The 125,770-nt window shown below is 36.3% G+C and overlaps 3 protein-coding genes and 1 long non-coding RNA gene across 6 annotated transcripts; 2 read left to right on the top strand and 2 right to left on the bottom strand.

Annotated features, from left to right (window-relative positions):
• Positions 1-5,852: 5,852 nt before the first annotated feature.
• Positions 5,853-89,640, bottom strand: LOC101736024 (roquin-1). Of its 2 annotated transcripts, none has more exons than XM_038013532.2 (17): positions 89,507-89,640; positions 48,597-48,759; positions 40,040-40,232; positions 31,859-32,022; positions 28,703-28,840; positions 27,243-27,350; positions 26,303-26,498; positions 24,392-24,529; positions 23,001-23,150; positions 20,799-20,940; positions 18,428-18,633; positions 17,889-18,252; positions 16,919-17,106; positions 16,029-16,231; positions 14,935-15,003; positions 13,072-13,158; positions 5,853-11,811 (listed from the first exon to the last, which is right to left on the bottom strand). In XM_038013532.2, exons 2-17 carry the CDS (start codon positions 48,756-48,758, stop codon positions 11,746-11,748), a joined length of 2,574 nt encoding a protein of 857 aa, XP_037869460.1. In that variant the 5' UTR covers position 48,759; positions 89,507-89,640; the 3' UTR covers positions 5,853-11,745. The 2 variants fall into 2 exon arrangements, with proteins under 2 accessions (XP_037869460.1, XP_037869463.1); XM_038013535.2 differs by having other exon boundaries at positions 16,044-16,231.
• A 724-nt stretch (positions 89,641-90,364) lies between these two features.
• Positions 90,365-92,289, top strand: LOC134201840 (uncharacterized). The gene is made up of 3 exons (XR_009977101.1): positions 90,365-90,651; positions 91,101-91,304; positions 91,820-92,289. It is a non-coding gene; the product is annotated as an uncharacterized LOC134201840 (long non-coding RNA).
• Positions 92,290-92,851: 562 nt separating this feature from the next.
• On the top strand, positions 92,852-108,858 carry LOC101735897 (uncharacterized protein CG1161). Its single transcript, XM_004932765.5, has 5 exons — positions 92,852-93,139; positions 94,412-94,530; positions 100,146-100,260; positions 101,533-101,658; positions 102,941-108,858. The coding sequence occupies exons 1-5, from the start codon at positions 93,089-93,091 to the stop codon at positions 102,980-102,982; spliced, it is 453 nt and encodes a 150-aa protein (XP_004932822.1). The 5' UTR covers positions 92,852-93,088; the 3' UTR covers positions 102,983-108,858.
• A 1,685-nt stretch (positions 108,859-110,543) lies between these two features.
• On the bottom strand, positions 110,544-115,579 carry LOC101735670 (uncharacterized protein CG1161). 2 transcript variants are annotated; one of them, XM_004932764.5, is made up of 5 exons: positions 115,329-115,579; positions 114,497-114,612; positions 114,212-114,326; positions 113,916-114,041; positions 110,544-112,661 (listed from the first exon to the last, which is right to left on the bottom strand). In XM_004932764.5, exons 1-5 carry the CDS (start codon positions 115,383-115,385, stop codon positions 112,509-112,511), a joined length of 567 nt encoding a protein of 188 aa, XP_004932821.1. In that variant the 5' UTR covers positions 115,386-115,579; the 3' UTR covers positions 110,544-112,508. The 2 variants fall into 2 exon arrangements, with proteins under 2 accessions (XP_004932821.1, XP_004932820.1); XM_004932763.5 differs by having other exon boundaries at positions 114,497-114,627; positions 115,329-115,567.
• Positions 115,580-125,770: the final 10,191 nt, after the last annotated feature.

Here is a 125,770-nt window from a genome sequence, read left to right as displayed (position 1 = left end):
GGACGAAACTGATTTTTAGGTGGGTGGCGCATTTACGTTGTAGATGACTATGGGCTCCAGTAACCACTTAACACCAGGTGGGCTGTGAGCTCGTCCGCCCATCTAAGCAATAAAAAAAGTAATTAATTATAATATCACAAGCGGTTACCCACGGCTTCGGTGACCTTCTAACATAATACTATTACTGAAAAAAATCCACATCAATCCGTTGCTTCGATTCGACATGAAAGGAGGACGCTCTCACATTCATAACATTAGTATGGACGAAACTGATTTTTAGGTGGGTGGCGCATTTACGTTGTAGATGACTATGGGCTCCAGTAACCACTTAACACCAGGTGGGCTGTGAGCTCGTCCGCCCATCTAAGCAATAAAAAAAGTAATTAATTATAATATCACAAGCGGTTACCCACGGCTTCGGTGACCTTCTAACATAATACTATTACTGAAAAAAATCCACATCAATCCGTTGCTTCGATTCGACATGAAAGGAGGACGCTCTCACATTCATAACATTAGTATGGACGAAACTGATTTTTAGGTGGGTGGCGCATTTACGTTGTAGATGACTATGGGCTCCAGTAACCACTTAACACCAGGTGGGCTGTGAGCTCGTCCGCCCATCTAAGCAATAAAAAAAGTAATTAATTATAATATCACAAGCGGTTACCCACGGCTTCGGTGACCTTCTAACATAATACTATTACTGAAAAAAATCCACATCAATCCGTTGCTTCGATTCGACATGAAAGGAGGACGCTCTCACATTCATAACATTAGTATGGACGAAACTGATTTTTAGGTGGGTGGCGCATTTACGTTGTAGATGACTATGGGCTCCAGTAACCACTTAACACCAGGTGGGCTGTGAGCTCGTCCGCCCATCTAAGCAATAAAAAAAGTAATTAATTATAATATCACAAGCGGTTACCCACGGCTTCGGTGACCTTCTAACATAATACTATTACTGAAAAAAATCCACATCAATCCGTTGCTTCGATTCGACATGAAAGGAGGACGCTCTCACATTCATAACATTAGTATGGACGAAACTGATTTTTAGGTGGGTGGCGCATTTACGTCGTAGATGACTATGGGCTCCAGTAACCACTTAACACCAGGTGGGCTGTGAGCTCGTCCGCCCATCTAAGCAATAAAAAAAGTAATTAATTATAATATCACAAGCGGTTACCCACGGCTTCGGTGACCTTCTAACATAATACTATTACTGAAAAAAATCCACATCAATCCGTTGCTTCGATTCGACATGAAAGGAGGACGCTCTCACATTCATAACATTAGTATGGACGAAACTGATTTTTAGGTGGGTGGCGCATTTACGTTGTAGATGACTATGGGCTCCAGTAACCACTTAACACCAGGTGGGCTGTGAGCTCGTCCGCCCATCTAAGCAATAAAAAAAGTAATTAATTATAATATCACAAGCGGTTACCCACGGCTTCGGTGACCTTCTAACATAATACTATTACTGAAAAAAATCCACATCAATCCGTTGCTTCGATTCGACATGAAAGGAGGACGCTCTCACATTCATAACATTAGTATGGACGAAACTGATTTTTAGGTGGGTGGCGCATTTACGTTGTAGATGACTATGGGCTCCAGTAACCACTTAACACCAGGTGGGCTGTGAGCTCGTCCGCCCATCTAAGCAATAAAAAAAGTAATTAATTATAATATCACAAGCGGTTACCCACGGCTTCGGTGACCTTCTAACATAATACTATTACTGAAAAAAATCCACATCAATCCGTTGCTTCGATTCGACATGAAAGGAGGACGCTCTCACATTCATAACATTAGTATGGACGAAACTGATTTTTAGGTGGGTGGCGCATTTACGTTGTAGATGACTATGGGCTCCAGTAACCACTTAACACCAGGTGGGCTGTGAGCTCGTCCGCCCATCTAAGCAATAAAAAAAGTAATTAATTATAATATCACAAGCGGTTACCCACGGCTTCGGTGACCTTCTAACATAATACTATTACTGAAAAAAATCCACATCAATCCGTTGCTTCGATTCGACATGAAAGGAGGACGCTCTCACATTCATAACATTAGTATGGACGAAACTGATTTTTAGGTGGGTGGCGCATTTACGTTGTAGATGACTATGGGCTCCAGTAACCACTTAACACCAGGTGGGCTGTGAGCTCGTCCGCCCATCTAAGCAATAAAAAAAGTAATTAATTATAATATCACAAGCGGTTACCCACGGCTTCGGTGACCTTCTAACATAATACTATTACTGAAAAAAATCCACATCAATCCGTTGCTTCGATTCGACATGAAAGGAGGACGCTCTCACATTCATAACATTAGTATGGACGAAACTGATTTTTAGGTGGGTGGCGCATTTACGTTGTAGATGACTATGGGCTCCAGTAACCACTTAACACCAGGTGGGCTGTGAGCTCGTCCGCCCATCTAAGCAATAAAAAAAGTAATTAATTATAATATCACAAGCGGTTACCCACGGCTTCGGTGACCTTCTAACATAATACTATTACTGAAAAAAATCCACATCAATCCGTTGCTTCGATTCGACATGAAAGGAGGACGCTCTCACATTCATAACATTAGTATGGACGAAACTGATTTTTAGGTGGGTGGCGCATTTACGTCGTAGATGACTATGGGCTCCAGTAACCACTTAACACCAGGTGGGCTGTGAGCTCGTCCGCCCATCTAAGCAATAAAAAAAGTAATTAATTATAATATCACAAGCGGTTACCCACGGCTTCGGTGACCTTCTAACATAATACTATTACTGAAAAAAATCCACATCAATCCGTTGCTTCGATTCGACATGAAAGGAGGACGCTCTCACATTCATAACATTAGTATGGACGAAACTGATTTTTAGGTGGGTGGCGCATTTACGTCGTAGATGACTATGGGCTCCAGTAACCACTTAACACCAGGTGGGCTGTGAGCTCGTCCGCCCATCTAAGCAATAAAAAAAGTAATTAATTATAATATCACAAGCGGTTACCCACGGCTTCGGTGACCTTCTAACATAATACTATTACTGAAAAAAATCCACATCAATCCGTTGCTTCGATTCGACATGAAAGGAGGACGCTCTCACATTCATAACATTAGTATGGACGAAACTGATTTTTAGGTGGGTGGCGCATTTACGTTGTAGATGACTATGGGCTCCAGTAACCACTTAACACCAGGTGGGCTGTGAGCTCGTCCGCCCATCTAAGCAATAAAAAAAGTAATTAATTATAATATCACAAGCGGTTACCCACGGCTTCGGTGACCTTCTAACATAATACTATTACTGAAAAAAATCCACATCAATCCGTTGCTTCGATTCGACATGAAAGGAGGACGCTCTCACATTCATAACATTAGTATGGACGAAACTGATTTTTAGGTGGGTGGCGCATTTACGTTGTAGATGACTATGGGCTCCAGTAACCACTTAACACCAGGTGGGCTGTGAGCTCGTCCGCCCATCTAAGCAATAAAAAAAGTAATTAATTATAATATCACAAGCGGTTACCCACGGCTTCGGTGACCTTCTAACATAATACTATTACTGAAAAAAATCCACATCAATCCGTTGCTTCGATTCGACATGAAAGGAGGACGCTCTCACATTCATAACATTAGTATGGACGAAACTGATTTTTAGGTGGGTGGCGCATTTACGTTGTAGATGACTATGGGCTCCAGTAACCACTTAACACCAGGTGGGCTGTGAGCTCGTCCGCCCATCTAAGCAATAAAAAAAGTAATTAATTATAATATCACAAGCGGTTACCCACGGCTTCGGTGACCTTCTAACATAATACTATTACTGAAAAAAATCCACATCAATCCGTTGCTTCGATTCGACATGAAAGGAGGACGCTCTCACATTCATAACATTAGTATGGACGAAACTGATTTTTAGGTGGGTGGCGCATTTACGTTGTAGATGACTATGGGCTCCAGTAACCACTTAACACCAGGTGGGCTGTGAGCTCGTCCGCCCATCTAAGCAATAAAAAAAGTAATTAATTATAATATCACAAGCGGTTACCCACGGCTTCGGTGACCTTCTAACATAATACTATTACTGAAAAAAATCCACATCAATCCGTTGCTTCGATTCGACATGAAAGGAGGACGCTCTCACATTCATAACATTAGTATGGACGAAACTGATTTTTAGGTGGGTGGCGCATTTACGTTGTAGATGACTATGGGCTCCAGTAACCACTTAACACCAGGTGGGCTGTGAGCTCGTCCGCCCATCTAAGCAATAAAAAAAGTAATTAATTATAATATCACAAGCGGTTACCCACGGCTTCGGTGACCTTCTAACATAATACTATTACTGAAAAAAATCCACATCAATCCGTTGCTTCGATTCGACATGAAAGGAGGACGCTCTCACATTCATAACATTAGTATGGACGAAACTGATTTTTAGGTGGGTGGCGCATTTACGTTGTAGATGACTATGGGCTCCAGTAACCACTTAACACCAGGTGGGCTGTGAGCTCGTCCGCCCATCTAAGCAATAAAAAAAGTAATTAATTATAATATCACAAGCGGTTACCCACGGCTTCGGTGACCTTCTAACATAATACTATTACTGAAAAAAATCCACATCAATCCGTTGCTTCGATTCGACATGAAAGGAGGACGCTCTCACATTCATAACATTAGTATGGACGAAACTGATTTTTAGGTGGGTGGCGCATTTACGTTGTAGATGACTATGGGCTCCAGTAACCACTTAACACCAGGTGGGCTGTGAGCTCGTCCGCCCATCTAAGCAATAAAAAAAGTAATTAATTATAATATCACAAGCGGTTACCCACGGCTTCGGTGACCTTCTAACATAATACTATTACTGAAAAAAATCCACATCAATCCGTTGCTTCGATTCGACATGAAAGGAGGACGCTCTCACATTCATAACATTAGTATGGACGAAACTGATTTTTAGGTGGGTGGCGCATTTACGTCGTAGATGACTATGGGCTCCAGTAACCATTTAACACCAGGTGGGCTGTGAGCTCGTCCACATATCTAAGCAATAAACATAAAAATAAAAAAACGCCAAAACCAATCACGGTTCCGTGTGAAAATATTTCTCTTCAAACAGTTCCATCTAGGCGTGTCTTTAGATCTCTCGAGAAGCTGCTCGTAATCATAACACAACGGCACCTGCATACATGCAAATTAATCAATTCTGCAAATTGCATTTAGACACGATGCAATCCCTTCTTGCGAGTCGCTCGTAAACAAGTGGAAGGTACCTACTTACCTATTTGCTTATCCGATTTCTTGGTAAAAGGTACCTGCCAGCATTTGAAGGCCGGCAGTCTCATTACTGGATAAGGTTACAAAATCTTAGCTCATCTTACGTACTAACTATAGTTGCTACTTTTTTTTCTTTAATATCAATCACAAATGTTCGCGATTGACTTCCACGGTGAAGGAATAACATCGTGTAATAAAAATCAAACCCGCAAAATTATAATTTGCGTAATTACTGGTGGTAGGACCACTTGTGAGTCCGCGCGGATAGGTACCACCGCCCTGCCTATTTCTACCGTGAAGCAGTAATGCCTTTCGGTTTGAAGGGTGGGGCAACCGTTGTAACTATACTGAGACTTTAGAACTTGTATCTCAAGGTGAGCGGCGCGTCTATGCTGTAGATGTTTATGGGCTCCAGTAACCTCTTCACACCAGGTGGGCTGTGAGCTCGTCCCCCATCTAAGCAATAAAAATAAAAAAAATGGGGAAGATGTTTTTGTTTTTGTCAATGTATACGAAAGTTGAGTGGTTTAGGAATTAACTGATACAATGAAACACAATTTTCACATTGATTAATTTATTCCATCGATTTATAATGATAAAAACACATCTATGCAACAAAAACAGGAAACTTCTAATGACAAAATCACTATCAACTAGATGCACGGGTCACTTATCTTCGATACACAACAAATACCAATAGTTACATTTTTAAATTTTATTTTATTTTCAAATTCAATAATACATTTCAATTATTTAAGTATAAACACACACAGACAACAATCATTTATTTCGTTTTTATTTTTATTTATATATTGATAGACACATATTTAATTACTTTAACATTGTAGATATCCTTAGTTATGTATCGATAAGTTTTTTTTTTTAAGTTTAATAATGGAAGGTTTTCATTAACGGTACCATTTGTTCGTGGGCAGCAGTGAATATATCAATTAATGTTTCCAGCGGGACGGTCATATAACATGTAATTGTAATGTTTCGTAAAAAGCGAACGTTACATTACGAAACCAAAACTAAATTGTATATAATATAAATATTCTCGTATGCAATGTAGACGCTACACAATCACAGACGCGGTCGCGTGTGTCGCGAGAATCACATCCTCCAACACGGCATGTCTTAAATTGACCATTACGACCCTCTGCCGTCTAATGAGAAAACTAGACAGAGTATTATTATAGTTAAATTATGCACCGTTTGAAAACTTTAGTTTAAGATGATGCGCAGAACGAAAGACCGCGGGCTTCTAGTGCGGTGCCTAATTGAAACGCGAAATTGGTAAAAGAAAGATACAATCAAGGGCGGATCCAGCTTTGGCGCCAGGACGGGGGTCACATAGTCGTGGGCAAGTTAAGAACTTATAATTTAATTTTGATAACAATAGATAATAAATAAAATCATGATGTTCTTCAATTAGTCCAAGTTAGTTCAAGTCCTGGAACTAGCTCAGGGGGGTCATGACCCCCATGACTCCCCCCTGGATCCACCAACGCATGCTCATAATTAAAATCGGATCCGTTTTGAAATGTAACGTGACGGATATTAACGTTGGAATTGTCGGTAAATATAAATTTTGCCTGAACTTTTGACGTAGACGTCGCACTAAAACCTGCTTTCTTGATTCGAGTTCTGGCCCTATACATATTTAGTAACAAAATTTATACATAATATATTCTTATCACACTAAGTTAAATTAGTTCAATTTCTTAAAACATACATTTACGTAATGTAAGAGAATAAAAATTATAATGCATTCTTAAACAAATGCAAGGTATACGTTATTGAAAGTCTTAGCTTCCAATAAATAATAATATTACAAACATGTAAGTGAAAAAACAACTCGACGCCTATACTATATATTTATTAATCATTATACTTAAAATTACATTTTAACTAGAACAAACGAAAAAGCCGTTTGAAATATTAAAATCAATACAATTAATAAAAATTTGAATAGTTAATAATTTTTTTAATATTATTTAGTGCCATTTTTTATTTTAATATATTTTAAGTTTGAATTAAGCTGTTAGTTAAGTTTCGAGTGGATTGATTTATTGCGCCATCGTCACGAAATCCGAAAATCAATTTTGACAGCTCGTATGTCAACGTCAACAGTCGTGACATAGGTTAGTCTCCATTTATTTAAAGGGTGTTCTACCGTTCAAACAGCCACGCATGAAGGCATTCCGCGGCAGAAATAGGCGGGTTGGCGTTAGATATACGTTTTTGTGATTTCAATCGATACATTTATCTGGACGGTTATTCTGAGAATTTTATATTACGATTCCGTTAGTATTACCGAATATTTTATGCTGATTTGGGACTGAAATTTTGTTATATTTAAATATGTCATCGATATATTTAACGATAAATGGTGACTGTTTCGATTAAAATTTTTATCCACGGATTTATAAATATATATTGCATTATTGAAAAGTGTAAGCCTAAATTCAAGTAAAGTATCAGTTTAGTTTGAGAATAATTAGTTAAAATTCTATTGTAACTTAAATCTTAATTTCTGGTAGGCAAACAAGTTAACGAACTAATCAGCGTAGAGTTGTTTTTTCAATTAATTTCCTTACTTTAAACATTTAGTCGATACGACGAGTCACCAGCCTTAGAATTCATTCCGATACACTGATCTAATCACACATCCTAATTCTACTAACGTCATTCCAACGTCACACATTTGTCGGCTTCGTGCGTTCAAGACTAATAAATACGTTTAAAAAAATTGTTATGTTCAAGCTTTTCAGACACAAAGCCTCAAATGCGTCACGCCGTGACTCATAAGCGCATTTCATAAGTCAGTAAGTACGAATACAAAACCGCATATCATACACACTTTTAAAAACGTAGAGATGGAACATTTATACAACAACAGTATATTTAAAAAAAAACATAAATAATGTTCTTTCTGTGAAATAAAAAATACACCTATCGTAACTCCAGGGTGACGGATACGCGCCCACAGATAATCACAACAATAAATAAATAAACCAATTATTTTAATTTTAACGAAAAGCGAAAGTGAAACTTCCGATTTAAAACTCACACAAATTCATACATTTTAATTCAATCATTATTTACATATTACTGGCGAACCGTACACGTGTACTATAAATACGCGGATATTATGAGTAAAATTGAGAATACGACATTAGGGTTCAATATACATTGCACACGGCGTCTAACATAAGAACGGATCAAGAATTCGCGACTACCATTTTTCGAGGTTCCAATGCTTTATGTGATTGGTCTAAAGTAAAAAATCAAATAGTGCTATTTAAATTTCGAACGTTAAAATGTAATTTAGGCGAGTTTTTTTTTTTAATTTTATGACCTGGTGACAGAGACCTTTAGGTCATTAGGCGAGATTTCAAAAATAGCCTGTCCAGATTGTAAAATTATTGCGTTTTTTGTAGAAAAATAATAATGTACCGAATGATTGATTGCCGTTCACAAATTAATAGTGCAAACGAAGAGGTGCTCTGACGTCAAAACTGAACTTGTATTTAATATACATTCTCGCAGAATATTACATTATAACACATAATTAGTATATTTAATTTTTTTGTGACTTTTTATTTTTATTAATGCTTTTATTTATAATAGATTTATTTCAGTTTTTTTTTTTATTTAAATTTATTTTAAGATCGTACCAGAGTGCGTTTTGTTGTAAACTAGAGAAACGGTTTTCAATGTTCGTATGTAATTTTACCTAAAATTAATATTGATAATTTTTAAAATAACAAAATTTAATAAAGTCAATTATTATTAAATATTGTTTGTGTACGTTGTTTTTCCATCTTACAACTTATAAAACAAGAAAAGCCTATTATTTTGTATTAGAATCTATAAAACAATTTTACACAATGACATATACAAGAACACAACTAACAAGAAACAAACAAAAATATATATTATTATGTACATACAGATATTTTAATGGGTCATTAAGCTTAAAAAAAGTACAATATTAGGTCTCTGCCATGCATTATCCATACTGTTGTATACAGAGTGTATATGATCGTTCCAAAAAACTGAAGACCGGGAGCTAAGAACTACAAAGTAAGAATCACAAAGAAACACTTGTATGTTGAAATAATTCTATTCATTAATCCGCTGAATTTCCCGCCGGATCTTCTCAGTCGATCGCGATTCCGATCCTGTAGTAGATTCAGCGAAGCATTGCTCTTGCTAGGGCTAGTGTTAGCAATTTTCTCAGGTGAAGGAATAACATCGTGTAGTAAAAATTAGGCCCGCAAAATTATAATCTGCATAATTACTGGTGGTAGGACCTCTTATCAGTCTGCACGGGTAGGTACCACCACCTTGCCAATTTCTGCCGTGAAGCGTGCGTGAGAATGCGTTTCGGTTTGTAGGGTGGGGCAGCCGTTGTAACTATAATGAGACCTTAGAACTTATATCTCAAGGTAGGTGGCGGCATTGACGTTGTAGATATCTATGGACTCCGGTAACCGCTTATCACCAGGTGGGCAGTGGCTCGTCCACTTGAGCAATAAATAAAAAAAAGCTCACCTACCCCTATATATCCCTACTCACCCTACCGGTCCACGCAAAGTCGGAATAGCTGCTTAAGCTACCAACGATTAGGTAGGGGAAAAAATGTATTCGAAATTCAACGTTTATTTTTAAAAAAGCAGGCGCGAAGACTGTTTTATCCGGGGAAGCGAGACTATCCAGCAAATGGTTTCGTAGAAATTCAATAAATACCTCACGTATTTATGGTCGGTTTAATAAAATAATATCGTTTTCAGTTATTTACTTTAATCCGGCTTCGAATTTCAGAACGAACTATTTACACCCTGTATATTGATCTTTTTAAATTTGTGCACGTCGGTGATACTATTACACAATGATACAATTATTGTTTTATCGAGTGTTCCTGCTGTTTTAGTAAAGTTAGTAAAAAAGTAAGCGCAGAGACAGAAATCAAAGCAAAAACAAAAAAAAATATATTTTTTTATCCAGTTTTAAAATCATTTTCGATATAGATCTGTAATTTGTAGTCTAGTTTTAAAATCATTTAGAATCACATTGATAAAATAAAATCTAAATAAACAGAGTTCGGAATACTCCATAATATTATTTCATATCGTCTCTATTAAAAATTGAATAATAATACATTCTAAAACATCATATTAAAAATTTCATAAAATTAAATTACATGTCAATATTGTAATAATGTGAGCACAATTTATTTAAATACCATCACTTGCGTTGTCACGACGGTATTGGAATTTTAAGTTTGATTTATAATAATTATTAGATTTTTAATACTGCTATTTTTATACTGCTATATTTTAGGGTAGCGAGAGAAAAAACAATTCGAAGTTACTTTCAATTAAGTAAAATATAAGTTTAAAAACAAAAAAAGACGCTTTAGTACAAACTGAAATAAAAGCTTAATTTTATTTTTTTAATTCCCGCTTTACTGGTCTGATTATTAATCAAATGTTATAAAACTATTGTTTTGTCAACGGTCCTTTTGTGCAAATACATATTCAAGTTAAGCCATAGTTTTTGGATTTGTGAAAATTAAATTAAAACATTCCTTTACATACATAGCTAGACTGTATCTAGTTCATAAAGGAGCCTTAATTATATTTATTATAATAATGTAGCAATATTGCAACCGAACCTTAGACTAATCAAACTGGAACTTAGAATTCAAGTCTCAAGATGGGGCGGCATTTACTTTGTCGATGTCTATGGGCTCCAGTAACCACTTAACACCAGATGGGTCGTGTGAGCCCACGAAAAGAGTGTTAATTTTACATGTCAATTTTATAAGATGCGTATATCTTTACTCCGTAATTATAAGCAAGTGATGGTATTAATACAAATTAAAGAATAAATAAAATCTAAATCAACATGCCAATAATAATTTGATTGTCATTCAATTTAAAACAATTAAGTACTTAACACATTCGGCAAGAAAATAAAATTATAAATAAATAAATTGTTCACGGCTAAGTAGTTCCCTGTGACCATATACATATGTATTTAATAATACTGCGCGTTTCTGAATGTATAATACAATGGGACGTCATTACTATAATACAAACAAAATAAAATTTAATAGAATAAAACACTAAATTACATAAAATACGACCCGTTTAAAATTCATTAACTTAAAACAACGACCAGGCCTGCCCAATGGACGATCTCATTATTATCATATTTTTTATTAAAAAACTTTTGACAGTTATATCTTTTATACATTTAATTAATATAATTTCTCGATTGATCGATAGGGTATTAAATAACATGAAGCTTTGATGAAATGTATTGTTTTCGTTAATAGTGATTTTGTTTCGATTATCTATCCAAGAAGTACAAAGCCGTGAACAAAACGCAAAAGTAATGCACAGAGACAGACATCTGAACGTATTCCGACGCTGGAGTCTAATCAGCGCTTTTGAATTCGGTGTCTATGCGACGCTCTAGAGCGAGTAGCTCCTCTTCGAGTTGCTAACGACAGAAATGTCACCATGATTATTCAATTTCCATAATTATTCACATTTATTCATAATACAATTATTTTGAAGTCGTCGTGGCCTAAAGGATAAGACGTCCGGTGCATTCGTATCTAGCGATGCAAAGGTGTTCGTTTTTTTTTTTCCTACCTAAGCTGGTAGCCTAGAGAGGCCATTCCAGCGGAACCTTAACTAGTAGGTGAGCTCGCGGGGCTCAAACCTGACGACGATGCTAACACGAACCCTAGCAAGAGTCGTGCTTCGCAGAATCTACCACCTGATCGGAAACGCGACCCACTGAGAAGATTCGGCGAGAAACTCAGTGGGCTGTGTCTGAGAGTTAATTTACTCGTCGAGCCCTTCGTCGCAAGCGACGGGTTCGACGAGAACGGTGACCGGTGCTTGAAGTACCTAGAAGCACCGTTAGTGGATCGGGAGGATCCGAGATGACGTGTTTTGGGCGACGTCGACTGCTTTCCATTCTGTCCGCAGGATCGGGAATGTAGTTACCGGCGGCCACGATGAGAGGGTTCTCGTGTCGTGCCGCTTTATCGAAGTGGACGGTGTTCGAATCCCGTAGGCGGGTAACTATTTTTCTAATGAAATACGTACTTGGCAAATGTTCACGATTGATTTCCACAGTGAAGGAATAACATCGTGCAATAAAAATCAAATCAGCAATCTTATAGTTTGCGTAATTACTGACGGTAAGACCTCTTGTGAGTCCGGACGGCTAGGTACCGACGACCTGTCTATTTCTGCCGTGAAGCAGTAATGCGTTTCGGTTTGAAGGGCGGGACAGCTGCTGTAACTATACTGAGACTTATATCTCAAGGTGAATGGCGCATTTACGTTGTGGATGTCTATGGGCTCCGTAACCACTTAACAGCAGGTGGGATGTGAGCTCGTCCACTCATCTAAGCAATAAAAAAGTTCTGCGTTTTTGTTTCGTTGGTGATGTCCATAGTAAAAAAGACCTATCTTTTGGAGGCTTTAAGCAAAATTCACAAGTTTTTGAAACGATCCTAATAGGTATAATAATTTAGGTAGATTCGTAATTAACGCCAACACCTGAATTAATTGAAAATGGATTGACGATAACAAATTAAATCTATCAGAAATGTATATTTTATAAGATTAGAGTGAACATTTAAGATAATAAATAGTTTCTTTAGTGAAAGTCAAATTCAAATTGTAAACAACGTTTTTTTGAACGAAATAGGTTCACTTATATGAATCAATCGAATATACTCACATCTTCTGCGCCGTCCGCGAAAAAGGACGGGTGAGGTGGAGGTACTCCACGCTCGGATCCTACGACGCGTCTATCGGATGGGAAACGCTAAGAAAAGAAAAAAAATATTACATGTGTGCAATTCACACGTGGTAGAAGTGAAAACTTCCAAAATTAAAATACAATTATCCTAAACGTCTTAAGTATATGTAAAATTTTGTCATTAGTAAATAATTGTAAGGTAGCGCCCTCTGTGAATTGATATTTTAATTTCACGTATAATCCTAAATTAAAATTCACTACAAGAGCTTTCATACACACGTTAGTATTAAAAAATCTCACAGATGGCGCTGTATTAAATAGTATGTATATTTCTATCTCATTCTTTGCTGGCTTCATCCTACACATTTTTGTATTTGTGTCTCTTACCTGTCGTTTTTTCCGTTGCATCCGGTTTGAAATCACAACGATTCTAAAGAAGTTTTCACTTCAATAATATATATATATATATATATATATATATATATATATATATATATATATATATATATATATATATATATATATATATATATATATATATATATATATATATATATATATATAATATTAATATAGAATAGGGATCGCAGCGCATAAAATAAAACTTCCAATATTCCAAAATATTCTATTATAATAATAATTTAATAAATAACAGTGTAATTACGTCCTGCTCATTTTTCAACCGTCTTTGCCATCTAATTTTATTGCTTAGATGGGTGGACGAGCTCACAGCCCACCTGGTGTTAAGTGGTTACTGGAGCCCATAGACAACTACAACTTAAATGCGCCACCCACCTTGAGATATAAGATGTAAGGTCTCAGTATAGTTACAACGGCTGCCTCACCCTTCAAACCGAAACGGATTACTGCTTCACGGCAGAAATAGGCGGGGTGGTGGTGCCTACTCGTGCGGACTCACAAGAGGTCCTACCACCAATTCTTGCAATTTCAATGTTATTCTCTTCTCCCTTTCTTACAGTTTTCTCTCGCTTTAGCGCTCCGTTCCACACTCTTTTCATACGTTCCTTTCTTACTAATCCTACATTAATATATCATAATTATAATATATAATAAACAAGCGGACCTGAATTTTTTTTTATATGCAATAACAATGGTTTATAAACCGTTTAGCATCTGTGAAAGTGCACAAGTGAACAAGAAACAAAACCGCCGAGCGCGATTCCTCGGGATCTTCTAAAATATCCACCTAGATAACCACCGTTTTATTCATATTCTATTTAAGGCCATCTCATTTCGTTTCATTTAATTCAATCACAATTAATTACAGTTTAAACTTTTTCTTCGTACCTAACTCCTTCATCACATGTAATTTCTAAAAGTAGCTTTTAAACCTGGAGCTTTAAGGTCTAATATGGTTTATAGGCACATTCCACTTTCATTCAATTTAAAAACTCAAAAATGGCATTTAACATCTTCATTCACTCGTGTCTTCAATTAATTGTTTAAGTAAAAAAATGAAAAACGACATTATAATGTTAAATTTTAAGATTTGGACATTATGGACACCTAAAGTTATATAACTGTAAATATGAAGATTTATCTCATCATCATCTCAGTCTATAGCTGTCCAGTGCTGAACATGGGTCTCTCCAATCGATCTCCAATAGGGCCGGTCCGTCGCCGCCTGCATCCGACGTGACCCAGCGGTTTCCACCAGGTAGATGGCAACACTGCGTTTGCCAGTACATGGTCTCCACTCGAGGATCTTCCTATCTCATTGTGCGTCTGATCTGCGCGTTATGTGGACCCATCCACTGCCACATCAGCTAGCTAAAAGATTTATCAACAAACAGAAAATATCCCAATAATCATGGCACTTACCCTGTCTAAAGGGGCCGAGCTGCGAGCGACAGTTGGCAGAGCATCACGGATATTTTCGAAAGCGTATACCTAATTGGGAGGGGCAATTTTTTAATTAAAAACAAATATGGTCGTTTGGCCCTCAAAATAAATATGGTTGTTTGGCCCTCATTTTCATTGGTCGATATACAGCAATGGTTTTTTTATGACTTAAGGATTACTTACTGGTGGCCCGGAGGCCTTTTCAGTTTCACCAGGACAGGTGGGCGAGCAAAGGCTTAGCAAAGGAGGGGTGGGATTTGCTAACAGCTGCCCGAGCGCCTCCAAAGGAGACCTAACAACTCAAGAGGAACTGCTTCGCGAATGAATCTACTTCCGGATCGGAATCGCGACCCGCTGAGAAGATCCGGCGGGAAACTCAGCGAGCTGATGCATGGGTTAGGTAGCACGACGGACTTTTTGCCGAGTACGATGAGTTGGGTTACCGGGGTCCCTAAGCCTGCTCCTAGCGTTAGAGTTGAAGGCCTAATGCTAAGAGAGGGTCTAAAGCTAAGAGTTTTTGGATCTGATGGATCCGTAAGGACGTGTACATTAATGGTTGTAGGAGTTTAAAGAGAATATTCGACTGTGACCAGCGGTGTAGCAGTACAACTGATATTAATGTATGTTAATGTATGTATGACCGAACGGAATAGGTACTCCATTTCTGCTGCGAAGCAGTAACGCATTTCGGTTTGAAGGGTTGGGCAGCCGTTGTAACTATACTTGAGACCTTAGAACTTATATCTCAAGGTGGGTGGAGCATTTCCGTTGTAGATGTCTATGGACTCCAGTAACCACTTAACACCAGGTGGGCTGTGAGCTCGTCTACACATCTAAGCAATAATAATAAATTATGTTATAATGCGATGCCACTTAACATCGAGTGGGCCGTGGGTTCGTTCACCGGTCTACACACTAAAAAAACGATACAGTAGAAGTAATCGAAAATCCGAGTTTGCGCTTAAAAACATTTGGCGATGGTCCGACTAATTAGCGTGGGCCTTATTTCTAATGGTCTCCTATCTGCGTCAGTTGCTTCCAGCCTGGGAGAATACAGTAAATAATCTACTAACATCGGTAACAGGCACCTGTGGGCCGGGGGGCACTTGTTGTCCTTGAGACATCTGGGATATCGGGGGCATCGGCCCAACTGGCCAGGTCACTTCGGTCCTCGGGACGTGATGCATCGAAGGATACTGCGGAGCCGGGATGTTCACGCGGATGTCGGATCGCAATTCAGAACGGATGTCGATCGGGGACTGGATTGGCGCTGCTCCTAACGAAATCAGAACAAAACGAGTTACTAATATAGCTATTCCAACAGCAATGGAATAACGATGATTTTTTGACCAGTAATTCTTGCTAGTGGTAATTGTTCAGACCGGCTGTTTATGATTAGATAATACTATTAGCCTCCTTCGACAACTCTAAGCGCTTCTAGGTTTTTTATTGCAGTAGATGGATCCTCCTCGCGTCGTTCGCCTGTTGCTGAGGGTCGTGATCATTATACTTCGACATGATTTTACTTCTTGTAATGTCCCGCCAGCGCCTCCGATCATTGGCCGCATAAAGGGCGTCGTAGAATGGGATCTCTAGTGTGGTGCGGATTTGGTCGAACCATCTTGCCAGACTGCGCCCGCGCGGTCTCTTTCTCTCGATCTTCGAGTAGATGGATAGTGAAGTGAAATACTCAGTCTGGTTCCATGACGCACAATGCATAAGAGCATACGTGGCATAAATAGGTAGGACGGTCGTATTGACCCGGACGAGTTTACAATCCGCTTGAGTTAAAAAGTAACCAGAGGTTGGAGAGCAACCCTAGCATCTAATATAAGACCGGGGCATACTCTTCTCAGTGAAGGATCCGAAGAACGACATTCATATTATAGGATATATGAGGTACAAAAAATATCGAGTCTGACGTTTCGCGTCATGTAAGCTTCAAGAGTTACAAAATAATTACCGTCTTCGAAGGGGTAGAGGTTAGAAGCCGTCGGCATGTACATTTGGTTGGATCCTTCCGGCACCCCATACACCGAAGTCGGATACTCAGGGTGCTGATACTGCTGGGCGAAGTTAAAGTTCGGATTGCCAGAGTTAAGATCGTAGATGCGACGCGGACCCGACGGCATATTTTGTTGAACGAAATTCCTGTTGTTTAAATAGACTGTGAGATCGTTTGATAATAATAGAACGAACACGGGATATCTATGAGACAAAGTTCTTAACAGTACGGTTAGTGTGATCGTGGAGCCTTTTTTTTTTCTTGCACGGTGCCTAACCTCATTCCTGAGATTTCCGCGCCTAGGGGCCGTCCGGGGTTTGGGTCCAGGGATGTTTAGGGCCCTACCCACCAAATAGCTCTCCTTGCACTCTCTCATTCAACGTCCGATCTCCGCCTGGGGTCAGTGCCCGGGCAGAGCAGGGGACTTCCTGTGGCCAACACTACAATCAGACTCGTAGTGCCACCCCGAGGACGCGCGACCGACGGATAGTCGAGGCGATAATCTACGAGCAACAACACCGGTCTCCGCGGTACGGCAAAAGGCCAGGCCGCCTTGGGGGTATCACCGAAATGTGACATAGTGTGACAAGGGGCATGGGGGGTCAATAGTTTTGTGACGTCACATGTTAAAATTTAAAATATTAAAACGCTAAGTTTAGACGTGAATAAAAAACTTTAAAAATCTATGAAATTGAACTATAGTTATTAATAAATTGAAAAAACGTGTGACGACACATCAGGGTGGGGGGGTATAAAAATGTGACAAGGGGGGGTTCGATTTCCTCATGACCGTAAAACCTACAGCAACACCAACACCGCCATGGCTATATTAAACACATGTTATAGATGGCAATATATGTTATCCAATTGCCTTTAGTTTCCTGGTAAATTCCAACATTGGAAGCCGTATGTGAGAAGTGAAACTTACGGATTTTGTTGCAGGTCAATCAGTTCGGGCATTTCCACAGAGGCAGCCTGCACGGGCCGTAATCCCTGTGGCTGCGATTGCAGTCCCTGGGGTTGCATCGATTGCGTTTGGATTCCTTGGGCTTGCATTGATTGTGGTTGGATACTCTGGGATTGCATCGATTGCGGTTGGACTCCTTGGGGTTGTATCGATTGTGACTGGATTCCCTGAGATTGCATCGATTGAGGTTGCATTCCTTGGGATTGCATAGATTGCAGTGTGGTTCCTTGGGGTTGCATCGATTGCGGTTGGATTCCCTGGGATTGCATTGATTGTGGTTGGATTCCTTGCGACTGCATCGATTGAGGCGGCATTCCCTGCATGGCTGCAAGAAGAAAAAAATATACTCACAACGGACAAGCAATGTAGGTCAATTATGATTAATATGAAAAACAACAAAAAAATTGATTTTCCATAAACTTTTTTTGCTATTCTGTAATAACATCATTAATATTTATTATTGTTAGTCATGTCTTTCGTTTATGATATAAATTACTCACACTGGGCACCGAAAGCAGAGGGGTCGACGTGTTGTGGCATCGCGAATTGATTATACATGTTGGGAATTATGTGTATTGGCTGACCAGGTAGGATCGGTGCCAAGCCAGGTTGCATCGGCGTCAGTCCATGCTGGAGAGCGGGCACTCCTACTATCCCGGGCATGAACTGAAAGTGTCCATTTATGTTTGCCATCATCGCTCGATATCTGTACAAACACACGAAAGAACTTACTCGCGGTGCTGCGAAACCTATTAACAAGATTCAGAACAATAACTGCGCTACAGTCAGTGTTACGCTGTGTCATTTATAATCTGGCGTGAGGTACCACGGGCGCAGGCCCCGCTTCGAGACGCGTCTCAGCTGACGGGAACGCATCACAACGTTGAACATTCATTAACTATTCTTAATAATATGTATACATTTAGCAATTCTTCACGACCATGCACATTGACAGCAAAAGGAAAGGTACGTTAGCATTCTGGTAGTGGAAGGTGACTGACTGAAGCACAAATTCAGCACGACAATAACACTTACGTGAAATTAAGTCATATCAAAAGCTAATTAAATCAAAAACGAAATCGAGAACTCCACTTGATAAAATAAGACAAGTGGCTTCAGAAAACGCAACATAATGTTTCTACTTCGACAAACCTTAAAATATAAGGTAGTAATAAAATTAAGTTAACATAAACAAATATTAAAACATATCTTAAATAATAAAATAAAACGAAAAAATAATAAAAATAGTGTTTTGTAGGACTATAATTCAAAATAAAAATCGCTCACATGATAGAAGAGTTACAGTAAAAATCAGGTAATTTTAATTACTGTAAACAAAAGATATACAATGAAAAGACAGTCATAACACTAAATACTTTATTTCATATCCATTCTAAAACACATAGAGATTACAAAAGATATGTATTTGATGTACGATATGTACCTAACGACAAACACATGGGGTCTAATTTGAATTAATTCATAATTCACTTGGTACCAGGATACCGAGTAATGTAATGCCCACCATACAGGACGATACACAGGTCTGATCTGATTTATCAGGCGCCTCCTTGAAGCAAAATAAATTATGTATTATTGAGAAACAATATGTTAAAAAAGTTTCAAACACAGATATTGTGGCACAATTGAATATTTAAGGTGGCTACTGACATAGTACTCTCATTGTTCTGACATAATACTGTATTAGTTGTACACATAATAAAATGTTTTATTACATTGAAGTTACAGTCAATCGCCAGCTTATTGTAATTACTTGAGACTTAAAGTCTCATTTGGTTCTGTAACATTTGTAGCAGAGATATTAAGCATAGTAGAATCTCTGCAGATTCACAGTATACTTTACCACAATTAACGCTTTCAACAAGCAGTCAGGAATTTAACTGTCATTTGATTGGGTAATCTGGTTATTTAGAATCTGCTTGTAAAGAAAATTATAATATTTTAAATTTTTTCTTCTTCTTCTTTCTCTCCATTGTGATTATGTTTCACTTGTTTCTCATAGAACGGACTATTGCTTTGTCCTAACAAAATCCTTTCAGTAAATGCGGACTGGAACCGTAGGCATCATTTTAATAGCAGACTCCTCTCAAGATAGAATGATAATATGTATAATATCCTTGTTGTAATTTCATTTGGTTATCTCCTTTAAATTAGTTATAATAATTAGCCATTTGCTTATAATAAAATAGGCACACAAATAACTCCTCTTAAGAACTTCACAAGCATGGCATGGAAGTGCCTTTGGTTATTATGTCACAGTAACATAAATATTAAATTTTCATAGAACCTTTTTATATAAGATCATAAAAGAAATTTTACTGAAAATGATTTTTTCAAAAGGAAATACAATATTTTCATTACTTCTAGGTCAAGTATTTACAAACACATCAGATAATTAAATTAAGCTAGCATGTTAATAAATTAACTCAGATGCCATTGTCATTCATTATACAAGACACTTAATCTTCAAGGAATTGACCAACAAAATTAGGTGATAGTTCATAGTAATTTATAAGTTTTAATCAAAATACTATTTTTCTTTTGTCTCATCACATTTCTTTGAATTAATATTACTCTTATTATTATAATCTCTAATTAAGTTGGCTTTAAGTGTATAGCTTCCTTGAAACAAAACTGCATTAGTATGTGAATGATTTTACATTTAATTACATGCATTAACGGTTTTTTTTATATCAGTCAATCAGAAACATATCAAAACTATGTTAAATGATATTATAAAAAATATCTATTTGTTCCACTCTCAAACAATGAAATAGCACATTAAAAGTTTAAACTACCGCCAATGCATATATTTGTTGTGACCATGTCAATCCTGTTAAACGTCTATACCTTTCTAGTTCCTCTTCAGAATGTGCATACATGCATGAATTTCCCCTCGGACACAATGATCTCAGAACATCCTTACACATAGCCATCTTGTACCTCCCCTGGGTAGGTGTCGGTGTCGTACGGGCTTGCGGTGATGATTGACCTAATTCATTAACACTAATTGTACAACAATAATAACAATAAACTTCATATAGTCAATAAATAGTTGTTTTGGAAACTCAACATAAGCAATATTTGTTATCTATTAGATTCCTAGAGTTCCAATGAGCATAATATTATCACTCAGTGTTTGTTATTATACTGTGCAATACATCATTTAATTGCTCTAAATTATTAAGGAAGCATTACTAATTTTTTTTAATGTTAACATCCTCTTTAAAGTTATTTTAGTTAGTTACTTTTTTAAATTTAATGGTAAACAAAAAAAAAATAAAAATAATGATACTTTAATAATTCATAATTTTCCTCCTAAATAATGAAATACAAAAATTATTGAATTATTAAATTATTAAATTAATTTGAATTTGAATTTGAATTTAAAGATTCTTCATTGAGTGTGTAACTGATAATAATTATTACTTCCAGCAACTGTTTTACGGGATTGAGTGTGAACCGGAAAGACGTCTTATTGCTACAACATAATATGTAATTTATTTTAAAACTGGCGGTATTTATTATTTTGGTTAGACTATTTTTTTTTATTTCAATGTTTTTATACTAAAATTGAAAAATGCATCAAGACTTAAACATAAAACAAATACCTCCGAAAATGTAACTTTAATAATATGTAAATGCAAAATACATTTTTTCTTAGTTTGTTGCATAAAGGCTAAAAATAAAAATAAATAATAACAGAAAATTAAGCTGTTTTGATTGTTGTGACACACATTTTTTAAGTGGGTTTGGTCTGTAAAACGCAAAAGAAACAATAACCATACAGCCAAATTTTTTAAAATGAAACTCAAGGCATATTTTCTGCTGCAACCCGAAATAAAATTTATAAATCTGAAAAATGATTTTGCAATGAAATTGAATGAAATAAATTAAAGAACCCGTAAAATGGTCGGAGTTCGCTTAACTTAAACCTCACAGAACTTTTTGGATTATCCTGAAAACCTACATGCAGCGCTATGGTTTCATTTTGCTACAGTTGTGCGCCTTTATAAATATTAAACGATTAATAGCCATCGTATCACGTTTAAGGCTGAAGAAAATATCAACAAAATAAAACAATTTAGTTACTATCAAACCTCGCATTCTCGCCGAATTATTGAAATAGCTGAATATATACCCTAATCCATACTAACTGAAAATATCTCCTTGAAAACCAAGGGCAATCTTCTACGCACTTTAGTGTTCTCCATATTTTTATACGGCGCAAAGACCTGGACTTTGAAGAAAGCGGATCGCGACCGAATTAACGCATTTGAGTTGTGGTGCTGGCGAAAAATGCTAGGAATTCCCTGGACAGCACGTCGCACCAACGTGTCGATCCTCGAAGAACTTCAGATAAAGACGAGGCTTTCCACCATCTGCCTTCGTAGAGTTCTGAAATACTTTGGCCACATTGCAAGAAAGGAAAACGGCAGCTTGGAGAAGCTAATGGCGACTGGCAAGGTGGACAGAAGAAGACAACGAGGTAGACGTCCGACACGTTGGACTGACCAGATTTGACTACCCTCGGCACTACAATTCACGATGCTCTACACTCGGCGGCAGATAAAAGCAAATGGCGTGGAACCATCTGGAATAAACTCTTGTTGCGACCACGGCCCTCGGTATTGAGGAAACCGAAGAGAAAAGAAGAAGGATGCTTACGACTGAAAAACTGTATGTTGCCCTCTGTCTGACTAGCCCTAGCTTATTATCAGGTGGCCATACAAATATTTTTTTTAAACAAATAACAAAAACGAAAACATCCTAAGCTGATTGACAAAAATTAAATATGTGTGTTGTATGATGTTTCCGAAAACTATCCTGAAGAGATTCTCGATGAGAGGAGGGAGCTGCAACTAAGATACGTTGAACTGATAATCAGGGAGTCACTCCTGGACCCAAAGAGCAGGCGATCCGACATGGCATGTTAGATAGCTTAGTATCTGACATCCATAAAATAATCCTTAAGTCAATATTATTCAGATGAACGAGAATGTAATATCAATTTCAGATGATAAAATATTGTGAAGTAAAAAAAAAACTTACTAGTTGATGGTTCGTTTCGTAGATCCTTTTGCCCTTGGTTCATGTCTTTTCCGGCCGCTTGTTGCTGAATGTAATTGATCAGTCCGATCACAACCTCCTTTAATGACGTCATCACATCGGCCATTTGCTTCCATGTTGGGCTTTTAGCATCTGCAAGAAATTCTTAAACTTGCCATTTGGAATCTCAAATAATTAAATTTATTAGGAACTCTTGGCATAGAATAGTCGGCCCATCTGATGGTGAGTGTTTAGCGTCGCCCGTAGACGTCAGCAATGACAGGGACAGAGCCAAGTCGCTGCCTACCTTTAAGTACTCTCCACTTTTATTTTGAATAGATCTCGAGGACCACATGTTAAATTCTTATCACATGCTAGCGGTCTTTATAGCTTATTAGAAAAAACCGATACATCCAGATCTTGAATGAAAAATTCTCTTAGAAAAGGAAACGTTTCTGACCGGGAATCAATGCCAGTTGCGCTGGTAATAGAAGGTCGGTGAATATGGGCCGTAAAGTATAATTATTTATAATCCGATATTTTACGTATTTCGTCGCCAAGCAGGGTTTTTTTGGTTGGACGAGTTCACAGCCCACCTGGTGTTAAGTGGTTACTGGAGCCCATGGACATCTACAACGTAAATGCGCCACCCACCTTGAGATATAAGTTCTAATGTCTCAGTATAGGTACAACGGCTGCCCCGCCCTTCAAACCAAAACGCATTACTGCTTCCCGGCAGAAATGGAGGGGCCACAACCTACCCGTGCGGACTTATTTTATTACACGATGTTATTCCTTCACCGTATGGAAAGCAGTCGACGTCGCCCAAAACACGTCATTTCGGATCCTCCCGATCCACTAACGGTGCTTTTAGGTACTTCAAGCACCGGTCACCGTTCTCGTCGAACCCGTCGCTTGCGACGAAGGGCTCGACGAGTAAATTAACTCTCAGACACAGCCCACTGAGTTTCTCGCCGGATCTTCTCAGTGGGTCGCGTTTCCGATCCGGTGGTAGATTCTGCGAAGCACGGCTCTTGCTAGGGTTCGTGTTAGCAACGTCCTCAGGTTCGAGCCCCGTGAGCTCACCTACTAGTTAAGGTTACGCTGGAATAGCCTCTCAAGGCTACCAGCTTAGGTAGGAAAAAAAAAGGAAGTCAATCGTAAACATTTGTCAAGTACGTATTTCATTAGAAAAATTGGTCCCCGCCAGCGGGATTCGAACACCGTTGCATCGCTACATACGAATGCAGCGAACGTCTTATCCTTTAGGCCACGACGACTTAAAATTAATTAACATACGTAGGAAGCTAATAAAACACGTATTAAAAAATAATAGTTCATATAAGTCCTTAAAATACTGACTGTCGAATATGAAGTGATTAAGGGTGTCTTACCGGCGTTGGCGTCGATGTTTGCGAGTTTATCGAGATGCATGCTCATTGTCACCAGTTGTTCCGGGTCTCCGGTACGTTGCAGCGCGACAAACAGCTCTTGGACCGATTGGGCAAATGACTGAGGCGTCTGTAATTTATCTGTACCCAACGACTTCTGCTTAGTGTATGTACTCAACATTAAATCATATTTGCGGCTTAAACTTGCCTTTTTTTATTGTCATTATATTGTTTTGAATACTTTACAGTCTTCCTGTGTGCTTCTAGTGTGAGTTTTTTAACTCCTCGATCGCGTAAAAGTTAACTCATATTTGTATTTTTCTCTTCGTTTGCCGCTAGGGGCGCTGTTCCACCTTGAGATATGAGTTCTAAGGTCTTAGTATAGTTACAACGGCTGCCCCACTCTTCGAACGGTTAGATATACAGAACGTTTTTTTCGGTTAGTTAGTTCAAGGATGCCGTGATAAATTTAGGCATGCGTATCCATTGGAATTAGAAGAAAGTAATTTTGTGCACCAATAACAAAAATAGTTGATTACAAAATGTCTGGATACTTTATAAATATAGTGGATACGTCTATTCAACTAAATTTACCTAAAGCCAAAACCATGAAGCCTCCGAATTCGAATTTCCTGTTCCAAAATGTAATTCTCGCTATTTCCAATGACATGATTGACATTGAATCTGTACAGCTACATTTCAAATGAGTCAACTACATGTAGACGAAGGTTATCATCGAATGGTTTCATGAAATGTTTTGTTTCGTTGTATTTACCACGTTAACAAACAAATTGAGGTTTTTTCTTGACTTTTTAGACAGATAAGAATACGGCCCGCCTAATGGTGAGTGGTTACCGTCGCTCAGGGACAACACCAATGCTGACTACTTTCCGAAAGCCACATTTGAAGAAGGACGTATCATAGGGCTCTGGAAGCACCGTGGAGGGGAGTTCATTCTAGAGCCGGATGATACGTGGCAAAAAAGATCTCTAGAAACACACTGTCGATGAACGCAGCGGTTCCAGAAAGTATGGATGAACTCTCTTCCGGTGACGGGAGATGTGATGGTAAAAAAGAGATGAAGGAATCATATCGAATTATTTCTCAGAGCACTCCCCATTGAACATACGGTACAAAGCACAGAGAGAGAGGGTCACAATCTTGAACAGCTGATAGTGACAGGAAACGTCAAAGGTCAAATGGCAAACGTCCCAGAGGACGCAGTCCTACGAGATGGTCGGACCAAATACGATCTTCTCTGGACATCAACTTCCACAATGCCCTCCATGAAGCTAAGGATCGCAGCAGATGGAGGGAAATTGTACAGGAGAAACTGATGCAGCGGGGGAGTCACGACCCTCAGTAATGAGGAAAACGACACGAGGAGGAGGAGGACAAAGTACAGAGAGAGCCGCAATCCTCACGTAGACTCAGAGGTTCCCATAGAACTTGGTAGCTTTGAGTCAATGCCAGTGGTGACGATCGTGGTAAAATGATTACAGTATAAAGAGTAGTGTCCGAGCACCTTGTGAAATCACTTTTTTGGTGTTGCCACTGCCGAACTACAAATTCCCACATTGTAATCTGTGGCTAGCAACACTCGATTCACTATATTATGTTGCTATCGATGACATCATTTGTATATTGTGGAAAGGAGGAGTACAGAATGAACATTATATCCTTAATTAGTATGATGGCCTGAGAAGGAAGATAATTTTAAAGGAAGGTTATTTGTACCGAGATGTCTACAGGTTCTTAGCACTGTTGCTAAACTCATGAGAGCGATGTTTGGGAATGAGGAACAGAATATAGAAGTATGACACAAAACGTTAAGGTTCGAAGTGATGACCAATTCTATATCCGGCTTGTAAACCTTATTATTATTTGGACAGAGATCAAAATACTATGACTCACCTATGATGCTCTGCATGTGACTCTTATGCGCGGTGTCGCCATACAACAAAGCACTCCACTGATCGGGTGCGATTCTCAAACCTGATTCGGTGGCGATCTGAACTATCTGAGCGTCGTGTTCGCGCCTCAATGAATCGTACGTACGGAATTCCTCCTTGAGTTGCATGAGCGACGAATCTGACTCCCTTTTCGATACCTATTACAAAGGCATTCAAGGGTTTACATTTCTCTGTAAATCCAACGGGCTCTAAGTTTACTAATTAAACCAATTAATCGGTGTTTATCCACATTAACTTTTGTTTAAAATGTTCTATATTATATACGTACTCTTAAATAAAACAATTCAAAGATTACGGTGACAAGTTATTGTATTTGTTTGTTAAAAAAAAAACGGCGAGAAAAAGAACTAATTTCTTAACCTTTACCACTACGGTGGCAGGTCATTTGAGAGATGGGCAAAAGATGGCGCTGCTTTTGAAAAAAGGTGACTGCCTCATTAGTTGACAATAAAACTTTTTTATTATAGAATTTGGGCAGTATTAAATACAATACTAAATGTGAATAAAATATTTTGAGGAGATATATGATCGTTTTAACAATTTTCCAAAACTTAAACCTGTGTAGCCTGGTATGATTTTCAATTAGTTTTTTTCTTTACTCAAAATTATATAATACCAGACTGTAAACTCATAGATTTTACTTAACAAAAAAGTATTGTTACAAACTGTAAATATTGTTATTTTAATAATAAAAAAATTATCGTTAACTACATTTTGATTTCAGTAAAACCAGCAACATGCCATATTGTGATTCTTTTTAATTTTTTAATTTTTTTGTAATGAAGGATTACTGGTGGCCCGGAGGCCTTTCCAGTTTCACTAGGGCAGATGGGCGGGCAAGGCCAGGAGGGGATTGTGACTCTCCAAGATAAAGACCTCACCTTAAAACATGAGGCGCGGTACAGAAGCTGCACTACATGCCCGATGCTTGTTTTTGAGGCCTGCGGAAAATGCGGCTCCAGTCTTTGAACCACAAACATCACTAGTACCTGTTAAAAAAAAAGGAGTAATATTAAAAGTATACAAGTAAGTACAGGTAAGGAGAGGTAGAGGGAGAGGTAGACCTAAAAAGAAATAGATAGATTGCGTGCAAGACGATATGTAGAGAAGGACAGGAGAATGATGATGACAAGTAAATATAGGTATGCATATTATATAACCTGAATGAGATCATTAGTATAAAAAATTACACAGAAAACTAGGTACTGAATTTGTTTCAATGACTTGCGTTTTTAAATACTAGTCGTTATAGCTATCAGTAATTTTAAACTTTTCGCAAATAAAGAAAAACTTGTTGAATAAACTTTTCATTGAACGTCACTAACAAATAATGTAAAGGCACGTGACAATGAACATATGAAGAAAAAGAGTGTTACAATGGGCGGCTATATCGCTTAAAGCGATCTCTTTCAGGCAACCTTTGTCGATGTGTATTAAAGCAATTTTTTTAATTTTTCTAGAAGATTATCAAATTCATATAATGAATTTTTAAATCAGTATTTAGAATGAAAACTCAATTGGGGTGCAGAGTGACGCGATCTAGAAAGATGGGGTCGAAATCTCAATTTTTTTCCCCTATCTAATCGTTGGAAGCTTAAGGGTCTATTCCAAATACACGCTGATGGGAACTCAATAATGATTTAATATAAAGTTCAAAAAATATTCGGAAATTCGTCCATAATTTTTCTGGTTCGATTTTATTGTATTAGATGAAGATGATCCTACACAGTGGAAGATGTTCATCTATATATTAATGCGTAAAGCAAAAACTTTGTACCGCTTTTTACGAAAATTGCACGGGTGGGGTAGAATGAAATTTCCCACAGTTATAGAGAATATAGAGAAGGAGTGCAGAATGTAATTTTTTTTTAAATTATGCACAAAAAATACAATAAATCAATTTAAGAAAACACTACACACACTACCATGTATTCGACACACACACGCATGCATACTATTTGTTTATTGTCAAACTTTTCTTATCGATTATAGTTAGTGGTCAAATTGAGAATAGATTACCTAAATATTGTTTATCTTTATTAAAATTTGTCTAAAGTCTAAAGTGTAGTCTTGGCGAAATTGTGATTATTCAAGTATAAATAGTCTTTGACAATAGAATCATAATAGTGTACAAACCTATAATTTCAATTAATTATAGTCGAATTTCGACTACCGGGGAACCACTAGTTTTTATTAATTTATAAAATAGCTTTGATATTCAAAATACATACCTCGTAATGTTCAACGTACAACCTCGTGACGACCCCATAATCTATCAGTCAACCATTTCCTCGTTCCGTGAAACACTATTATAGCATAATTATTATATTTAATTGATTACCTTTCGGGAGAGTGCGGAACCGTCTTCGAGTGCGAGGAGTACCAATTTTAACACCTCTTCCTGCATAGCAGGACCAAGGAATTGGCAACCACGCGCCCTCACTGCCGCCCATAAGTTGGCGCTTAGCTGCTGCGGATTCTGGGTACAAAATTGATAATTCATTAACTATTATACATTATTATTTGAGATTATAAGGACGAGCTGTATAATTGAGACTAGTTTTGTGGTATAGTCACGCGTTTTATAAAATTTAAAAATAAATTCGAAACTTCGGAAATATTCGCGAAATAAAACTGGTTTTAATTATATTTACTCGTGAAAACCAAAAAAAATATTAAGTAAAGCAGAGAGATCATGAAGTAGTGTACATGATGTAATCTATAAAAATTAGAGATAGAAAACGCAGCAAACAGGGTTGGGCACAAGGTTGGTGCAAAATCGCTTTAACCTCTTCAGGGACGATTTTTTTAAAGTACAAAAACTTGAGTTTAGTTTATTCTTTTTTGCGATTTGTTCATTTTAAATTTATAATAATTCAATAAGAACAAAAAAAAATTAGCAAACATAGAGAATATTTATTAAAAAAATATATATCCGAAAAAATATATAAATGTGGCCATTTCATATTGAATTTAATATATAAATAATAATAATAAATCAAATGTACACATAGTATGTGCCGATATCCTTGAAGAAGTTAAAAAAAAACAATCGAAGAATAGACATAATCCATTGAATGTTGTTCCCTCCAATGAGTCGACAAGATTTTTTCAATTGAATTGCTACGCTATCTTTTTACTTGAAAGATTATTTTAATTGAATTTATATGGCTGTATCTGCATCTATCGAAAGAGTTGAACGGTCGTTAATAAATTCAAGTGTACGTCCATTGATTTGTAGGTTTAGAAGAAGACAATCACAATCGGAGTCATTACAGCTGCGAGTCGGCCTTCTCTAACTTAGTTCATAGTGTCTAAGAAGACACAATAACCTCGAGTAATTCGGAAAAGTTAAGCAGGTATTGCCGTTAAACCTGTTTACCGACTTCCACAAAAATAATACATAATATTTACAAATTTAATCTGCCTATTTATTCCGTAAATAATGAACCTGTAATCTATAATCCTTTGTACATGTCTGAGTGAGCATCACTTGAAAACGGTTCGACTGGTTTTAATTGATTTATTTTTAGTTATATTCATAATGGTTAGTACAAGGTATTATTTTGAAAGAAAGCTATTGATAAAAGCGCTTTTTTTTTCTACCTAAGCTGCTAGCCTTGAGAGGCTATGCCAACGGAACCGAGCGAGTAGGTGAGCTCACGGGGCTCAAATCTGACGACGTTGCTAACACTAACTCTAGCAAGAGCAGTGCTTCGCAGAATCTACCACCGGATCGAAAACGCGACTCACTGAGAAGATTCGGCGAGAAACTCAGTGGGCTGTGTCGGTGGGTTAATTAACACGCCGAGCCCTTCGTCGACTGGTTCGATAAGAATGATGACCGGAGAAAGCGCGGGAATATTTTTATATTATCATCAATAGTCACAACCGAATGTTTCACTAGTACTCAATAATAAAAAAATAAAAATTAAAACTACTTTTACAGAATAATCTTGCGTTTATTATTGTTATTATATTACTTCCCCGACTTCACTGTTTCCGTCGTCACCGATGACTAGAATATTTTATGTCGACATTTGAATATCATGTTAACTACAGTCAATTTTTATCAATAAAAAATATTTCTTGACTTTTTACCGTTTGTTTCGAAACTTCGGACATAATAAAACGACAATAGTAACACAAAATCGTCAACGTAGTTTTAATTATGTCTGAGACTAGCGAACTGATCGAATTACGAAATGTGATTTTATAAAACAAATACTTAAGTTAAGAACGTACCAATCGAATTAGACGTAATACTCGTATTGAACTAAGAAGCGGACATTTCTTCGAACCGATTCGATCGTTATTACGTCGACTTAGATACTAAATTACAATTAATACTAAATCTATATATTAATACGTGAAGCAAAAACTTTGTATCCCTTTTTACGAAAAATGCGCGGACGGAGGAGTATGCAATTTTCCACACTTATAGAGAATATAGAGAAGAAGTGCACAATGCTAATGTTTTTTTAAAAGAATGCATAAAAGATATATTAAATCAATAAAGAAAACATTACGCACACTACATAACATGTATTTGACGCACACACGCATGCATACTATTTATTGTTCTTGATGTCTGTGGTCAAATTGAGAATAGATTAAATATTGTTTGTCTCTATTAATATTTTTTTATAGTATAGCCTTGGCGAAATTTGTGATTATAGAAGTATAAAATACAATCATAATAGTGTACAAACTTATTATACAATTCCAATTAATTATAGTCGAATTTCGACTACTGCGGGACCTCTAGTTACAAAATTAATACACACACCACTATTTCAAAATACAAAGCTTTTATTGGCAGACGAACGCGCATTTCACCGAGTTAGTCAATTAAAACAGTGAACATGCGTCAATCATTGTGAAAGACAATTTTAGTTCACCGGCGAATTAAATCCGATACTGATAAATATTGTATTCGAGCAAAAATCAATTTGATATATGCGTAGACTTATAAAGTTATAGTACAGCTTTTAAACAATAATATTAACGATTCGATTTAACCCACATTTAGGTACGTTAAGTATGGACTTAAGGAATTATTTACCTTTACACTTGCTTTCAGAATTAAAGTTCTCATCAAAGATACCGATTAAAACAATTAAGCACAAACACCTTCAGAAATCTGTTTTTCGCTCAAATCGTAATCAAGCTATCATACTGTAGCGAAAGATAAGCTTCAAACAGATATATAAAAGTTTGTGTTTGTAGTGTTGTTCCAAGGTCCCAAGTTCTAAGGCCTCAGTATAGTTAGTTACAATAGCTGCCTCACCCTTCAAATCGAAACGCATCACTGCTTCACGGCAGAAATAGGCAGGGCGGTGGCACCCACCCGTGCGGACTCACAAGAGGTCCTACCACCAGTAATAAAAATTCAAAAATAATATTCTATAAAGTAATTTGAAACCGTCCATGGCGGGTAAGTTTGGTAAATTATGTTCTTCACTAGGGCTGTCACTCTGTATGTAATCAAACTAACCTGATGTTGAAGTATGAGTTCAGTGACCGTCCGTTCACCAAGAGACCTGGCTGCCCGTGCGGCCCTGCCCCGACCTTCCTCGTCTGTTATCGAACACTGCAGCAGCGTTACCAGCTTCCTCTGCATAGGCCTCGAAAGTCGATTCCCGTTGCCACTCATATTGGCTGCAACAAAAATTTTCGAATTCGAAATATTAATACACAAGAGGAGGTTATTATTGCTCGTATTGGTCTTAGCGTGATGTTATATGAGACCGTTAGCGCAAAAGTGGCCTAAGCTTACCATGGTTAGTATAGTTAGGTTTAAATTTTCATGAATTTAAATATGAGTAGGCAAAAAAAACCATATGCGCAAAAAAAATGTTTACCAAGCTATCTGTTATCTATGGGTGAGACTATAGGCCGGCTTTGCGTCAAAATCTATTATATTTTAAATTAAATAAATTCCAATATACGTCATATAAGCTTGAATATAAAAAATTGTGGGTTAGGCCACTTTTGCGCTGATGGCCTCATATAGCCTATGGCCTTCTTCAATAAATGGACTATCTAACACTGAAAGCATTTTTCAAATCGGATCAGTAGTACCTGAGATTAGCGCGTTCAAACAAACAAACTCTTCAGCTTTGTAATATTAGTATAGATTGTCGATCGATTGATCACCGTAGCTGTAGTTTGAATCTCCCTCTGTATTTTAATATAACAATTGACTCGATGAATCCTCACCATCATCAGCCGAAACCAAATTTAGAGGCATATTTTACGAATCCCAACTAAAGTAAAACTAAAATTAGATAAAGCACGTTGAGGATTAAAATTGGAAATTGATAACTAATTTCTGGTATTATTCTTAGCTGCGATTGCTGACATTTATTTTCCTTAGACGCTTCATACGACTGACTCTTATTAAATATCGAACGGAGAACTTTTCCGACCATCCGAAAATAGCTCTTAGCTCCAACAAAACACGTGGAGTCTGTTTTTTTTTTTAAATTTTAAGTATTAATTTACATTGTAAATTTCGTAGTCTTTCTAAGTTCAACTTTCTTTGTACACAATACTGATAATATAATACATATTTATACTATTTTAATAAAGTAACAAGCCTATTGAATGTTCTTTGTTATTTTTTTTGCCCAACTCACAACCTTTCTGATGTTAACCTATGACGAAAAACGATTGTTAGCGAGCACTAGGTATAAATTTAAAACATCCTTTACCCCTTAATTGAAGTCGGTCAAACGCTTGCCTTATAAGAACTTTGAATTAATTAGGAAAATGCATAGTGTTGGATGCTTGGGTTTCTTCAATAAAACTTCCACAATCGATTTTGTGCTTGTATTTCCTTTATACAGGTTTTTGTTAATTTAATACGTTGCGAACAAGTTAGCTTGGCACGGCCATTAATTGAAGTGTGTAAAAATGGTGCAGGTAAACATAAATAAAATTTTGTACATTGCTCCTTAAAAATTCTTAGGCGTTAACACATAGTTTATTTGATATTGATGTATCTATATATTAATACGTGAAGCAAAAACTTTATTTCCCTTTTTACGAAAATTGCGCGGACGGAGGAGTATGAAATTTTCCACACGTTTAGAGAATATAGAGAAGAAGTGCACAATACTAATATTTTTTTAAAATAATGCATAAAAGATACATTAAATCAATAAAGAAAACATTACACACACTACATACCATATATTTGACCCACACACGCATGCATACTATTTATTGTCAAACTTTTGTTCTTGACGTCTGTTGTCAAATTGAGAATAAATTAAATATTTTTTGTCTTTGTTAATATTTTTTATAGTGTAGCCTTGGCGCAATTTGTGATTATAGAAGTATAAAATACAATCATAATAGTGTACAAACTTACAATTCCAATCAATTATAGTCGAATTTCGACTACTACGGGACCTCTATTACGATAAATTTTACAATAACGCAGTTTCCTAGCGCGGTATGTCATTGCAATGTTCAATCAGTCTAATAGCGTTCTAATTCGAATCGAAGTGCCCGGTTTGGTCCATTACTGAATTGTACTTATTGGTTCTAAACTGCAACATAGTAAGTTTATTGTGTTCGATCGACACTTAATGAATGTATCTTAATGTATTTTAATTGACAACTAGAAACATGGCCGCTGCTACAGACAAAGTATGGTGTAAGCGGCATTAACCTGTAAAACAATTTTAAAGATTCAATCTCGCATTTCACATTTTAATGCCTTATATTTTTTTAATTACCCTTGTAGGCAGACGAGCATACAGCCCACCTGATGATGAGTGGTTACCGTAGTCCATGGACTTTAGCAATGCCAGCTGCCTACTGTTTAATACTCTCCACAAGCCTCGTTTGAAGAGGGACATGTCACAGCGCTCGGGAAACACCGTGGAGGGGAGCTCATTCCATAGCCAGATGGTACGTGGCAAAAAATACCTCTGGAAACGCACTGTGGATGACCGCAGTGGCTCCAGGTAGTATGGATGAACTCTACTCCGGTGGCGGGCGGTGCGATTGTAAAAACGAGATGCCGGTATCATCTCGAACAATTCCTCAGACCACTCCTGATTTATCGTCAAACTGGCAGAAACTGAGCACCAGATTGGCCGAAGCCGGCTCACCAATCTTCCTCTATAGTCCGGATTTTACCCCATGACCCCGTCGAATCCATAGAAATCCTGATACTTCACCCGCGATAGAAAACGTACGAACTTAGGAACCTCTTAAGAGTTAGGAGCGCGGCAATCCAGGTTCGCGATTGATATCCCACAGAATTAAATCGGATTGGGATGCATCGTTTACATCGGGACGTTAATTCCCGCCTAGACGAATCCCGAAATAAATAAAATGGGATAGTTATTTATTAGGACTCGCACCCTCCCACCTATTCTCCTGGCGACTAGCATGGACCATCATGTCCGAAACTATTGCCATTACGCTCTCTCCTCTCGTACGTTATTTCGATCAACCCTCGTCTTACATTGAGGATGAAAAGGCAGTGTTACTGGCCGATGCACTGCAAGAACTGTGCACCACCAGTGCTCAGCTTGCAGACCCCGAAACACCGATTTAATGGACAGGGAGATCGAGCGCAGAGCTTCCTTCCTTGCCATCCTCGGACGCGTTACCGCCTATTACCACAACCGAAGTAGTAGAAGCATTCGAAAACTTATACAGGCAGAAAGAATCCGCCCTAATACTGGAATTTTACTTAAACTATCTTAATATATATAAATCTCGTGTCACAATGTTTGTCCTCAATGGACTCCTAAACCACTTAACCGATTATAATAAAATTCGCACACCATGTGCAGTTCGATCCAACTTGAGAGATAGGATAGTTTAAATCTCAAATTATAGTCGCAATTTTAATTTATTGCTAATTATTTGTCTGTTATTATTTGACAGTCACAATTATCTGTTAACTCCAAATGATTCTAACAGATGTCGATACCTTTCGACTGGGTTGAGTAAGTAATCAATAGATGGCGCATATATGGCAAAACAACGTTTGCCGGGTCAGCTAGTAGTTTATATATTTTATTTAAAAAAATTAAATAACTAATTTATTGCAGAAACTTTATTATATGTGATATATTCCAAAAACATAAATAAATATTTGGTTTTTATTCTAACAATTATATATAAATTTAAATTTGGCACTAAGGGTGACTCATAATTATATTAAATAAAATAAAAAACTAATTAAATTTCTTTAGCTCCAGAAAATCGAAAAATCGATTATTATTATAAATCACGAAGGAAATAAATTGATTAAATAATTTTGATTATAATTTTTTCCCAAAAGTGCCAAAATTATAATTCGTAAATAATGGATGAATTGAATTTCTTGAATTATCAATTAAGCAGAAAATTATTGATTCATAGAAGTAACTAATTAAATTGAGCAATTTTGATGACTAAAAATGTTTTATTCACTTTCACAATTTTTTCGCGGTAAAAAATTTTGCCGCCCTGGACACTTGCCCGGACTGCCCCCTAGTGTAAATCCACCACTGGTAAATAAAGTATTCAAATTACATAACATATAAACAGAGCGAAATATGAAAAAAAGTATTTTTAAAACTGACTTACAAACTGATTGTTTTAGTACATCAAGATATTTATCGAAGCCTAGTAGCGTAGCGAGCTCTCTAGAGAATAAAACGCTACATGTACTACTATAATACTAATTATAATATCGGTGTATCTTCCGCTAAGCGAGCTTTACGTTCTTATGAGAAACAAAAATTATTTAAAGCTAACTAGGACAACGTTGAAAGCTTAATTTAATAAGCTACTAAAACCATTCTTATAATGTTGCTGTTTATGTTATTTTGTTCAAGAAAACAATTAGTATCGAACTGAAATTCGGTTTGTTATTTATGCGGCTTTATTCTGTGACTATTATACTATCTTCACAAATATATTTTACTTTAAGATAAATATGGAATTATGAATGAATGATGAATGATTGATTTTTATTTCAGACAAGAACAAGTACATATGTGTACATAGTATCATTGAAACATACTTAAAATTAACAAAACCAATCAAATAAAAAAGATACATTTATTAAAAATAATTATCAGTTGAATACATTTCAAATATTCCATTCAACTGATACTTACTTCGAACCAACCATTATTATTATTATTTAGTCCGCAAGTGAACCATGGTACAATGGTTCAAGTACCGACAGTCATAACGGTCTGTTAATGCCTTCAGGATGCTGTTAGGGCTGACCCGGACCCGGCAAATCAGGGATGTGCACCTTTTCCGCATGGTCGTAAAGAAACTATCGACTCGTGCCTCGGCGAACATTCCCGACGCGCTAAAGAACCGAGGCAGGTTTTACTGGTGGTAGGACCTCTGGTGAGTCCGCGCGGGTAGGTACCACCACCCTGCCTATTTCTGCCGTGAAGCAGTAATGCGTTTCGGTTTGAAGGGTGGGGCAGCCGTTGTAACTACACTGAGATCTTAGAACTTATATCTCAAGGTGGGTGGCGCATTTACGTTGTAGATGTCCATGGGCTCCAGTAACCACTTTACACAAGGTGGGCTGTGAGCTCGTCCACCCATCTAAGCAATAAAAAAAATAAAAAAGCCAGCCCTAACAACAGTCTGAACGCATTGTTGTATTGGACGCGTAAGGCGCTGTACTGCTTTTAACTATAGAGCACCCAGCATCATCGTGCTTTGCATCGTTTACCAAAAAATATTATCTACTAGAATTATATTACAATTATTTATATAAAGATCGAACATTTGAAAAGCGCTCATTCGTCTAAATAAGTTCACCTACAATAAGACAGAACAGAGTTATTCGATTAAGGAACATTTGCTATTTTTATTTTGCAGTAATTTCAAACAAACAAGTCCGCAAGGTGGAATAAGTCTTAAGTAAATATCTTTAAAACATTTTAAAAAGAACAAACAAACATATAAAAACATCCGCTTCAGACGCGACCAGCCTTGGGCTTCTAGAAAGTATATTAATTTACAGTGTATAATAATGCAAGATTTTATTAGCTCCAAAGCGAAACAGAATATTTGTTATTTAATAAAACTATGCCTTTTTAATTTGGTCGTTCCAGTTCAACTTTGAAATCAAATGCTACTAGTTTAGAAAATTAGAAGCCAATTTTTAATTCAATTCGTCACTAATTAATTCACATTCCGTTTATCCGTTCTGGAAATAATTATGTTATCATGGCCTAAAGGATAAGGCGCCCGGTGCAGGCGTATAAAGCGATGCGACTGTTTCGATGTTCGAATCCTGCAGGCGGTTACCAATTTTTCTAATGTAGTTCATACTTAACAAATATTCACGACTGACTTCCACGGTGAAGGAGTAACGTCGTGTAATAAATAAGCAAACCAACAAAATTATAATTTGCCTAATTACTGGTGGTGGTAGGACGTCTTATGAGTCCGCACGGGTAGGTACCACCACCCTGCCTGTTTCTACCGTGAAGCAGTAATGAATTTCGGTTTGAAGGGTGGGGGTTGTACTGTAAAAACGGAGACCTTAGAACTCATGTCTCCAGATGGGTGGCGGAATTTACGTTGTAGACATTTATGGGCTCGTATTATAAAAATTTCAAAAGCTCGATCTACGCACATATCTATTATTTAATGTGAAAGGGCCGCTAATATAACAGGATTATCTCGGTAAAAAATTCAAAATAGAAAAAAAAACAGTATACCGTTTTTCAAGACCCCGAAACACTCGAGGTTTTTCACCTCCAAATTAACTAAACACGTATTCGAATATTAGAATTCATTTTCATCGTTACTGTACCTACATTATATTGAATTTTCTTCGGTTTCCGATGAAATAAACAAATTTTTTCTTTGAATATCACAGCTTAAGCGTCAAAATATAGAAACGATATCAAGGTACGTATAGGGATTGAGAACTTAAAGGATCGAACACAAAGCAATAGTACCGTGAGCGCCTAGCGACCGCCCACATTAATAAGTACTACAAAGAATTGTTGTCAATGCGAACCTTCAATACTTTAATCTTGTCTGCACGTGGGCGGTATCGGTATGTTATTATTTATATAAAATGCATTGTATTTCGTTAGCTACAAAGGTGCTCCATTGTATCTGCTGTTCCTATGTTAAGCATGCCTGCTATCGATAAAATTAATCCATGACACGAAACTATCTTCGGATCCTTTTTACCATCGCACAGCCCGCAACAGAGTTCATCCATACTAACTAGACTATGGAATGAGCTCCCTTCCACGGTGTTTCCCGAGCGCTATGACATGTTCTTCTTCAAACGAGACTTGTGGAGAGTATTAAGCAGTAGACAGTGGCTTGGCTCTGCCCCTGACATTACTAAAGTCCATGGGCGACGGTAACCACTCACCATCAGGAGGGCCGTATGCTCGTCTGCCTACAAGGGCAAAAAATAAAAATAAAAAAAAGAACTAGAACCGCTCTTTCATTGGTTTCCGGAAATATTTTCTGCCACGTGCCATCCGGTTTTGGAATTAGTTTCCCTCCACGGTGTTTCCCGAGTGCATAACACATCCGTCTTCAAAGGATGCAAGGACAATCTGCAGTGCCAGAGGCTCGATATCCATAAGCGATGGTGACTGCTTACCAATAGGTGAACCGAATCTTTATCTACCTACAGTGAATAATTTAACAAAAACCTATCATTTATAACAAATAACGGTGATTTCGCGCTCAATTACACAACGTCTCGATTTCCATATGTCGTGTCTACCTAGATTTGCACTTTTCGTTTCAGCGATGTCTTAGAGGGCGACTGAGGACACGGTCAGCGTCATTCAATGATGATCATATCAATATGCTGTTACCGCTAACATCCATTTACTGATGGCGGGAACATCGACGCAGGCTTTGAGCTCATGTCTCAAGCTAGGTGACAGCATTTACGTTATGATTTCTACTGAATGCTTAGTGCGAGTTTTTTAACGTTCGCGATAGCGTAAAAGTTAACTCAAATTTGTAGGCAGTCGGAACAGCGCCCCTAGCGGCAAACGTAGGAAAACGTTCCAATTCCATACAAATTTGAATTAACTTTTACGCTATCGAAAACGTTAAAAAACTCGCACTAAGCACACTTAACCCCAGATGGACACTAAGCTCGTTCACTAATCTACGCAATAAAAAAAAGTTACACAAGGATCAAATAGATTTTTAATACGCTTTTATTAGCTTCAGACGTAGGTATGTATGTTTGTAACGGAATCTTTGAACATGATTTTAACCTCTTCAAAACGTCGGATTAACTCGAAATTTGGTGTACTTATTGAGGACTGATGACAATTAAATATTAAAAAAAAAAATGAAAAAATTTTAATTCAACTAAAAAATGAAAAATAAATAATAGTTTAAAAAATCTAACAAAATACGCTTTGGTGCTTTTCAGGGTATTATCTAAATAATCCTTCTACTCATATCTGTTCATAAAAATTTATAACTACTTATACCATGCACCCCACGCTTTCTTACAATAAAATAATTTTTTCTTACACTATTTTTAATTAAAATTTATTAAAAAAAATTTTCTATTTTTTAGTTGGATTTTCTATTAAAGCGTATTTTGTTAGTTTTTTTAAACTATTATTTATTTTCTAAAATCCTTTTCCGACATTTCAAACTAATGACAATAATTTTTAGTACTCACCGTTTCCGGAGCATTTCAAGAATACAGCAAGTTCCTCCATGGTGCGTATAACAGTGTCGTACGCCTGCCTGTCCGACTCCGGGAGAGCCTTGATACAAGGCGGCTGATACGGCTGCGAAGGTGGCGCATAGCCCGCCAGCTGAAGCAGCGCCGTGTTCACAACCAACTCCTCGGGTTCAACTTGTATGATCGTCTGTTGGCGTTATCGAACAATTACTGGTGGTAGGACCTCTTGTGAGTCCGCACGGGTAGGTACCACCACCCTGCCTATATATGCCGTGAAGCAGCAATGCGTTTCGGTTTGAAGGGTGGGGCAGCCGTTCTAACTATACTTGAGACCTTAGAACTTATATCTCAAGGTGGGTGGCGCACTTACGTCGTAGATGTCTATGAGCTCCAGTAACCATTTAACACCAGGTGGGCTGTGAGATCGTCCACCCATGTAAGCAATAAAAAAAATATTGATACGAACAAATAAATACCCATTTACATCGGCGGTTATAGTACCCGGTATCCCAATTACATATAAAGTCGTATTTAAACAGAAGAAACGTTCGGTATTTATCGAATGGCGTATTGATTTTAATTGTTATAATTGAGTTTCGGGTGCAATACACTCAAACGCGAAACTACGTTTTAGCGAAATGTGCCTTATACTTCACGACACACACGCCACTTTCCCGTGCTGCCCTACGACCTCTTTCTTCGCTTAAAGCCGTATTTAAATTCAGACGCCAAATCGATGAGATTTTTGTTTTTGTTTCCTTCGTCCCTGTGTATGATGTATTTTCAGCACGTCTCTGCTAACTATAGTACCGCTTTATTCATTTCTGATAAATATTAATGGGAACGGAACACGGTCCGCGATATTCAATCGTTTTATGCAACCTCACGAACTATGGTATTGATACAAAAAAACGTATTTTAATGTCTTGAATGAAAGGAATGAATCACTGATCGCGAGGTAGTTTTCAAGAAACTGCATTTTTTTTTTTTTTTAGATTGTTTTTCGAAGCCATTTGTAAAATGAGGCGAATTGTTTGAGAAGTGTCCTCCTCCTACTCTATACGTTCGGTCATTGCTGAGCATCGTGATGCAGACAGCTCAGACCTTTTCTTGTGATCTGTAGTCACTATGTCGGTCCTAAAGTACTTTAATATAAGTTTGAGACGATGGTTAGCCCAACGTTCGCAAGTCGACGAAAAATACCTTAGTCCTCCATGACCAGGAAAACAATGTAGTTTCGAAACTTCAAAAATAATGAATTGGAAATAATAAATGCGAGATTAAACCGTAAAATTAGTTTTAATTGCGTCTACATAGAGTACTTAACGGTAGGCAGCGGCTGAGCTCGGCCCCTGACATTGCTGACGTCAATAAGCGACGGTAACCAGTCACCATCAGGTGGGCCGTCTGTTCTCGTCTGTCTATTGCGGTAGTAAAAAAAAAAAGATGTGTGGTGTCGTGGGACACCGGATAGGAACGAAGTTCCAAATTATAAAAATATTAATTTTATGCTCTATTCGAGGTATTAAGAAAATAATCATTCGGGTATACATTTTTTTATTGATAAAAATAAAAATAGTCGCTAGGGTCAACCACTCCACTCTGCATGATAACAGTATCCCCTACGCCAGGTAGGAATGATTTAGCAAAAGAAATACGAGAACGTCTATCAACTTTGTAACATCTCGTCACCGCGATTCAGGAATTGTTGAATTTACATGCAGCGACATCTGTTGATAACAAACTAAATTGAAAAAATCTTACGTTACGGACATTTTTTCCCGGTTAGGGTACCCGTCCGCATCGTCCCATAAGGAACTTCGTTCCAAAAAGACGGAAACAATCTTGAAATTTTGTGGTTACTGGAAAAGTAACTGGCAAAAATGATGATGAAAAATGAAGGAGAAATGAAAATGTTGATTCCCATAATCTTCGATTCTACCAAGTAGATGATTACATGAAGAGCACGACCGAGGTGTTGGATATTACATAGACCTTTAAACTTTTAATAGACTTTAAACTTTTCATATTTGTCGTTTGTTAGATCAGCAAAAATGCAGGTTGCAATGATTGAAAAATGCTCTCTATCATAATGTTATTAATAAAATAATTAATTATCATTATATTATATGTTATTATTGAATTTCAGAGAGCTAAAGCCTGATGACCACAAACCGGTAACAATTTGACTAATTAGATTGCGATCGAATTGGCTTTTAGAGTTGCACGAGATCATCGTTCATCTGAATTCAATCGAATTCACGTTACACTGAAACAATTGACGTAACTGACAGCTGATCTTTGAAGTTCAGATGACATCGTAATTGCAGCTTAATTGAGTATTGCACAAAACGGAACTCTAAAAGTCAAAAGCGGATTTTCGATTACAGAATTCCCGCAATTCCCAATTTCGAAACATTTATTGGCATCGCTTGAATTTTTTAAATGTAATGTATCATAACATTTTGGGTTAAATTTGGGTTAAAAAAAAAGTGGTTCCTTTGCTTTTCGTGAGACATAATTAAAACTACGTTCAAGGGTTAATTTTAGCATTTTCATCATATCGTTTCAAATACTTAACATTTTTCGTTATCGGGAGAGACAGAAACAGGTGTAGAAAGATCGTGCTTGAGAAACTAAGACAGGAGCAGTACAGTTTTTGTGGTAACAGGAGATCGACTGAAATTGGTCAACGATGAATGGTCAACGTCAATAATATAATCAATGAATAGCCTTAATTACGTAGCTACCATATCACAAGGATTGATAAATCAAATCCGCTAAACTATAAAAATTGCGTACAGCCGGTGGTAGGGTGTGTTTTGCGGGCTGTACCCTTGCGTACAGCCCGCAAGGGTATGTAAGATTGGGTGTCTCAATTATATTGTTTAACGACTATGCAACCCTTCGCCAACCCATAACCGTTTCGTGGCAGAAAGAGATTGAAATATTTGAAAGAGAAGCTGAAACGTTTTTTTTATGAACTTATGTCGTTCTGAAGACGACTCCTAAGTTTTTGGAAATCTTGTGAAGATGTTTCAAATGTGGGAACGAAATACCAATAGGCTTTAATAAAAATAAATTTTAATTAATTGATTTACAAAAAGATGTAGATGAAGAAAAAAATGATTTTATTGTAAAAAAAGCGTGAGGTGCTTGTCAGGATATTAACAAAATAACCCTTCTACTCATATCTGTTCATAAAATATTTATAACTACTGATACCATGCACCCCACGCTTTTTTTACAATAAAATATTTTTTTCTTACACTATTTTTAATTCAAATTTATTAAAATTTATTTTCAATTTTTTAGTTGGATTTTCTATAAAAGCATATTTTGTTGCTCTTTTTTAAACTATTATTTATTTTTCATTTTTAGTTGAATTTCAATAAAAAAAATTACCAATTTTTTATTTTAATATTGAATTGTAATCGGTCCTTAATAAGTATACCAAATTTCGAGTTAATTCGACGAAGGGGGGGGGGGGGGGGTGTCAAAATCATGTTCAAAGATTCCGTTACATTCTAAAATACATACGTCTGCAGCTAATAAAAGCGTATTAAAATATTGAGTACTGCCCCGAACAAATCCCACGACATTTCATCACCACTTAACCAGACGCGAAAGGCTGAAGAAAGTGTCCGTCTGAACGACCTGCATTAAATTAGACAACGTACGGGAAACTACAAAATTTCTTCTCATCCGCACCTTAAGATAAAAGTCTTCAATCATCGTGATTATAGCTATGGTTTATGAAACTGAAATATACATCACCCTTAGATATGTCAAAAAGTCAGATGATGTTCCAAATATCCCGCGCTGTATTCAAGACTTGCTTATGAACCATGATATGCATGATATAATTTATGAATTTATTTCTAATACGGTTCAAAACATTTCAAAGGATTGTACTCCCCGGATTGACTAATTCGATTGAACGGACATACTTTTGGATTTACCTTAACATATCGGATTTGAAATAAGCACTTGGAAATATAAATAATTTTTATTTGGATTCTACTATTATTGCTTATGGGTTTGACTTCGACCAATTCAAAACATCAAAGAAGTGGCTTAGGCCTTATGACCGAGAATAATAAGACATGACAACAATAAGACAAGACATGGCTTCGGCCTTACGATCAAGAACAATGAAGACGTGGCTTCGGCCTTTAAAACTACGAAAATTCTCCAATTATTACCAAGAACAATACCTGGCTGTATGGTCTAAAGTCCTTTGCCTTTCCCATCGGGGTTAAATTAATATCATCATCATCATCATCAGATGATGTTTCGAATACATTATACAGTCTTTGATGGTCTCACTCCGTGTACAAACCAACATATTCGTATATAGTGATTCTACCATTGAAATCAGAGAAACTTCTCGTTTTAATCAAGCTAAAACATACACCAACATGGCACCAATGCACCTTTGGATGCCCAACAAGCTTTGTAGGAAATCCAGGTAAATTCTAGTGTGCTAGTTGGACATATATACATATGTATGTACTCGATATATGCCAGTCAAATGCAGTCCGAAGTAAGTTATCAAACCAAGCCTTTGAGGACTTCTCCTCCATATAAACTAAAATTGTTTTGAGAGAATACGAGTAGTTACTCTAACAGGCATTACTATAAATAATTACTAATGTGGTAAGTGCTTTACAAAGTTAAGTTATTTTATCTAGTTTAAAAAAAACATTCACGTTTTATCCTTATTATTTACTCTGCACTACCTTTGGTTGACTGGTAGAGAATTTTTTTAGGCATTAAAGTCCGCTAGTGTAAAATTTACATGAAGTGTATTAAATAAATAAATAAATAAATCGTTGCATGATGCTGTATCGCTTAAATGGTATCAGCTTTAATAGTCCATCTCGCGGGTTACAAAGGTTTTAATATATAAAAAAAGATAGATAGGAGAATAGTGAAAAATTTCACGGTACAACCTAAATTCGATTTTTCGCATTCGACGCGCTCCACGACGCGTGCTACAGGCAGACAGGTGTAATTGATTCAATTTCGTTACAGAAATTAATTCGAAAGCTGCAGCCCTCAATTAAAAGCGCGGGTTGCATACAGCGAATTGCAACTTAATATAGAACTCGAAACAGAGGATTTCGTTACGGAATTTCAGGTGAAATTGTACGTTGAAGAGAATATGAAGCCACAATGGCGCTGTGATCGGATATTTTAAATGGAAACAGGGGCACTCGGTGCTCGCCAATGTAAATAAATGAACGCCATATTAGCCGTATTGTATGTAGGTAGTAATTATTGCGAATTCCGTAACAATACAAATTAGTTGTGTAGTGCATTCAATTTGAAACGTAATTGTTCATGTCTTAAACAAATACTGAATTGCTGAGTTATAATAATAGGTTGAAGAAAAAGTCTTTTCGCATTATATAATAGTATGTATGAACTTGTATTAAAATCTCTTTGGCTATACTATTTGTATCTGGCTGGTTTTGGGTATCATTAAAAGTTTAAATTTTAAAGAAGATAATTCTAAATTCAAATTAGGCAAATGTGTGATTTTTATTTATTTTTCGTACTGTCAAGATGAGTGAATCTAATGAAGAAATTCGATACATTTTAAAATTTCACTACAAAAAAGGTACAAATGCAACGCAAGCCGCGAAAAAAATTTGCGATGTTTATGTACCTAGTGCAGGGTCTGTGAGAGTAGCACAAATTTGGTTTAAGCGTTTTCAATCCGGAAAGTTTGATGTCAAAGATGCACGTCACTCTGGTCGCCCTATTACTGATAAAATGGATGCCATTTTTGATAAAGTGGAGCAAGATCGGCACATCAGTAGTTACGACGTAGCTGAAGAACTGGGAATTGACCACAAAACAGTTTGGAGCATTTGAAAAAAACTGGATACACAAAAAAGCTCGATATTAGGGTACCTCACGAGCTCACTGAAAGAAACCTAATGAACCGTGTAGTCATTTGTAATTCTTTATTACGATGTAATGAAACCGAACCATTTTTGAAGAAGCTGATAACTGGTGATGAAAAGTGGATCACGTACGACAAGAGCGTGCGAAAAAGGTCGTGGTCAAAGGTCGATCAGGCTTCACAGACTGTGGCGAAACCCGGGTTAACTCGCAACAAGGTGATGCTGTGTGTGTGGCGGGATTGGAAGGGCATTATTCATTATGAGCTGTTACCACCACGCAGGACCATCGATTCTGAACTCTACTGCGAACAACTGATGAGAATAGAGCAAGAAGTTGAGAGAAAGCGGCCGGAATTAATGAACAGAAGGGGTGTGGTTTTTCATCATGATAACGCTAGACCTCACACATCTTTAGCCACTCAGCAAAAATTAAGAGAGCTTAGCTGGGAGGTGTTAATGCATTCGCCGTATAGTCCTGACCTTGCACCTTCAGATTTCCACCTGTTTTGGTCTCTTCAGAATTATTTAGGCAGTGTCAAGTTAACATCACGAGAGGACTTTTTTACTGGTGGTAGGACCTCTTGTGAGTCCGCGCGGGTTGGTACCACCACCCTGCCTATTTCAGCCGTGAAGCAGTAATGCGTTTCGGTTTTGAAGGGTGAGGCAGCCGTTGTAACTATACTTGAGACCTTAGAGCTTATATCTCAAGGTGGGTGGCGCATTTACGTTGTAGATGTCTATGGGCTCCAGTAACCGCATAACACTAGCTGGGCTGTGAACGCGTCCACCCATTTAAGCAAAAAAAAATATTAAAAAAGGGACTGCCAAAACCAATTGTCGCGGAACTTTGATCAGAAGCCCCAAAATTTCTATAACAATGGGATCATGTCCCTAGCTACAAGACGGCAAAAAGCTATTGAACAAAATGGTACCTACATACTTTAGTTAAATGTAAATAAATTATATTAAAAAATGTTGTGAATTTTCTTAAAAAATGCGAAGAAACTTTTTACCCAACCTATTAGAATTTTGTTCGCGTTTCATGAGCAGACGCGGAGACGAGAAGTAGAACCTAAATAAAACCACTTTTACGGTTTTTCATTGTCATTATATTATTTCCATTGATCGACCTCGTTATCACGAAAACTTTAAAGTATTTGATTTAACTATAATGAAAAACGCAAGAGTATCCGTATGGTGGTAGAACGTCTTGTAATGGTGGTAGGACGTCTTGTGGGTCCGCGCGGGTAGGTACCACCACCCTGACTATTTCTGCCGTGAAGAATGCGTTTCAGTTTGAAGGGTGGGGCAGCCGTTTTACCGGTTAGGTGGGCCGTGAGCTAAACCAACTATCTAAGAATCTAAGCAATAAAAATTAAAAACTTTATGTTCAAGTTAGTACTATTACATTTTAATTGGTGTTCGGTATGTTTTAGCAATAACTTGATTCGTGCTACAGAAATAACCACTTCTAAATAGAACTGCGGTATATAATATTTTACTGTCCAGTATATTGTATAATTGATTATTTAATACTACGTCTTCAAAGTTATTACAAGGGCATGATAGAACATAAAATTCAGTTAACCGTGTTATACTTTTAAAGTTCGTTTGTTATTAATTTCCATATGATTGCACGCATTAACAATAGTCGATCTCGTTACAAAACTTCGAGTCGTTGCTTTTTTTTAAGTGATTTTATGACCTGGTAACTAAGACCTTTAGGTCATGTCTTTTTTTAAGTTATATTTATATTTTTATGAAAAATGATAATATGGAGTGAAATTAAATAAAGATGATTAATTCGAGATATTAATCAAATGGGATGAAATAAAATGAAATGATATGGGATTAAAATATATAATCTCAGTAACATGATGGTCATTTACTGAGATTTTTTCAGTGAACTTTTTGGAGTCTCCCGAGAAGTTACGTCCAGTGGCTTTGTTTCATTTTCTCACATATATGCACTTTCACAGATATTAAACAGTTAATAAGCCACCGTTATTACATATTGAAACCTGAAGAAACACTAAATAGACAAAATAAAACAAATCACACAACTTCACTCCTCGCGTTCCCGCCAAAAAGTCCTTTGAATCGTTGCGTTATCTGTGATTTGTTCTCTATCATTCAAAGTAATAAATATTACTGGTTATTTGAAAATTTAAAATTACATGTGACCTATTTTTCTATGCTCCATAACACATACATATACATATATGTACATACTCGTAGTTTAGACTAATTTAATACTTTTTGAAGTCGTCTTGTTCTGTAAGATAAGAAAGACGTCCGAAGTACTCGTATCGAGCGATGTAACAGTGACGGTGTTCGAATCCTGTAGGCAGCATAAATAGTAACAAAACTACACGGCTTCATTGCGTTATGTTCGCTAGGTCCTCATACTTCAAATTTAATAGAAATGAATTTGATACGTACCTAGTACTAACTACGTATTGAACTAAATTGAATTAAATTGCTTTGTCAATGATCAAGTTATTGAATGAAAATGTTTGTTTTTATTCAAACCTCGGACATTAGAACTGACGGCAATGATTCTAAAATTCACACATCAAATAAAAAGTTCGAAGTCCAGAAATGACATATTAAATTAGAAGCTAACAAATAATTACCTGGTCGAAGGGGCATTGTTTCCGATGAAGGTGAATCAGACAGTGCCTACAGAGGGTGTGGCCGCAGCTGAGGCTGATAGGACTCCGGGGCGGAGCACCGAACTCTCGGCAGCACACCGGACAGGTTAGGTAGTCCGTCCACTGAGGCGCCTGAATTGGCATTCTGCACAAAAGAAACATATATTAATAATTATAATAATAAAGCCTTTATTCAGACAAATACTTTTTTTTTTACATGTGCAATTATTATTTCATTTGTTTTTTTTTTTTATATGGTTTAAGTAAGTAGTGGTATTAATATTAATTAAATTTTTATTGAAGTTTTTTTTTTAACCTAAATTATTATTAATTTTTGTCTGTTTGTCTATTATAGACATAGGCCTCCTCCAACTGCCTCCATAAGCTTCTATTTTCAGCTGTTCTGGTCCATGTACTTTCCGCAACTGCCTTAACGTCGTCCACCCATCTCTTATCACCTTCCGTCTGGTGCAGGTGCTGACTGGGCACGGATGCTTCGGAAAGTATCTGCACCGGATAGGAGCTGAGCCGACGACAAGGTGCCACCATTGTGGACACGACCTGGACACGGCGGAGCATACGCTCGCTGTCTGCCCCGCTTGGGAGGTGCAGCGCCGTGTCCTGGTCGCAAAGATAGGACCGGACTTGTCGCTGCCTGGCGTCGTGGCGTCGATGCTTGGCGGTGACGAGTCCTGGAAGGCTATGCTCGACTTCTGCGAGTGCACCATCTCGCAGAAGGAGGCGGCGGGGCGAGTGAGGCAAAGCTCTCCTCACTACACAGAAACCCGCCGCCGCCGAGCAGGGGGTCGGGACCGGGGTCTCGTCCGTAACCCGGCCCCCTAAGAGCTTCGGGCTCCACCCGCTTTATGCGGGGAGGAGCTTAGGCGTGGGGCGGCGTGGTAGGTCGCGTTCCCCCGACCGCTCCGGGGGAAGGAGTAGCGCGGCGCTATCAATCGGGCTCTTGGCCCGTCGACCGAGGGAACCGGCGGTCATGTTGCTGGCGGCCGCCGGTCCGGCGTCTGGGGGACGGCGGGATGGATGTAATGTGCTCTGCGTAAACCCTGTCCCGCCGTCTCAATAACTCCGACTGGGTTCCCACCCGGTCCGGGGTAGGGCGCCGGCTGTGAGCGGCAGGAGTTTTTAGTGAGGTTCGACTCCCACATACCCCACCTGCCGTGCGGGTGGGGATCCGGCGATTTTCTCCTGTGGAAAAAAAAAAAAAAAAAATAACCATCTCTTAAATGGTCTACCTCGGTTTCTTTTTCTGTCTTTCGGATACCAATACATTATAGTTTTACACCATTTCTCCTGTCCTCTTATAGTATGCCCCGTCCACTTCCATGTAAGCTTCCTTAATATATTAATGTATTTGGTTTAAAAAGTATCGCCGGCAAAAATCGGAAATATGAAACATTACAGCGTCGAGCCAACGACGCCAGGTGGGGGAGGAAAGTCCTCGAATGGAGGCCACGGATTGGTACCAGGAGCGTGGGGCGTAATTCAACCAGGTGGACCGACGACTTAGGGCCGATCCGAAAGGCGGAGGACCGCATTTTGTGGAAGGCATTGGAGAAGGCCTATGTTCAGCAGTGGACAGATAAAGGCTGATGATGATGATGATGATGACAGAAGTTGTTTGGGATATTAATTAAGATTCAATGTTACTCATACAAAATTCACATGTTAGAATTCCGTGTATGCCTACTGGGACACAAATAAATACACAAAAGTAATACAATTAGAATAACAGAAAAACCGGTGAAGAGTTTCTAAACACATTACATGTCTTAAATAAGGTTGGCTAATTTCCTAGAAGTTTCTATGGACTCTGGCATCTAAAAAATTCAGTGGAAAATTCACCTCATCTGACAATCATCTATTTTTAAAAATCCCTATCAAAAACCGATATAGAAATTCGAACACCAACTGCGACTAGAATTCGTACGTTAATAACCTTAAGTGTCATCTCAATATTTGTTAAAAGATAAAACTAGTAAATTTTTAAGCTATTGCATAGATTTTATCGCGGGCCTTGGGCGCGGCTTGAGAGCGGAATCGTGAAATTCCGTAACGAAAAAAACCTTCCACCCCTCACTACGCCTACTATGTAGCTCGCGTTCAACACATTCACACGTTGCGCTTGTGTAGTGTTTAAAGTAAGAAGTCTAAACACCGATTTATGTACTATCAAAATATGTGATATAATTTCGTGGGTAACACACAACGATAGCGTGATTCAGCTTTTGCGTAAAGCGCCATCTATCGGGGGCAAACGGAATTGTAAAATAGAAAATTATATCACATTACAATGCGTTGGGCGTGCCATTTTCTATCGCTTAGTCGAAGAATTTTATTACTACTCCTACTACTCATTCCCTGATTGGAGTGGCATTAAAAATAAACTAGCTAAATCGTTGATTCTGGGCGAATGAGGGTTAGAACTAGCATCCTTTTTTTTATTTTATTTTTTATGATTGAAAGATTACTGGTGGCCCGGAGGCCTTTCCAGCTTCACCAGGACAGGTGGGCGAGCAAAGGCTCAGCCAGGAAGGGTGGGATTTGCTAACAACTGCCCGAGCGCCTCCGAAGGAGACCTAACAACTCAAGAGCAATTGCTTCGCGAATGAATCTACTACCGGATCGGAATCGCGATCCACTGAGAAGATCCGGCGAGAAACTCAGCGGGCTGATGCATGGGTTAGGTTGCACGTCGACCTCTTTGTCGAGTTCGACGAGTACGGTTACCGGGGTTCCTCAGCCTGCTCCTAGTGTTAGAGCTGAAGGTATCTAATGCAAGAGTTATTGGATCTGATGGATCCGTAAGGACGTACGGACGACGACGGTGACTTGCTCCTGCGTGATCAGGATTCGGGGAGTAATCAGCGGCGGCAACGATAAGGCGATTATCATGACGCATAGCCTTATCGAAGTAACGTTCCGACACTAACTTGATGTGTTTGCGGATCGATTCGAGGCCCAGGTCGTCGTGTAAGTCGACGTTCCTCACGAACCACGGAGCCCCAACGGCTAACCTGCAAAAGCGAGATTGTAGGGATTGGAGGGTGTCTATGTGTGTGCGGGCCGCGTGAGAGAACACCACACTCGCGTAACTAGCATCCAAAGGCGTGTCTCTATCCCATGTAGCACCCTCTAGTGAGTGCGCGGTCAAAATGGATTACTCACAATGTAGCAGATTCCTTGAAAGTTAGCCCACTGAGTTTCTCGCCGGATCTTATTTTATTGTTGTTTTAATATTAAATTATTATTGTCGATTTATAATTGCATAAGTTGATAAAAAATGCTATGCAATAGCTTTACTGCGGCAGTCACCGAGTGCCACACGTCTTTTTTTTATATTATATAAAGTATTATATGTAATTGCATTGACTTGTTGCAGATTAGATTTCAATATACAAATGAATTTGATTCTGGCATAGACCTTTTTGAACCTCTATTCCAGTCTTCGTGATATTTTTAAGCCGTTTCTAATTTATCGACATGAATATTTCTGCTATGAAGCAGTCTTGCGTTCTGGTTTGAAGGGTAGGATTTCCCTGTACAAATAAGACATAGACCTCATGTTTCATGCTGAGTGGGGACATTCATGTGAATGTCTGTCTGAGGCTAACTTATGAGGTCATCTAAATTTCACATTATTTATTACAAACATTTTAATAAAGTTAAATAAAATATGCTGTAATAGAAATGAAAGTAACAGACCCTTTGAGAAGTTGATAATGAGGAGTATTTTATATTTATAATATACCAATTTGCTATATAATCCCGTTAAACTGTCAGAAGTAAAAATCAAATGAAAACAAATTAAAATCAAATGTAATACAAAATTGAATTATAGATTCAATTTGTAATGCAATTAATTTTAAATGGTAAACACATTGCGTGCTCGCACTGGTAAGCGCAGACCTCTTCTATGCCTACTTGTCTCCTTCTTCATGTTATGATGTCTATGAATGCAAATAACCGCTCAGCACCTTTGAACTCTCAGCTCATATGTCCGTCGTTAATTTACTTTGTAATTTAATCTTTAATAAATCACGAAGCTAAATTCGCAAGCCCTGGCTTGACAATAAATGAAAAAAAAAACTCAATTTCGCATAGTTGTGAATTATAAATAGCTACGTGAGTATGCGTACACATACGAATGGGATACTGATATTCCACGACAAAATTAAAATACCTGCAAAAAAGCTCACATTTCGCACATTTTTTAAAAAATCTCGTTATAAACGAAAACCCGTTACTAAAGTTTTCAGGGTAGTACTCAAAATTAGATTTTCAGCGATAGCTTTATAGTAACAGCAAAGCATAAGCTTTGAAGCTTTGAATAAGCTCTTGATAGTAAATAAATAAAAAAGTCATCCGTCATCATGACGTAACAGTTTCAATTAGTAATATCGATGGTCTTGTCTTATTTAGTGTTCTCATGTAATTCATTTCGAAGTCGTTGTGGCCTAAGGGATAAGACGTCCGGTGCATTCGTGTTGAGCGACGCAACGGTGTTCGAATCCCAGGCGGGTACCAATTTTTCTAATGAATTACGTACTCAACAAATGTTCACGATTGACTTCCAAAGTGAAGGAATAACATCGTGTAATAAAAATGAAACCTGCAAAATTATAATTTGCGTAATTACTGGTGGTAGGACCTCTTGTGAGTCCGCGCGGGTAGGTACCACCGTCCTGCCTATTTCTGCCGTGAAGCAGTAATGCGTTTCGATTTGAAGGGTGGGGCAGCCGTTGTAACTATACTGAGATCTTAGGACTTATATCTCAAGGTGGGTGGCGCATTTACGTTGTAGATGTCCATGGGCTCCAGTAACCACTTAACACCAGGTGGGCTGTGAGCTCGTTCACCCATCTAAGCAATAAATTTAGATTGAATTTATCTTTAAAAAAATCGCTTCGTTTCATCATCATCAGTCCACAGTCGTTCACTGTAGGACATAGGACTCTCCCGATTTTCACCACCGAGCCCGGGAAAATATATTAGCTACACGCTTTCCGGTCACTTTTAGCTTCGGACCGATCGGCAGTATGTTCAAAAGAAATCTTCATCGGTATCATCTATACTAATATTATAAAGCTGAATAGTTTGTTTGTTTGAACGCGCTAATCTCAGGAACTACTAGCCGATTTGAAAAAAATAATTCAATGTTAGATAGCCCATTTATTGAAAAAGGCTATCGCGCTAAGACCAATACAAGCGGAGTACTAATAAAATTAAATAATGTTTCAAAATCGAGGTTTTTTCCCTTTTGAGAGCTTACGCTGCGTGCGCTGCAGAAACGGTTAAAGTTTCGCTAAAATAATCTATGACAGAATTGTTCCCCTTTAAAAGTTCTAAAAAAAGGTCCGCGACAGCATAATATGTATATATGTTACGGTTGGCTCACTATAACGTTTTTATGCTAACCAAATTTGTTCTAAAATAAAGCATTACTTGTGAACTATTCCACGCGGACGAAGTCGCGGGCAAAAGCTAATTAGGTATATATGTTTCCACCTGTGCGTACCGGCGAATACTTCAGGCTATGTACAATTAAGTACAGAAAGACTGAAAGAATAGTGCCGCCTGTCATGTGAAGATACTTTACTGGTATAAGCTGTGGTTGACATGTACGTGGGACGGCACTAGAGATTAAAGATGGCGTGTGAATACTTATGCGTTTCATTACAGTTGTCTTATTAACCTTTTATTAAATAATTAAATATAATTATTACGTGGCGCTGAGGACTTAAAGAACTTATTGTGATAAATATAAAAACCTAAGTGGAAGTAAAACGTTGTAAACGGAAGATGGATTCGTTAAAACCACCGCCACCATTAAGCCTCATGGGCGACTTGAAACAACATTTTCAAAAATGGACACACAATATGATATTTATATGATTGCTAGCGGGACGGAAGGTGATGAAAAAATTAAAGATAAGCAGAAAAAGGCAATCTATTTACACTGCCTAGGTGCAGAAGCACTAACCATATACAATGGTTTTAAGAACAAAGAAAAGTTATCCTATGTGGAAGTAAAACAGAAGTTTAATGAATATTGTTCGCCACCCGGAAATGAAACTTTTAGTAGACATGTCTTCTTCAGCAGAAAAAAGAGAGATGGAAAAGTTTTGATGAATTTTTCTGTACGTTGAGAAAATTGGCGGGAGACTGTGGGTTTGCAGACCTAGAAGAAAACTTAATAAGAGACCAAATCATATTAGGCTTAAATGATGCCAAATTAACAGAAAGATTGCTCAAGGAATCGACCTTAACATTGGATAGCTGCATGAAAATATGTAAAGTGGCTGAGAGTGCTGCAAAACAGGTTCAAGTCATGACAGAAAAGACAGTTGAAGCGGTTACAAGAAAACAAGAATCTCGAAGCAGAATGCCTAATCAGAATAAAACCAGTTTTAATAATAAACAACATCCAGGTAAGACTGCAGTTGGGTTTAATAAATAAAGTTGAAAATATTTCAAAGGAATATGTAGTTCAGGACATTGGTGAATACAAAGATTTGTTTCATGGCTTAGGAAAATTGAACTATGTATACAAAATTAAATTAACAGACAATTGTGCACCTGTAGTCGAGCCACCAAGGAAAATTCCTTTTACATTAGTAGATAAAGTGAAAAATGAGCTTGATCCGTGGAGCAGCTTGATGTAATAAAGAAAGTGCAAGAACCAACTGAGTGGGTTAACTCTATGGTGATTGTAAAAAAAAGTCAAGATAAAATTAGATTGTGTTTAGATCCACAAAATATAAACAAATGTATCATTAGAGAACGTCATAAAATACCTACCTTTGAGGAACTTACTTCAGCCATGCCTGATGCCAAATATTACTCAGTGTTAGATGCAAACAAAGGATTTTATCAGATTTTGTTAGCAGAAGAAAGTCAACCGCTAACAACGTTCAATGCAGGTCAATTTGGAAGATATTGTTTTAGGCGGTTACCATTTGGCCTGAATTCTGCCCCTAAGGTATTTACTAAGTGTTATTCAGAAATTTTCAATGATATACAGGGTGTAGTAACTTATGTTGATGAAATATTAGTATGGGGAGATACGAAAAAAACACATGACGAAAGATTACTCCAAGTTTTAGAAAAGGCTCGGCAGGCTGGGGTCAAGTTTAATAAAGAGAAATGTGTCATAGATGTAAAAGAGGTTAAATATGTGGGTCATATCCTATCTAGTGAGGGCCTTAAGTTAGACCCAGAAAAAGTGCGAGCTATTGTGGACATGAAAGAGCCAACAACAAAAAAGGAATTACAAACTGTCTTAGGTATTATAACATACATTTCTAAATTTATACCAAATACATCAGAATTGACAGAATCACTAAGACAATTGCTAAAAAAAAACGTAGAGTACACTTGGGGTGACAAACAAAAAGAAGATTTAAAAAAAATAAAACAATTTCTCACTAGTGCAACAGTGCTCAGATACTTTGATGTCAACAAACCAGTGACTCTTTCAGTCGACAGTAGCTCCACAGGGTTGGGAGCGGTACTCCTACAGGATAATTTACCAGTTGCTTATGGGTCAAAGACCTTGACAGAGTGCCAAAAGTCATGGGCACAAATTGAAAAAGAAATGTTGGCAATAGTATATGGATGTGAAAAATTTCATCAATATATTTATGATAAACATGTAATAGTTGAATCTGATCATAGGCCTTTAGAATACATATTTAAAAAAACAATCAATGAAACTCCACTAAGACTACAAAGGCTTAGATTGAGAATTCAAGGGTATGACCTGGAAATAAGATATAAACCAGGAAAAGAATTATTTGTAGCTGAACACTTGTCTAGGAATAGCTTACCGGACAAAATATGTAATAAAGATTTGGATCAGCATGTAGAATTGCATGTTTGCTTGATAACGGAAGGATTATAATTCACAGAACAAAAACTAGAAGATTTTAAAAAAAAAACTGCAAATGATGAAGAATGTCAAAAAATTATAAAAAATATTGAAATGGGATGGCCAGATAAAGTAAAATTACCAACAGATTTAAAATATTATCATTCTATAAAAGAGGATTTGTATTATGCAAATAGTTTAATATTTAAAAATAATGCAGTTTTTGTACCAAAGTCACTGAGGAAAGAAATATTAAACTTAATTCACTACAACCACCTAGGGTTAGAAAAATGCAAAAATAAGATAAGAGGATTGTTATATTGGCCATTTATGAATAAAGAGCTGGAAGACCTGACCTATGACCTATTAAAACCTGACCTATTAAAACCTATATATTACAACTTAGATAATCGAACTCCTACTGCTACACTGTACATGGACATGACTAAAGCGTTTGATTATGTGGATCATAAAACCCTTCTAGATAAATTAAATGCTTACGGAATTAGAGGCAATGTCCATAAATTATTAAAATCATATTTAACTGACAGATATCAAAGGGTTGAAATAGACAACGTATGTCCACTGAGTAGGACAGTACAAAGCTATCACTCAAATTGGATGAAAATGAAATTCGGTGTACCTCAAGGCAGCGTACTAGGGCCGCTCCTTTTTCTAATTTATATTAATGACTTCCCTAAAGCCATAGAACATCCGATGATTCTCTTTGCCGATGATAGCACCGTCATCTTTACAGAAAAAGAATTAAATTCCTTAGAGTCCGCTATTAACACTACTCTTAAGCTAGTTATAGAATGGTTATTAAGAAACAATTTAGTAATTAACCTAAATAAAACAAAAATTGTCACATACCCACAAGAAATACAACACTCTTTGAAAATAGAATATGATGGGACACATATTGAAGAAGTGAATAGTACTAAATTTCTGGGTATTTGGATTGATAATGATATGAAATGGCAAACACACATTGATACAATATGTAAAAAATTAAACCAATATACGTATGCCTTGTATAAGTTAGCGAAAGTAGTAGACCAATCAGCTGTACTGACAGCTTACCATGCATATGTGGCGTCAACCCTTAGATATGCTTTAATATTCTGGGGAAACGCCACTAATACAGAGTACGTATTTAAAGCACAAAAGAAATGTGTGCGTGCTATAGCAAACATTCATGTACCAGACTCATGTAAGCCTTTCTTTCAAAAGTTTAAAATCATGACTTTTACATCGTTATATATTTATGAGGTAGCGATTTTTGTCAAAACGAACAAATATCTGTTTGCAAAACCGCAATCTGTTAGGAATACTTTAAAGATCTCTTCGCTACCTCATAGAACTGCCCTTTATGACAAGAGTTTTTTTAGTATGTCATCAAGAATATTTAATAAACTACCAATAAAAATTTTGAAGACAGTAGATTTACAAGATTTTAAGCAAAAATTGCAAGTATTTTTAATAGATAAGGCTTACTATAGTATGTCAGAATATTTAGACGATAACTTTAGATAATTAAGATGATAAAGTAGAATTATTTAAGTTTTATTTTTTTATTTTTATGTAGACTTACACCTAATATTTGTACGCTTTACTAGCAGGACATAGTCATACATTTATTAATATTAGCTTATTAATCTTTGTTAAACTATGACCACAAATAATAATAAAATAAATAAAATAAATAAATAAAATAAAAGACCATATCAGAAACTGTGAAGCATATCTGAAATATCAAAAATCTCATTCATTTGAAACCCTAATTATAAGGGACATACCGAAACATCCCTGGGATATAATAAGAGCTGATATGTTCTTCTATAAAAATAATATATACTTAATGGTGGTAGATTATTTAACTAAATATGTGGAAATTATAAATATGGTGAATCAATCCACGCAAAGTCACATATTAGCATTAAAGCAGATGTTCGCGAGATGGGGTATTCCAACAAAGCTATGTACAGATGATGCATCACAGTTTAATAGTTACGAATTTCAATAATTTGTGAAAGAATGGGGATTTCAGTTAGTCAAATCTAGTCCATATTATGCGAGGTCCAACGGTATGGTTGAACGGCACATTCAGATTGTTAAAAAAATGTTTAAAAAATGTGATTTTGATCAGAAAGATATTTATATGGCCTTGATGGAATATCGCAACACACCTATAGATTCAGAAATTAACATGTCTCCTAATGAGTTACTCTTAGGAAGACAAACAGTAACTTTGTTACCTACCAGATCTTCTTTGCCAAGTAAAAATAAATTAAAGAAAGTTAGGAATAGTTTGCAGAAAAAACAAATTAAATACAAATATTATCATGATAGAAGAAATAATCAAAAAGGAATTGAGTTTACAGAGGGTCAAAATGTGTTTATAAGGGATAGTTAAAATAAAAATATTAGCGGAAAATTAATACAAAAAAAAAAACATAGAGCATACAATATTCTAACAGAGCAAGGACAAGTGATTAAAAAAAATAGATACAATATTTACAAAGGCTCTTCTAATAGACAAAGAGACCATAACAGTGATGATATAGAAGATTCAATTGGGAGTAGTGGCATTCGCAGTGACAATGACAATATTGAGAGTGACAATGACAATATACAGTCTAATGACACTACTAGCAATAGGAAGTCAGTAACTTTGGAACATATGGAACAAGGTCTGGAAGGCAGGTAAAACAACCAAGTTGGCTAAAGGGTTATGTCTTATATTAAGTTAGAATCTAAGTTAAATAAAACTTCAAATTGGTTACTTGGTCATATTTGAGTAAAGAAAGGGAGATGTCATGTGAAGATACTTTACTGGTATAAGCTGTGGTTGACATGTACGGGGGACGGCACTAGAGATTAAAGATGGCATGTGAATACTTATGCGTTTCATTACAGTTGTCTTATTAACCTTTTATTATATAATTAAATATAATTATTACACCGCCCAGCAGGACAAGCGTCCAAAATCTTCCCACGCATCATTTGATTGTTATACGTACCAGTTAAATTTTAATAATAAAAATTGAAAACATAAGTCTTTATAATAATCAGTGAGTTGAAGGCCTTTTAAAACTGATAATTAAGGTCTTCTCATCCCGCTTGCATGTTAAGTGCCGGTAGGTACGTGAAAAAGAGATCGTCGTGTTCTTTTAACCAACTTTAAAGTAATGCAGCGGAATTTTAAATTGTTTTTTCCTGTTAATTCGAGGAAAACCTTTTTGGTCGTTAACTCGTCTCAAAGTTTATGACAGTTTAACACAGAGCACGCTAGCATAGTTTTAAAATACGATCAAAATAAGAAAAGAAAAAAAACATTGTTAGATTAACTATGTCAATCGAAAAGCAAATAGTTCAATCAAATAAATTCTAGCAATACAAAAAAAAAAGAACATCGATACGCTATTTCGCAACAGTTCCATATCACAGAATGCATTAGCAACATTTTGTGACGCTATGTGCAAAAGCAAGTATTTGATGTATGAAAAGTATATTAGACAATGCACAAATGCACGAAGAAAATTTCGGGATGATCATATAAAAAAAACACATGAATAAGTGACGTAAAAAGACAAAGTGATATTTAAGCGGATACAAAGATGCATTGCGTTAGCAAGAAATCGAGAAATCGCATGGCATCTGAAAAAAAACCACGAAAATACACTCATCTAAGAACATCAACTAAAATATAACTTTTTTATAATGCATATCCTATTCTAATGATGATGATATTCTTTTGATTACAACAAAAAATCTCCACTCGCTACTGGGTTCTACAATTCCTATTCCATAAGACCTCTTAAGTCCGCAAATAATTCGGTACTAATTATAGGGGTATGTATTAGTAGTAATGTTTCATACAACATTAGCATTCACTCCCGCAATACAAAATGCGGTTGCGTTTAAAATATCGGCATAATCAACTGCCACAATCGCTACTGCTTCTTAAATATCTTGTGATTCTCAATATTGGAAGTACATCTATATACGCGTCATAATTAATATCCCTATCTATTCGCTGGCAGCCTAAAGGGCTATTTCAGCATCGCGCGGACGGGTAGGTGAGCTCACAGATTCAACCTGAGCTAAAACACCAGCCTCAGCAAGAGCAGCGCTTCGCAGAATCTACTACCATATCGGAATCGCGACCTACTGAGAAAAAACCAGCGAGAAACTCGACTGTCTATGGATATGTAAGTCCACGCATCATATGCACAGTCCGATTTTATCTAAACGGAAATTAGTTTGCGCTTAGCTTGTTGTTTTATTTTTACTTACCTGTTTAATTTTAACAAAATGTTTTATCTTAAATCGGCGGTTTGACTAATTTCTTATCGGATGTTGTAAGCGTATCTTGAGACATGAAATCCAGGTTTCCACCGCTTTAAAATAGCGTCCTTTGTAGCCGTAAAAGCAGAAAGCTTGATTAATTTCGCTGCACAAAACTAGTACGGGCTTCATTAAAACTTTGACAGCCTGAAAATAGTTTATATCGCGGTGCACATAGTTCAGCTTTAGTTCCTATTTAACGGTTAATCCGTTCGAATCACAACAAAGGGAACAAATATTAATTGGAAGCCACGTTCCGTAAGCTATATTTAAAAATTATTAATTATTTCTAAAGTAGAACCGATGTTTTGGATTTCTATTCCTTTAATGATCAGAGAATGTATTAATTTAAGACAGTATCGAAATTAACTGCTAGATAACATTGTAATTAATATTCGGAAGATAAATCTAAAGTATAAGCGTATGTTGTAAGTGAAATTCGCAATCTTCTTCGCACAATGACACTATTTTTATAGATAGCAATGACGTAACGAGCCGTAACGTCCATCTTTTTCACTTTAATTACAGAAATATCTAGAGTTCACTTGAAATGATTCACAATAAACGAGACTATTTCATAACGAGAAATACCTTCAACAGGTATACTTATTAAGACTAATGTTAAAATAACGTTCCTGTGGACGAAATTCAGCCATAATCAAACAACTTAAGACTTAGATTAATTCAAATATCGAATTATCTCTATTGTTTTGATATTGACATTAAGAACATTTTTGGCCTGTACCATTGAAAAAAAAAGTTATTAAAGCAAAAAGAAATCATAGCTAGCTATACTAAAAACTAGAAAAAAAAATATTAGAAAGATTAGGTAAAAAAAAAACAATGATTAAAAAAAATATTTTTTATCGTAAATGTTAGTGGGGTATTATTTAAACAATTATTGTAAATATTTTATTGACAGATTGAAGTAGTCATTATAAAATATGTTAAAATGCATCCCACGATAATTATTTTTTTACTTAAAAAGGAAAAAAAAGGCTTTTTAGTACAGCTACTTAGAGAAAAGTGTTCTTTTGTTTTAAGCTATTATTTATTTTTGCTTTTTATGTTTTTACGATAGTCATTTCATACGAGTAGTCAGGGATAAACAGCTTTTTAGTGCATTATGTGTGAAAACAGGTTCTTCTATGCTTGATTTTTTCGTAACCTAAACATTTCATGCAATGCATCACCGTTACCGTCACATGGGTCACATGTCCTTGTCAATCTGAACAATCAAGTTCTTCTATCCAATGATAGGTTCCACGATTACCAGGGACTCTAACGGGTCATCAGGGTTCGATTAGGGAGAAAGAGCCTTTTTGTTATTGCTTAGATGGGTGGACGAGCTCACAGCCCACCTGGTGTTAGTTGGTTACTGGAGCCCATAGACATCTACAACGTAAATGCGCCACCCACCTTGAGATATAAGTTCTAAGATCTCAGTATAGTTACAACGGCTGCCCTACCTTTCAGACCGAAACGCATTACTGCTTCACGGCAGAAATAGGCAGGGCGGTGGTACCTACTCGCGCGGACTCACAAGAGGTCCTACCACCAGTATAAAACCAGTCTGAGAAACGGCTATCATATCCAAGGAAGGCGGCAGGCATACACGCCCGTGTACGTGAAACAAGACTTTAGACTGTTTTTAGAGTTAATCCTGAAGGTCCTAATCAGGATAATCGAACAATTTCAAAAAATTATTGGACGCTGCCATCGATTATTGATATGTGTATCGAGTGTCAAATGAATCTGACGTTGTGGAGTGAAAATCATGTTCAAATATTCCGTTACATCGATACATACCAAGATGATCAAAAGCGTGTTGAAAAAAAAAAGAATAGATAAACCAAAACAGCAAATCCTTTTAAATACAAAAATAAAATTAATGACTAACTTATTTATTAGGTTGTTTTTTTTGTTACTCTTGTAGACAAAAGATTCCATTCATCTTCAGGTAGGCTAGAAGATGAGTGGTTACTGTCGCCCACGGACGTCAGCAATGCCAAAAGCAGAGCTAAGCCGCTGCCTACCGTCAAGTACTCTTCACAAGCCTCGTTTGTGGAAGGACATGTCATCGTGCTCGGGAAACACTGTGGAGGGGAGCACATTCCAAAGCCGGATGGTACGTGGCAAAAAAATATCTCTGGAAACGCACTGCGAATGAACGTAGTGACTCCAGGTAGTTTGAATGAACTCTACTGAATTAATAATTAATTTTATTAATATTTTAGAATTTATTAACTAGGATCTTCCCTATTTTATTTTTCATCCGCTTTGAAAATCAGTGATAACAGTCTCTACATTTGTTACCAAATTTTGAACTGTAATTTATGTACCTAATGATGTTTCTTGGTGGAAAATAATTACTAATTGTACGTTCTTTTTTACTTATCACAAGTATTCAAATATTCATGTTAGGTACCCCTCTTACGATATTTTCTAGATTAAATAAATAATCGAAATAATATAATTAAAACTCAAAAGATGGTAGTTCATTATCTTCATTAGCATTAAGGTGTATTCGTTGTTTTTCAGAAAATTATTATTATCAAAAATCGATATAATGTTATCTATACTAATATTATAAAGAGGAAAGATTTGTTTGTTTGTTTATATTGAATAGGCTCCGAAACTACTGAACCGATTAAAAAAATTCTTTCACTGTTGGAAAGTACGCTATATTTATTATATTGTGCGCTACTTTCCAAGCGAAGCCGGGGCGGGCCGCTAGTTTTAATAATAAAACAAGATTGGACTAACAAGTGTCAAATTACCGTTAATATGCAAGATCAAAACAGGATATGCGAGAGAAGGATATGAGTGCAGAGATAATGTATAACAGATCTGAATGGTAAAAGAGAACATGCTGTGCTGATCTCACATCATTTTAGATGTCGTTGTGGCCTAAAGGATAAGACGTCCGGTGCATTCGTGTTGAGCGATGCACTGTCGAATCTCAGGCGGGTACCACTCAACAAATGTTCACAATTGACTTCCACGGTGAAGAAATAACATCGTGTAATAAAAATCAAGCCCGCAAAATTATAATTTGCGTAATTACTGGTGGTAGGACCTCTTCAGAAGAAGCAGTAATGCGTTTCGGTTTGAAGGGTGGGGCAGCCGTTGTAACTATACCTGAGACCTTAGAACTTATATCTCAAGGTGGGTGGCGAATTTACGTTGTAGATGTGTATGGGCTCCAGTAACCATTTAACACCAGGTGGGCTGTGAGTTCGTCCACCCATCAAAGCAATAAAAAAAAACATAATTTGGGATAAGGACAAGAAGAAGTAGTTGCTGTAATATAACAATAAAACTTAAAATCCCTAAAGCATTTGAGATGGTGTATTTTTTATTGTACACTCCTTATCTCCTATTTTTGTAGGTTGTAGAGGGGGAGGGGGGTTAGACTTATTATTGCCATATTAATTACAGATTTCCATTTCAATCCGACACTTTTTGAGTTAATCCCTATTATTATGAGATTGTTTTACAAGCTATTACGTTTTATTTCTTTGTTTCAATAAACGAAATGACATTACTTCCAATTTACTTCAACAATTAAGAAAATGTATTCTATTTTTGGACAGCAAATGTGTAATTAATAGTTTCTGATGAGCATCATCAATTGATTGATGATATAGTACAAAAAATTGGGAAATTCCTAATGTATTTTTTCCGACTTTAAGGCGACAGGACATTATTATTTGTTATTAATATAAATGTACAGCTATCGCCAAGTTCACTGACAAAATAGGTAAAAAGATATTTACCGTGACCATTTTGATGAAAAAGATACCAAAGGTGGTGACAATAAAACACTAATCAATAAACAAATGACTGAATTGTAAAATAAAATTATATATGTTTTAAATACAAGTATTTCCAATTTAAAATTTATTACCAGCCGTACATATGTAAAAGTGTTTCAATTGGGCACTGTTGTTTAACGGCAAGTTCATAGGTAAAGACTTGTTATTAAGGCAGTATTCTGGTCTAGAAATTAGCAAAAATGGCTTTTTTTGTATATTTTAAAAATTTAGACCCTTAAGAATATGACCATAAACGGGTTTTAAAAAATTGTAATTATATTCGGAGATATATTGGATTTTGTGACGCAGTATCTAAGCCAGTTGAGTAGAGCGAATCACACAGTTAACTTATTAAATTAAAGATTGAAAATCGAAGAGAAGACTAATTGAAGATTGGTAATGAAATTTACCTCTAGATATATGTAAGTATTAAATATTATTATCTGAGTCATTCTACTGTAATTGTTTCTCAAACTTAAGCGTTTTTCTCGAAACTACTTTTTTTTTAAATTGTTGTCATATTGTTGTTGTGATATTTTGAGTCTACTCCACTGATTCCTTTTAAATATGTTGGAAATCTTCATATGTGTATCTCTCTATCGAGTCTTCCTTGGATTTTAGAAAATTTCAATATTGAGTACTTCTAAAAAATCCGAAAAGGTAAAAAAAAGAGAGAGTGAAAAAAATTCGAAAAGGAAGGACAAAAAGAAGAGAATCCGTCCCAGAACAACTTGGCATCGCGTCGCTCAGTAGAGCTGGAACTGGGCGTCTCGGGCATGACGTAGGAGGACATACAACAGACTGCCCAAAACCGATGCAAATAGAAGAATTTGATTCGAGCCCACCGCCCCATTAGAGGATAATAAGAAAGAAAGAAGAAGAGTTAAACTCTCGCTCGGCTCGACTAAAGAAGATGGAAGTAGCGGTTGCTTTGGTAGAAAGATTGTGATACCCTTCACACCGGAATAAATGAAACTTTTCTTAATCTATAAGTGCTGGGCAAACAGTTTGCCTGAGACCTGAGACCTGATCACCCTGGGCATTCTCCATTGACCCTGTCATTCCACTGTTCAATATTGCTCATCTCCAAACAACGCTTCCATGAGCATTGTAACAGTGTTTAAAGATACTAGACATTGGACAACTATTATCTAGAATCTTCATTCGTGTCCTAGCGGTCACAGAAAAGTTTGGGGAAGCTATTTCATTATGTCTGTAGGCACGTTAAGGTTTAGGTGCTTCTCTATTGATAAAGCGCTTTGTGAGAGTTCCATACCAAATGCCTAGTTTAACCTTTGCAAAGATTCCTAGCTTTGTTGGTGTTAGGTTCACTTAAGAAATCCTTCGGGACTCTCGATGACGAAGTAGTGCTCTATTCCAGGATAGTTTGGGTTTTGGAGTAGCCCTCAAAGCATTATAGTCTATCTTGTATGGACGGTTCAAGTTTTATCATTGCTTTATTATTGTGTCATCTAGCTTCTGATTTGTGTCGAAACCGTTATGTGATCTACTACTGTTTTGCGGGGAAAATAGCTGCATATCGGTGGCGTTTCACTCTATAACATCATACCTAGATCAAGACAGATTAACTATTGAAATTGTTGACAGTAATGTAGAAAGAATAAAACCAAATCACAGTTCAAAGACATCGAGGACGTTACCTCGTAGGTAATATCTTAATAAACAACCAAGCAGACTGTTATCTTATTAGGTTCTCTGACCTTCCCCGAAAGAAATTCCATACAACATTATTTTAGGTATTCTTAATTCGTAACTTAACCGTAACTCCGCGGTTGGTCTTCATTTGATTGCCTTTTAGCAATAATATTTTAATTTGAGCGTATCTGATAGCAAGCAATCATTTCAAATAAAGAAAAAAAAAATCCTACTTGGATAAAAATAGAAACCATATTTCATCACAACGCGAAGATTTTGTATCTTCGAAGAAGTCCGAAATTAATATGTTCAAAAATCAATCACTTAATAGGTTGGGGAAAAGTCTTTTCGCATTAAAGTATGTATGAACTTGTAATAAAATCTCTTTGGCTATACTATTTGTATCTGGTTGGTTTTGGTATCATTAAAAGTTTAAATTTTAAAGAAGATAATTCCAAATTCAAATTAGGAAAATGTGTGATTTTTATTTATTTTTCGTATTGTCAAGATGAGTGAATTTAATGAAGAAATTCGATACATTTTAAAAATGTCGCGAAAAAGAATTGCTATGTTGGTGGATCTAGTACAGTGTCTGTGAGAGTAGCACAAATTTGGTTTAAGTGTTTTCAATCCGGAAATTTTGATGTCAAAGATGCACGTCGCTCTGGTCGCCCTATTACGGATAAAATGGATGCCATTTTTGAAAAAGTTGAGCTTGGCTGGGGGGTGTTAATGCATCCTCCTTTTAGTCCTGACCTTGCACCTTCAGGTTTCCACCTGTTTCGGTCTCTTCAGAATTCTTTAGGCATTGTCAGGTTAACATCACGAGTGGACTGCCAAAATCAATTGTCGATTGTATTTTGATCAGAAGCCCCAAATTTTCTATAGCAATGGGAACATGTCCCTATCCAAAAGATGATAAAAAGTTATCAAACAAAATGGTACCTACATACTTCAGTGAAATGTAAATAAACTATATTAAAAAATGTTGTGAATTTTCTAAAAAAATTCGAACCAACTTTTTCCCCAACCTTATATTTACGGAATAATTATTCCGAATTGACATGTTAGTTTGCTTTTAAAAAGGGAAATCAATCAATAGATAGATGTTTGCGGTAAACGTATGAATAGAACACCGGTGGCTATAATGCGCACAAAGTGCGTTCAAATACAACCAATGATGCGATCTAAAACAGTTTTATTCATAGATCTAGATGGACAGGTGTCAAGTGGCCACTGAATACAGGGTAGGCCGTGAGGCTGTTTCGGAGCCTAATGACATCACGATATGAATACCTACTACTTACCTGAAATAGGCCAACGCCAAAGTAATCAAAGTTGTTTATGAACGTCAGTAATGTCAAGGGTGTAGCCAAGCCGCTGTCTATTACTCAAGACCCTGCACAATACTTCTTTGAGAATGAACCTGTCATAGGGCTCGGGAAATATCGTAGCGAGCATTTCATTCCAAAGCCCGATGGTACGTGGCAAAAAGTTCTCTGGAAATGCATCGTGGCTAACCGCAGCGGTCGTGGATAGTAAGGATGAACTTTGCGCCGGCGGCGGGAGGGTCGATCGTAAAAAGGAGATGAAAAGATCATATCGAATGTTTCCTCTGAGCTCTCCCAGTGGAACATATGGTACAAAGCACAGTGAAAACCAAAGTCTCTCCGTAGACTCAGAAGTTCCAAGCTATCAAAATGAAGCAGTTAAATCTAAATCCAAACACATTTACAAAAAAAACCGGTTAAAAAAAATGTTAAGTAAATATTTTTAAATTTTAACATGAAAAGTAGGCTTTACTTCACTTTAAAAAGGAACGAAATATAATGGGATTGGGGCATAAATGAATGAGAAACTCACGAACAAAATTGCAACCTAGTCTAGTAAGTAATTAGACTAGGGTACGGGCGTTTCAAAATTGAACTAGAAGCCAATTTTATTACGTTACTCGTGAAGCCCATCCAAGGTTCGCTGTGACAAACGCTATATATATCGTACGTAGATAATATTATGCCAGAAACTTTTTCTACATTACCGACAACATCTGTACAGACTTTAGATGTAATTGGCGACACGATGGAACAAAAACAATATATATGCTATTTGACAAAATTATGATAAATCAGTGTTCGTCCAATGATAGAAAATCGAAATGATCGAATAACGACACGTTAAGTTTCAAGTCAGTCAACAATTTTGTTTAACGATATATTAAAGCCATTCAATTTCAACTAAACTAAATAAAAGAAAATCGACTAATGAAGAGAGGAGAGAATGGCAATTAACAGTTTTTTCTTTGCCTATTGATATACGGAATGTCAATTCTCAAATACTAAAATTAAATGTTAAAAGTAAAAACACATGGACACATACTCTTGGTCTATCATTCACTGCGTGTTATCAAAGTACCTACTTACTTCATCGGCGATGGTCACCTCCGGGTTCTTTTTAATCGCTTTAGCAGGCAACAAGTATAGGGCTCACGTGTTGGTGAGTTGCTACCAATACTTATAGATGTCAGAACTGCCTCTGCTTACCGCTTAGGATGTAAAAGTGTACCAGTAATAACAGTGGGGCGAGTTAATTCCCGACTCGGTTGATGATGGGAAAATAATTTATGCATGCAAATGAATTTTGCTCCGGCGGCGGGCTGTGCAATTGTAAAACGAACAGACGGTATCATTTCTGATCCCATGTTTGCTCTAAGCACGATCGCTGAAGAGTATCGTGCAAAACTTCGACCATTGTATATCGTTCTTATAGATTTTTTTTTGTCAGGAGGAAATCGCCGGAGTTCCGCCCTTCACTGAGGATGGAGGGCGGGGCATATCAGATTCGAACCGACTAAAACCTCCTGTCCCTCAACAACCAGCATCCAAACCTCGCATGAGACAGAGCTCATGAAAAGACAAAGGGAGGAAGTGAAGCGTTTAGTGCGGAGCACATCTCTCCCATCACCCTCCCCCTCGGGACGTCGGACTGGCAGTCTTCGGCGCCACGACCATCAGCCCTCTCGGTTGGCAGGCTATCCGAAGCCCGCCTAGATGGCGCCGCCTAGAATGGTCTATCATACGGACAACCCCGCTGGGTCAGAACCAGCGTGGGTTGAGGATAGCCGGCTTTCCATCACCCGGATACTCATGCATAAAACGCGTGCAGAGCAGCTTGCACGTCGTCTTCTTAGGCCCCCTTCGCCGGTCCCCAGGCCGACATGTGAGGGAGACACGAAGACCGAGGGCTTAGGCGAAATCCGCCTCCCTGGCCCCCGCTCGACGGCGGCGGAGCTGTGCGGGTCTCACGCGCCCCGCCGCCTACTTCTGCGAAATGTACCCGCAGAAGTCGAGTCTCGCCTTCCACGACTCGTCGTCACCGAGCATCGATGCCACAACACTTGGCAACGACAAGTCGTTTCCTATTTTTGCGACGAAGACATGGCGCCACCCCTCCCATGCGAGGCAGGCGACGAGCGTATGCTCTGCCATGTCCAAGTCGCAACCACAATGGTTCTTATAGACAGGGAAAAGGCATTTTACAGTGTCCCAAAGGGTATGTGGTCTAGTAGAGTCTTCGCAAGAAGAATGTCTCCGAACATTAAGTTAATATCACAGCGGACATGTACAAGGAGACGAGAACAATTTTATGAATAGCAGTGGATCAAAGAAAACCAATAGGGGTTCTGGTTTTTTTTTCTTTTTTATTGCATTGATGACGGACGAGCTCACAGCCCACCTGGTGTTAAGTGGTTACCGGAGCTCATAGACAACTAGAACGTAAATGTCGCCCTCAAACTTGAAATATGAGTTCTAAGGTCTCAGTATAGTTACAACGGCTGCCTCACCCTTCAAACCGAAACGCATTACTGCTTCACGGCTGATATAGGCAGGGTGGTGGTACCTATCCGTGTGAACTAACAAGAGGTCCTACCACCAGTAATCACACAAATTATAATTTGCATCGAGGCTCAGTACTGAGATCCTTCCTGTTTTGTTTGGTTTGAGACCCATTTTCTGAAATGGTGCAGTCCTCAGCCTTGTGAACTTTCATAGACGCAGACGACTTTGCTATATACCCCGATAGCCGCGCAGAGTTACAAAAGGCACTTCTGTTATGGAAACAGCAGCTACAGGCCTAGTACTGAGGATTGCGAAGTCTCTTTTTTTAATGACCCAGAACCAGGTCACAACAGTCCGATTCCCATTGATGGTCAACTTGTAACCATGTGCATCAACACAAGTATCTGGGTGGTATGTTGAACAGATCTGGGAACTAAAAAAGGCAACATTTCAGTACACAGTAGTCGCAACGTGGCTAAAGTAACAAGTAATCGGTGTCAGGTCCGAGAAGAAGATGCCTGTCAAACTCAAAGGTTTGACCTATAAGAACATGATAAAGCCAATTCTTATGTATGGCAGCGAAACATGGGCTGTAGCCTAAAAGAATGTGAGGTGGATGTGCGCCGTAACCCAACTCGATAAAATGCGCAACGAAAACGTACGAGGGCGCCTCAATATATTTAACATCGCCGACAAGAAGCAGGAGGGTAGGCTGAAATCTTATGGTCAAGCAAAAAGGAGCCCAGCAGACTACGGCGGAAAGGCTATGGCAGCTCAACCTTCCCGGTCGGAGACCTAGGGGATGACCCAATATAAGGTCAAAAGATATAGCGTTGAAGGACAAGAAAAATAAGGAAAATCGATAACCCACCATGTGGGATGAACAGTTAGGAAGACAGATAGTGAGTATCATTCCAAATTTCTCCTCAGCGCACTCCTGGCACACCGCAGGGTTCAGAACGTAGAACGAAGACAGAAAGCTTCGGAGCGAACAGTCCTCATTATGACCAAACGAAATGGCGTTCTACTGTATTGTCCGGAATCTAAATTGCCGATACTCAGGAAAACTGACACAGGTCTGAGGATAGACTACCACGCGAATTCGGGAACTGTGATTACTGCAACTACATCTCTTCATTCGTCAGAGTCAAAGTGTCACTGACATCGTAGTTTTTTTATAACTCCACATGCACTGGCCTCAACTGAGACGGACGACACACCTAATATCAAATATGTGTAAGAGATATCGAATCCAACCGGAATAATTGCCCGAGAGACTAATCAATAGGCCAACTACGTGACCATGTCTAGTCCAAGCTAGCTTCCTATTTCTCAACCCCTAGAATCTTTCCTAAGTACGGGTAATAAATGCAAGCCCGCCTGATATCAATTGTACGAATCAATTAAACGTGTCAGTATGGAGAGTCGTCGTCAGTATGTCGTCAATCGTCTTAACCAATTAATTTCAAATTTGACAGTTAAATTTCAATGCGGTCAGCAGAATTTACATACGTCTACGCATAACGTCAAAACAGGCCGTAAGTTCACTACCCTTTCTTTTTCTTTTTTTCTTTTTTACCATAGCTATAAAAAAAATTGTTAAAAATTAACACTTTTAATTCTACTTAACTTAGTGCATTTTCATACGTCGTACATCCGTTGTTCTACGTAAGTAATATTGTAGGGGAGTTATGTAATAACGCGTAGCTCGTAGCTGGTGCTACGGAACTATTTATCTTAACTTTTTATTTTAACTTTGATGCTAATATAAATATAGTTCAAATTATATTTAACGTAACTTCTTATGGCTTACTACATAACTAAAATATCAAGAAACAATAAAAACAAAATTAAAGTAAATTTGCACTTTTAAAATTCCAGAACATTTTCTTAAGTAAAATGCTACGACTATGTTGCTACGAACTATATGAGTTGTTTTAGTAGTTGAGATAATTTTAACTAAAGTTCTTTAACTAAATCTAAATTTGAAACAAAAATCTTTTGAGTGTAATAAGTACCGTTATTTCCCGGACATTGTGACGTAGAACGCAAGATGTGTTTTTATTGAACACATTCGGAACTGATTATGATATGTATGTACTGTTACTCGAATAAAGAAATTAGCGGTAGGCAGCGGCTTGGCTTTGCCCCTGGCATTGCCGAAGTCCATGGGCGACGGTAACCACTCACCATCAGGTGGGCCGTATGCTCGTCTGCCTACAAGAGCAATAAAAATAAAAAAGCTAAAACATGATTCAACACATGTAGTTACAACGCTGCTCTAATACACCGAATACTTAAATAAATTAACGAATAACACAAAGCAACTTAAACAGCAATTATTCTCAGACTGATTTACATTTAAAGTTACTTGATATAACATAGATATGAATAATTAAAATGCATTTACAAAAAAAGTAGAAAATATTTTAAAATGTAACATAAGAATAACAAAAATGTGTTAAAAATAAAAAATCAGTGCTACAAACATAAATTAAACCATGCAGATTTGTAATTATTGCAACGTAATAATAGGAAAACATAACAGCATAACATATATAGAGGATCATAGAATTCATTTTTAAAATAACAAAAATATGTTATTACAAAAAAAGTAAAAATTGTAAAGCAATACTGATAAACTTAATTAGCTATTACAATGTAATGAAAATAAAGGAGTTAATTTATAATTTTGCACTAACTTACTCAATACAGCATACGTAAGTGTAAAATAATACAAAAAATATCAAAACCACAAAAATCATAAACACAACCAACTTAATTGAATTGAAATGGGCTAGAATTAGCAATTATTCCTAATTAATATACACAAAATACAAACGAGAAACTAGTTTAAAAAAAAAATTATAAAAACTAGACAACGTATTTCTCAGAAATATAGATTAGCCGTTTAGTTTTAATCGATTCCGGTTATATAAATTCTGACCTTAGGTTGGGGTCTATGAAAGACTCGTCGAAATCTCGTGAAACCGGGGTTTGAGACATATTTGACTAACGTCCAGCCTCGACGAGCGCTCGCGTTGTACTGGGCGATCCGCCCAAGTAAAGCGTCACATTTGATCTTTGTAACATTTTTATATTATGCATGAGATATTTTTCTTTTAAATAGGAACCTAGGCATTTTTCAAAAGCCATGGTATAATATATATGTTTACAGTAATAAATGCAGTTTCAAATATTAGCTGAATTCCATTAGATTTAATTATTAAATTCCTTTTGTTCTATTCCTTAACATAATTTAAATTTATTTAGAAAAAAATATTGTTTACGTCATCAAATATATGATATATATTTGATTTAAATAAATGAAAATATGGTATTTAGGTTTAAGTTGTTTTTTTAGTTTAGGTTTAAGTTTAGTTCGTAAGTAATTTGTGTTAAGTGTATTTTGAAGCCCTCGTGCGATAGTAGCAAAGGTCTACGTTATCTGTAGTTCTTAGGGAACTTCCACACCGAACTTTATCAATAATGTGTACACATTTTTACGTACGACTTCAGCTATAACCTATATATATATAAATGAATTGCTGTTCGTTAGTCTCGCTAAAACTCGAGAACGGCTGGACCGATTTGGCAAATTTTGGTCTTGAATTATTTGTGGAAGTCCATAGAAGGTTTAAAAGGTAGATAAATATGTAAATGCTCGGAATTAAATAAAAATAACAATTTTCTTTTTACTTTGATGTGTCCCCCGTCGGACGGATTAATTTTGTTTGTTTTAAGTTAATTTTATACAAAATTTTAGGTCTTTTATTTATCGATTGAGGCAGTACGAAGTCTGCCGGGTCAGCTAGTACAAACAAAAATCTTTGTGTTATAAATTTTAAGCCATGGTTTTTTACAAATACGCACGTACTTACTGTTAGTTTCGTGGAGGTTTGCATTCTCGCTTTTCTATTATTACCGCTCTATAATTCCTATATTATAAATGTAATATAAATTATTTTGCAGGGCTGAGCATCGATTGCATCAACCAGGGACCTCGATAAGTCTCGTTGGCTATTATTACCTTTCGTCGCCAGCTTCACTAAGTAACTTGTCGGTCCATCGACGACTAAATAATATGTTCTGCTCATACTAACGCTTTATAAGAATCTTTTTTTTTATTGCTTAGATGAGTGGACGAGCTCACAGCCCACCTGGTGTTAAGTGATTACTGGACCCCATCTACGACGTAAATGTGCCTTGAGATATAAGTTCTAAGGTCTCAAGTATAGTTTTACAACGGCTGCCCCGCCCTTCAAACCGAAACGCGTTACTGCTTCAAGGCAGAAATAGGCAGGGCGGTGGTACCTACCCGAGCGGGCTCACAAGAGGTCCTACCACCAGTAAAAAATAAACAAAATCTTGTAAAACGAAAAGGTGGGTGCCACATCTCAGCGCTTTTCGCAGTTATACTTACCATTCATGTGGTTAGACGAGTACCAAACACCATTTAACATCAGGTGGATTGACTCTAATTAATATTTTAATTTAATAATTTTATTCAATCGAAAGTCATACCACAGTTGACTTAAATATACAAATTCAATATTCTTTTTAAAAAAAAAAAGTTCTCCGTCTGTACTTTTCCTGTTGTTGTAAGATTTCTTTTTAATTATGGGAAGATACATTTTTGCATCTTGGCCCGTTTTGAAGAAAACGGAAATATTATTTCAAAGCATGGATCGGGGCGGAAATTTTGTTATTTTCATATTGCATTTAGGTCTTTGATGTTGATACTAGATGCGCCAATAAATCGAATTTCCTACTAAGCTCACCGGTCTCCGCGGATAATTTTGCGAGTGCCTGTTCTAATCAAATTCCGTTACTGAAACAAGGGTTGCAATAAAGTATGAATTTATCGAGAAATTCTTATTTCTATGCTATCGTATAAACAGGACAGGTTGTAACCCAAAAAATAAATAAAGTACTCATTTTTAAATTACTTCCAAATGGTTTTCATAACGAACTAGAAGTATCATCCAAAACGTAATTTTTGGGTAGTAAATGTAATATTTGCATATTATTATTTTTTATAGCCCTTGTAGGCAGACGAGCAAACGGCCCATGTGATGGTGAGTGGTTACCGTTGCTCATGGACGTCAGCAATTCCAGGAGTAGTGTATATCTATGTGTTTGGTTTTTCTATGAATTACAGCGATCCGGCTTTGCTGTATCGGTAAAGCTCGTTTCAGACAGCCATTTAAACTCTTTAAGATTTAAAATGCAACGCTCTCATATTTCATACGTTCGAGGCGTCCTTTGTGAGATTCCCTTTGTGGGATCATAAAATGATTACACGTATCGCACAAAATAATATTTCTCAAAGTGACACAAGTGTCTAAGAGCTGAGATTAAACTCACGCCTAAATGGTAATGAAGTCTTAGGAAAAATTCATATGGTTTTTTTTCTTACCTAATTGATAGCCTTGAGAGCTATTTCAGCGTAACCTTAACTAGTAGGTAAGCTCGCGGGGCTCAAACCTGACGACGTTGCTAAATCTACCGCCGGAAACACGACCCACTGAGATCCGGCGAGAAACTCAGTGGGCTGTGTCTGTGGGTTAATTTACTTACTCGTCAAGCCCTTCGTCGCAAGCGACGGGTTCGACGAGGATGATGACCGGTGCTTGAGGTACCTAAAAGCGCCTTTAGTGGATCAGGAGGATCCGAAATGACGTGTCTTGGGCGACGTCTAATGCTTTCCATTCTGACCGCAGAATCGGGATTCATATGGAAAACGAATGTGGTGCTTAAAGTTTTTTTGCTACTAGAGGATCCTCAGCTGCTTCGGTCACATTTCCCACCGACAGTCAGATAGCTGGGACAAAGTGGTTGTGACGGGCAAAGTAGAAGGAAAGAGACCCCGCGGCCGATCACCTAGCCGCTGGTGTGACCACATAATCACCCTAACTAGGCTGCCAGTCGCAACCGCCATACGAGAAGCTGAGGATCGGACGAGAGCGGCTAGGCAGCGGCTTGACTCTGCCCCTAGCATTGCTGACGTCCATGAGCGACGGTGACCACTTACCATCAGGTGGGCCGTATGCTCGTCTGCCTGCCAAGGCAAAAACAGCTCACAAGACAGGCCACGGTCAAGTTTCAGGGACTTTCAATAATGAAGAAAGTGACAACGAAGTCGTCTAGGTATTCGTCAGTTGAGAAATGCTGCATCTTGTCGATAATTTGCAAGTAACGTAATTTTGCTAGGTAATACAAGTAATATCATTTACTGAGGTAGTAGAGTACCCACGACTTCACTCGCATTATTTGTACTAAAATAATATAAATGCGCTTAAAATATCAATTCGTCTTCTGAATATGTATTAAAATCTATCACGTATCTATTAAGTATTGCGTAGACGAACGAGGTCATGACCCACCTGGAGTTAAACAGTTATCGGAACCTGTAGACATCACCTAAAACCACCCACCTAAAACACGAGGTCAAAGTCTTCATTGTACTGTCTCCACAATAGTCTGATCGTTGAACGAAATATGCAAATTAACCAACAAGTAACTAAAGAGATCCGTTCCTTAACTGAATGCCATAATGTCTTGTTCATATATATATATTTTTTTATTTTCAAACATCCCGATGCCTCTACTATAGTTTTACAATTAAATGAAACCGATATTGCCCTCGGTGAAATTCACTGATAAACGTCACCCCGAAGTATGTCAGACATGGATTTGCATATTAACATACAAATCGGGTTTTCGCATTAGCGCTCATTTGTAATGCGACAAGCGATACAACATGACACTTCAAAGCAATTAGCTCCCGATGAGTTAATCAATAAGGTTTTATTTAAAAAACAATACACATTTTTTTTTATTGACTTTGTAGGCAGACGGGCATACGGCCCACCTGATGGTGAGTGGTTACCGTCGCCCATGGACTTCAACAATGCCAAGGGCAGAGCCAAGCCGCTGCCTACCGCTTAATACTCTCCACAAGCCTCGTTTGAAGAAGGACATGTCATAGCGGTCGGGAAACACCGTGGAGGGGAGCTCATTCCATAGCCGGATGGTACGTGGTAAAAAAGATCTCTGGAAACGCACTGTGGATGACCGCAGTGGCTCCAGGTAGTATGGATGAACTCTACTCCGGTGGCGGACGGTGCGATGGTAAAAACGAGATGCCGGTATCATCTCGAACAAATCCTCAGAGCACTCCCCATGGAACATACGGTACAAAATACAGAGGGAACCGAAGTCCCTCGGCAGACCCAGGGGTTCATCACCTACTAGTTAATCAATAAGTTAAACTAAAAACACGTGTCTATCCATACTTACTAGTACCGCTTCGATATTTTTACAACGCATTCAGATTGTAAAACAAGAAAAGCAATTACATTCAAAGTGTTTATTTAGTGGAATCGGAAACGGTTCCAAATAGGAACAATCTTCTACCGCTAGTCTAGTTTCAAGCATTTTTAAATAGACTACAGACTAAGAAAAACGTATTTTGTTACAATCTTTATGAGTTTACGCTTACGTACGTACTTTTTATCGCACCGGTCGCTCATGCAACTGAAAACACTATACATTTCATACATAAAGTTACGTTCAGGAAAACTGGAAATACAGAGCACTTAGCGCGCGTCTTAGATGTGTGACATTTTCAATGAGAAAACGCAAGGATAGGGATTCGTGGCGCGCGCTAAATTATTTTTAGGCAAGAAATTTAAACACATGTTTTTATTTTAAAGGGATTTTATGACCTGGTAACTAAGACCTTTAGGTCAAGTCTTATTTTAATTTATATTCTTATTTTTATTAAAATGATAATATGGAGTGAAATGAAATGAAATGAAGATAATTAATTTGAGACATTAATCAACTGAGATGAAATTAAAGGAAATGAGATGAGATGATATAGGATGAAACATAGTATCAGTAAAATGGTGGTCATTTACTGAGACTTTTTCAGTGGGCTTTTTGGAGGATCCCGAGAAGCTACGTCCAGCGGCTTGGTTTGATTTTCCAACATTTGTGCACTTTCACAAATATTAAACCACCGTTATTACATATTTAAATCTGAGGAAACACTAAATAGACAAAATAAAACAAATCACACAACTTCACTCCTCGCGTTCCCGCCAAAAAGTCCCTTAAAAACAAGTACCGCTAAACGTCTCTTTGGGGCCAAGCAATCGTAAATGGAGCGTTGAACACAATGATGAATCCTCTAACTGACGCGCTTCGCTACTTCTTGTCATCGTCATATCCATCAAGTTCGGCCGCGACAGGTCGGATCCCGTTCTAAGACCGATAAATTTAATAAATTGACTGGCGCTATCGCTGCCTGGACGCATCGTTCAAACCCGCACTCGTATAACGGTTATCCCGTCCCAGCCCAGAAAATCTCTCTGCTTTACAACAAAAATGAGCAGTACAATGTTGCCGACTGGTCTGTCACGCTTTTTCAGTAGAAAACTGTTACGTTATTCCTTCGTTGGGGGCTTTCGTTAACACACGTTAATTTACTGGGCGTCTTGTGAGTCCGCACGGGTAGATACCACCACCTTGCCTACTTCTGCCGTGAAGCAGTAATCCGTTTCGGTTTGAAGGGTGGTGTAGCCGTTGTAACTATACTGAGACCTTAAAATTCATCTCAACGTGGGTGGTGGCATTTACGTTATAGATGTGTATGGGCTTCGGTAACCACTTAGTACCAGGTGGGCCGTGAGCTCGTCCATCCATTTAAGCAATAAAAAAATTAATAAAAATTACACGAATCCCCAAAAAACTTGGTACCTACTCGGGAAACACATTACGGCATTGTCTCTAAACATCACCGAGCGTTTCACATTTACGCTTCAATAGAACATTCACATCGAAGCACGAACACTGAACTTTAAGTTTAATTTAAGTTTAAAAATCTGCACTGATATCTCGAGATATTTCTTAGCACAGTAAGTAATTTCAAAAGAAGAAAGAAAAAAAAAACGATATCAACGGATATTGCAGTAGAAATTCTCAGTAAATCGCTTCAGTAAAACAACATTCAAACTAACTGAAAGTATAAAATTCTTGGTTCGCTGCACAGTAAGCACTGACATAGAAAATAAGATTCAACAAGTTCACTTGCGCACTTTTAGTTCAGTTGTAATACTCGTCACTTACTTACAAATAACTTATACCTGTTGCTATAGAAACGGGGAGACCGGATAGCGTTATACACACTAACAATGTATATGTACCTAGCGATATGTTCGATGATACAGGGCTGACCCTCGTTATTCTGTAATATGCATATTATTATAATGACATATAATTACACAAAAAAAAAGTGGACAAATTACGATAAAAGAGAAAAATCGATCAATAGCGGTAACGGGCTTAGTGACTGTTTCCACATCAATTAGAAAGGATGAGGCAGTTGAACCAATACTAGTAATGAGTTCATGAAAATTGATTCAATGTGAAGTGTACATTTAGTCTGTTTGTTTGTTTAAGTTAAAGAAATAATTGTAAATTCTGGTGATAAAAATGAATTATTGAACCGTTATTGGTGTAATCATTTTTAAAGGTAGCGTGTGTACACTTAACTGTGTCACAGACTTTTCCCCCTTTGCCTTTTCATGAGTTCTGTCTCATACGAGGTTCGGACGTGGGTTGTTGAGCGACAGGAGGTTTTAATCGGTTCAACTCCGACATGCCCCGCTCGCTAGCCCCAGTGGAAGGCGAAAGTCCGGCGATATCCTCCCGACCATAAAAGAAAGTGTGTCACAGAGATAACCCTCTACGAAGCCTAAATTAGCAGGTTGTATTTTACAGCCGGGTACTGTAGACTTTAGTCTGCACAGATTACAAACAAACGAATTGTGTGGACAACTATATTGTCAACTCATATTTTATTTGATAGCAATAAAAAGTTGTTGGAAGCCAGGGTGTTTGTTTTACGTTGTATTATCCCATATCTGTAATAGGCGGTTTATGTAGCGAATTTACAAGATGGAAGATGGACCAATAGACTTATTCCGTGGAGTGGTCCAGTGGGAAAGAGACACAGAGATAGACCTCATACAAGATGGCAGGATGACATCACAAGGATAGCGGGCCCAAGCTGGATACAGTGGTCCAAAATAGGGAACGTTTGTTTTCGATGGAGAAGGCCTTCCTTCATTCGAGGAGATGATCTTGCAAACTCATAAAAAAACAATTTAACTGTTTTTTAATTTTTAAATAAACTACTACTAATTGGATAAGAACTGTCTGATGAACTCATCTTTGTTTAATACATCACTATTAAATTTGATTGCCTTTTGTTTATTTCACTTTTACACTAAACACAATATTGCAAATTACCCGCGCACAGCAATGGCGGAGAATTTTAGGTGGGTGAGAGCAGACGTAGATACTAACGCGCATGCGCATTTGTACCCAGGGAGAAAAAGTTACACTTTCTTCCCTGTACGGCGGGAGGAAAAGTTACACTTTCTTCCCTGTACAGCGGGACGAAAACCAAACTTTCGGCGTAGGTAGGAGAAAAAAGAAATTATTGGTTACAAGAAATATGGAGGCTTTTATATTATATTTGATATTTTTATATCCTATGTCCGTAATTGTCTGTATCTATTTAAAATGAATTTTCGCAAAAACAGATTAGTAAAAGTTTAGAGAAAATCAGTATTTTTTAATAGTTTTACCCCACGCAGTAATCACACAACACGTTCGCTATACTCGTAACATTACTTCTAAAATGAAAAGTGTTTTCAGTATCTATTTATAATTTCGATAGATTTATTTTTGCAAAAAACGTTAACGACGTAAAAAAAATGTTTCCGTAATTAATTATTTCTTGTATCATGGATAAAATATCTATTTTAAATTCACGAAAAAGTTACATATGTACAACCCTAGGATTCGAAACTCACAAAGCCTTTCCATGCTTATAATTATTTTGTTAGGTAGCTGCATGCGGAAACTTGGGAAAATCACATCTATATTCTATTATTATTATTTCATAAATGGTCCCGTATAAACGAAGATAATAATATCTTTAAATGGGTAAGCGTACGACGTACCCGATATTTAGTATATACCGTAGCCATCGCAACGTCAATAGCGGCATTAAGCCTCGATGGTGTTGTAAAACGACAGTTCTACCCTTCAAGCAAGACGGTTCCCAGAATTAAACCGCCTAAGGTTTTGGGGAGTTGGTGTGGCATGGGGTTTCCGTTGATAACGCCACTATCACTCAACAATTCGCGTCCGGGCCTCAGAAGATATAGAGCTTAACGAAGGCAGGCAGCGAGTACGCCTTTTCTCCCAACGCCCTAGCCTCACGAGACGCCGAACTGACGGCTCCAGGATAAGCCACTGGGTCAGAACCAGACAACCGTGTGAGGCAGATTACATGTATTCTTGGATCTCCCTCGCCAGTCTCCAAACTGGCACACAAGGGAACCCATAACACATATCTATAGGGCCTTGGTTTGGGGCGAAATCCCAATTACAACATTTTATCATTTGTAAATATAAAATTTGGACAAACGCGATTTTTAACAGCATTCGTAATTTATAGTTACAATTAATAGGCGCAGTCGTGAAAATAAAATATTCACTTTAATAATGTATTAACCGCAGCACGAATTTTACGCTGATAATTTCTCTTTGAATGTTGTTTTATGAAAATACACAGGATATTCAATCTTTTTCGAATCAAGTGCGGCGTACTCTGCGGGAGGCAGGTGGTGCATCGGGGCCGAGAAGGGTGAGGTAGCAAACGGGTTACGGACAGATGTATCACGTTGACAGGTCAACACTAATGAGATGCTCAAAGTAAAAAAGTATTCTTTTTGATTTGTACGGGTTTATATAGTTTTCTAATACGAATGTGAAATGAAAGAAAACTACATATTATTGCGAAGTTGTCTTCTTAATAAAAACCTTCAATGTTCAGATACACTATTCGTTTTACTTAATAATATATAGAATTGGTTTCAGTTAAAAAAATATATAGATTTATATTTTTTAGTGCTTTGAAATGCTGACTTTTATTTATATTGTGAAAGTAGGACTAGTTTGTCGTGGCAAAGCGTTCTTAACGTTATATTTATGTCGCCACAATCTTGAACTATGAAAACTTCAACAATTGACTTTTACATGAAAAACCTAAAAAAAAATCTCTAATACTAAATCAAACAAGACATTTAATACCATACTTATTTTTTCCTATGCTCATCCTGGTCAAAATATTAGGTCAAAGAAGTAGAACTATTTGCATTCTCATCGATCGATATGTGCGCAAAAGTTAGTTGAACGCCCTAACGTTGATGAAAATTACTTTGAAAGATCTTACGAGTATAACATATCGCATATATGGTTCTATAACGTCCCTTAAGCAAATTATATAATTTTTCAAGGGAAGCGTTTGAAAATTCAACATCTTATTACAATTAAATAGTTTTTCTTGACTAAAGAAATAAAATGATAATATTTAAACAAAAACTTTAAACCTCATCAGTAAAAGCAAACATCTCACTAATAAAAAATGTGTTTCTCATACTCAGTTCAGGTTTACAAAATAATTTGCATAAGTGACATTAAGGCACCGTATGTGCGATATATAAATAGATACAGGTCAAGCCTTACAAAGCGTTTCATTTCAATATTAATTAAGTAAATCGGAATTCATTTTTAGATTCGTATTCATATATTATATTTAACCTACTGTGATTCATATACTGGTAGAACAAATCGGGCATGTTAAACAGTTTTCATGTTTATTTTATTATTAAACGAAATTATATATTTGATTCTACGGATTCAATTACTACGTGTTTGCGCTTCGTTTGTAACGACCGAGTTCAAACTTTGTATTTGTGGTGGGGTAAACTTTCTGACGAGGTGGCCCGTGAGGCGATTCAACGAATGGATGTGTTTAGCGTAAATTTAGCGGCAACTGCAGTGAAATGTGGTCAGCATTTGGATAAACATTGAATAAGGATTTTTTAATCTCGCCCGATTCATACGTTTTGAATAAACCTAGATCACTCTGAATGTTGCTGTGTTTCGTATTAATTAACGTGCCATGGAGACCTAAGAGGATTCTGTTAGTTAGATGTAATTGAATAGTGCGATTGAAACAATAGTATTCTAACATAATCTTAGCCGTTGCAACGATATATTGAACTTGTGAATCGTCTAACAAAGGACTAAAGGATAGTGTGGATTTGGTTGTTGCTATTGATATAACGGATTCGGATTATATTGACATATCAAATGGTTCAAGCTCAGATAGTTGGACGGCGTCGAACAGGACACAAAGGACTTTGATGATGGGTGGAACAGGGAATGGGATTGGGATGGACTGCAAAGGGGGGATAATTTGGAGATGGAAAGCTGCGAATAAATCGGACTGAAGATACAAGATACTAAATGTTGTGTGTACGACTTTTTTTTCGGCATATGTTCCTATACGTGTATTTTCAAACGAGGACTTGTAAAAGTTAAATACGAACACTATATTTCTGTGCCAGCGACTTTCTCTACATCTTTTTAACGACAGCATTAAAATAGGATGAGTTTCCACTAGTCTCTGAGGTATAATACTTATGTAACTTCAAAGAAATTTCAACCCTGTGCCTTGGTTGTTATATACCATGGTTCCTTACATTTCTTTAATAGTGGATCATGGCAGGGTACCGCCGATTAGTACATTCAAACAGTTTTATTTTTTTAATAAACAATTACCGCTATTGTAATCCAACGTCAAACTTTGTTGTGAACTTTAAAACGCACCACAGGTTCTTTAAATAAACTGACCACGAACTCCTTTTCCGGGTAGCCGGATCGATTGTATTTAGCTTGATCTTGGAAAATTGAATAATGCCGTGTTAATATATGCCTTTTCTTATTAGTTGGAAATAAAACGATGCATATATTCATATATTGGATCGTCCGTGCAGGAAGGAAAGATTTATTTCTCAATATTTATTTAGTTGACACACGTCTCGTTCTGTTTAACATTTGACAATTTTCAGCATAAATATTACTAGATGATGACCGAGCTTTACTCGTTTTTTTTTTTTATAACGTCCTCTTTTTTTTGTCTTTAATGCGGTTAATTGCCCTCAATTAAGAAAAATAGCATTATTATTCGCCAATAGATGTCGGGAAGAGTCATAAAGTTGATTATCGATAAAGTTGATTATTGAAAATACGAATAAAACAACATTTTCTGAAAATAAATCGTAGCTAGATCGATCTCTCGCCCCCGAAATCACCTGTTCACTAAATTTTATGAAAATCGTTTCCGAGATTCAGATGATATATATGAGTCGACTATTATCAAAGCCGGCAATCTGACTTTTGGACAATGATTGATAAATCAGAAAAACGAATTATTGACTTTGTATTCCATTGGCAGTCACACAACTCTTCGGAACGACATTTTAGATAAATAACAGGTTAACTATTAACCTTTATTTAATGCAGGTTTTGAACCATATTCTTTGAAGGAGACGATTATATTCAAATCAATCTGTATTGACATATCAATAACATTTTTTTGTCCAAATGCACAGATTGCCACCTTCGATAATAGACGACTCATATATACAAGAACTTCTCGTTTAAAGGTATAAGATTCATATCGGGTACATAACTCGCGATCTTTAACAGAATAGCGCTGTACTTGCACTTAAGTCTCTTGCATAAATCGTTGTTTCTAGGTTGAGGGAGCGCTGCGTTAGATACACTAATTATTATAGTCTAATGAATGAAGTCCGCAAGATATAAACAGAGCTTACACGTTTATTCATTTGTGTGTATGAACATACTATACATCAATTTACGCGAACACATTTAACGTAAATTGCATAGCACGTTGAATAATATGTGAACCCTTTTACATTCTTAATTTTTTACCGCGTAGTCTACAAGATCTTTTTTTTTTGTAACTTTATAGTCGGAGAGATACTATAATACTTAACATTTCAGTTTTCGAATTTGGAACGAGACTGGCTAGAGGTATGACTGCCTAACGATGAGTATTAATGGAGATGTTTTAACAAAAATTAATTATGAGTTTAAATAAAATTGAGAACATAATATTTAAAACTGTTCTTTCCAACTAGATCTAAATAATTTATTTATTTTTTTGATATTTGCAACGTTGATTATGTGACAGAAAATTTGATTTAATTTTATTGTTACACCGTTCACATCCACAGATCTTCAACTTGAACGCCAAGGCGTAAAGGTCCGCCTGCCTACCTTCGAAGCAAAGTTACAATAATTTAATTATTCAAATAATGTAACCTCAACACCGTCGTTGAATACTATTATTAAAAATATTGAGGAAGCTTTTTTTATCGCCGTCATTTCGTCATAAGCGTAAAGGATCATTTTTACTTATTTAAGGTTTTAAGGTTTCAGCCGAACGAGACATTCAAAAGGGTGAATGTCGAACTCTGTCGAAATGATGTGTGCTTGAAATAACAACGAATTCAGACAAATCTGTTTTTTATGGTATCTTTGCACAATAGAGTAAGCGGCATGTTTTATCAAATTTATTCCTAATAATGCAGAGATGACGGAAGTTTTTGACCAAATAAAAAAAAACTTTTCTGTGGTAATTTTGAACTGTTTTCTAGGTGAAACGATTTTGATGGTCCCTTTTTTATTTGAAAGCGATTACTTCGTATTTTATTGAGTTCCGACCAGTAATTTTTAAGTTAATAATGGTTATTTAATTGACTTTCGCCTACATTATTAACTTTTAGGATTTATTGTAAAAAATAAAAAAAGAAAGTTGTGCTAAAAATTTTGCACAATATTTTATTATACTTCACAAGTCATTATTTCTACGATGAAAAAATATTTAATTAAATCGACCCTAATCACTTGCTACAGCCGAATAAGCAATGAAATAACAAGCGAGAGAGCTGATTTGTTTACTAAGTTAGAATGATATAATTTAATAGGTTAGTATTTTGTGACCTTTGTAATCTAAAGTTGGATGAGTCTCGTCGCCTAAGGCGATTCTTCATTACATAACGTGCAGTGTAAATAAAAGTGTTTTTTTCTTCGATGGTGCTACTTTTGTGACGTAGGGCAACAAATGCATTGCCGCTTACCTATATTTTATGTATCGATTTACTTACACCCTCAATTCTTAAATAATACCTATCGCAAAAACTTTCAAAATATTACTTGATCGACTTACTTCAATAAACGCGTGGAATTTTGTTTAAGAAAAAAAAAAGATTAAAGTTTACGTTTATCACAAGTGGATGAATTTATACAACTGTGTAACGAAAAGAGATCATTACGAAGCGAAAATAATATACATGAACACTAATGTCTTCATGAATATTAAAAATATGATTAAGTTTTTGAAAATTCCCGTATTTTAAATCGTTGTTGTACTGTGCAGACACGAGGTTCCAGAGGTTTACAGAATATCAATTCGTGTCTTTGACTTATTCGATTCTTCGTTGAACTTTCGTGTAGTAGGTACATACAATGTGGATTCCATTTTAATCTTTACTACATTACGTAATTGTTTTTACGGCTACCACATCATTCTGTTTGGTGATGGTGATTCCTATTACCGATATATCTGCCAATTGTATTATAGAAAAATATATAACAAACTATATATTTTCTAGTTTGACTACAAATATTAACCGAGTTTAGTTTTTCCTCAAATTGTATAATATGTACGTTAACGTCTCAACAAAATAAGTAATAACGAAGTGCGACGTCTAACTGCGATACATTTTTGTTAAACTTAGCATTGTGTCGTTTTTCCGTATCACAGCTTCCACTTGATACGACAATGGGTCTCCTAGTTCATTATCGATTTTTTCCGTAAGTGGGTGAGGGTTTATTTTGGCATGTTTTAAAGGCGCTATTAATTATTTCAATTACCGATATATATATATGTATGACTAACATGGTAGTACGCTTTATAGTGTAATGACATAAAAATCTGAAACTAAATTGCAATGGGGAGAAACTGGTACTTATCATTGCTATATCACTCGATCATGATTACGACTAGTCCACGAGTTACGGTGTCATAACAGCTGATCTGAAGCAAGCTTGTCTGTGTAACTTTATGACATCGTTAAAAACGTGATGTCCTGTGTTAAGAAACGTCATACAGAAAATAATTTGATACAATGTAGCAATACTCGTAGTAAGGAGTCAGTATACTGGGATGTAGAGTCGAACAAATACGAAATCGCGTCTTTTATATCAATTTCATTGTAGGTGTTTCCGCGAAATTCGTCGAAACCAAAGGCTTGTTTACATTACTTAAACCATAGTCAACAAATTCGAGTGAATATAAAATAATAATATTATTTCGTGTAAACCCCCTAAGTACGATCCTGCCCCAGTACTAGAATTCCTTTGAACCAGGTCACTCGTAAAGCTGTATAGAGTCTCGCAATGAATTAAATAAAAGATCAACGGTAGGCGAAGCATTTTATTGCTCATGTAACTAAATATCGACCGCTGGTTATAAAACAGTATTGCTCAAGTTTACCATCAGATGGGCATCAGGTCGGCCATCGCGACCGGCTCTTTCGGCTACGGACGTAATTAAAATAGGGACGAGCATTTGCTGTCCTTTCATCGGTGAAAACTAATCTACCAGGGATCTTAAATAAAAGGACATCTTCAAAACGAAACATCTTCAACTTTTGGAAAAACATGTGTAAAAATTGAAGGTGTTTTATATAACGTATTTTTATTTAATTTTATAAATTTTGCTAAATGATTCTTTACATCAGGAGACGCTCGTTAGTAGTAAGACACTTGAATTATGCTCCGGCGACTATTTTAGTTGCATGCTCTACATTTGAGATACAATTTCACTGACATTGACATAGTATTAATTTAATTGAGAATTGATTGTCAATAATTTAAAAGAGTAAAATCTAAATTTTTATCCATTGACATTAATCACTTAGGTTACAATAGTCATAGTTATATTAATTTAAGTAAATATATAAAAAAATCTTTCTGACAATAATATTACGAATTTTAAATTATTCATAACTACTTATCTGCTTTTTTTTAATTCCGTACACATTCTATATCAATTAAATGACAATGTTATCAATACAGCAATTATGAAATTATGCTAAATAATTAAATGGCGATAAAATAGATAATGATATAATAACATTGTTGTAATTAATAAAATTTCATGTTAATTATGAATGTTTTCATTTCCATATTCATTATAATTTTAATAAAATTATATTGCTTTCAATTTTGTTCGACACTCAATCTTAGTTTTTTTAAATTTTGTTTATTTCTATTTTCAAATTTTAAAATGACGATGTTAAATTGATAGCTCCATTATTTCCTATTTAGTATGTGGTAGGTTTGATATGAAAACAAACGTACAAATATTATCACATATCTACAAGGTTATTGTTAGTATCTTTTTAAGCTCAGTATTCACATAGCCACAATATTTATACAAACCAAGTAAAATACAAAATAACTTTTCAAATTTAAATATGCATTAGATTAGTCTATATTACTTTTAGTTTTGCCATTCTATACTTATTAATTTTGTCTTACTCCATTTACTTTATTTCTATTTACTACTTAAATAATGAGCAGCGTGAAAACTACGTATTAAAATGTACAAACTAATTTTACAAGTATACAGTATCATCTGCTGGGTATTGAGACCTTTAACAATCTTGAGTGTAAATTTTGAAATAAAAATTACAATTTTTATAATGATTTGTAAATAAATTAAAATGAGGGTGGAACAATCTCACTGTACATTCTTGTTAGTCATAAGTATGTTATCAATGACAACAAGAAACATAATAGAAGTCAATAACACATTCATTGAAGGTAAGTTCAATGAAATCATAAAAATAATATCATTATCATTATTTACCTACTGCTATTGTTATTTTTTATTTCTAAAAATATTTCCTTTCTCTTTGATATAAAGGATCCCTGCACTCAACAAACACTCTTAAAATAAGGCGCAATATAAATAAATAAAAAGAAGAAATTAAAAGAAAATCCTAGCATTCTTCAACTCCATTTAAAATAATTTTTTGTATGATAATTACTGAAGATACACCGGTACCTGTCTCTTGTTGTTTCTATATGTATTAGACTTTATACCGGCATCATTGTTTTACTTTATGATTACCTCAAAATTAAGAAAAATAAAAAAAATAAACGAATTAAATAATATTAATCTTCAATTTATGACATGCAAAAATGCCACCTAGGCAGTACTATGACAAGTTATTAACGTCGAAATCAGCTGTTAGTAAATTCGTGAAATACAGCTGACGACGCGACTGTTGTTAATAAAATAAAATAACATAAAATTACCTTATAAATAACACGTACACTCATCACAAAAATAACACTTTATACTTCTATCCACTTCAAAACATGATCCGTCAGCAACCTCAAGACATAGACTAAAGAACTAGTAGAACTCTATTACAAGCGCTTTGTAGATTACATTTTATATCTATTTATATATGATCATTCAACATTAATTATCATTTTAATTTCTGGAATAAAATAGGTCAGATTCAATTTGTGAGATACCGTTAATAGGGCAAACCAATTAAGTCATTACTCCTTTCTAATGGTTCTGTGGCGACTAGAAATGATTGCCTTCCTAATTAACTATTATCTTCCTACTTAACTTTTTATTTACTTTTATTAATAATTTGATTTTAATATACAGCTGTGGTCGTTTGGCCAGTTCTCAATTTTCTCAGAATGTCTTTGCATTATTATTTGTGTAGCAGCCCGCAGAACAAAAAAAAACTGTGGGCGTCAGTACACGCCCGCGCTTATTGTGAATCAAAGACGATCCGGAAAATACCTACGGTTACAAATAATTCTTCGATATATCGTTGTTATTGAATTCGTTGAAATTCGTTGGGAGGCACATTGATGTTTCGACATCAACAGAATATGGAATCTTCGAAAATAATAGGTGTGCTCCACTTTTCACCGACCTATATTTTAAATTATAGGTACACATCGGAGGTACAACATCGAAAAGTTATAATGTAAAGATGTCCATTTTAATTTACTAATTCCACCTGAGTTAGTGATAAATGAAAAGATGATTTAATAAATGATATAATATTTACTAACGAAGTAAATTTTTAGACATTGATTTAAGTAAATATTAAAAATTTAAATATTCTCTGGTGGATATTTGTTCTCAAACTTTGTCGCCCGACACAAATAGGGAACCGTACTTAAAAACACTGCTGAACGCAACTTTGTTGAGAATGGTGACATTTGGAGTCAAAATAAAAAATACATATTTAATTGCTACCCGTAGCCCTCTCGACATCGATTAACATTGCTAGCAAAATTTATATATAGCTGAGTGTTACGGAAGATGAAATTGGAAACTGCGATTACGATTCGATAACTTATAACAGTCAGTCTCTAAAACGTTAGTTTAGAAAAGGAAGCATCGTAAAGTTCTTACAACACCGGAAATTGTAAGTAAGTAATTGAGTTGTTGTTGTTGTTGTTGTAGTCCTAGGGTACCACGCTGGTACATAGGGCCCTCACAAGTTGTCTCCACTTTACCCTGTCTTGCGCTTGCTCCTTGACATCACTCAAAGTCACGTTGACAGTCCTCATCTCATTCTCCACGGTGCGTCGCCAAGTGTGTACAGGGCGACCAGGTCTTCTCCTGCCAAGCGGTTGCCACTCAAACGCGATTGATGCTGCGTTGACTCCGCTGCGCCGTAGAGTGTGTCCTACCCAACGCCATTTCCGATAAGCAATGTCTTGCGCGATGGGATTTTGGTCACATTTAATCCAAAGGAGGAAGAAAAAACCACTTGTTTTACAAAAATACAGATTTTATGATTGTCTAAAACATATCTGAACAACATGCCGACTAAACATTATATTAATTATGTTTTAAACATGGTGGTCTTAGTAGGGATTATAGTAATAAATTAATAAAGAACCAAAAGTTTATATGAAGTCAAAGAGAATATCAATAGAAAAAGTCTTATGGCACGTTTCAATGAATATACCTACGGAGATCCAACCTAAGGAGGATTGACATCAAGCATACGGCTGATTGTAAAAATAAATAGCATTTACGAGGGCATGCTGCGCCGACCCCACATAATGTAAGGTAAGGGCAAGAAAAAGTAGAAAGAGTTTGCAGCCAGGATTGTGGGCCAAAGTAAGGCAATTATTGCACTGTCATCGGTTCTTGATACATGCCCAAGCTTTCAAATTAATCGGGCGTTGTGACGTTGATGGAATTACATTACGCCTTACGTAATTAATTAATTTCATAGTTCAAGCTAAAAAAGTATTAAAAATGCGATAGATTATTTAATACCTTTTAAGACTAGTGAGGCAAATAGTCCTTAAAAATGAAAAACATTTTTAGGAATTGAACATATAGGGTTGCATTCCAGTAAATAGAGAAGAATGTTACTTAATTATTATACCCACTTTAAAATTTTCCTTAATACATTCTATTTAGCTTTATTAAAAAATTGTACTGTGAAAAAACACTAAGCCGTACTTCCAAATAATCTCTTTTTTTTAGACATACTGATAAAACAAAGTGTTATTATTATTGCTCATCTAATTAAAAAAACAATTTTATTCATCCTATTTTCATTGTTTTTTTTTCAGCATCGTAACCGCTTCTTCCGATATACTTTTCAGTCTCATTTTATAAGATCTTAACTTTTTATTGTAAATAAACATTAAATTTATTAAATACATACAAATAAACTGCGTTCAATGAAAAATGAAATGGAGCGAAATGAAATAAAGTCGATTGGTCTGAAATTGAATGTAATGAAAAGAATGAGATGAAATGAAATACTTAGTCATAAAATAATAAAATGTAAAATAAAATAAAATGACAGGAAATGACTTGGACTTTTCAGAAGATTATGAGAAGCAACAATCAGCGATATTTATATATTTTTTCGATACATATTCACTTACAAGTTAGCTAAATGGCAACCACTATTACACGTTTAAGCAAGAAGAAATACTACATACCTAATTAAACAAAACTTGCATTCCTGCTAAAAAAAATATTGAGATTGTAATCGCCACTCTCGAGTACTTCTGAGTAAATATGTTTCAATACACCCATTTGTTAAAATTATTCTTAAGCTATTTGCCTCACGTAGAGGATTTTGTGACAAAAATATTTTTTGAAGTATACATCAATAAAAATTGTAGCACACAATGAGCATTAAAATACAATATGAAAATTAGAACTAAAATTTAAAAAAAAGAAACATAATTTATGTTGTGGCGTTTAAGAACACACATATTTATGATGTGTAAGCCGGAACGCACGAGAGGTGTAAAAAAGAAGATAGTCTGTGACACGAGTCCTTTTTACCGCCAAAAATTTAAAACATAAAATAATTTATAATGTGTGTTTAATAATCAATATAATATAATAGCTTAGAATTGTTTATGCCGCTACAACAATACAATTTCTATTGTTTCAACTGTGGTGTTAATTACATAAAACGCGACTTTACGGCGAAATAAAGAAGGGACTCTATATGGACTCCCTCAATGTGTTTATTTAATTTTTTATTGGAAGAAGTGCATTTGGTTTTTTAAAAGATGTTGAACTTTATGTAATAAGTTATGTTTGCAAAAATGTAAATGTCAATGCGCTTCAAACGTCATTGTCAATGTATTTCACTGTGTTGATGTCATGGAGTTAATAATGGTTGATGTTGATTAAATCATAGACCTTGAATGAATTATCGGCCGCTGTCAAATTTGTAGACGTACTTGTTGAATATTGTTTAAACTTAGAAAAATTAAGATAAATCTGTGTTAAATATGTAACGAACGACTTCAGGGCTTCCTTATATATTACAGAATATCGTACATGAAATGTATTTTTGAAGTGAGAAGTGGAAGATGGAGTTGAATATATACATATGTTTCGTTTTAATTTTTTCGCCTGTATTGGTAAGAACTACTGTTGTGATCAGTTTCATCTCAAATATTATTTATTATAGTAATAAATATAAAAAATTTAGTTGTACTTTAGTAGTAGTAGTTGTAAGGTTAAACAAAATTTCAGTTTAATAGAATATCCTAAATGCTTCGATCAGATTTTATGTAATACCCATGCCTAGTCCCATAACTGTAGGTTAAAAACTCTAAACTAGTCCTTAAACTCAGTTTCGTTTAAGCAATTGGACTATCATTGTTCTACATTGAACATTGAACTATCAATTATTGAAATATCATTCGGCAGATTCAGGATTTTCTAAAATATCTCATATATTTAATGAAAGTTACTGCTACATAGCTATTTGTGATTTATGCCTGTCAATATGGTCATTGAAACTCTTCTCAGTAGTTGATTGATCAATAGTTTATGTATCGATAGTTTAGGAAAAGAAAGGAATTAAAGTCTGAGACTCAAGTATTTGAATTAGATGCCATTTCATGTGACCTGAATTTCAAACATGCCATTTATATTGCACTAGTGTGACAGTTGCTCAGAAAAAGTGGAATTGGGTCGGCCACATATGCCGTTGCACTGGTAATCGGTGGGGCACAAAAGTACTGGAGTGGAGACCTCATACTGGAAGTCGTAACGTGAGCAGACAGCCAACGAGGTGGACCGATGACCTGGTCAAAGTGGTTGGTAGAGACTGGATGAGAAAGGCAAGAGACCAAACAGAATGGGGTGCATACGAACAGACCTGCACTCAGCATTGGGTGGACAGATTGAAGAAGATAGTTGCAACAGAATTGAGTTTTATTACTATACTGACTTTTCGTCTGCAGCTTTATCTGCATCTGTATAGCATGTACATAAATTAGTATTTTGGGTAGAAAACTTCATGCAATGGAATTACAACCAGCCTGAACGGAACTTGTTTGATATACAATATGGATTTTGTATTCAAGGATTCTTATTTTTCAATGAAGAGTTAAATAAAAAGTAAAAGAGAAAAACAAAGTAAATTTACTGGTGGTTGAACTCTTGTGAGTCCGCACGGGTAGGTACCACCAACCTGCCGTGAAGCAGTAATGCGTTTCGGTTTGAAGGGGGGGGCAGCCGTTGTAACTATACTGAGACCTATGGGCTCCAGTAACCATTTAACACCAGGTGGGCTGTGAACTCGTCCATACATTTATCAAAAAAAAAAACGCTACACCAATATCCAATGTCCACTTTTCAGACTATGTTTTTAAATATCATCACACAGTAAATCTTGTGTCTAGGGTCAATTTTACGAAGACAGGAGGTGCCGATGCATATGTCCAAGTCTCGCTGCCGTTTTGAACAACAGCATGACCACAGATCGAAGATTTTATACCGATAACGTTCCACCCATAAAGTGGTAAGTTTCTTGTAGTATAGTTTGATTGCCTTAATTTTGGGGACTGTTAAAACAAATAAGATGCTAGGTGATTATAATTTGACTACATAAAGTATGAAAACATAAAGTATCAGTTTAATACAGTATCCGTGAACAGCACTACTAAAATATGATGAACCATAACTCCACTCAGTTTCTCTCTGGACAATCTCAGAAGGTCGGGATTCCGATCCGGTGGTAGGTACTGCGAAGCCCGGCTATCAGGTTGAGTCCGTGAGGTCACCTAGCCGTCTGCACTTAGATGGAATGGCCCTGTAAGCTACCAGCAAATAGGTAGAAATTTTTTTTTACCATAAACTAGCTGTGTTCACTGAGAACCCATTCAAATAGCCCTACTTGAAATCTATTAAGTTATCAGTAAAACACCTTATTACAGAAATACCCATAACACAGTAATAATTATATGGTGAGACAGCCAATTAGAAGGGGGTGAACTTTGATTTGAAAGATTCCGTTCGTACACACATTTACAACGTAAATGTGCCACCCACCTTGAGATATAAGTTCTAAGGTCTCAGTATAACTATACTCAGGCTTGGGTAGTATAACTATACCTTAGAACTTATATCTCATATGTAACTACAACGGCTACCCCAACCTTCAAACCGAAACATTACCGCTTCACGACAGAAATAGGCGGGGTGGTGGTACCTCCCAGTACGGACTCACAAGAGGTCCTACCACCAGTAATTAGGCAAATTATAATTATGCGGGTATTTGATTTTTATTACACGATCTTTTTCCTTCATCGTGGAGGTCAATCGTGAACAAATACACCTTAATCAAGATAAGCACGTAAATTCGAATATGAAGGACTCAACTTAAATACGTCCAAACCTCAGAAAGAAAACGAGCTATCATGGGTATTATTTTCTTCACTACATAGTATATATTAGAATATATAATTTGTATTAAAGCCTGTTTATTCACACGTACGTAACAAAGCAATCTTGTAAAATTGATGAACGATCAAATTTATTCACGTCCAAGTAAATGATTATTTTCTGTTAATAGAAGCATTTGCGTAAGATAATACGGATGTTTTGATAACCTCTGTGTCGATAAATTCTCCAGTCACTTCTAAACTCAATTCGTTATTCGAATATAAATAATTTGCAAATTACGAGTGTATAACTAGTCAGGTCATAAGTATTGTCACACAGTAAAAACTTTTCTTTTAGAATGCTGGCCACAAAAAAGTTTATTGAATTCGAATTTCGAATTGTTCATGAAAATAAAAATGTATACTTTTAGAATTTTACTCATTTTTAAATATGGAGTGGACGCTTAAAGAAGACCGTGTTGCAGTTATTGCGTTGCATCGTTGCGGTGACGCGCCAATCCAAATTTTTAACATACTGAAAAATTTGAATATAACCAAAAGATTCGTTTATCGTACCATCAAACGATACAATGAAGACTCTAGTGTAGATGACATGTCAAGAAGTGGTCGCCCTCGGTCTGTTAGGACTCCAGCAGTGATAAAAGCTGTGAAGGCGCGAATTCAAAGAAATCCCAAACGTAAGCAGAAACTGTTGGCCCTTCAGATGGGGTTAAGCAGAAACAAAAATCAAAGAGACGCCTTAATTACAATGAATAAGACAAAAATGAACTTTTGGAACTATCTCATTCGATCCTAAGTGCTGTAATGAATAGTTAAACATAATTACAGGCATCGTGAACAGCAGTTATCTAGTAAATGCACTAAGCACAATCTAGATCAGTTTACCTTCATCTCATATATTAAAAATTAGCTACTTTAGGATCATGTCAATTACCAACATGACAGGCTTATAAAGATCAGTAATAAATTAATAAAAAACTTTCAAATTTTGTGTAAATTTGAAATATTGAAATATTCGATTAAACCGATCCATTGCCCAAAGAGGTTATCCGGTCAATAATAAAGTCGGTATAAATTGAAATTGAATACCTAGTCCAGCCATAACTTTTATTACAAATGAAAATGCATTTTTTTAAATGAAGTAATGTAATATTATTAAAATTTTGTACTTACATATTTATTAAAGTCTCAGCAAAAAATAAAACAATGTTCTATTCGAGATTGCCATCTTTGGCTTTTATGCAGGCCTTTAATCTGTTTGGCCACGAATCTATGGACTTACGCACTGTTTTCAAGGGAAATTTCGGCGCTGCTCCAAAGATTTTTTTAGAGACTCAATGTCGCCGTGTCATTTAGAACAGGCCATGTCCTCTAAAACTGATCATAATTCTATGTCTAAAGGGTTGAGGTCTGGGCTAGATGAGGGCCAGTCTGCAGCTCTTATAAAGTCCGGAACCTTGGTTTCAAGCCATGCTTGGGTAGTTCGTGCCTTGTGACAAGATGCAGAGTTCCGCTGGAAAGTCTACGGTATATTTTTAAAAAATATATTGCAGAGAGGTTTCACAACAGGATCCACGACTGTATCTTGATACCCTTTGGCTGAATTTTTCACTCCTTTTTCACAAAAATGTAGTTTTGTGACTCCTTGATAAGACACGCCCCACCAAACCATCACTGACGCAGGATGATGATCACGTTGTAACTTTCCAATAACTTGAGCAGCTTCTTTATAATTCTAAGCGTACATTTTATCATTTTGCTTATTGTAGTGTTCTTCAATCCTGAAAATTTTTCATCTCTTTAATTGTAAAGATTGATTTAGGGCATGTCCTGTATATCGACGATAAGCACCGAGTATCAGGTCGTGTTTTATAAAACGCGACAGAGTCCTAGCGAGAATCTTCATTTCTGGTGATAAGATTTTATGCTTCTAATGTGGTTTCGACGAATTCTGGCATTAACATCATTAACAGTCTTTGTAGCTCTAACAGCACGCGGCCGCCCCGATCTTTTCTGGTCTTCGACTGACGAAGTGTTGTTGTATCTGTTGATAGTACGATATGCGAACATACGGCTGATACCAAGCTTTTGAAGTGTCTGGAATATGACCGACGGCTCCATACCCACTTTGTGCAAGGCGATCACTGCAATCCTATTTTCTTTAATGCCCCATTTCATATTGTAATTTGATAATAAACACGAAAAAGTATGTGAAAAGGGGCAAAATCCAAATAGGTTTTTAAAATAATATACGTGTTCCAAAGTCAAAATAGATAAAAATTAAAAAAAAAAAAAAAAGTTTTTTTGCAATACTATTTATGGCCAGACTAGTTATATACCATACCATGCAAAAAGTAGTCATTCGTCCACGGTTATGTATATAAAATATATATTATAGTTATTTAGTCTTAAATTCATTGTTACCTTTTTATTTTTTGTCTCATTAAAAGCCCACAAATGTCTTATAAAATAAACTAAGGAACAGCAATAAAACAACAGCTTGGAACGCTTAAATTCAGTTAATAATTGAATAGGACTTGCCAATAATGAAGTTCACTAGAATCGAGTGCTGAAAACCTCCTCAATGAACCACCTAACTGATTTCGGGTTGCTGGTTTTTAAGTTTTTGCACAGTTTGTAGCACTAGTAGGCATGTAGTTCAGAGAACTAGATTCCTCACAGGATCAACGTCATAGAACTGTTATAAAAACGTGTATATGTCTAATTATTAAAACGAGACGAGTATTGCGAAATCATGATACCTTTTTTTACACTTTTGCAAAACAATTAGTGCCAAAAATATAGTTTGGTATTAAAATCGCGCGCGCTTAAGAGATGTGGCGTCAAAAATAAAAAAGTACATAATATGTTTATGTGTTAAAACGGGCTTTCATATTCAAATCTTAATTAGCTCAGCGTTTATCGCTCTGTTATTATGACAGACGACCTTTCTAACTCTACGATTACTAAGGTAAAGTCTCTCTGAGGCCTGACGTAAATTCTAAGATAAGGCCATCAAGTGTTTTGTTGGGGACCAAAAAGTAATGTTCTGTCTCTTTCCGGTAATGAGGATTTAGTAGTAGATAAACTTCGTGTAACGTGATGTCGTGAAGCGTTTTCTATCTAGCACATAATTTATAGATTCTAGAAGTTTATAGATTCCGTATCTCTGAATAGTTCTAAAAAAAGGTGATCGGTTCTATTAAAAAACATAAAAGATTAAAACCATTTTCTGTCTTTATCTTAATAACAATTCTTAAATAGCTTATTAGTAAAAGAAAAATTGTGATGATATATGATGAAGTATGCCCGCAGTGAACCAAATTGGACTACAATCAGTGAAACCCCTAGATTTAGATTCATTTTGTGTACTACTCTTTAACTTCCACAACTGGTGATAGGACCTCTTGTGAGTCCGCGCGGGTAGGTACCACCACCCTGCCCATTTCTGCCGTGAAGCAGTAATGCGTTTCGGTTTGAAGGGCGGGCAGCCGTTGTAACTATATTGAGAGCTTAGAACTGATATTTCAAGGTGGGTGGCGCATTTACATCGTAGATGTCTATGGACTTCAGTAACCACTTAACACCAGGTGGGCTGTGAGATCGTCCACCCACCTGAGCATAATAAAAAAAAAACTTGACTTTCTTGCCCCAGGAGTATAGGTTGGCTGAAGAAGGTAATAGGGGGTGCATTTACATTTAACAAGCAATGTAATGTAGCCAAAACAGTAAATTAAATATTGGAATTTATTTTTTCACTTTATAGTATAGATAGATTGTATGTGCAGCAGATATAGATGTACAGAGATTTTATATGTACTAATAACAGCGCATAAGCAAGCGTATTACGAGTTCAGACGTGTGCAACGTAAGCGGATAGAAAGGTTTTCAATTTTGTGTGTTTTCTTTATGCCCGTGCGTGCCACACGTGCCATAAGCATGAAATTGTTAGGTGATAAACATTCCATAAATATAATATACCATTTGATTGTAATTCTGCGATATCTCTGGGCAGTAGGTTACTGTGGATAGATCAACGCAATTGAATAAACAATTTTATAATACAACTCAAATTGACAAACTTCTACATTTTTAATTTGAAGTCGGTTTAAACGAATTTGAAACGAGCAATATTTGTAATATAAAGCTTTGTTCACAGATATTAGGTACGATATTAACAGATACATATACCTAGTACTAGAAAAAATTAAGATCAAGATTGAAAATGAACAAACTTGTTATGGTTTTTCTTTTGTGTTATAATGTTCTTGTCTGGATTTTTTTTCTAAATAGGTTTCCTACAAGGTATCCTTAGAAACACTTGATTGAAAGGTGTTGGTTTAAAATAGAGATGTAAAGATTTATTATATGTATGTTAGACTTGGGTACAAGATAACTCGTGCTAACTGTATTTTATATGATACTAGCGACCCGCCCTCGCTTCGCTTCGGAAACTGTAATTTATTATTGATTTCTCCACTATTTAATGGATGTTATTATACTTGTAAACCTTCCTCTTCAATCACTCTATCTATTAAAAAAAACCGCATCAAAATCCGTTGCGTAGCTTTAAAGATTTAAGCATACATAGGGACAGACAGATATAGGGACAGAGAAAGCGACTTTGTTTTATACTATGTAGTGATTAGCTTAGTCTTCGCGAAGTAGCAGACATTTTCTGTTCATATGGCAGAACAAATTATTGTATGAAAATCCTTCTCATGCTTCACAGCAATTGCGAAAACGTTGTCCTGCCGAAAGTCAGCACCGAGCTTAAAGGACACGAACTGGAGTTTTGCCCTCGTTGCGATTGTCACTTTGAAATTCGTAACACTACCGTTATAAAAGTGAGTTCGCTAAACATATCACTGGCATGCTTTTACTATATTATCTAGTCATAAAATCTTCGAACATAAAGTCATTAATGTTTAATTTTCAGCAATAAAAGCTGCTTTCAGACTACGCTATACTATAGTGCCATATAGTATAGCAGCCTATACATAGCCAAGAATATATATATTATATTGTACAGTACAGTTTGAACATGTCCATAACAATGTATGGTGTGCGATATTGTTGTGCTATAGGTAAGCTTTATACTAAATGCTATTATATTATAGCGTAGTCTGAAAGCGGCTTAAGGGAACGATTCTTGGTACCCAAATCGAAGAAATCAAGTACGAATGATTGCTTCGTTACAGAGTTTCGAAGTTTTCTTTATGGCCGAATAAGCACTACATTTCTGCTCCAGATGTTAAGGGTCGATCTGAAAAAATCTACTTTATACCGAATCTACAATATGATTTGATTAAAGTATAATAATTAAACACAAACAAACCAAATAGTGTTTACTAGGGATGTTGCAGATGCAGATTGTTTGACGTGCACACGTATGTCATATTTTTAATGTAGTGCGTTTAATTCACAAGAGATATGTAAGAATAAAATGAAAATTTCAATTTTAATAAAGTGGAAAAGTAATGAAGTTCGGTGCTTTATATTGAATAAAGAACGATATCGCTTCCCGCTAATTCGTATTGAAAATGTTCATAAACTCATTTTGCGATACCAAATTCGCAGGTTTGGCCATAACCATAACGTTTCGATCGATGAAATATCTCAAATAACGATCAAAAGAAACCCGTCCGGTCTTGTAGTAAGAGCGACGAGTGACCGAAATTAAGATCCCTATTGATTGAACAACGAAAGCATTGAATGCGCTTTTAGATGCGCACATACCTCACAACTTCTTGTTACCATATGCACAAGTGCATCAGCATTGGCCATTTAACCCACAGACAAAGTGTTAGCACCACTCCGGTTTGAGCCTCGTGAGCTCATCTACTCGTTAAGGCGAAGCTGATATAGCCTCTCAAGGCATCAGCAAAGGTAGGATAAAAAAAAAACGGCCAAACAAACAAATCCACAACATCCCCGGTATTAAGTTTGGTTAAATTACGAGGAACGTATCAATGAATTTCTTCTTGATAACTGAGACTCATTTCTCTACTATATGCGAAGCGAGCCAGATTGCTTTCGTCGCTGTCACTACTATTACTAGTCATTAAGTTAGACGCGATTGGTTCTATATTGTTAAAAATTGGTTTTGTCTGGTACAGGTGGTCGTCATAATGGTATTATGGGTGTTAACGTTACTCTTCGGCTACATGGGCTTCCTGTTGTGCCTTGATCCTCTGATCAACAAGAAAAAAGTCAAGTTCTACCAGGAACACAGCTCGGAAGAGGTAAGACGTACACATCAACACGATTGTGGTTGATTCGGTCCTACCTAAGATTTAAATAGCATAATTGGAGTTTAATAATTAAATCTATCTGGCAGTTCAATTGGAATGCTTTAGGGTGACTAGTCAAGAGATGATGCCAAGTGCTGTGCTGAGCTGAAGCTGGATTTAGTAATGCTATGTTTTGCTCTGCAAATAAGCTGCGCGATGTATGCCGTGCTGTGCGATTTTCTCTAAGTGCGAGCGAGATAGACGATCGAGTTAAGGGGCAATGCGCTGAGGTGCGAGTTCGTGGGATCTTTGCTGAGCAAAGCGCGACGTAATACATTGCTTCTTTAATACAATCCAGATTGAGTGTACTGCCTGAACTACAGCACCCAACAGCATAGCTTGAATTGTTGACTAGTCACCCTGATTCTGTTATCATATAAAAAAGTTATGGTTAAAATGAAGTAATAATGCAAAATACAGGAACACATTTTGCAGTCATATTCTTTAACAAATTGTTCTCTTGTTCTGAAGGTTATTTCTGAAGGCAGTGTTTTAAAGAAAGCGTGTTTGTTTAGATTAGAATATGAGGCAGATCAGAATTGTTATACCATCAATAGAAGTGTTCATTTTATTGCACAGATGAGCTTAATAGTAGGCGATACAACGTCCACTCTCATGTAGGTTAAGCAAAAATATTCGTAAACAAAAAAAAGTTTTTTTTCTTTGTGCTAAGATCTGTGGATAGCTCATCCACGGCCCGCCTGGTGTTAAGTGGTCACCGGAGCCAGTACAAATTAACCACGATAATGTCGTCTGACCATCTTGAAAGATGAGCTTCGAATCTCCGTTTTTGCAGTACAACGATTGTCCCATCTTTCAAATCGAAACGCATTACTGCTTCACGGCAGGAATAGGCAGGGTGGTGGTACCGCGATCATCTGTAAATCAAGCATGAAACATTTTCAAGGGTTTCTATCGGCCCATTGCTTATAGGTTTTTTTTATTGCTTAGGTGGGTGGACGAGCTCACAGCCCACCTGCTGTTAAGTGGTTACTGGAGCCCATAGACATCTACAACATAGATGCGCCACCCACCTTGAGATATAAGTTCTAAGGTCTCAAGTATAGTTACAACGGCTGCCCCACCCTTCAAACCGAAACGCATTACTGCTTCACGGCAGAAATAAGCAGGGTGGTGGTACCTACCCGTGCGGACTCACAAGAGGTCCTACCACCAGTAAAGAGGAAAACAACTTCCCGTGAAACAAGCTGAACCAGAACTCGTTTAATTACAGGCACGTACGCTACTGATGCAGGGTGAAGATGTCGAAGACTGAAAGGGTATATATATATATTTACTAAACATAAAATGACAGAGCATATATTCTTGTATTAATCTCGTGAATTATATATATTCTTTACAAATGTAAACCTGTTATCGTTTAGTAATATAATATTGTAGTTATAAATCGAGAGAAAAAGAAAAACTAACAAAATAGTAGAGTAGAATAGAGTATGCTTTGTTGTAAACGAAAATGAACACGAATGAAAAAATATTGAAAAGTACATGGCCAGTTTCTTCCAGAGAACGATCAGGCGGAATAATTTAAGTTTTTGCTTTTATTCGCTCGGTATGTATGTATCTATGTTTGTATCTATAGGAATCTTTTGAACGTTTACGAGCGCGGCGTTTGGAACACCGTCGAAATATCGACGGCACTCGTAAATGTTAAAAACGCTCTAAGAATCCTTCGAATAATAGTGTTTTTAATGCAGATAGTCGCGAAAGTTGGAAACAATTCACAATGCATAGTTTAACTAATGCCTTGGAACACAATAATGGTCTTAAATTAATTACGAAAGGTGAACAACAGAAACGGAATTACTTTTAATGTACATTACGGTTCTTAGATAATAAAATTTTATATGAACAAAGTAACCTTATGAAATGTAAAAAGATTAAGCGCTTGAAATCTTGACAATACCTCTCGATATGAACATAGTTTATAGACAGAATTTCTTAAACGTTAACGGACGATGTTAGTGCACTCCTCACTGATCGGGGCACGCTTTGAGCTTGCACTTATCAGTTTGGTAACGTACCGATATTGCAAGTATAAGCGTGATTAGTCAGAACTTTGTATTTTGAGAGAAAATTACTTTATATTGTTGTCCTCGGCAATTGTAAAAATATGGCTAATATATGTAATTGGGTGATGGCTTCCACGTTGTGCTCTCTAGGTGCTCTCGGAACCACTTGATAACGAGTGAGCAGTAAGCTTGTTTGCCTTAGAAGAAGAGATACTAATCAAGCGATTACTGGCGATGCGATAACATATGAGAATTATCAGGGGTTTTCGTTTCTCGATTTATATAAAATAGACATTAATGAATTCACTCCTAATGAAATTTTATTGAAGAATTAAAGTACAATATTTTTCTATATTACGGAGATTATTTTATAAAATCCGTAAAAAAAAGCGTTATGAGAACAATTTTTATATCTACCGTCTTACTTATAGAATCATACTAGGGGTGTTCAATAAAAAGTGTTAATGACTATGACGCAATTATCTTTTATTAAATATTATTTGATTCATTTAGTCACGTTTCAGATTTATTCGATTTGTATATCTTTTTTCTGAGGGTAAAATTCACTTTTAAAAAAAGTCTTCTTTATTCCTTAAAAAATCACATGACGTAACCGAGAATTACTTCTATTTTTAAAAAACAAAAGACAATTGATTGCTTTATATTATTGTTATATCTAATGCCTGGGCCATGCCTGCCAGTATTTATTTTTTTTGTCCAAAGAGAATGTATCGCATTACCATTGTTTATTGAACACCTCGCGTATAATGTTTCTTTAGAAGTTTTGTGGAAAATATATTTACTTTAAAATTACGTTGACCACTTCACATTAGGTGGCCAATCAACATGTTACGCAGTATTCGTAGACAAAAAAATCTTTATAAGGTTTACTATCAGAGGAAATACTTTTTAGCCAATTAGTGGAAATCGCTTGAACGATATTTACAAGATAAGTACACGAATTTAGTTGATAAAGATGATATAAAAGCAATTAGTGAATTAGCAGTAACATTAACAGTTTTTTATCTACCTATCTGCCTGTAGCCTCGAGGGGTGAAGACTGGTGGGTGAGCACGTTGGCTTAACCTGTATGTTTAGTGCGAGTTTTTTAACGTTCTCGATAGCGTAAAAGTTAACTGAAATTTGTATGGAGTTGGAACAGCGCCCCTAGCGGCAAACGTAGGACTTGTTCAAACTCCATACAAATTTGAGTTAACTTTTACGCGATCGAGAAGTTAAATAATTCGCACTAAGCACACTGGACTGACTTTCTAACAACTAGCCCTAACAAGAACAGCGCTCGCAAAATCGACCGACCGACCGACCACCGGATCGGAATCGCGACCCACTGACAAATTCCGACGAGAAACTAAAATTATTAAGATATACATTATACAATATTTCCTGTGCACACATTATGTACTTATTTGCTCAGTAACAACGATTAAATGCTCAAAATATGTTTAAAAGTTAGATTTTACTGTATGTAGATGGTTTTACACGAACGCTTCTAAAGTAATTTTGTATTCGTTCTTATGCTGATATATTATTTACAAATAGTGGAGCATGACGGCTTTGCTATAAACAAAAGCAAGGCTTTTATTAGTCGTGAATAATTATTCAGAATAAATTCATTAAATGACGAAAAAATATTAAAAAAAAACAGTAATAATGGTACCAAGGTACGGTACTATTATATGTGTTAACGAGAAAAATAAAAGTAACTTTTTTGTAATAAAATCTTTTGTTTAATGCAATGTTTTCGAGTATGTTCTAAGCAATAGTTTATTGACCTCGTCGAAACAGTATACGTAAAATAAAAAAGTAATGTGAGTATATTTGTATGACTTTTTGTATGAAGTCTTGCAACACCATATAAGTTGTATGATTTGGAGGGATAACGTTTTTTCCCGTGTACTGAATTGTATTATTGCGTATTATACACAAATCCATCACACAAAAAACTCATATTTTGCTTAAAATGCAGGCAAATGACGAGTTACAGATACCCTTGCACTATATTTTATTGTATATTTTACAGATTACATAAAAACCATGATACATATGTACATAATTATATCGAGTTGTGAAAGGCTTTTTGGGTTAAGTAATATTTTTGCTACTTTACAGAAGAGTCATTTAAAGTTTAAAATTTGGAAAAAAACATCGTAAGAAAAAATTTCTTCAGCTATTTGAATGGAGTAAACTTAATTGAAGTTCAATTAAAAACATCGAACTGTTAATGCTGATACCAAATAAAACGAACCTTTAATTACAAAAATAAATATCGCGTGTTAAACGAAATTTCGCTTAGACCAAAAAGCATTTCACCTCTCGATAATTTTATGTATTATATTTCAAATTCGATTCGATGATGTGATTATTATTGTTATTATATTAACCTCGTATTAAACAAACCACGAATCATCTAACTAATGTTATGACCTACCAAATGGTTTGGCTTATAATGATTTTAAGTTTTTCTGTGTAAGGTTTTTATGTACCAAGTAATAATAATATAATAATTAGGTACGTTATTAGTCTAAGCAAAATATCGACTTTGCTATAGTGAAAGGTGTGGGGCTCGGGGATTGTATAGATTTTACTCTAATATTACTATGGAGAGTAGAAGTAATAAGCACACTGTGTATAAAAAATGTCCAACCAGAAGCGACCAATTAGAGAGGAAACTTCAAGTTTTATTTTATTTTATAAATAATAAAATAATATGTATTTCGTTTTTATGTATAAATAAAAAATAATCATCATCAGCCCACATTCGTCCACTGCTGGACATAGGCCTCTCCCAATCCACACCACTGAGTCCGGTCTTCGGCTCTCCTCATCCACTTCTTGCCGGCTACCAAAAATAATCTTCTTTTTCTCCACCTTATCCCACTAGGTGGGGCGTCCGCAAAGCTATCCATCTCTTCCATTCTCTTCTATCAGCCGTCATCTCAATACTCACTCCTCTCTCTCTCTCTCTCTCTCTCATATCGCTATTCACACACTCCATCCATGTCTTCTTCGGTCGACCTCTTCCCCCTCTACCTTGCACTACCATTTCCATCTCCTAGTCATATGCGTTTTCTCTCTACGCATTACATGTCTATACCACGCTAACCGTCCGCTCTTTAATTTGTTAATTACCGGGGCTTTCACACTTCCTCTAGTAAAAATAATAATATATACAATTCTGGTCATTTAAGTAAGAATGATTTGAAATCTTTATTTAATAAATAGCCACGAATAAAGCAAACGTGATAAGGAAAAAGAATAAGTCGTTAACTATTTTTTTGGTGAATTTAATTAATTATCTATAGTGACAAATTCTAGTAGTATGTAATGCAACTGAATAAATAATTAAGAACGATTTGTAAATAGTTCTTAGTTTGAAAAAAAAATCCCCTTAAATAAGCGTCTTAATTGTATTATCACCGCTTTATATATATATTAAATTTTTGCGCTCCTAAGACTGATGTCAGACTAAATTATATGTACAAAACATGTGGATTCTGGACCTCAAAGTCCAAAATTGTTCCAAAATTATTAAATTTTTCAATTCGGCCCCCTTCACTCAATTTACAACTGCTGCAGACACATGATACCATTTGCTACTCTAGCGCTATTTTGGTGGATTTTTGGGTCATTATTTACTGTTTACAGCTTAATACAATTCTCCTTACTTCTACCCTCCATTATTACAATAGCATTTAAAAAAAAAATAGACTCGTTTTTAAACTGACAGAGCAATTGAATTTATAGGATGTAAAATACTAAAATACTAAACCAAAACACAAACATCTTTATTCTTCAAATTTTCAGTCAGTATAAGATTCACCTCAATGGATAACTTTATGTGATAGATCATTATGAATGATCTCTAGTTCTCTAGTGTACTTAAAGCTGGCCATTAAGAGTTGGTTTTGTAATTTTTGTCATTACCATTTTTAACTAACATCACATTTCTGTGAAATTTTATTTATTAACGTATTATATTGTTTAACTTTGTAATGTTTTTGTTTGTCTATTTCATAAAAATTATTTATTATTAATGTGAGGTATTTAGAAAAAAATTTTTTCTTTCTGTTTGAACTATTCGGAATCAAATAGGAAAAACCTATTTAAAAACATGAACATATATGATTTAGTATACATTTTTTTTAATTAAGAAAGTAACACAATTTGCTTATGAATGTAGCCAAGATTTCAGTATTTGATTATACAATATGAAATTATATGTTTAAAATATGTACATTCATCATGTAACTTTGTAAGTACATAAATCGTTGTTGGTATAATAAAATAATAATTCATTTAAATTATAATATAATTTTCATATTATAGTGTATTAATGTAAATATGTACGAAAATTACTAATAATATGTAAGGAGAGAAATCGTATTTTTGATGTGTCATTGTTGTGCGATTATATGAAGCTATACGTCAGCTAATATGCCATCAAACTTTTATTTTTCATGGAACAGCAATGGCACGATAAGATGTTTTCATAAAATGTCGAAATTCATAATGCGGCGTAGTGTTTCAGTTTAAAAGGCAATCTGACATTGTTACTGTATATATTATACTCGAAGGCTCCGAATGTTTTCAGTACAGGTAACCCTCCCATAACAAGGTAGATACGTTCCTAAAATTCCCGGGTTATTCCCATATATCGTGTGTTCATAGTGCTTAAAAAACAAGTAGGCAGCGGCCTGGCTCTGCCCCTGGCATTGCTGAGGTCTACGGGCGACGGTAACCACTCACCATCAGGTGGGCCGTATGCTAGTCTGACTACAACGGCAATAAAAAAATGTAAAGGGGTTTTTGGGCAATTTTTGTTTTAATGTTAAAGTTTGAACCGCGTTATAAGGTTACCTGTAGTTTTTTTGCAGCGAGCAGTTCAACGTCTTTTCATACGTTTTTGATATTAATGAACAATGTGCCTTGTTCATGTTTGGTTTACGTACACTGATAACTTAGTCTTGTTTTATATATGTACTCGACGGCTAAAATTTACGATTCTTGTACCAATCATATTATACAACATCTATATTTGTTTTCTTAAGTCTAAATAGACAATTGAAACCACGAACAATTATTTTAAATGTTTAATAAAGTATTATGTCTTTCATTTATTTCACCATGTACCCTGAATTAACCCACAGACATAGCCCACTTAGTTTTCTCGCTGGATCTTCTCAGTGGGTTGCGTTTTCGATCCGGTGGTAGATTCTGCGAAGCACTGCTCTTGCTAAGGCTAGTGTTTGCAACGTCGCCAGATTAGAGCCCCGTGAGCTCACCTACTTACTCGTTCTGTGAATCTACTATAACCCCCTGAGGTTACTAGAATATGTAGGAAAAAAAATACCCCCAAGAAAAGTAATTTATTTACAGGCCAATTTTCAATCACACTTGGAATTTATTCTAGGTTAGGTATGTAGGTAAGTTGATTTTTATCCTTAATTCTGCTTTATGTTTCTAAAGATAGAGCTTCATTTCATTTTGACTTATTAAATGTGGAGCTGAAATTAAATAACCATAATTTTTTTCTAAAAATAAAATTCAGTTTACTGGTAAAATGACATGTTTATTTTTTTTAGTGCGTAGATAGTATAATAGAGGTAGAACAAGCTCAAGATCTACTTAGAAATTTTTTTTCCTACCTAAGCTGATGATAGCCTTGAGAGGCTATATCAGCGGAACCTTAACTAGTCGGTGAGGTCATGGGGCTCAAACCTGACGATGTTGCTAACACGAACCCTAGCAAGAGCCGTGCTTCGCAGAATCTACTACCGGATCGGAAACGCGACCCACTGAGAAGACCCGGCGAGAAACTCAGTGGGCTATCTCTGAGGGTTAATTTACTCGTCGAGCCCTTCGTCGCAAGCAACGGGTTCGACGAGAACGATGACCGGTGCTTGAGGTACCTAGAAGTACCGTTAGTGGATCGGGAGGATCCGAAATGTTTGGGGCGACGTCGACTGCTTTCCATTCTGTCCGCAGGATCGGGAATGTAGTTAGAATGTAGTTACCGGCGGCCACGATGAGAGGGTTCTCGTGTCGTGCCGCTTTATCGAAGTGGTACTTAGTATTGAGTGATTACTATAGCCATAGGTATAATGTGGATCTTGCCTTCCACCCATTTTTTAATTGTATAAGAGTTTGATCCTAAAAATCAGAACGCATGATTACTCTGCGATGGATTTAGGCAGTAATGTTGACAAGTTCTCATATGAGCTTGCAATACGTCCTTCCATCAGAAATAGTATACCTACGTTTTAAAGTTGGACGAATGGAGTTTGTGGGTACTTATGCTTCTATGTGTTTGTTATTTAAGCCCCGGCCAGATTTGATAGAATTTTTTCCAATATTTAATGTATTAATTGGCAGTTTTTTCGTCAAGTATCAACAATACTAAGAATAATGTAAGAAATGATGCTCAGTTTATAATAATATTTATATAACAATATTATTTTTGTGAGATAATAATTTTTATAGTTAATAATTTCGAAAATTTGTGTTTTCCTTCGGGGTAAGATGGGCGGGATAAGGGTGTTGGTACCTATCAATTGTTGCAGGCGTAAGCGTATTTTAGAATATTTCAACAATAATTTATTGAAGCTGATTTTCACTTCGTTTAGGTAACGAATTTGCCGATAATAATCATGAAGGTGTATTTTACAAACCATAATCACGGAATTTTTTTATTAATTAGTTAAAATATATTTTGAATGAAATATTTTTTTTTTTCAAATAATGTTACAATGAGTTTTTTGTTTTAATTATACTAAAAATTATGAAACATTATTAGCTTTTACATTATTTTATTATAATTTTACACCGTTTAAAAACAATAAATTACAGTAATATAACAATCAAAAATAATTTTAATAAAAACCATTTATACAGATGACATCTTTAAAATAGATCAAATAGTTCCATTTTATTTTAATACTATGAAAACGAAGAACTAATTTAATACTTAACGATTACAAAACTTAACTACTTCTGAGTTTAAAATAAACATTATTTGTATGAATCTTGTAAATCCATTTTGTCTTGCAATGATTTTAAATATCATGTTTTACTGTTATGTATAATTAACAGCAAATGTGATAAAAATAATTATTTCACTTTAACATTAAAATGATTTAGAGACTATTTAGTACCAAGTGAACAATATAAAAAATTTCAAATCTATAAATAATAATATTTTTATAAATAGCCAAAATTCAATCATAAATATTATTATATAATTAACAATTTTAAAATGGAAAAATTAAATTGTATGATTACATAAGTGTAGTTCTTTATAATATGCAGCAAATTCTTTTTAATATAATTATTACTTTCAATCTAGTAACTTCAATTATTTTGGTTGACTATTTAAAACGAAAGTTAAAAATACATTGGCAAAATGCAAAATAATAAATTATGTTAACACAAATTATACACAATGATAATAATTAATAGCTGCAGAATTATAGGTGAGGCTTCCTGTAATTGTCTATTTCTTTATTAATGAAAATAGGTTTAGTCTTTTTTTACAAAAGAAAATGGTTAGCCACTATAGCCTTGATTTGCATGCTAAGAATTTAAAACATAACTATATAGAATAATTATTATGAGTAGACATTTGAAACCTTAGGACAGGGGTCGGCAACTTTTTAGTGCTTAAGGGCGCAATACTAAATTTGAAAATCACCGAGGGCGCATATTTTACAGATAATCAACAGGTATCAATAGGCATTAAAAACAGATTTTTTATAACTTTATTTTGTTGGTGTCATACATATTGATACATGTAATTCAGTGTGAAATTTCTTATAATTGGGGATATATTTAGAGGTCCCAGTCCTTAAACAATTATCTAAACGTGAGTCATTAAGCTTTGTTCGGTATTGAAAGAAAATAATTATTTCGGATTACTTGGTAGTTTTAAATGCACGGTCTATTCGAAATAAGATCACACACTAACAAAAAATACGTGCGTGTTATTAGATACGTTTAAAGTTAGCAAACTGTTAATCTATGCACAATCCTAAACTCAACTGACTACTTGCTGTATATCGCCGTTTGACAAGAGTAAGTAAATCGCTCTGGCTCTCATACATTCACATTAGTCCAGCGAAGGCGCATTAAAATACGCCCGCGAGCGCCGCGTTGCCCACCCCTGCCTTAGAATGTTAAACAAGCAATTTATTGTATGTCTATCAGCTAATGGTAACTCATGACCGTCGTCAATTAGACAATGTTTATGTCACCAATTCTGAGTTTATGATCAAATAATATAGATGATGTTTTGCTTAACATAATAATTCATTGCTAATCAAAATGGGGCCATAATGACTCAACTCCAAATAATTTAAATATTAACGCGATGTTAACACACAGAGGAAGCTGTACAGCTTCAACTATGCAAAAGGTATCCTGATAACAACAGTAACAGCTCAAATTGTTATGCTCTATTTTTATGTACACATTCTGGACGAATGTGACAAAGCTGTGAATAACACCGAATCCAGTGTATTATAACAAAAATAACAATTGAAACAATACTTTAAATTGAATATTTTATCTTCTTGTGGTTCTTAGTCGTATCTTGCAATTATGAAATGAGAATTTAGGGGAGCCTTTGAAATTCCCATTCTTATTTATATTGCATTCTATCAGCATTGTTTGTACAATACACATGCCTGTCAATCTCTGTATTCGAACAGTACATTCTCATTATCATTCATGGTCTGAGGAGTTGAGTTTGGTCATGAGCTAGTTCAACATAGTGTGTCTATCATAAATGTTGCGACGCTGCTCACGGACCTGACGCTTCCACTTGTCCTGCTGATGGGTAACCCGGTTCAAAACATTCCCGCGGGGAGTTGCACCCATCGTCTGAGACGTTCCTGGTATAGGGTTGTCATCCTGCAAAGATTTTGCCATTTTATCACAACAGCTTTAAATTGTAGTTTGCACAATAAAAATAGAATTTTTTTTTATATTTTATTGATGTATTACAATTTTTTTTGTGTCAGTGTTCAAGGTGCAAATTGTATTATTTTCTATCTATCTATCTATCTATCTATCAACCCACAGATATCCACTGCTGAATATATTGTCATTGTCAAACCAAAATCTGCTATATGCACTTTTTGAGATTTTTACTTTTTGACCTTTTCATATAGCTCACAGCCCTATCTCTCATATAAAAAAAGGGTGCGTGTACTTATGTACGCGCGTAAGAAGTTATACTTTATTTTTATGAATTTTTTTTATTTTTTTTATTTAAATTTTAATCAATTTGAAAAAAATTCGATTAAACAACATCCTTAAACACGCATATTGGACATCCCTTTTCTTGACATCGTATAAATTCGGTAATTCTCGGTACGGTTCGGAAAGTTCACCTGCGGCTATATTCAGACTCGCCAAGTTACTTAATTTTGTGTCACGGTGCACGCGCATCATAAAATTACACTCATCAATTTTTCATAACGCGCCTAAAGAAGTATAACTTCACAAATTGTTATGTGTCTATAGCTTTAATATTTATGTATAGCTTTCATTTGATATGGTTTTTAAAAATTCACCTTCATATAAAATTTTATACGAAAATGTTCTTACTCGTTAATTCAAAAGAGTTTTTGCACATAGCAGATTTTGGTTAGACAATGACGATATGCAGATGTCCACTGTTGAATATAGGCTTCTCCAAGCCTCACCATGATGACCGGTCCTGCACTGCCTGCATCCAGCTGATTGCCATATTCTTTCAATAGGTCATCGGTCCACCTTGTGCGAGGGCTACCTATGCTAAGTTTTCTGGTGTGCTTGAATTTGAAGCGCCAGTGGCCATCTGTTCTATAAACAGCGTGACCTACCCACTTCATGCGAATGTACTCATTCCTGATTGGTCATGCAGAAAACCACCAAGCCCTCTCCATTGTTATTTGATTGACGTTGAATCCACTAGACCCGCTGTGAGCAACCAAGGCTCAATGCCAGATATATATTTTTAAAAACAATAAGAAAATATATTTCTAGCTATATTCAAAGACTTCTATTAATAAATGTTTACATTTAGTAAAATTTCATGCTGTGTTACCTACCTGATATAGAATGTGTCTTAAATCACAAATTTTGTTTTTATATTAGAATACTTGTGACAAACATACTTACATCCTCATTGGTATGCTCCTGATATGATGCCATGGCTCGCTTGTTGATTAGAGGATCCAAACAAATCAGGAAACCCATGTACCCCACCAGCAACATGATCACCCAGATAACAATAATCACCACTACCTGATCAAATGCATAATAGATTAGTTATACAAATTCCTGTAACCTTACAGACTTGTAATTGTATTATGTTGGAATTATAACAATAAATTATTATTACATCAGAATAGAACTATGAATTGTGTACTTGATTCTCTTCTTTTAGTGTCATAATAATAGTGAATACAAATAACCTTTATAATTGTGATGTTTCTGTTCTCATATTTGCACTGACAACGGGGACAAAATTCTTGAGCACGATCTTTGAGTTGGTCTCCAATTCGGGGTAGCACTAGGCCTTCACAGTTGCTGTTGGGAAATTGATACATTTAAATCAACTTTACAATACTCATTAATTAATGATTTTATTGTAAAGTTTTGAAGCAACAAAAGCAATTATATCTCTCGCATGTTAACAAATGTTTTTTTTTAATTTCATATAATGTAATATTAATTTAAAAGTTAAATTATTCACAAACCATTTATTAGGAGGCACATTGTCGATAAACGGACTGCGTCCTGTGTCAGCAGTGTTATTGAAGACAGCTGCGGGGCTCGGACACACACACTTGCAACGTTTGTTCTCAAAAGTGCCCTGTTCACCAAAACACTATTACAAGAATGTTGTAATATTCTCTTGTTAATATAAGATTATTGCCTATGCGAGTGGAAGTAATAGTAGCAAATACTTCTAATGCAATATTTGAGGCACTCCAACATTTTACCTTTAGTTTATGTTAAAGTTCAGAATACCTTTTTCTCTTGCCTTATACCTTATATCCAAATGGGTAAATTACATCTTTGTCATCCATGGGTAATGTATAAATAGGTTTTAATGAATGTATGCTAAAGAATGCTGGTTTATCTGCCACCGACCTATCTTGGGCATGCTCACAAATAAAAATGAGTAAGAACAATTTTTTCATCAACATTCTTATGTAGTTTGTAATGTTTTTATTAGTGTATTTAAAAATATATGTATACAATGCTTAAGTACAGAAATATTTTATCATGACCCACTTTGTCAAGTTCTAGTGTAAAATTTATTATTGATCTGACCTATAAACATCCTGGCGACCTCTCGCGCCCTAGCCTATCTAGCTTCTAGAAACTCCAATTTCTGTATGCACTAGTCTACGTCAGTTAAAATAATTAGTCTAATAGGTAGTGAGTATAAAGTCTCTGTGAATGGCGCTGTATTTAAAAATTATCTTTGAGAAGATAATAGTTTGAGTTAAAGTTAGTACAATAAACTTGGCAATAGTGCTAAACTTTACAGATTCCGTTCTTTACTTGATACACTATACTTACAGACACAAAGAAGATGCACGTTCCAAGAAACACTAAAATAATATATTTCAGATACATTTTATAAAATTCAATAAAAGATCACAAATTTTTTAACTATTACTTTTAATAGCTTAGGTACTGTTAATGCTTCTTTCTCAATTCCTTTCTTATTTTGTCAACACAGCAATGTAGGCCATTTTGAAATATTATTTGCATGTTGCCATGGTATAGAATTTGTTACGCTGCGAAATAGTGCGAAAATATGTTGGATATTTCTGAATGTTGACCAAAATTAAAAATAAGAACAAAGATCATTTATTAAATGAACATAAATTTGCCTTATAATCTAGCATGTTATGTTGCTAAAGTTATGTTCTCTATGTGTACGTGTTATAATATATTTTAATATTGTGTTTATTTTATTTACAATTTGATTTTATTTTTGCACGACTATGATACCATTTTAGTAGTCCAAGATCTATGGTTACCTACTAAAACGGCTAATAATTATAGTCTAAGGTATATATAACTACTCTGAATGCTTCTCGTAAAATCCATTCATCCATAAATCTTCAATTACACAAGTATAACGTCTATTTGTAAATTGTTCTGTTGAATATTTTAGTAGTCAGAATTATATTGCAACATTTTAGTTTATATGTCTGAATACGTCAGCAGATGTCTCTGATTTTAGAGCAAAAATTTAGTAAACTACGCTGACATGAAATAGATGGCAGTGAGAGGCTTATTGATACCATGCATAAAGGTTTGATAGTTGGTGTTTCATTCTGTAGTTATCACTGATCCATTAACTGTGCTTTTAGGCACCACAAGCACCGGTCACCGTCCTCGTCGAACCCGTTGCTTGCGACGAAGGGCTCGACGAGCGAATTAACCCACAGACACAGCCCACTGAGTTTCTCGCCGGATCTTCTCAGTGGGTCGGGTTTCCGATCCGATGGTAGATTCTGCGAAGCACTGCTCTTGCTAGGGTCAGTGCTAGCAACTCTCCGGTTGAGCCCCGTGAGCTCACCTACAAACGTTAGGGTGAAGCTGAAATAGCCTCTCAAGGCTATCAGCATAGTAGGGAAAAAAAAAGTAGTTAAGAATTGAGATAGACGTAGATTGAATGGGCTCATGAACCTCTTACTTTTAGCGGTTACCATCGGCTTCGCGACGTGAATGCTGCCATCCATCTTGAGACATAATTATGACGAAATCTCAATAAATCGGATCGAATAATTGCTTCATAACTGATAAACAGGATGATAGTGCCGCGACGTTTCCAATCCGTTCGAGCTCATAACCCAGCCATTATCGGTACTCGAAACAGGAATTAGGGGTAGAATGAGGTATCAAGGTTGTTCAAGGAACATGTGCTGTATATCTTCTGATAATTAAAAACCATTTAAAAGGGAAAACCGGCCGGCCACTAAACCGTTGGTCGGATCAGATAACTGCGCTCACTGGACCCTATGTTGCGAACGCCCTGAGAGAATCCGAAAACCGAAGCAAATGGAAGCTGAGGGTACAAAAAGCCACGAAGGGCTTTCAAGGACACGACCTTCAGCAATGAAGTATTCGACTAAGAAGAAGAAGAAAAGGGAAAAAACTAATTATGTAGCATATTTTTCTGTAACATTTTGTTGTTGTTAGAGTGGATATATAATTTTTTTAGGTTGCCTGGAAGCCTTTCCCGTGTCATCAGAACTGTTTGACGTATTTTAAATCATAGCCAGGATGGAAACTGCTCGAGTACATCTTGCGAATAAAGGAGACGTAACAGCTCCAGGGAACAGCAACCCCCTGAGAATAATCGGCCAGAAATTGAGAAAGTTGATGCTATAGGTTAAGTGTTATGTCGAGTACAGTGACCTGTACTTTTGCTGCTGCTAGTGTTAGAATGAATAACATACAAAACCACTGAGAGTGGATCCGTTGGGTCCCTCAGTATCTTATTCTGCGTATTAGAACAAAAGCTTTGCTGCAGATAGACCCTCACCGAGTTTCTCGCCGGATCATCTCAGTGGGTCGCGATTTAGATTCGGTGGTAGATTTTGGAACGCACTGTTCCTGCTAGGGCCAGTGTTAGCAGTTCTCTCAGGTTGAGTCCGCGAGCTCACCTACCCGGCGAAGTTGGAATAGCCCCATAATCTACCAAAGATTAGGTAGGCAGAGAAAAAACCATAAATAAGTCAAAATTTGATTGAACTTGCTATTTCAAATTCTTCTCTGCTTATTTGTTGTTCTGAATATTTATTTTGACATCTTATGCTATTATGATGATTGTGATGTCAAACTCCGATCTCGGAGAAAAAATAATTTACAAGATCAAAAACTTTCCCTCCAAGATTGTGTGGCAAGATGGCTGACATTCGACAAATGGCGTTCGTTAAGTGCGCATCAGTTTGTATTAAAACAATCGCGTGGTTAACTAACTCATTACGTGGGTAATGAGGCTATTTCGCTTAATACAAACAGCGGAAAAGTCCGCTGTTGGAGTATTGTAGGAGAAAGCTCCTACAAGATTCGCTATTTTATATTTTTCTAATAGAATATACGTACCTATAGGAGGTTTCTATGTAGACATATTTATTCAAGGATCATAGGGTTTTATCAAAGTACTTGTTGGGAAATTTGAGTTACGTGACTATAGTAATTGGCCTATAGGTACTTATGTATACCTATGTTCTGTTGTGTATTAATATCTCAAAGTTTTAGTTAATTAACTATAACTTATTAATATCAATGCTGAGGAGGACATGCGTCTTAACCAGGCACGATAAAATCTGATAGGTGATTATAGTGTTAAGATAAACGAGGGTGTGCCCTCTAGACCAGACTGAAAAAATACGGCTTGCTTATCTATCTGCCAATAACCTCGGGAGGACAGAAACTCATGATATGTACGGCAGTCTCACCCGATTTCGGAGTGAATTTGTGAGTAGGCAGCGGCTTGGCTGTAGGCAGCGGCTTGGCTGTAGGCAGCGGCTTGGTTGTAGGCAGCGGCTTGGCTCTGCCCCTGGCATTGCTGAAGTCCATGGGCGACGGTAACCACTCACCATCAGGTGGGCCGTATGCTCGTCTGCCTACAAAGGCAACAAAAAAAAAAAATTCGGACGAGGAGAAGAATTATACATGCTTTTAAATGTATCCTAATATGTATCCTTTTGTTTTCAAATATTAAACTTCAAGCTGGCCGCCATTCGATAAATGATTTATCAATAAAAGTAACATATAAATTGTTCTAATTTTGTAAATCGAACTTATGTTCTTCAAGTTAAATCCGACTGTTAATTTTTCGAGTAGTAAGTTGAACAATACAGCCTCAAGCTCCAAAGTTTGACGATGATTTTGGCTATATATTTGTGTAGCAGCCACTTATTTAATTGAACATAATATAATGTATATGAAGATTAAATTATCGATCTTGATAAATACTTTATATACTAACAACAAAGAAGACTTATACGTGAATCAAATAATAGGTATCAAATAAAAATATCTCAAAAGAAAAAGAGCAGACATTAAATAGAACAATTATTATTCAACATTTTCTCTTTTGTTTAACATTATAAAATTTCAATCTTTACAGTTTTATTCCCATGGTCCCATTTGTCGCACGTCCAGTATTTACAAAGTTTCAGTTCCCTCGAAATATAAAAACAATTCGCGAGAGGCACCACCGGCTTGCGAACAGTTTTACAGCATCTCGCACAAAGTCCTTTCGCTCGGAATTGCATCATAAAATAGCGTAATAGAGACGGCGTACTCTAACGACTCAGAAGCAGCGGGCCGGCTTAATGCCTTAAATAAAATATCAAGAAATCACAGGGTCTGGCACGAGGGGCCCAGCTAACTTTATAGCACGGAGATAGGTCTGTGTATTTACGGTGCCAGGTTTGAAATGTGGATGTTTCGTAGCGCTACACCTCGACGTCTGTAAAGAGGATTTGAAAATGATTTTTACACTTGAGTCGTAATCGAGTCTGCTTTATGGACCCGTCGGAAAATCGTTTTTGATTCGTTTTGAAGTCTGGTTTTGAAATGTTTAATTAATGTTGTTTGCTATTTTATTTCTTTGGGATCATTACTTATTTTGTTCTTTTTGTTATCTTTTTTGTACTAATAACTCTATTTGCATTAACAACGTACAGTATATAACGTACAGTTATTAATTCCATAATGGGAATTCCTCTGAGTTATCATTATATATAGCCGAGAGAGATCTTCCTTTATCACTTAAAAAGCAGTTGACGCAATGATCTAACATGATAATATCTTCATTAGTTATTATAAAGCTATTCGATCGTGATTCGGTACTAGTGTTTGCTTCTCGACATCATGAAGTATTCGTCTGTGTAGAGCAGCCACACCGCGCTCTTGTAACAGTGACAATACTCACAATTCATTTGTAGTCCTTTTAGGACCTCGACTTGAATCATTAAAAGCGTTTTTTCTACGACAAAGACATAATTAAGCCCCAAGGATCGGGCTCTGGTCGGTTCATCGTACAATATTCTCTTTGCTTTGAATTGTTCCTGAATTTTAATGCGCACGAGTTGTGCAGGTTTTCTTGCCTAACGACCGTTGAATATCACACATTCTTTTATTAAGTAGTCGATTACAGCCCCAAGCCGTGCCCTTGTGCATTTATATCAGAATTTTTTAATTTATCAAGGAGAATATGTAGGGTTATTTCATGGTTAGGAATTTCGATGCCCGAGGTTAAATATCAATTAGAGACTGTCGCAATCATTTGATTGAATCGATTAGTTTTCGATATATAAAATAGTGGTCTATAGTGAAGGTATCTGTCAAAAGTCTTTCTAGCGTCGCCCTAGAGCGTTGACCTGCATGTCAATCTAACTTAATACAGGACTTTTTGACGGGTACGCGAGGAGTGAAGTTGTGTGATTTGTTTTATTTTATCTATTTAGTGTTTCTTCAGGATTAAATGTTTTTTTTCTATTACTTAGATGGATGGACGAGCTCACAGCCCATCTGGTGTTAAATGGTTACTGGAGCCCATAGACATCCACAACGTAAATGCGCCACCCACCTCGAGATATAAGTTCTAAGGTCTCAGTATAGTTACAACGGAAACCCCACCCTTCAAACCGAAACGCATTACTGCTTCACGGCGGAAATAGGCGGGGTTGTGGTACCTACCCGTGCGGACCCCCAAGAGGTCTTACCACCAGTGATTACGCAAATTATAATTTTGCGGGTTTGATTTTTATTACTCGATGTTATTCCTTCACCGTGGAAGTCAATCGTGAACATTTGTTGAGTACGTATTTCATTAGAAAAATTGGTGCCCGCCTGCGGGATTCGAACACCGGTGCATCGCTACATACGAATGCATCGGACGTTTTATCCTTTAGGCCACGACGACTTCTAATGTACTCTCGACTGTGTAATAATGGTGGTTTATTAACTATTTAATATCTGTGAAAGCGCTCAAATATGGGAAAACGAAACAAACCCGCTGAACGTAACTTCTCTGGATCCTCCAAAAACTCCACTGAAAAAGTCTCAGTAAATGACCACCATTTTACTGAGATTATATTTCATCCCATATCATCTCATCTCATTTCATATGACTTCATTTCATTTCATAACATCATTTTTCGTATATAAAAAAAAGGTATAAAAGATTAGGATGTATGGTATGATACCTTTGTCTTTCCAATTGGAAAAATAAAACTACTACTACTAACTTATACATATTAAAAGAAGGTATTTTGATAATTGTATACCGATTTTTTTCAACGGCTTAAAATTTTATGTTATAATTAATATTGAACTGAATGAACAAAAAAAAAACAGAAAATTAATTCCCATAAACACAAAACACCCTTGGATATGAGAACAATAAAGAAATGTGAGATAACAGCTCTAAGATGAAAATTTCCAGTTTATCTTGAGCCTTACGAATATACGGATTGTGACAAAATTGTTTCATTTAGGGGAGTTTTAAACTTTCGGAATTGCGATTAGTTTAAAGACGTTAAATTTTATAAGCCAATAGACTTTGCGTGTCGGCTTTTTTTCTTTTCTTTTTCTTGTAATTTTTGATTGACTATGTATTAAAAGTGAAAATCGTGGCGAAAGCTCGTTATATTAAAGTGTTTATAATCATTGAGTGAGTCCTGCTAGCGAGTAGTTCTTGCGAGTAATAGTAATTAGTAAGATTTCAGCAGGAAATTTACGGTATGCACCGGCTTAGCTCTGTCCCTGGCATTGCTGACGTCCATGGGCGACGACAACCACTCACCATCAGGTGGGCCATATGCTCATCTGCCTACAAGGACAACAAAAAAAGGAATTGTATAAATAATAATAAATACTTCATAACGGACAAGTCCAAAGCCCCGGGGACTTAAACCAGACCATAGTCTACAACAGTTTCGGAAGTCTCATTGATTCTTATAAAAAGCGCTAAATAGGACATGCTCACCGTCGAGCTGTTGTTAAAATGTTGTCGGAAAATAGCAACGTGAAAGCCACTGCAACGTGAGTAGAGAAAGACAGAGAGAGAGAGAGAGAGAGAGAGAGAGAGAGAGAGAGAGAGAGAGAGAGAGAAATAATATTCTTTTATTGCACATTAAAACTTTTTTTTTCTTACCTATTCTAGTAACCTCGAGGGGTTATTCTAGATTCGCTGAGCTTGTAGGTGAGCTCACAGGGCTCAAACCTGATGACGTTGCTAACACGAACTCTAACAAGAGCCGTGCTTCGCAGAATCTACCAGCGGATCGGAAACACGACCCACTGAGAAGATTCGGCGAGAAACTCAGTGGGCTGTGTCTGTGGGTTAATTTACTCGTCGATCCCACAGTCGAGTTAAAACAAATACATTTGTACAATAGGCGGTCCTATCTCTCGATCTCTTACAGGAAAACATTTAATTTACAGAAATTCTGGAAAAGACCAAGATATAGTAGGTACGTTGCAGTGTACTATTATTATATAAAATATATATGCATACAATAAATAGATATATACAGCTTACATACAATATGAAATAATTTATAAGTATTTTAGGTAAGTGAGTAAAGTATTTTAGAAACACAAAAGATCGGAAAGTCAACGTCCCTATACCAGTCAAGTAATGTCAAAATGTAGTTTTTGAAAAGACACGTGTCGCCCACGCGCCTTCACTTCCCGCCCTTTTGAGTTTCTGTAACAATTAACGTCACTAGTAATTCCTGATCAGGGACTGACAGCTCGGTTAACGAATCATTTAAACGAAGCTTAGGATTCGATTACAATCCTGCAATAGGGTTGTTCGCAATGATTGATTGTGATGTTTTAGTTTTAAAAGATTGTTAGTATTCGCAAGATCGGATGCTGTAAAAGAAACACCAAAAGAACAAAAAACAGAATGGATATGGCACGTTGAACTGGTTATGCTATTGAAGAATAACCGAAGGAAGGTTGAGGTCACGGTGGTCTGTCGTAAAGCCCATGCCAAATCCCAATGTAGTATGACCTTATCATAACATGCTGTGTCAACCCCTAATGGGGATAAGGGCAAGAAAAAGAAGAGTATTCGCAAGTTCCGTCACCGTTGTCCTTGAGATCGATGTCTTAACGATTATCTACATCCCTTCGTGTTGATGTCGTGTAAGGCGACTAAGGAATTCACCGGAGAATGGAAAGCACCGTTCCCTGAGTATTATACCATATAGTCAACGAACATTTACTGATAGAAGGAAGGAGTTGGTTAGTTCGTTGTCAAAACACGCTTAGCTTACTCAAAACTTCTAGAGACACTGAAATTAGCGCGTAAATATTTTTAGTCGGTGTCAAAGAGTTCTTGAAGTGAATACGATAACTGGAGACATTGACTTTTGATTGATTTTTTTGAAATTTGAGTTGATATTTTTAAAGTGAAAAAACCTGGCCTATAAGTTTACGGAATGAATGTTATGAATACCTACTATAGTTTGTTATCAAGTAGATTAAGGCTTGTCTGCTCATTTGAGCTGTAAAATAAGAATTATTTGAATAATCTTATAATTAAGCGTAATTTTTGTCGTGGACCGCTAATGCGGCCGCCGCTAATGCAATATTATGCTGTAAAACTCACTTAACGACTTTGATGTTATAGTTTATTATTTTGGGAGCACTAAGCTTATATTCTGCAGGAAATACGCAACATACAGCCGATCGGTTGTAAGCGGCTCCCGTGGGAGAGCGCGACATGGTGTTTTGATGCGCCCTTCTGTTTAGCGAGTAAATCTCTTAGCACAAAGTTCGAGCATGTTGCAGCTTGTTTATATTTGATTCAATTTTAATTCTAAGGTACTAATTTCATTTAGCTACATGTGTATTTCTATGTAGTTTTATCAATCTACCTTGAAGTTTTTATTCATGGACGAATTATTACGTAGGTATACTTACGCTTATAACGCCGATTTTTTTTTACGAAACGCCAGTGGAAACAGTACTTATGCAATGAAAATTGGTCACAAATGTTTGTATGATTGACATGGACACAATCATATTACGGATTTGGTTACAAACCGTGTGCCAACAACAAATTTTGAGACAAACGTAGTATTGTACAATTGAGGCATTCCATTGGTTTCTAGGCAATAATAATGATGAGTAGTGAAGATGAGGGTCGAAATGAGATTATTCATGTTACAGGCCAAAATAATTTTTAGGTCAGTGACAAACTAATGTGTAAAACATACAAGTTTGAAATTTAGCTTAAGCTAAACATAAGAGTGTGGCGGTAGCCATCATACAACACAAAATATTTGACAAATGCCTGAATCTCGCTTACGACATTTTCAAGATAAGTCTGCATCTAAATAAGTTCCGAACAACAACACGCGGACCGTCGGTCTACCGAGCAATATGACCCGCTCGGTGGAAGATCTTCCCTTCGTCGTTATATCTACAAGAGGATAAGTTTTGCTTTAGTTGTTAAATATTACTTTGAGGTAGGTACCCACATACCTTTGTCCGACGAAGTCTCTTACCTCTGAATAGTACTAGCTAGTAAGTTTCAAGTCAAACATTTTATTTTTATAATCAATAGACGCAGATCGACTTGTCATTAAATGAACGTTAGTCCTCTATAAAATAAACATAACAAAACCCATTACAACCGTCAGGCGTCAAACAAGGGATGTCAACAAGCGAAATAATGATTAGCCGAAATATGTAGCCGGTGGGGTGGTGCAATAGGGTTGTGATCGCAATAAAATTAGACAGAATACGCCGACAATAGTACGCTTGTGCGTTAACTGTATTGACGTGAAGTATGTAATGGATTTAGATGTGGCATTTCGAGATGGACGTATTTTTTTTATTTTTTTTATTGCTTAGATGGGTGGACGAGCTCACAGCCCACCTGGTGTTAAGTGGTTACTGGAGCCCATGGACATCTACAACGTAAATGCGCCACCCACCTTGAGATATAAGTTCTAAGATCTCAATATAGTTACAACGGCTGCCCCACCCTTCAAACCGAAACGCATTACTGCTTTACGGCAGAAATAGGCAGGGTGGTGGTACCTACCCGCGCGGACTCACAAGAGGTCCTACCACCAGTAAAGACTTGTTTAATAGACAATGAGGTATGTTATAAAATGTGTGCAATTTGTTTTGTAAGATATGTAGTTGCCGTTATAACTTTTCTTGATACCTAAAACTGTTTAATAGATTTTGATCTTCGTATACTCACGCAAATGTGCACGAAGTGTGTTTTTATTAAATTTCCTTTTCAGTTGGTAAGGGCTTTAGGACGTGCACGAGAATATAAAAAGAATTACGCGCATCTAAAACTACCACAGTTATAACAGTCGAAGTTATAACAAATGGGCCAGCAAACCGAACTATCACCCTTTGCGAATACCTTACAACGCGAATACTGACTTAAACTGTCTAATTTAAAGTCTAAATTCGTTTGCAAACGGTACGATCACGAAAACGAGGCCCCAAAGCACTACTAGTCGTCTGATAATCATCGAGACCCACTATGTTAGAGCGACTGGACTCATACAAATAAACTTTGGGGCGTATAATCGAATACATTATATTATATCCCGTTATAAGCGGGAGGGATCAGTGGATTAGCAGCATGATTGTTTGTGTTTGATGTAATTTGTTTGATCTCGGAACACATGGGGCACTTTAAGCGTCGTAAATACATTTCTATAATATTTCACAAAATTATTACAAAGTTTATGTCAATGGAACCGTCATTACGGTTAGTTTAATCACAATGATTGTCTCTATAGTTCATTAGCTCAATACGGTTACCTCTGCTCCGGTGCTAAGTCAATTCATCCAGCCATTGCTATGTATCATTACCCTGTATCTTTTCACTAGTGATCCCTTCATGTCATTTCTCCGCTTAACTCTTTCTCTAATCTCTAGCTTCTATCAAGAACCGGCGTTACGGCGTGAAATAGTCGGGCGTTTCAGTTTGAAAGATAAGG

Source organism: Bombyx mori, chromosome 1 (assembly GCF_030269925.1).
Source record: "Bombyx mori chromosome 1, ASM3026992v2".
NCBI classification, from domain to species: Eukaryota; Metazoa; Arthropoda; class Insecta; order Lepidoptera; family Bombycidae; genus Bombyx; species Bombyx mori.
The sequence above is the reverse complement of the archived record's forward strand: the minus strand, read 5'-3'. Positions and strand labels throughout refer to the sequence as shown.

What these genes read in the sequence shown, in the direction of transcription:
- LOC101736024 (XM_038013532.2), bottom strand. Translation starts at nt 48,758, where the DNA reads ATGCCAATTCAGGCGCCTCAGTGGACGGACTACCTAACCTGTCCGGTG. An exon ending in AAACATCGACGCCAACGCCG is followed by an intron (nt 23,151 to 24,391) that starts GTAAGACACCCT and finishes AATTTCTTGCAG; the next exon opens with ATGCTAAAAGCCCAACATGG. An exon ending in GCTCGGCCCCTTTAGACAGG is followed by an intron (nt 13,159 to 14,934) that starts GTAAGTGCCATG and finishes TTCTTTTCTTAG; the next exon opens with CGTTTCCCATCCGATAGACG.
- LOC101735897 (XM_004932765.5), top strand. Translation starts at nt 93,089, where the DNA reads ATGGAGTTGAATATATACATATGTTTCGTTTTAATTTTTTCGCCTGTA. An exon ending in TAATTTTTTCGCCTGTATTG is followed by an intron (nt 93,140 to 94,411) that starts GTAAGAACTACT and finishes TCTTGTGTCTAG; the next exon opens with GGTCAATTTTACGAAGACAG. An exon ending in AACGTTCCACCCATAAAGTG is followed by an intron (nt 94,531 to 100,145) that starts GTAAGTTTCTTG and finishes CATGCTTCACAG; the next exon opens with CAATTGCGAAAACGTTGTCC.
- LOC101735670 (XM_004932763.5), bottom strand. Translation starts at nt 115,385, where the DNA reads ATGTATCTGAAATATATTATTTTAGTGTTTCTTGGAACGTGCATCTTC. An exon ending in CGTGCATCTTCTTTGTGTCT is followed by an intron (nt 114,628 to 115,328) that starts GTAAGTATAGTG and finishes TTCTTGTAATAG; the next exon opens with TGTTTTGGTGAACAGGGCAC. An exon ending in AGGAGCATACCAATGAGGAT is followed by an intron (nt 112,662 to 113,915) that starts GTAAGTATGTTT and finishes AAATCTTTGCAG; the next exon opens with GATGACAACCCTATACCAGG.